The sequence below is a fragment of the Podarcis melisellensis genome (assembly GCF_964234715.1).
Source record: "Podarcis melisellensis genome assembly, chromosome: 7".
NCBI lineage: Eukaryota > Metazoa > Chordata > Lepidosauria > Squamata > Lacertidae > Podarcis > Podarcis melisellensis.
Window position 1 is genome coordinate 40,136,206 of NC_138539.1, and position 144,179 is coordinate 40,280,384.

Genomic DNA, 144,179 nt, shown 5'->3' on the forward strand with positions numbered 1-144,179 from the left:
CTTCGTTTCCATTGGGGACTTGTGCAGGAGACATTTCTGGTCTGCCAGAACAATATTACATTTCTGAAAGCTTACCAAAATGAGCTGCTAAAATTATCCTGGAAAGTAGCATGGCTATGTCAAATCTGGCCTCAGCTAAATCAACAACTCAGCTCATTCTATAGATACTTTTGCTAACCTCCTGAAAAAGTGCGTGAATGGTTTCCCGAAAGACTCTTTCACAGCCTTCCTCTTAAAATGATTGTTGGTATGATCCTTGTGTGTGAGTCACAATTTGGAGACAACATAACAGAAGGGACTAAAACAGAAACTAACATCCAAGTGAAGGAATATTCCAAAGAGAGTGTTAACACAGTCCTTGAGCAAAAAAACACACCAAAAAAACAACAACAACCCTTCAGCAATTACTTTTATCTGCGTCCCAAATTTTTTCACCAGGCTAAGGGCTCATTCACACTTCCTTTGTCACACTGCTTTTCCTCAGGAAAACTGCTCTTTAATTGGAGCATTCAGGTTTTCTCCAGATTGACATTTGCTCCAATTTAGCACTGAAAGGCAGGTTTTCCCTGGGAAAGGAGTGAGACATGTGGAAAACAGTTGAGATCCGTGCCTGGAAAATGCAGGGCACAGGACAAACAGAAGTGTTGATAAGCCCTAAATTTTTATATGCCCGCAGTAAAGCGGTCATTGGAATCTTTCACCATGGATGTAAAAAAGGAGTCAACAGACTTCCACTCCGGTGTTTGCAGTGAGATTGCAGTTTATACCACTGCACCTTTTGCAACAGGTGCAAAAGAAGCAAGGGGGAGTGGGATCAGCATTGACCAAAAAGAAATGGCTGGCTATCCACCTAAGACAGGGATAGCTACCACAGTGTCCTCCAGATGCTAGACTTAAACTCCCATCATGCCTGGCCATTGGCCAAGCTGAATGGGACTGCCAGGAGTTACAACATCTGGAGGGCACGAAGTGGCTACCCCTGATCTAGGACATGCCAACTACATTCCCATCTTAGGGTGCATTCTGCAAATTCCCTGCTATAAAACCTAGATTAAAGGGATGGCATGCATTCAGCTCCCAGAATTCCTCAGAAATGAATAGCCTGAACCTTCTTACATTTGCCAGTCACATCCTATGCCAAAACTGACTGCATGTTGAACCAAATTCTATGTGTGGTATTACAAATCCATTCTAAGTGCTGCACCAACAGGTAGATCCCAAAATCCATTCCATTCTGAATATTCCTTTCAACAATTTAGCCCACAAGGCAAGGAGGAGCCATGAAAAGAATAACATACTGCAATTGGAAACATCAGCATACTATATGTGAAGTGAAGCAAATAAAAAACTATAGCTGCTATAGAAAATCAAAAACAATTCACACATATCTGACACCATATTCATTTGTCTTGTGACCAATTTAAGAAAGCTGTTCTTAAGGGGACAATCCAAACTGGTGTTTTATTGCAGTTATATTCTGCAGCATATTCTCTTAACAAAATAACTAAGTAATAGTGCATTACTGGTGGATTTTTTTCTGCTTTATTGGCTGTTCTGTAGTGATTCCCCAATGCTACCACATCATTGCTGTCCAGTAGGGCTATAGCACAACAAAAAACACAAAACATTTGTGGCATGGAAAGTGACAGAATTTCAGCAGGAAGTTACACGTTACATACTTTTGGAAAGGATTACCCTGAAATTTTTGCAATATTGAAAGCGAAATCACATATGGGTGCCCCTATAGCATCATAAGCGCAAATAATTATGAATGCACAATAAAAAGGCCATCTGGAGAGGCCCTGAGTCTGTTTTTTAAAAAGAAAAAGACTAGCAACTTTGTCTAAACACATATTTGTTTTTAAACAGTATTTTCTGTATGTGAATATGTTCAGCAAGGCACAGTTCATTATAGTTCATCTTGAAAGACTCTAGTGACTGCAAGAAAATGTCAAAATTACAGGCTTATGAGGTACAAAGTGTTGAAATACCATCCTAATGCAACATTTGGTATGACTTGACCTTGCTATTTCAACACCTCTGAGGTCTTTCAAAAAGCACCAGGATTGATTGGAATGAAAGCCAGTACCCTAGTGTACAAGAAGAATGTGGTGGGTGATGGATTTCACTGTTTGGCATCATACAGTTGTACTTGACTTTATTGCTAATGTTAGATTAGTATTCTCAAAGGAAAGGTGAAAATATGGGTTGGATGTCAGATGCAGAGACAGAAATGTAAAGAGTCCAGGGACAGGGCTTCCCCCTTAAATCTGTTCTTAGCATTGATCCCTTGTGATATGCACAGGGAGAACAACAGGTTGAAAGGTTAATAGTTTCAATTGACAATAGCCTGGAAAGAAGCTTAGATCTCCTATCTTAAAATGTAAGCTCCATCCTACAGCTCACGCATATTGAGGAAAAGGCTGCTGAAGAACAGAAGAACAGTCTGCAGGATCAAGTCAATGGCCCATCTAGTTCTGCATCTGTTCTCATTATGGCCAACCAGATGCCTGTGGGAAGCCTGCAAGGTGGACATGAGTGCAACTCCTTCACTTGGAAGCACCCACTGTCCTCGGCTCCTGACTTTTAAACAGCTTAAACTTCAACACTGCACATGCCTTTTTTAGCAGAATATTTGTTTCTCTCCCCAGGAGGCATTGGAAAAACTCCCTCTTTCTCCTGGAAAAAATGGCTGCTATCCTAAAAGATCTGGGACAAAAGCAACAGTGCAGTAGAACAGTCATTGATAAATCTGTTTCTTAGTACATATGATTATATTATTTGGCTCTGGTTAGATCCAATTCATTCCTTTAAAAACAAAAGGCTTTCAGAAAGGAAGATTTTCAGTTGCGCTGTGGGGGGACTGATTTATGATTGTCTAGTTTCTGGTGATTGCTCCCCAGATGGCAGAGGGTGTGATCTTTATTGTAATCCCTTCTCCCTCCACTCTTGTTCAGACGTCAGAGATTTTTATTGCAAATCCCTGCTGGTACTGACCTTCATGTTCCAAGTCCTGTTTCCCACTAAATTTCCCTCCTACGGCTGGCCACAATTTTAGCATCTGACTCTCACCCTCTTCAGCAAGGACATGTGGTGTTACCCATGACTGACATTAATGCCATTGTGTGAGTCATGAGTGCATGTAGCCCCATAATTCCCAAAGAACCAAATTATATGCTTTGCAAACCAGTTAGAGGTATGCCATTAATCATTCTTGGGGAGGAATTAGTAATATTAGGGGAAGATCACTGGTTGAGACATAGGGAGTGTGAGGTTTATTGCTTAGCATCAACAGCAGGCCTTTGGTGGTTCTGCTGAAAGAATACCCCATTTAACTCTCTTGCCATTTCCCCTCCAAAATTTCCCAACCAGCTTGTTAAGGTTATTTAGAAGCTTGTGCAATAGGTTCCTACCAAATATGGCAAAAGCACTGAAATACATTATTCTAAAATTTTCCACTAAAGTTGCATTCCTCCAATGAGACAAGGCAGATTTTGTAGTGCCTCACAAGTGTATCATTGGCCTAGATTTCTTTGCTAGCAGTGAATATGTGAGGGATCAGTTCCACCACATGGCCAAATCACCACCATTTTGTTGTATTGCTTTCTGAACCAAAGCTCTCCAGTGGCCTGACACTATAATTTGATGTGCTGAGGTTCCTGAGGCTGGTATGAGGTGAGCAGTGCTGGTGCAATGGGACAATTTATACTTCCAAGAAATGTTGTAATATTGGTGCTGTTATCAATCCATCCTCAAGCATGGGAAACCTGTATTTAGTGATGGTGTTTTGGGTGTATTATAGAGACGAGACAGGGATAGAGATATGCTGATGAAGTTCCCCTGTGTCAGAGAAGTGGTTAACACCTGTTGTTTTTTTAAGGTTGAGGGCCACAATCGTTATTGGCCAGCCATCCAAATCCTGCATACTGGCAGAAGGCATCTCCAAAGTGCTTGTTGCCACCCCATACTCTCTTAACATGTACACACAGGATGCACATGCATTCACCACACACACACACACACACACACACACACACCTCTCACACACATATAGACCACATGTATATCTCTCTCACACTGTAGACAGGTCACATACAAACCATACAAATGGAGCACAGCAATGATGTTGGCAGGAATTTAAAGTGCTGCCCGAGCTCTTGTTCTTTCTATTCAAAAAAGCAGAGCTAAAAGCACCACACACATATACATACTAACACTCCCATCAAATGCTGGCTGTGTTCTCCTCTAGGCTGATGTTATCCAGCTCCAAACACAATGACAGAGAGATACCATCTATCCCAACTGATGCCTAGAAGAGTCAAAGGAAAATGAAGGTTTCCTGAGTATTGCTGAAGCACTCATATGGCAGTTTATTCCGTTTCCCCCTAAGTATTAATTTCCACATTATATTTGAACTTTCACATGATGTAAAAGCTACTTTCAGAAATATAATGAAATATAGCACAAGCCTGGATAGCTCAGTTGGCTAGAGAGTGGTGCTGATAATACCAAGGTTGCAGGTTCAATCCCCATATGGGACAGCTGCATATTCCTTCATTGCAGGGGGTTGGGCTAGATGATCCTCAGGGTCCCTTCCAACTCTATGATTCTATGAGTCTAAGTTTAGTGTTTGTTTCTGTGTTATTTATTTCCATTAAAAAAATCACACAGAAATGAATGCTATTCTGCTATATTTCTGGAAGTAGCTTTTATGTCATGTGAAATTTCAAATGTAATGTAGAAATTAAGTTAGGAAAACATGAGGAAACTATAACAAACTGCTGTGTGAATGCAGCCTGAGAAGGACAGCTGAGAATAAACAACAACATTTCTTCAAAAATCAACTGCTGCCATGAAATTTTCGGTGGATTTTGTGGGGTCCACATGAAACCATTTGAGGGGGATATGAATCATCTCTGTACTGTCCATTCACAGCAGGTGTGGAGAAGCCCTGGCTCTCCAGGTGTTGCTGAATCAGCGGTGGAGGAAACTGCTCAGGCATCTGGAGCGGCATGCCCAGGGGTGGGGCAAGCCGCCCATAGGGGTGGGGTGCACCACAGGGCCTCTGGAGTCTGCCTGCCTCCTCCTATTCAGCCGCCCTACAGCTGGGGGGGGAGGCAGTGGGTGGACCGTTTGGGGCAGCGCAGAGCCTGTGTGCGCCCAAGCCACCGCGTCACTCCCAGGAAAGATGCGTGGTTCGGATGCACTGCAGGCCCTGCGGTGAGTGCCGCCTGGCATTTTGTCACACCCCCCAGTAGTGACGCCCAGGGTGGCCTGCACCCATCGCAACCCCCCTTCCTCCGCCCTTGTGCTGAATTAAATTCCCATCACCCTCAGCTATTGACTATGCTTGCTGGGGCTGATAGGAGTTGTAATTCAGCAACATCTGGAGAGTCAAAGCACCCCCACCCCTTATTTACAGTATGGAACCAAAACTCACTCCATTGGATCAGGTTTCCCTACACAAGCTAAAAGTCACATAGAGCAATTTAGAAAAATCCAGTTTCTACCATTTTCTTCATTAAGATTTTTTTAAAGTAAAAGAAAAGAAAAAAGAAAAAGGAACAATTCTAAAAATGGCAAATGCAGTTTAAAATCAGACTGGCTCACTATTCTGAACAATAGCAGGTTGAACTCACATTTCAATACTTCTTCATTTCAACATCTGGAAATAGAAATCGCACATAGCTTTTGAAGCTTGTTACGGTGTTTAAGCTGCTAACTTTCTCGTAACTCAGGGTCATGCCACTACTGATGCTGGATTTAGAATGTAAAGCTTTTTCTAAATTAAAAAAGACAGACAAGATAAAAGGTTTCTTTTAACTTTATGGAAGTTTTTGGTTTGAAGTTTCTGGAACTTTATGAGGCTTACTCACAGACATTTGTTGAAGGGAAGAGAATCTCTAAGGTGGCATAACAGTAATTTAATTTAATTTTTTAAAGTTAAAAAAAGTCTAAAGAGACAAAGAAGACATGCCTATTTTGTGTTTAGAATTATTAAGGTACTTTCAGATTTACTTGCAAAAACTCAACATTAGGTTAGGCTAACATGAAGAGGGATTTACTTACATCAAAAAACCAATGATTAAGAAATCCCTCTTTCTATCAGATTAGGCCAGTCTCATTTTTCTCACCCCTTGCCCTTGGAAGCCTTATAAAAAGCTGCTGTAGAAGAAGGTGTTTCTAGCACAGGCATAGGCAAACTCGGCCCTCCAGATGTTTTGAGACTACAACTCCCATCATCCCTAGCTAACAGGACCAGTGGTCAGGGATGATGGGAGTTGTAGTCCCAAAATATCTGGGAGGACTGAGTTTGCCTATGCCTGTTCTAGCACCAGCTGCTCACTTTATTTCCAAACTGTCAGGACACATGACTGCACATAATGCCCAATAATGCTTTGGCTTGGAAGGTTCAATGCAGAATAGCATCCCTAACAGAGCTGAGGGCAACTGACAGTCAAATATGATGTTAAGAACTATCAAGACCACTGATTCTTCTAGCTCAGTATTATCCACACTGACTGTCAACAGGTTTAAGATAGGGGACGTTCCCACTCCTACCCGGAGATACCAGAAGTTGAAACTGGGAAATTATCCATGCAAAACAGATGCTCTACCACTGGGATATTACCCTTTCATACTGGGTGTTGAAGCGCAATTTTCATGGGGACCACAGCATGTGGGGAGGAGAGGTTTAACCCTTCCCTCTCCAGCCATGATCCCGGTTAAAAAAAAACCCTCATACACCACTGAAATTAGCCTCAAGAAAAAGCTCCTATTGGCACTTTAAAAAATAAATGTGAAAAGTTAACTGCATATACACTTATGGAATTGATTAGCGGGTTTCACATGCATGCATGAAGGTTATATTTTAATAATATTTAAACAAACAAACAAAAATCCTCAACATTCAAAGTTATTGGTGTCATTTCTTAGAGAAGGCCTCATTAAACCTGCCAAATGTTTCCCATTTAAAGCCCCTCCCTTCAGTTATTTTTTAAGCTAGCCAAACATTAATTGTCAAGGCAGAATTCTCTGATGCTGGTTTACTAATTCCAAACACCTTCTTTATATGTTGTTCTGCCCCCACCCCAACAAAAAAGGATGCAGTGAATTTGCTGAAGCTGCTCCAGCTTTTCTGCAGGATAAGGTTCCTGGGGGTTGTGGGGGGTTGATAGCTTGTTTAACCGAAGCCCATTTCTTAAAGAGTTCTAGCATTACTAACACTTCTGGTAGGGGCCTAAAATTTGGCAGGGACTGAAACTGGATTTAGAAGGATCCTTCTCTCTGCCCCGGGCTTAGCTTGGATCATAGTTACCACTTTGGCAGCAGTAGCTCCCTGGAAAAGAAATAAATAAGCAACACCTTTCTCACTTGTAGGGGAGAGATTCTTAGAGGCTTGCACATTCTACAGCACTGCCTTGACTGCCCAAACCAGGCCACAAGACTTTTTGATATGGTGTGCAGGACAGAGAAGGGGAAGCGGGAATAAACTGGAGTTGTGTTTTGTAAGTTTCTCAGAACAAAAGTAATAAAGCAGTTCTTCATTACCACTTTAACAGTCAAAGAATCCAGAAACCTTAAGTTTGTTAAGGATGTTGGAAACTGTGAAGTTGCACCCTTGAGAAACTACAGTTTCCATGATTATTTGGGAAAGCCCTAACTGTTAATATGGTATAAGGGTGCATTAAATGTATGGTTTGGAGTGATGCAACTGTTTTGAGCTATCAAGAGGAAGATTTAGGTTAAACATTAAGAACTCTACGGATATAAGAACATGTTAGCAATCAAAAAAGCTGTTTGTGGAAACTGGGAGGTATCCGCATATTGGGGTGGTTAGGGTGGGAATGTGGACAGTCATGCTGAACCTGGAAGTTGAGTTCAGTGTACCTACAGTTAGTGCATAAAGCTAACAGATAAAACCTCATGTGCAGAAAGCAGCTGATACTGCTCTGTTGACAAGGCAAAAGAAGAAAGCTGATCTTGTGCTCTACCACTGAACTACAGCCCTTCTCCTAGTAGACAGATTTTCTAGAACACCTACACAGTCCTGCATTGTGGAAGCCTCTGACAAGCTAAGCTGGTCTGGTGGTTCAAAGTGTTTGGTTGTTCAGGAAACAAAGCAGTGTAAGCCACCTTCTGTGAGAGAGGGAAAGTTGTCAGTCCATGTGGGGTTAAAAACCTCATACAAGGGATGTTTGAGGACTGGGAAGAATTCTCAGGAGGTGGGGTGGGACAGAGAAAACTGCTGAGATGGCTGAAGAAAATGGTTCAGAGCAAGCAATGGGCAGAGCAACAGAAGCCATTTTGTGTCATAACGTTACGCCCATGTCTGAGTAGTACAGCCCTACCAACAATGCACCTGATGGCAAGGTGAAAATAAATCAGAACCCAACAACAGACAATAAAAGGAAATGAACAAGCGAATGAAGAAAACCCACTGCATTGCAAGCTGAGGTGAAAAAGATAACCAGATATAATAGTTATTTCAAGCCCTCTTGAATTAACTGGACATTTTTGCTTATTTTGATGCAACTAGGTCATGTCAGGGCATATACAAAAAGAACATGAACAGACACAGAACAGTGGCTCTTGTTAACCGAAACAGAAGTCTTGGCAGTTGTAAGGATGTGAGCACTTTCCTTTGGATCTTTACAGAATAAGACTTATTCCAATCAGTGACCTCAGACCACCAGATCCAGCAATCCAAATTCAAAAACACAAGCTATTAAGAAATGGAGACACTGTGTAACTCTATATCACCACCATGAAATACAAATCAAGCAAAGACGGTTCAGTTGACTACTTGTTCTGTGCTGTGTGGCTAGTGAGAGAAGTTTGTGTCAATAGTCTTGTGACTGATGCTTCACCCAGATTTGTATCATTCGCTGAAGCAAAAGAAGAAGAATTGCACCAGAAGTAATCTTTCAGAAATAGTTGATGGTGGTAGACAATGGAAAATGAATTAGAATTGAGGGAACTATTTGCTAAGGAAGGAGAAAAAAAGATGCCCAACACCAACAATAGACAAAGAAAACCATACCATCAGCACAAATGACAACACCCATTTCCCAGGTTATGACATGGAAACTGCTTTGATCGCCTTGGTAGATGACTTACTTCAGGAGCTTAACAGATGAAGCACATCCCTGTTTGTTTTGCTGGATATCTCAGCAGCTTTCAATACCACTGACTCTGGTATCTTTCTAGGCCACCTCCCTGGAATGGGATTTGAAACCAATGTTCTTCTTGGACAGGAGAGCCCAGAAGGTGGTGCTAGGGGACTCCTGTTTGATTCCATGGCCATTGGCTTGTGACATCCCTCAGGGTTCTGTCCTGTGCCTCATGCTATTAAATATCTACATTAAAGCACTGTGAGAGGTTGCCCAGAATTTGGGGGTTCTCATCATTTTAATCTGAGGGAACTTTTTTGTTCTCTGGTGTCAGTGACGGACTGAATGAGGGAGAACAAATGAAGCTTGATCCAGATAAGACAAAGCTTATCCTTAGTCAATTGAAAAGCAGATCAGCAAACAGCGATTCAACTTGTGCTGGGTGAGTTATAGTCCCCATGAAAACTCAGGTTCACAGCTTGAGTGTACTCCTAGATTCAACCCTGAGCTTAGATGCCATGGGGTTAGTAGTGACTGGGAGAGCATCTGCACGTTCATTTAACAATGATGTGCCAGTTGTGCCCATTCCAGGAGATCTGGTCATTAGTTACGTCCTGTTTGGATTACTGCAACATCATGCTCTATGTGGGGCTGTCTTTGGGAAGTGCTTGAAAGTTCAGCAAGTCAAAGATGCTATGGGCAGATTGCTGACTTGTTACAACAGTTCCACTGGCTAATGGTTGATTGCCAGGCACAATTAAAAGTGCCCTATACAACTTGGATACAGGCAAATTGAAGGCCTGTATCTCCCTTTAAGAGCCTGCCCAGACCTTGAGAACTTCTGGAGAGGCCTTTCTCTCGGTCCTGCCACCTTGACAAGCACATTTGGTGAGGACAAAAGACAGGGCCTTCTCGGTGGCTTCTCCAAATTGTGCAACTCCTTGCCATGGGAGTGTAGTCTGACCTCCTTTCTGCTTTCTTATCACTGGCATTGACCATTGTGGCAGGGTCTTCTGAAGGTGGGTGCTGTACATTCTCTCATTTGCTATGTGTGCTTTTAAATGGTTTTAAGTATTTTCCATGCTATTTTTAATAGGGTTACTTCTCTCTCTCTCTACATATATATAGTGGGTGTGCATGTTTTAGTTGTACAGTGGTACCTCGGGTTAAGTACTGTACTTAATTCATTCCGGAGGTCCGTTCTTAACCTGAAACTGTTCTTAACCTGCAGCACCACTTTAGCTAATGGGGCCTCCTACTGCCGCCGTGCTGCCACTGCACAATTTCTGTTCTCTTCCTGAAGCAAAATTCTTAACCTGAAGCACTATTTCTGGGTTAGCAGAGTCTGTAACCTGAAGCATATGTATCCTGAAGCGTATGTAACCTGAGGTACCACTGTTTGTTTTAATTCATGGTGGGAGCTTCCTTGAGTTTTGTACTGGGAGAAAAGCAGGATATAAATAAACAAACAAATTAGGAATCCTATCATCATCCAAACAGTTTAATATGACAATACGATTGCGCTGAGGGTGTGATTCCTCATTTCTGCGCTCAGATAATTCTGTTTCCCAAGGCTGAGCCATCTAAAAAAATCCAGGGTGGTGCTTGAGTGTTGTTAGTGCTTTTTTAAAATAGAAATAAAAATGTAGGAACACACCCTCCAGCTATGGCATATATTGTTTTTCGAATCCTATTTCTGTAAAGCATTTGTTCTTTTCAAAGGGAAGCTTTTGGGTTGATTAGCTCTTTTGCGACCTTTGATAACTCTTGGCTTTGTTTTTTGTTCAGCTGCTTGGCTGATGCCAATGCCAAATATGGACTGAGCATTCCAGCTCTTGACTTAAGCAACTTGTTGGGGGTGGGGGTGGAATTAAGTAAGTCAGTCAAAGGAGGAGAAGGGGGGGGAGGAATAAAAACACACACCAAACACTCGCCGCACACAATAGCTGGAAAGTGGGAGTGGAGTGGCGTTTTCCTCTGTCAGTGGATCAATGTGTTCTCTAAGCACTTCCATCCTGTCAAGTCCCCTTGCACAGTCTCCACCTGCTAGCTGGCTGGCTCTGGAGGGAGCGTTGACCTGGCCACTCCCTCGTTCTGCTGGCGCCAGCGGCTTGATGGGCCTTGCACTTTGATTATTTGTGTTAACAGCTAATTTAGCACCGTGGACACGTGTGCCAGAGCTGCCTCCACTTCCTCCAGCCTTCCAACAAATGAGACTTTTATGAGATGCCTTTCACAGCTCTCCTGCCTCCTCTGGTTTGATTCCACTCCACCCCCACCCCCGCTCTGCCGCCACTGCCACCCCCACCCTCCCTTCAGTCGCGGCTGTAATCTTTTCTACATCTTGCAGGAAAAGAGCTATTTCTGGCAGCTCTCTCTCTTAACACTCACCCCGGTCAAACTGATTTAATGGAGATTTATAGATGCAGGGCTAACACAGCTCTGAGGCACTTTCCCAAAAGGTTGTGCCAACGTTATGTATGGAATGTATTTTTATGTTTGGTGTCGGAGTTACACCATTGGCTTATTAGTGCAGCATAGTATGGAGGTTTGTTTAGCTTTCTTTGTACAAGAATGCCAGCAAAGCCTTGTGACACAGGCCCATTCACAGTCTGCCTCATCCTTGCTGCTTGAGGCGAAAAACAAGATGGCACTCGCCCCACCCCTACCCTCACCCATTCACATACAGAAGGCGGCCAGATTGGCAGTTGGATTTTACCTCAGGACAGACAACAGGACAGTATTCTCCAGGGCAGCTGAGGCCAAGGGCAGGAAACATTAGGCAGGGCAAGCATTGTGGCCCATACAGTTCTTCCCCCCTTCCAAAAAAACAACAACAGCAGCCACCTCATGGCTACCCCTCATGCCCAGCAAGCTACCTGAGGCCACTGCCTCACTCTGTCTCATGGTTGGGTTGGCCCTGCATCCTAGCTGGCAGAATGGCAAAACTGATGCAGAAAAGCAGGCCTAGGCTCACAAAAACTACGTCTGTTCAGTGCTCTGTGTTAAAACAACACTGGTCATCAGCAATGCAAGTTCTTTGCCTCAAATCTTCCCTTGGCTTGGGACTCCAGATGCAAACTCCACTCCAACAACTGGGGGCAACAGAACAAAGCATCCCATACAGCTAAGCAACTACTGCAACTGTCTCCCATACCTCCATGTCACCCCATGCACTATACGTGGTATGCCTTATCTGAACTTGATTCCTCTAAAGCAGGCATAGGCAAACTCAGCCCTCCAGATGTTTTGGGACTACAACTCCCATCATCCCTAGCTAACAGGACCAGTGGTCAGGGATGATGGGAATTGTAGTCTCAAAACATCTGGAGGGGCTGAGTTTGCCTATGCCTGCTCTAAAGCCCTTTCCTTCCCCATACCCCAACAGCGGGGATCATTGTGGAGGTATTTACCTCCACAAGCAAGTAAACCCTCTGTTGGTAAAGGCCAGGCACTTGATTCCAGTCTTTGCTTACCAAACATTCGTGAACATTTATTTTATTTTATTTTTGCTTTGCAGGATCACAGCCACTTTTGGGGTAGGGTTGAGATGAAAGCACTGGCTCTGCAACCTGCTGGCACCCCTCTGCCTTCTTCCCCACAAACATCTGTTGTGCAGCCAGGTTCAGCCACCTATTGTGTTCCAGCTGCTATCTATTGTTTGTTCTACTCTCCCCAGGTACAGGATGCATCCCACATGCTTTTCCATGCAGCCTAGAGGAGGCGGCCCAAGCCATGACCAGCAGCAGTGACCAAGATGTTCCTGACAGTTCCTTCATGAATTTATTTATTATATTTAATATATTCCACCATTCTTCCAAGCAGCTCAAGGCAGCATATACCGTTCTCCCCCTCCCCATTTTATCCTCACAACAATCCTGTGAGGTAGGTTAGGCTGAGATTATGAGTGCCCCTAGGTAGGTCACCCAGTGAGCTTCATAGCTGAGTAGGGAATCGAACCCTGTTTTCCCAGGTCCAACACTTTATCTCCAACACCACACTGGCTGTTAATCTACTTGGTCCAGGCCATCTGCTGTACCCTTTCATGCTATGGCAGGCAGTTATTTTTTTAAGGTGTTCCTAGGATAGAGCTGGTGGAAGGCTGCTGCTCTGAGTGTGCGTCTGTGGTTGCACCTCCTCTTGGCTGCTCGCAAAAAGAGTATTTTCCTCTCTGGGTGGATCTTGAACCTTCTTGCTATGTACTATTGTCAGGGACTGGTTGGATGCAGAGGAATGGTGGGAGGAACCAGCTAGGGAACCAAGCAAAAAAAGCTCAGAACCCAGGGATGGGTGGTGGGGTGAAAATGAGTGGTCAGAGGGGGAAGACTGGGAGGAGGTGTTGGAAGCTAAAGAGGGTTTAGTGAGCAGAGAGAGTCTGTGGCAGAGAGGAAAGGAGGGAGGTCAAGAGGCAGAGAGGAGTCCACCTGGTAAAGAGACTTGGGTGTCTCCCCCTCCTGTTGTGATAAGGTCCGCTCCACCCAGGCCTCCCAGAACCAGAGGAAGCATAAAGTGGAAGGAGAAAAGACAAGCGTGCAGGTGCAATCTCAGATTGCTTGGGAGAAACCCTGAAGAGGAGGGGACAGCTATAGGGAAGCAGTGACCTTTATTCTCCACAGCTTCTTCATAGGGGCAAGACCTACCAAAGAAGAGTTGCTAGGCTTATTAGGCCTGACACTCCAGTGCAAATCCTGTTGTTGTTGTTGTTGTTGTTGTTGTTGTTGTTGTTTAATAAAGAGTTAACTCCACTTATGTGTGGTTTACTGCTGGCTTGCTCACTCCTGAAAACTGCCTAGAAGCAGGCAGAATCCAGAGAGCCAGAGCCATGCTTGACTTCTGCTGGAATCCAAGGCTGTGGCTGTGGGAGAAGCAAAACCTTCTTGGGCTGTTAATGCTGTGAGCACTTCCATTGTAGGCTCTGATGGATAAACCATATATCATAAAGACACCTCAGTCTCCACTGTCCCTCATTCTGAGGAAAACCGAACCCTGGGTAAGTACATGGAACCCGTGAAATTTCTCACTTCTCAGATTGTGGTGGTGTGCAACAGTATTTTCTGGTTGTGTGTTGTTCCTCACCCACCCACCACCATGCTCCTTGGCTGAGGAAGATACGACAGCTGTTCCACTCTGGGGTTGTAACATTCAGGATTGTTCTTATTTGTGATGATGCATTCAGATACACTGTTCTTTACCCTACAGCCTATGGCCTCAGCATGGATGTAACAATCAGCTGTCAGGCATCAGCTCAGTGTAAGGTCCCTGGCAAGGTTCCTGCATAAGAAAACAGAATGAATAACCATCCATGTCCAGGAGGATCAGGAGGTGAGGAGAAGGAGCTGCCCCCCACCCTTACCGGACACCCCAAGGCAAAATGTTAGGAATAAAGAAATCGGACTGAGTAAAGCAAGTAGCAGGCAGAAAAAACAGTGCCTAAAGCTTAGCTTAGCCCCCTTCGAGTGACTGTTCTGTGATGTGGAAGAGCCTTTGGAAGAAATAAGACACATGGCTGTGGGTAAAATGGGGGAGGAGGAGGAGGAATTAGAAACTGTAATTCAATCTAATATTTGAGGTTTGGCAAGTGCACCTATGGGATTTCATGAAAAATCCTGAATCTTTTTCATTTTTGAGCAATTAACCAGATCCCCAGTATTGCTGGCTCCAGTGAGCCGCTTAGCTCTCTGTTTTATTACCCATTTCCTTTCCCCTTTTGCCAGCATGAGCTCCCATCCTCCAACTTGAAAAGGAAAAGGACAAATCCCAGGCTGCTAAGGTGCCACAAAGGGGCCACCACAGACAAGTGCCAGGCAAGTGCATTGCAGAGCTAATGCAGAGCACACGTCAATGAGGCTCACATTTGGATCCAAATGCTGTTATGTGGAGCCATTTATGTGTGGCATAATTAAAAACATCCCGCAGTAATTTAATAGATCCCACCAAGTACAGACATAAAGTCTAGCTTGCTTTCCCCCCTCCTGCTTTCCCCTTCTGTAGATTTAACTCTTAGAGAAAAAGAGCTGCAGAGAAAATAGAGGAAACTTGAGGTTCTCACTGGAGATACAGACAACTCTTTTGTTCATATTCTTTTTATTTCAGGAGAGAGAGAGAAAACAAATGGCTTTCGGAGAACGGGGTGTGTATAAATAGCGATCACATTTAAATTGCTCTTAAGCCCCCCAAGCAACAATGGTAGGAAATGATTCTTCGGGTTTGCACAGTGCATTGTTTGTGGTTACATGGAAAGATTAATGATCTGTGAAGATGCTGGGATTTTTTTTAAAGCATGTGCTTGCCTATTCTACAGAAAATCTGTGCAGTGTGTTTCCTTTTCTATGTCTTTCAGCATGCATGGATTGCTGTCCTTATTCATATTTTGTGAGAGCTGCTAGAGTTTACAAGTCAAAAGCATATGCTACACTATAACTTTCAAGCACATTCAAACCACATTTTCTCCCTCCCTGGGAAGTGTAGTTTGTTAAGGGATGCTGGGAATTGACACTCCATGAGGGGTAAACTACATTTCCCAGGATTCTTGGAGAGGCATCTTTAAATGCACTTTAAAGGTAAAGAGCAAATGCAGCCAAAGTCTCCAGTTCAAAGCCCAGTTCATTGGGTGAACTTAAGCATCTGCTCTCTAGTAGGCAATGTGAAGTAAAGAGACTCAGCCCGCCTTGCATGGTGGTTGTAAAGATTGCTGGCAACACAGTCTTTTAACACTTATGGAACATCCATTAATAAACTTTATTTAACACTTCATCCTGTCACTGAAATAGCCCCCATTCATTTCAGAAAAGCTGCCCCAAGAACAAGAAATAGGCATTATTAATGCTATTATAATTCATTCATGCATTCATTCATTCATTCTAAGGTCCCATGGCAAGTCACAACATTAAAACACAATATTAAAAACAGTTTATAACAATTTGCATGGGAATCTTGCCCATTAATATGCTTCACTTCTAATGTTACTACAGTCCTAACCATGTGATGTAAACCCCTGGTTTGTCTAAGGACTGACCACAATATGAGTTTCCCTGACTGAAAAGTGCTGAGTCAAGTCAACAAGAGCAGAAGCGAGAGATATGCCTTTTTCAACAACAAAAATAAAACAATCAAATTTTGGACTGAATAAGAAATCCAGTCTTGGCCCCTTGAGCCTTGTCAGTTGCTTATATTCCATTGACTTTGGGCTCTGAGTCCAATACCCCCTCCTCTCTCACAGATCGGATTACCTGCCAGTTTAGGAAATTGCCTTACTGCCTGTTTTTTTTTTAAAGAGTAAATGGTACTCTCCCCCACCAAGATCATGAGCAACCCACAGAGGGAGAGAGCTAAGAAAATAATAGCTGGAGGTTTCCCCCCAATAAATTCACATTTCACTGGCATGGTTATGTTCCAGAACTGAATTTCATTATCTGCCTCTGTGAATGAAATGGAAAATGCTGCTGTGCAGGGATAGGGTCATAACCTCGGACATACAGTTCAGCCCCCTAGTGGTGTTGGCCACTTCCGGGCAACCTGTATATTGAGTATTGATTTGGATTTGTTCGCAGGGAGGATATACAGTGCTGCATCAAGCAAGTGTTATCTCCACACCTTCCAGAGCATTTCCCCATCTTTCTCCTTATCACAAAAGTCTCCTGTTATAAGAATTCTAAGGTCCCAAATATAAAATAAACGTTCATAAATGTACAAGGCACACACACACACATAAGTATATAAACCACGTGTCTGAAATAGTACAGGAGAGCAATCCTGAAGTCATTTTGACTCTCCCAAACTGACCTCAAATATTTCACTGCAAGGAGGTGAGGGGGTGGAGTAGAGGATGGACATGATACTATTAATACTTACGTCTCATGCATTTCACATCCACATACACATTTCAGTACCCATAGCTGTATTTAAAAAACAAGGAAAAACCCATAGCAGTATTTAAAAAACAAGAAAAAATGAAAAACGGAGTCAAGAATTTGTAAGAACCTAGTAAAATCTGATATTGCAAGTTCACTTTATTTTAGATAGTTTGTAAGTTTTCATGGCACTCTCTAAGTAATTGTCTCTTTCTCACATATTTGATAAATGGTGTAAAATTATTTTTGAACAACGTGCTGTACAAGTCGCACTATCTTTATTAACGGCACAGGTTGCATTTTTTCTAGCACCCAAGTGAAGTTAGGCTTCTCTTAGTAGCTAGCTGGAATGTGTGTGCTATTTTAGAGTACCTAATAGTTCACCTTGTTGTGTTATCATATAGCCACAAAGGCAGCCACGTATCTGCCTCTGTATTTGGTAGGGTATGTAACTGCCTACAAATAATTACAAGGCATGTAGTCTGCAAACTATGCTTCCACATGCACTAAAGTGAGAGTATATCCCATAGATTTAACTTGGAGGCATTCCTTGATGCATGCATTGGAAATGGACCACACAGAGGACATGCTTATTTAATTAGATAGCTCCAACCCTGATTTTACCTTCCTGTGGATTCACGCAATCAGCATAGTTCATAAAGGGTGTTTAAACAAAGAACAGGGTGTTTCTTACTATGAAACTCCACTTGCTGCTCTTCAGTACTGCAGCAACAGCAGCGATTATTTCATTTCAGTTATTACTTTATTGCTGCTTTTATTGTTTCTTGAACAGAATCTGGAGCGAGAGCACGAGCACAAGCAGAAAAAAGCAAGGCCTCCCCCAACTAGTGAAATTGTGGTTTTCTTCCAACTGGAATCCTGATAAAGATCTCTTCCATGTATAAATAAAAGCAGAGCACTTTTTGTACTGCAGTATTTCTGCAATGCTACAGTTTCTCACCATGTCGTTTTGAAAGGGTGCTTGGCTGCAAACCTTCCCACAGATGAAAATAATCTGTCTCCCCCAATGAACATACAACACTATGCACCATATAACCCTTCAGAAGAGGCACAAAGGAGAGATGGCACAAAACTGAAGACTACAGAATCAGACAGACAGGTCCTAACAGCATCTTGCCCAACGTCTTCTGGAGTACAGGATTCTCTGTACATTCACACCACATACCAAACCTCCTGTTGATTAACCCACATAAGAGGGAATACAGTGTGCATTTTCACATCCCACAGCTATGTTACATCAGTGAAGAAATTTGATACCAAGCCCAGCACATGAGATCTTCAGCTATGTTAAAACAAAGATTTTGCTGGCGGTGAAAATCTGAGCCCCCTCTTTCACATACACGCTGAACCGATACCATTCCAGATACTTTAAATACTGTGTAGGAAGGTTCCTTATCTGCCCTGAAAGATATGGTTTGCTTTGAACTTACTGTTTCTTTCTCCATCTCTTGGAACAGATGGCACAGTTTTACTTGAGACAAGTTACGCCCATGTCAAGAGCACCTGCAAATTTACCAAGGCAATATTATTAACAGATAGATTAACTAAGTGAGAATCAGTGCAATACAGGTTCAGCTTCTAAGGCAGAGGTGGAGAATGTGTGTTCTCCAGATGTTGTTGAACTCCCACCTACCATCAATCCCAGCCAGTGTGGCCAATGGTCAAGAAGGAAGGGAGGATGGGCACTGTAGTGCAGCAACATCTGGGTTCCACAGGTTCCCCACCTCGGTGCTAGGATCTAGAAAGTCTCATGCAGCATGCAGCTCCCACCAAGCCAAACTTTGAGTTTTTGTCAGAATGAATACTGCTTCAGACTTTGCTTTGGTGTAGAATGTTCAGTGTCTTGATGGAAATGAGGCTGAAATCAATGCATGAGAAAGAAACAAATCGGTAAAATATGACAAGCAAACCTGAGTTTACTAGATAACCATATTCATTTACTTAGTGAGTGTTTGGTATGAAAAAAAAGGTTTTTTAAAGTCAACCATCTGTCTTCAGATCTGAGTCTATTATAATGAGCAATAATCAGGTTAAGCCTAAAAAAAAAAATCAGTAAACTCAAGTTGTACTTCAGGAGCACTAATTATTGCTGTAAAGGGCAACTGATCTTGTTTTACTGCACCTATCAGCATTTGGTTATTATTTTTGCTGTTCAGTCACAGTGGTGCAGCACTGTGTGGTGGCTAATGCAAAATTGCCTCTCATTCACCAGGGCAACCCTCGCACAGAAAGGGCCCTGCAGCTGATTTTCCCTCAGGGCCTGGCCTGCAGTTTCTTTGTATCCTAAATCTGTCTCCATAGGTCTTGAGGAGTGCTGTGTATTTTTAGGATACACAGACACTTGTGTTGGCAAGCCCGGCAGGCCTAATGAGCCTATTATTCACACTTTCCCCCATCATCTTATCCCAGCAGAGATGAACTGAAATGCTGAGTCGTATACACTGTTCGTATTTCTTTATTTCAAAACTGCCTATTCATGGATGTTTTATTTTGTATTGCAATATTAATGTATTTTTTTACGCTACCCCTGTGATCTCAAATGAAAGGCAGTATATAAATATTTTACATATATAATTTGTTCTTAAGGGTCATAGACTATGTGATGCCATTAAATAAATGGCAATTTGTTTTTTTATTTAAAAAACCACAAATACAGCATTTCTTACTCTACGTATTTGGAACTTTTCCAACCCCTAACCACTTTAAAAGCCTTGCTATCAGGGCCTTTAAAATTCCAAAATGTGGGCAGGTAGGTTGCGGGAGAGGACACAATCATAGCCAAAGCAAGAATAATGTCAAATATGACATTTTCCAAAGTTGGGGGGGGAGGGAGAGAGAGAAAGAAAAATCTGTGGTGGTACTCTGCAGTGAGGAGTCTATCAATCTGGCAAATATCATCTTCTTGATGTACACAGGAGGTCTACAAGTAGACAGGCTGGTTTGTATAAAGGAAATGGAGAAAAGGGGCCAGTCTATAGGAAGTTGGTTTAATGCTATCATGGAAATTGCTTTAATAATACCTGCAATGTTTCAGTGAGAAACATATTCATAATCTTCAGTGGCCTCGCCAGGTGCCAATGCCAACACTGCAATAGTCTCTCTTTTTTCTTGATGAGTCAACAAATTCCACCAAAGTTCTTCTGTGGTGGTTGTTGGCAAAATATTAGCTTGAGACTGAGGGTCAAAATCAAAACCATATGGATGGCTGCTTTAATACTATTATTATGACCAATCATTTATGTGGTGCCCTTAAATGTATGGTGTATGTCTCCAGAAAAGTGTAAGGCACATTCCTCCTACTTCTGGATTGCTGCGTTAGACAAACGCCTGGCAAACAGATAGGCTGCCAAAGAAATAACAGAAGAGAGTTCAGAACATCAAAAGAAAGGCATCTTGGGAGACTTAAACTGGGTCACATCACTGTGACCCAAACTGGGCCACCTGTTTCCATGTGCTATGTGTGATGTGCCTTGTTTTCAGTGTCATGATTTGCCCTGAGCCTAAAGGGATGTGGCAAAGTAAAATCTATAAAATCTGATTTACTAATGCACACTTACTAAGGACCTATTAATGGTTATACCAGTATATCACCACTACCCCAAACATGCTGTTGCATCGACATCAGAGGGTCAGAAAGCCAGTGCAAATATTAGGATTGTGTGTAATTAGTAAAGTCTCTTTAGGGGGCAGAAAAAAAACAGAATGCTGAAAGAGGGAAGTGCAGAAGAGAAGATAAGTAATGGCCTAGTTCACACATAACTCTTAACAATGACTAGATTTCATGAGGTCTATGGTGACAAGCAGGGAAGGGCAGTCCTGGCAGGCTCTGTCAGAAGGAGAGTAGCAATAGGAGGAGATGGGTGAAACTGTTGGCAGAGAGAGTTTGAGTAGTCCACTAGGAGACATCCATAACCAGCTGCTGCCAGCCATCCCAGCAGAGGAGGGAGAGTCATGTGAGCCAACCATCACCTCACCTCCTGAGCAAGGTTTCCCCAGAAACCAAGGCAGTGTGTGAATCAGACAATGAGCCAGCTGAGCAGACCCAGGTTCTTTTTCCAAGGATGCAGCATTGGATGCACCAGTGGGGCCAGGCCCCCAACTACTCCCTTGCTTACCCAGTCACATTGCTTGGGGCAAGAACCATGCAAATGACTGTGCCCCCCTGCTTCACTTCAAGGAGCGCAAAGGAAGTGTTTCGGGTGTTGAGGCAATGTATTAGCTTGTGCTTAAGCATGCATCTTAAAGCCCTGATTGTGTGGCTATTCCCTCCCCCCCACAGGTGGAATAAATGAAGACAACGGACACAGAGTTTTAGGTTAATGGGCGAAAATGGCCACAACTTTATTGATTACAGGAAAGAAGGGTATTGGCTTTAGGCATTGGCCCTAACCGACTATCCGGTCTGACCGGGAAGGTTTAAACACCAACAGGGGGAGCCACCCGAGATGCATATCCCTAGGCGCTCCCCGAGGGGTTACCGCTCGGGGGCGCGCTTTAGGCCCTAGCCTCCGTAGGTTTCGGACGAGGCGTCGCCCCTCGGAGTCCTTTAACGAACTACCCTTCAAGCATTGGGGGAGGTGATGGCGTTCCTCCCCCCCAACCTCATCTGCATGACAATACCCCGGCCAATGCCTACCGCCACTGAGCCGCAAGCCGGCTCGCCGCCAATACCCTCAGACCTGTAACCAATCCCTAACGCCTTGAAAAATATCTGCCAACCAAATATCATTGCCCGCACCAGATAGATGCACGCCATCCCAGCGATAAAGCATTTCCTTGTCAAACCGTATGCATGGGTGCTGAATGACCCGACTGCCCCATGCGGCCACTCTAGGAGCCACCGTGCGCTCCACAATCCTCCTAGCTTTGTTCACAGCCACGGGTTTCTCTGCATCCTGCCAACATCGCCTTTCCAGCAAAGATGACCAAATTATTGTAATGTTTTCATGGGATGCCCTCAACAATTCCAAGTCATTGATAATGTTCCACATCAAGTCCACCCCTTTCCTATACGCCAAGTCGTTCTCGCCCAGCTGGATGACCATGGCACTGGGTGGGCCCTCGGCAGCGATTTTTCTGGATACGACTGGGAAAAACTCTTCCCAACGCATACCCCTCCTAGTGATCCATGACAATTTGACCCTGCTGGGTAGCCGTAGCTCCTTATCCCAGCCCCTTTGTTCGGCGCGCCGCTTTGCCCAATATACGATGCTGTGGCCGAGGATCCACAGTCGAACCACACCAGTACCTGAAAAGAGAGAATCGGAGAACCGGATCAGGAGGAGTGCCCGGGGAGAAAGCTGAGGGGAATTTAGAAGGGCTTACGGATATAACCCTGGTATGCGTTAGATTTCCAGCGACCCATGTCCATAATTCTTTCCGCCGGTAAGCCCATATGGGCGGCGGTGGTCGCTGCCCCAATGCGCGGCGTACTCCTCTTGGGGAAGCCCAATGGCGGCAATTGCTTTGCGCAAGACCCTGGTGAACTGCTGCTTTGAGAGGGAGGAACCGTCGGAATGCAAGAAAAAGGGGCCCCGAGATTCTGGTCTTACACACAGGTATTTTCTAGCATCCTTTACAGGGCAAGGGCCCGCCTTTTGAGTCGCCTGAAGGCGAACCAAGGCTCCGTTGCCAAGCTGATCAGTCTTAGAACTACGGATTTTTAACATTACATGCGAACTACCCACAGTTACGTCCTCCAGCAATAGCCCCCTAGAGGCTGCGCGGTCCTCACAGACCACTTCGCCTATGCGTAGGGCGCCAAAAAATGCAAAAGAAAACGCTGCTGAAAATAATCTTGCTTCATATCTTGACCAACACAGGGCCCTCAGCTTCCTACGGATTTGGGTGAGTATATCTAAAGTTATTGGCCTTCTTCTGTCCCGGCCTTGAGGCCTGGCCCTGCACCAGCCCTCAAGCATCTTACGCACCACGAAATGCGAACAGGGATCCGCCGAAAATAGAGTTTTAGAAAAGAAGGATATAGCCGCTGAATGAATATTGAGGGTTTTGGGGGCCCGGCCAAGATCTCTAAGAGGGACCAAATACTCTATGACTTCAGACTTGGACGGTGGCCTGCCTGGCTTGGACCGTCCCTTTCTGATGCGGAAGGATGTGAAGTCTAGCCATGCCTTATTATATGATCTCAGGGTAGAGGGCGCTAGCGCAGACAATACTCCCTTTATTGCTTCTCGTTGCCAATATTCCAGAGGTGCTCCGGGAATGGTTGCGGCTGCTGCTGCGCATCCGGCGCCAATGAGCGAAAGCGTTCCATCTGGAAACGAGATAAAGCATCTGTGATGTTATTATCAATACCAGGGACAAACTTGGCTGAAGCGTGAAGGTTAAAGCGCAAGCAGGTAAGGACAAAGTACCGTAAAAGGGACGCTACTCTGGGTGAGCGTGACGATTGTTTATTCAAAACTGACACGACCGATAGATTGTCCGTCCAGAAACAAACCCTATGGTTTTTGAACTGGTCTTCCCATAAGTGAATTGCAACAACGATGGGAAAGAATTCTAAGAATGTCAGGTCACGTAGTATCGGTTTGCCTTGCCAGGAGGGAGGCCAGTGCTGGGCACACCACTGGCCCCTGAAGTAGACCCCAAAACCTAAGGACCCAGCCGCATCCGAATGTACTTGGAAATCAGACTGCAGCGCCAAACTATCCTGCCAAAGCGATATGCCATTGAAACCATCCAGGAATTGCAACCAAACAAGGAGGTCCGCCTTTACTGCCTTGGAAAGGCGTACCCTATGATGGGGTGACCGTAAGCCCGTGGACAGCTTTGCTAGGCGGCCGCAAAAAGGACGACCGGGGGAAATTACACGGCAGGCAAAGTTGAGGTGCCCCAGGAGGGATTGAATTTGCCTCAAGGTGACCTTCTTTAGGGGCAGCATTTGGCCGATAAGCTCTCTTAAGGCAACCATTTTTTTCGCCGGTAAGCGCGAGGTTTGGGCTACGGTATCAAGTTCAATGCCCAGGTAGGTCATGGTAGTGACCGGACCCTCGGTCTTCTCGCTTGCCAGAGGGACCCCCAGCTCCCTAGCTAAGGACTCGAAGGCCAGGAGGAGGGACCTGCACTCCCCTGCATCACTTGCCACCAAAATAAAATCATTGAGATAATGACCCACCCCTAGAGAGCCAGTTCTAAACTTTAGGGCCCATTCCAAGAATGTGCTGAAAGTCTCAAATACAGCACAGGCAATAGAACAACCCATGGGCATAGCTTTGTCAATGAAGTAAGCTCCCTGGAATTTGAAACCCAACCAGCGGTAGTCTTCCGGATGAACCGGAAGTAAGCGAAATGCTGACTCAATGTCGCATTTTGCCAAAAAGGCGCCCCTGCCAAAGCTCCGCACCAACCGCACAGCTTGATCGAAAGACGAATACTTCACCGTGCACATCTCTTGGGGAATGGCGTCATTAACCGAGGTTCCTTTGGGATAGGACAGGTTGTGTATCAATCTAAATTCACCGGGGGCCTTCTTTGGGACAATACTTTTTTTTTTTTTTTTAGGTTACAATTACAATGTCCACAAACAGAAGGAGAAGCGGAGACTGTTCAACATCAGCTGTTTAAAGAGCAGTCAAACCACGTGGGGAGAGGGGAGAAACAAAGGGGCGGAACGGAGACCGTGTAAAATCAGCTGATTAAAGAGCGTTCAAACCACGGGGAGAGAGGGGGAGAAGCAAAGGAGGAGGGATGAGGAAATTCTGAAGCACCTCTGCTGACCACGGGAACAATAAACACACACACAAACAGCAACGCACCAGCAGAATTAACGACGAATGGCTATGCAGTCACCCCCCAGGCACCCCAATCAATTAAAATTCAGCCAAAGTACCCAATTATGAAGAGAGCAGCGCAATAAAGGCAAATTAAGCAGCGCTCACTCCTAGAGGAGAAAGGAATAACGAAAGGTAAACTTCCCTGCCGGCAAGCCTCTTCCGAGATAGCTCCACGTGGTCCAGCAGCTGAGGGAAACAGCAAACCGCGTCGTCTCCAGGGAAGAAAGGGGGCGAGCCAGGGGCTGCCCTGACCTTAAGTGGCCCTACAAAGGCCCGCCCCTGCCGCCAGCCGATTGGCTGGCGCCACAGGGTATGCTAATTGGGGGAATCCCTGTCTCCCGTGAGGCTGACGCCAGCCTCGCGAGAGCGAGTGTGGGCGGGGTCGTGATCCCACAACCCCCCCTCCTCCTGACGATCGGAAGGGGCATTCTGAACTAATGACTATAAAACCTGTATCTTGATCTATGTTTACTGTGTCTGAGAGTAGGAGCCATTACTGTTATTTATTTATTTATTTATTTATTTATTTATTCATACATACATACATACATGCCCATCTGGCTGAGTTTCCCCAGCCCCTCTGGGCGGCTTCCAATCAAGTGTTTAAAACAATACAGCACTGTTAAAAACAATACAGCATACAATACAGATTAATGTTAATCATACTTAAAGATGAGGTATCTGCAAGACAATCACCTAAACCATAGGTTGTTGTTTTTTTACTGCACAGAAGAGTTAAAAACACCAGCAAGAGCAGTTGAGCCTTGACAACAGTTTGAATGTTTTTGGCCACTTTTCACTCACAAATCTGAAGCTTTTGAGTTCTGGTTACTCCTACCTTATCCATAGTTAAGGAGGTGGTCCAGGTTTCCACATATCACTAAGCTATGGTTAAAATTAACTACGGTTTATAAACCAGATATAAACCTTCATTAATGAGTAATCTCTAACCATAGCTATGCTGCTGAACTAGATTCACATATAGCACTATGCCACGGTTCGGCATGATATGAAAACCAGGCCATTGTGTCAAGCACTGCATGAAGGAAATGGGACATATTATACCACAAACTTATACTGGCTACCACTTGTGCAGCACAAACCAAGCAAATGTGTTTAGAATGTCATTATTTCCTCCAAAGAATCAAAAGAATTGCCATTTGCTGAGAACACAAGAGACACACTCTAAAAGAATAAACTCATATCCATTTGTAATTGCAGAGACAAAACTAAATATTTGAAATCTATGGTCTAGTAGTTCTTTGCCTTATAGTAACTGAAGGTAAGTTCAGAAACAAAACGAATTTAACATGTATACTAAATGGTAAGTCCCATTGAATTCAACAGGACCTCTGAGTAAACACACTTAGAACTCCCTATTAATCTGTCCTTTCCATATAATCATAGCGTGCTGGGGCACAATAGAGAACTTTAATGATATGTTATTCTCATGATCTGAAATTTCTGGTCAGCTTTAAAACATTAAGTACTACAAAGGCTATAAGCGAACTCCAGCACTTCAATTTTAGCAATGATCTAGATAATTTTTAATGCACTTTAAAACAGAACTTGTAAAGGTTAAATTAATGTCCAGGTCCATTGAATTAAAACTCCAGAGTAAAAAATCTGCCTTTCATTAAAATGAGAAAGGTCACCTAGAAGTTTCTTTCTTTGCTCTCCAAATCCCTTACATTTTCTTAAAAGGAAAGCAAAGCAACAGGCTTTAAACAAAATGTGAAAGCACAGAGTTCTCAATACTATAGCTGCAAATGCATGTATGTCTTCAGTTCATTCCAGGAGATCACTGCAGGAAGACTAGGAAGGAGTCTAACAGGGCAGTCTCATATATGCCTGCCCAGAAGTAAGCACCATTGAACACAGTGGGACATACATCCAAGTAAACATGCTTGTCTCGGCTTTTAGAACAAGCAGTAATTGGCAGCTCTGGGACCTAAGCCCTTATCTCAGAAAAAAAAGTTAGTGGTATAAAGTTTTGACACATTTTTTCCATAAGCTATTTCCACATTATTTTTAAATGCTTAAGTTCATAGGATTTGTTTTAGTTTAATTGTTACCTCATTTACAATATTGACACTCCAGGGGAAATACCAGCAAAGACCCTGAAGGAAATAGTGCTCATGAAATCTTTTTAGAGTAGGACCACATCAAATAGCTTGCAAAATATGGCTGCTTATTAGAAGGTCTATAGCACAAACCTCTATAAATCTTGAATGGGTAATACGGTGGAGACGGCTAGGAGATGCTTTGGACTACAACTCCCATCTTTGTTCATGCTGGCTGGGGCTGATGAGAGCTATAGTCTAATAGCAAAGGGAAGGCACCTTGTTGGCTATCTCTAAGACATCTGGAGAGCACTAGGTTGAGGAAAGATGCTATATGCAGCCAAACCAAGAGTTGTCTAGAACCTGGAGTGTGAGCTAAGAGGTAAACTACATACAAATGCATGGAACAAAGCCCAGATATTTGATTTGCAAACAAAAAGTAGCATCAAGAAGCTTTGACTACAGAAAAACCTATACTCCTCTGCACTACTGACTGAATTTCTGGGTGGCAATCCTGGACTTACGGTAATCTTAAGTGGTGCCCAAGATCTCGTCCAGCACTTTGTTCTCATGGTGGCCAACCACATACCTATGAGGAGCCTTCAAGAAAAGATCAAGTACAACAGCAATCTCCCCACTTGTGATTCTCAGCAACTGATATTCAGAAGCAGACTGCCTCCCACAGTGCCTCTGATTTAAGTTAGCCATCTGCCTGGCGACAATTGCTTCTTGATTCCTCTTGCTTAAGCCTGGTTATATGTGCAAACAATGTTCACAGTATATCAGTGAGACACATAAATTAGTAACAGTCTTCTGGAGAATTATGCACTTAAGCAGGGGTTCTTGGTGCCAAATAACATAATGACCTTACCATTTATTTGTCACCTTTAACACACGGAAGAACAAACCATCAAATAAGCAAGTAACATGCATGCATTTTCTCTGTCTAAAATTGATGTGTGCCAGCTATAGCATATGAGATAATGAAATACTTCATGTCTTGCTGGTAAAGTATACGAGCTGCTAAGAAAGGGGATCTCGTCATTTTACAACAAAACACTTGGCACAATTCAAATGCATTTCATGATTTTGGTGGAAGTTCATTTTTCCTCACTTAATCAATGTCTGTTGAGGGACATTGCTTTCATTTTCAAGAGATACTGGAAAAGGAATCTCTCTCTATTCTTTCTATGCTCTCTTACATTTACCTTTAAGCATATGCCAACTTGCCAAATTTAAACTATTTTAAAGTGTGAGGTTGGGAAAGCTATTTCTTACCATTAGTTTCAGTTTGGCTTGAATATTTCTGAATATCAGAAGTATAAATATTAGGCATATGTTGAAAGAAAATGAGAGAATATCACAATGACCTTATCTGTGCCAAGGAGTTTTCATTGCTGGAAGCAAGTCTTTATGTTATACAGAACACAGCAGCCATTATCTAGCCCAGAGTACTATAGACATCCTTATGCTACAAATGCATAAGAAAGGTAAGCAAAGTCTACTGTTTCTCCCAGATAGTTGTCATTCATTCTCAAGTCCCACCCATAAAATAAGGATAGGCAGAGCCTAAGATCTTGCCAATGACTTGACGCCATATTCCCCCTACCATAGGTAGGCTGTGCTTTTTCTCCTTCTCCCATTAGGGAAGGACAGGGAGAAACTTGTGAGGTGTTCATACTCTGATCTGCCTCTGAACTTTCTGCATGTGGCATAAGCAACATTGGAGATATAAAAACATTTACTATGGCCCCATAACTCCACAGTTTTAGTCTGCGAACTGTTAATAGTGATTTTCAATGGGACAACTCAGGAGAAATTAGGAATGCAAAAGCCAATAGTTCTTCCTCTAGATGTAGCAAACTATGGCAGCTATGCAGTCAAACTAATCCCCATGACTTTCACAATCTAAACCAAGGCCATCTCTACCATTAGGCAAAGTGAGGCAGCAGAGCAGGGAGAAGATGTTAAGAATAGAGTTATGTGTGCCACGAAGCTTGTCATATACCCTCTTAGCTGGCCTGCTGGCCTCAAATATAGTGAAAGACATTTTCCCAGTGCCAGTATTGATGCAAGATGCAACTGCCAGTCCAGGTAGCTTCTGAACATGGAATAGGAGTGAGCACCTCAAGCAGCAAAAAACTATGGGCCAACCTTGCTTAGGGCTGTTTCCTTCATTATATTTTCCTAAACACATTAATAAACAATCTGCTCCAACTGCAACGAAACATGTCTCTCCCGTATCAGTCCCTACAGCCACAGCAGGCACTGTAACTCTCCAATTATTTGATTTCACCCACAAACAATCACTCCTCAACTGTAGCCCAAGACAGATAGATGCCAACATCATTAACAAACATGGATAGAGAAGGAGTCATAAGATGGACGTTTGTGTAGCTACAGAGAATCAGGTGCCTATCACAAAATGCCTTTAAAAAACCCATTCTAGGTCTGTACCACTTCACATAATGCATGTCAAAGTTGCATTTCTAAATACTTTACTATATCACAAACTCCATAAACATAAAAGGCCCGTCTAGATCCTTTCTAGATGTGGAGAATATTGAGACATGCACACTCCACCTTCATTACAAAGTGATAACTGTGCACCACATGCTTTTTTAAATGTTTGAACCGATGTCAGACATTCATGAAATTTCCTGGAAGGTGGTTGGTTGCATGCATACATAGATGAGAAATACTCATGACTCTTCACAATGACAGCATCTTCAGATGCTTCCTGATCCTGTCTCTTGCATTCTGGATCAGGTCCTTGAAAACAAGGGGTTGGGTTCACCTTGCAGAGATTTTTTTTTTACCACCAACCAGAGTAGAACTCTGCTTAGTTAGTAGCCACTTCCAGCCATGGGAGCAAAGACTGGATCCAATCCAAATTTTGCATTTATTTCAGAAACCATATAAAAATACCTCACAGAAATTATTCACCACCTTCCTAGCTACTAGGAGCAAACCTGATATTTTGAGATGTCACCCAAAAAAAATATTCTTGCTCAACCATGGATTTTTAGGGACTATTCCACACTCATTTTCAACTTCAGGATATAACAGCGTTTTGAAAATCTATTGTTTTGAGTTAGCTTCAGTGCATGGATATTTATATAAAGAGGTCACAGCATAATCCTATTCCGTCCACCCATTCAATTTAATATTCTTGCACATGTGGTGACATTCCTTTAGTTCATTGTTATGCTATTTATTTTTATTGGGTGCATGGGCTTGAATTGCTGGAGTTCTAAATATTGGCCATGATTCAAGCACTCTGAGGCGAGCGTAAAACAAAATGCTACTCTGTGAACACCAAAATAAACATCAAGAATGATAAACAGAAGTGTAATTTACATACTGAATCGAGACATTCAGATAACTGAGTGTTGACTAATGATAGTTGATTATATCCATGAAACCTCAAATCAACCACTTGATTTGCAATATTGCACTTGCTGGCCTTAGACCTGACATAGGCTGATGCAGAAGCAGCCGTGAACCAAATTGCAACAAATGCTCAGCAGATGTGCTACTGGCTTGCAGTTCCAGTTCATTCAGAAAGGTCCTGTCCCCCCGTCCCCCCCCCCCAGGAATGGAACGACCAGTTGCTCCTTCAGCCTCTGTCAATAATGTTCTCTTCAGAAAACAGTATTTCAAGGGTTAAGTGGAGGTTTTCAAAATCATACCCTGGGACGTTAGTTCTACTTGTATCGTCTTTTACCTTGGCACAAAACCACTGAAAATGATCCAAAAACGATAAACATCTACTGAGGTCATTTCTGCAGTACTGTGGCGCTACAGTTCTATTCAAACACGGTGGGCTGTGTGCCTGTGACTCATTCAGTTCATTAAGCAAATCCAGCCGAGATTTGTGAAGATGTTGGAAAGAGTGGCATCTAGTGGTTCCTTTTGGCAGGTGGGTTCCATATATCAAATCAAACATCTTAGTAATGAAAAGGCAACTGAGGGAAAATCCGAGAGCTAATAAAACAGGGACACAATAGGTTCCTTTAAAATGCACACTCTGAGTTTGGAAGAAACAAGGTGGAAGCAAGCAGGACATTCTGCTTCCTTCTTTGAGGGGCATTCTTGGTTTGGAATTTAATGCTGCATACCAGAATCCCTGTTTATTAATAATATAATCCAGCAGTGTTAATGACAAACAGCAACCTATTACAATTTCCCCATCAGGTAACTGTCAATCCCATTTATCTTAGCTATAAACTGAGAAAATATTTTCAAAATGTTCCATGGCTGGCAGTTTCTGTGCTAACTTGCTTCCAAGTGACATGTTTATTGAGCATTTATCCTGAGTTCTTCACAGAGAAATTAGACAATGTTGTCTATTTATTATTTTTATGTAGGCCAATGATTCTAACTTGTTTGCAAGGAGGTTAGATGACATCGCGTAAAAGCAAGTGTAATCCCACATTTTTTCTGCGCATTTCCCCATCACTTTCATTACTGCAGACGTCCAATTTGGGGAGGAAGCAAATACATTGCACAAGACTTCCCAATTACCTATAATTGTGTAACCTGAATTTCTCAATAAGTGACGGAATCCCACCCCCAAATAGTCTATAATAAAGTGATAGGTTTCAAATTAATTATCTGTCTCTTGTTCTTTGGTAGCCTTCTTGCAACATAGTTGCTGGTACCACCTGACCACAGAAAGTTTATACATCATTTTCCATTGCCTTGCCATTTCCAGTCTTCTGGTCTTTAGTCTAAAGGTAAGCAGTTCTGCATGTCATAGGTTTTTATTTTCTGTCATAGGTGAGTAGCAAGGCTAGCATTAGGTCTACATGCAATAATTTAACCTGTAACTTCTGACATTTCCAATAATGCTTCCACCAAAAAAATTAGTTGCCTTTTTGCCATAACCATAACAAATAGTAGAAAGACACTTTACTCCCACATCCTCTCCAACATAATGACCTTACCTCCTGATCAATGTGTCTTGAACCCCTGGCAACTGGTCCTGCTGGTGTATAAAGTCCCAAGGGCACATGCTATCAGGTAGTCCAGTAGTCCAATAGGTCAGGAAACACATGGTCAGGGAACCTGGAGTTGAGTCCCAAAAAGCACAGCCCCGTGGAACTTCTAAGACACCCAAGCTGTGGCCTATCAATATGGAAAGTTAAGCGCACACAGCACCTCAGCTCTGCTTACCCTTTCACCCCTTGACTCTTAATTGCAGCATCTGGGCTTGACGAGGCATGTGACCCTCACCTGTTCCAAGCCTACTCCAGCTGAGGAATCACATAGCTCCTACCAGAGCTAATGAGCCCCCCCCCCCCGGCCAGCTAGGGAGCTGGGCTGTGGGCCCTTGCTTGCCTCAGCTCCCTCTGCTCCCTACACCTCAGAGCCCACCATGTTCATGGAGATGGGGGCCCCTCTGGCTCTGGTGATGGGTCCTTCTAGCTCTGGTTCCTGTGCACTGACCCCCCCATCCTCTTGTCATCCTCTGTCACCCCATGAGTACTTTCTATGCCCCCAACTTCTCCTCCTCCACTCCCAGCTTTGCCCCGGTGTGAACCAGTAGCAGCTACATCCCTCACCAAGATCCTCTTCCTCCTCTCGGTCATCCTGCCCATTCATGACATCATGATTCAGGATTAGTGGAGTGAAGTGCCATCTATGTACAACACTGAGGGAGATTTCTTGTACATGTGCCAACACTTATTTGAATGGCCTTTCTGACCATGTTGCCTTCCATACTATAGGGTCTATTTTTCTTTCTATATCTTCCTCCCATACTGTTTTCAGATTATCCACAGTTCCCGTGGACTTGCCATCCAAGATCATGTATGCACTTAAGACTTAACATTCCAAATTATAATCAATGTGGTATGTTAAATTTACTAACTATATTCAGGCTCTGCTCACTTTATTCCTAATTATGGGTTGGTGCTAAGGTGTCAGTATGCCATTTTGTTTTGCATTTGCATGCACACCCTTTTTTGGCATCATCTCACATATCTGGATGCCAAAGGCAACAAACCTTACACTAAAGCAATTGAGTGAATTATTGTCACAAACCTACTTGCTGGCAGAGACTAACTTCGTAGGAATCAGATCAGATGTATCATGTCAGTAATCAATCATCAGATTTTTTTTAAAGTTCTGTTTGATATTTGAAGATTGTCTCCTTCCTTGTTCAATTGAACAATACTGATTGTGGAAATGTCTAACAAAAAGAAGCTGCAGGCATTTAACCAATACATTACTTTCTGCATATGTGCACACACAAACATGTACAATTCACGGAGGAGCCTATGAAGGGTTGCAGACCAGACTGCCAAAAGCATTGAGGCATTTGCTTTTTAGCTCTAGAGCCTGTCTGCCTATTAGAGACAGCACAGCTGAGGATCCTCAGTGACATGTGGCGTCTCTGGCAAACATTTAAGAAAATAAGTTGGCAACCTTATGAAAGGAGCATGAATGAAAGGACAGCCACAGTGCTGATCTGCTGCAAAGCTGGTTAATAAATCAATGATTCTGAGAAACTGGAAAAATAAACTGCCACCCATAAATGGAAAACAGGACCAAGTCTAGATATTTGGACTGTGTGTGCTCAAGGCCTGCTTCTGCACTTCTCCATAGGCTACTCTCCTTTTCCCCATTACTACCATTTTTCTCCAAGGATTTATGTCTTCAATGCTCCCCTGCCCAATATGAATTTGAGAATCAGGGTCCTGAAGAAACCATTTACCCCCATTTTGAAACTCAAGGGTTTTTGTTGTTGCTGTTGTGTTGTTTTAAAGTGTAACAAGCAATTTAGTTTCTCAGACATTTCTTGAATTTTGCAACAAAATTCAGGAAAAGATCACAATGATGGAAGACTTCATCAAGCAATGCTAATTAAAAACCTCAATATTTACCTACTAGTAATTCTGTGTCTAGCATGAGATCACTGCCCCACTTGATACTCCTCCTATCTTTTGTCTGAATAATCTGTGCCCATCTACTTCCTGAGGAGTTTTTTTTCCCCTTATTACTTTGCTTGCATAAAATCTAATAAAATTATTCATAGGATGAATCACATATTCCAGTACTGTCATGGCAGAGAAGCTTTTAAATGATTTTCTGTGTTTGTACACTGGGACATGATCAAACAGAACTTATTCAGGTTTTTATTTACTAGTAAAATGGAAAAGATTCTAGTTATAAATGTTGCACAACAATGTTACAGGCTGAACCCATTTACCTAGGGAGATAATTCCACCAACATGAAGGCTGGTACCATCTCAACCCAGCTGGAAAAAAATAGAGAAGTCCAAAATCTGGTGTTGTAAAGGATTAATTTAAAATAAAACTTAAGAAATTAAGTTAAAATTTATCTTTCTGCTTGCTATACCTTTTTTATTTTGCATAATACATTTCACAGTGCGTTTTATGTAAGTTTGATAGAACAAGTAACAAACAGATGTATTTGTGTAGAACTTGGAATCAAAATTGGCCCCACCATTTGAGTAAGTGGTCCACCCCAAAATAACTGAACTTCTTTTAATAATGTCTATATAACCATTACAGTCAAACAGATGCTTAAGACGGCAAATGACAAATTGTAAGACGGAAAACAGGAAAAAAAAAATGAAGAAAAACAGCAGTAAGCAAAGAGACAGTTCTACCCAAAATAATGTGTTCAAAACCAAGTAAATCTTTACTTGGTGTCCAAAAGAATAATAATGTGGGCCAATCTGTGAAAAGAGTTTCAGAGTTGTAGCACTAGCAGGAAAGTTTCTGTTCTATGAACAGAAATGTACTTGCAACCCAACCAGCAGAAGGAACATTAGAACTATCCTATGAAGGTCTCAGCAATCTGCTGATGTTAATATTTTAGCATAAAATGCCATACTCACCAACCTTGCTTATTTTTTAAAAATGCAATATTTTTATCATTTATACTAATGAAAAGCCTTTAATAAACTTACAGTAATGAATATACACATTTCTATCCTATTCTTCTAGTTTCCATGTACAACTCAGGGTGATCACTCTTTATTTCTCATCTATGAGCAGCAACTTTATTCATTTATTGGTACAAATCACATAGTATAAAACATGAAAAGGAAGGGGAAATGAAAGAACCAGTGAACAGAGTTTTGGATGTACTGCAGACTGTGCCTTTACAGACGTGGTACTTTTACCCATTGTGAAAGTTCATGATACACATTCATAGAATCTTGCTATCATATTCATAGACTCATTGAATATATGAGTCAAATCGTTGAATTCGAAGGGACCACAAGGGTCATCTAGTCCAACCCCCTGCAATGCAGGAGGCCAGTCCATGCCTGAGCACACCGGGGGTGGGGGTGGAGAGAGAGCAGGGCCGTCTTTAGCATATACGCCGCTGGGGTGCAAAGATCCACCCAGCGCCCCCAAATTTAGTTTAGCCACCCCCAAATTTTTTAGAGGGTCAAACTCAAAGTTGTTGACCTTTTTGGGGGGAGGAAAATCGCTCACCTGTAACAACAACGCAGCAGAAATAACTGCTTTTGTTTCCTGACTCGTTGGAAATATTTGATGCTATGGAGTAACAGAGTGACGGGGGAGGGGGACAGGGACTTTTGAGAGGGACCCGGTATACAGTAGGTATACATTTGATGTGCCCCCCCAATACATCTGGCACTCCCTAGAATTTGGCGCCGGGGTGCCCCGCAGCCCTTGCACCCCCGGGTAAAGACAGGGGGAGAGAGGGGGGGAAGAAACCTGCACTTAAGAACAGGACTATAGTATGTGACTAAAGTTGCATATAGTTTGGCCCTTAGTACCATCTTGTAAGGAAGAAATAGCACACTTATTATGATTTTAGGTAGGAATACTTAATTATTAATGATGTGTTTATACCACTTAAGACACATCATCCCTATGTGATTTACACAAGATGTTAACATTGCAATATAAAAATTTCCACAAAATAATGCAATAAAACATTCAATACATAAATCAATAAAAATGATTGCTGTTTGCACCTTATATGCTATTATTTTATCCTATCTGAGATTGGAATGAGAAAGAACTGTGTGAGTTGGGAATGAGATCCCAACTGTATGAACTCAAAGCCTGGATAATCTATTTGTCCCTATTTTTTGATTTGGTAACTGGGAGAATTAGGCAAGGCATATCCATTTGTTATGCAGAGGATACACTGAAATACACACACATCCAGATTTAAAGATGAGCATACATACTTGTTCTTTTGAAATTAAACTGAGCATTCCCTGTTCAGATTGCTTCCTAGTCTAAAAGCTCATCATCAGAGTGAAGCTGATTCAATGACTGCTGGAGTCCCAGCTTCTCTTCCAACTGGAAAGTTATCAGATCTTTTCTGGTGATTATCCCAACAACCTGGTTCTGCAAATCAACAACTGTCAGGTGCCGAAGGCCCAGAGACCGAAATATGATGTATGTGCGTTGCAGTGAGAAATGGGCTTGAACCGACACTGCAGATTTGTTTATGTAGGGCTCCTGCAAGATAAAGTAAAGGACACATTAAGAGAAAACAGGTGTAACCTTATCATATCTTAACTCCCAAATGAAAGAAGAGCACAATGCAGTGGTCGTTGTTGTTTTATCTCATTTGTACATTCAAATTATTTCTTTTTTTAAAAACATGGTATAATAGTGGTTTCATTTTTCACTAGAATTTCACATTGATACAGGAATGTACACAGGGAAGGGCAGTTAAAGCTAAACTCCAGTGGTACGTTCAAGAGTTCTACGTGGCTTTGATAGGCATGTGGCAGTTTGTTAAACCAAATACGTTTTATAGTGAGGTTTTGTTACATTGCTCTTAATGACATCCTACAGCATTCCACAGCAGACACTTGCAGAAAGAAAGAACGAAAGAACAAAAAGGGAAAATAAAATTAATCTATTTCTAAGAAGGCAATTGTAAATATCACTCTGGCTCTCAGAATACAAGCTAGTTTGGCTGAAGAACTAGCCACCAGTTTTGCTACAAGCAAAGCAAAGAGTCACTGCACATAGGGCAGCCTTTCTCAACCTGTGGGTCCCCAGATGTTGTTGAACTACAACTCCCATCACCCCTAACTAGCAAGACCAGAGCTCAGGGATGATGGGAGTTGTAGTCCAACAACATCTGGGGACCCACAGGCTGAGAACCGCTGACATAGGGTGTTCTTCTTACATGAAGATGGGTTCCATAAAGCAGAGTCAGGGTTTCACACATAAAGCTACGGAGATTATTTCTGTGTAGGAAAAGTTAGATGCACAGCACAAGTGTATTTTGCCACAACCATGCCAGTCAGGAAGCTGATGTGCAGAGAGGTGATCTCATGATCAAGGAAGCATCAGGTATGAAGTGGCCTTGAGGTTAAATCCACTGTTTCTACATTTACTGAATTGTCACAGCAGAAAGTTTAATGCAGATGGACAATTCCTAAAACTAACAACAAACACCCCAAGTCAAGAAACATTCTCACTTGGTGACAATCACTCACATTTTTATAGTTCCAGGGCTAGATTGCTGCAAAACACTCTTGCTTGGGTTTCCCTGACAACTGTTCAGAAGCTTCAACTCATGTTGATGGTTGCCCCTGATGAATTGCTCCACTGGAAATGTACACAGCACTGCTCAATGTATCTGAATACTGATTCTGGATGGTCCTCAAGACACAAACTGGAAAGCCCTCTGCCAGAAAGCCCCCAACCACTTGGATCCAACATACCTACCATCTCCCACCTCTCTTATATCACAACCACAAGGTTAACCAAAATCACCTTAATGAGGTTGCTGTGTGTGTGCCATAGGTAGGAGACAATGCCTGTAGAAAGGCATAAGGGAGTCCTTAGGTTGTCCTCCAGCTACTGATAAATAAAATATTGTCATTCACAGACAACACAGTGCTGCTGCTATTCTTCTAGTCACTTTATGAGGGATCCAAACAAAGCTGCCTCTCATTTTGGCTTTCCAACACAGCAGTGAAATATGAAAATATATATGGGAATACAGAGACAGGAAAATAAGCTTTTTCCTTGTGCTGTTTGAGAGCAGGGAAAACTCAAGAGCTTCACTATACATTGTGTCTTTGCAATTCCATAGGAGTCAAACACTGACATTTAAATGATTTGTTCCATTAACACTGGATCTTTTCGCCAATCTGGAACATGTTTTAATCGCAAACCCCCTTGAAATGGTTGCCTTTGTTGTATTTTCTTGTTGGCTCATCGTATCGACATCTGTTATGTTTATATAATATGAATTAAAACTCAGGAATGCTGTTTGTACTCGGCTACTTTTGTTGAGAGTGTAGCGTCCCGGGATTGGCAGTGTTTATGTAAATCAGTGTAGCTGACAGAGCCGTCATAAACAGAAGAGAAAATATAACAAACACATTGTTCATGGAGGAAATGTTTGTTTTCAGAGCTGGCTCCGCTCTTACCAGATTGATGAAGCGTTGCTGATACTGAGGGTCCGTAGTGTAGCGACCCAACAACATGGTCATCCGTTGCTGATTAGGCAGTTTTTCAACTCTGATCTGCAATAGACAAGATGCATCACTATTATTTTGTGCAGTGCAGTGCAATGCAATGCAACCAGGTGTAATTTCTAGCATGGAAACCTATTAGCACAGAAAAATTCACTGAAGTTCTTTACCCTATGGGACAAAGGTCCTGGGAGGGGGGGAGACATCTAAATCCAGCAGGTCAAGGTGATGGTTTCTGTACATGCTGTAGTGCAAGGTGAGAGCATATAGAGCTTCCCTACCCTGGGAGGGTAGCCCATCTAGGAGAAGGAAAACTCTGATCTTAAACCTCTGCTGCCTTGTGGATCTTTGGAAGAAGTAAAGACTAAGGAGTAAACCCTACTCAAATATGGAGTGGATTCCTTAAGATGGAGGATGGCACCCTGCGTGCCTCCTTCCAGCAACTCCTGCAGCCAAACTAGTGCTAACTGTATTGCTCTGCTTTCCTTTGGACCACATCAGTGACACCAAGAGGGGGTGGGGTCTTGTTGTAGAAGCAACCCAGGACCTCCATACACATTGGCCAGGCTTGCACCCCAGGGAAGTCACTTTGGGGCTGCTAATGCAGCAGTTTGACTTAAAGAAGCATACTCCCTATTCCGTGTGTGTGTGTAAGATAAATAAAAGGGCATTTATTACCTTCTGATAGGAAAGAAGAGGTGCACAAGATTCAGAGTCTTCTGTAGTCTCCTTTTCAAAGACGGCTTCATTTTCCAATAGCACACAGAGCTCAAGCCTAGTTTCATGAAGAATACATTTATCAGCAGACCAAATGACCACTCCAAAATAGCTATGAGACCAAGATTATTTTTTTATCCAGAATTTTTCATCTGTGTTGTTCCTCTGGGCATTAGCCTTCATGATGGCTCAATTCTGTACTCCCAGTGAACATTCAAATAAACATCAGACAGGGGATGAGCTCATACAACTATTAGCAACTAACAGTAGTGTTACACCATAGTCTTCCATACTGCCGGGCCAAAATTCACAGGTAAGAACCAAATCCCTATTATTTTGTGTTCTCTACTTCCCTAAAAGGAGAGGAAGTTCAAAAGTTGCACTACCACTAGGTTTAGTTTCCTTCGGGGCACTAGAGACTTACAGTTTCTTTGGAACATATGACTAACAAAGTCAGAGGCAGTTGGTTGGCCTACAGTGAATGTGATAGGCTGGATTAGGTGGACTTTCAGTCTGATCTAGCTAAGTTCTTATGCTTACAGCATGTATGTATGGCAAACTGAACACCTCTATAGTTTTAAATTGAATGGTATATAACACAATCAATTCAGTTTGCCACACAAAAGCGATATCTTCATTAGAATTATTGTTGTTTTTTTAATGACAGCTGGTCATACCACCTACTGCTCATATGACCTACTGACACCCTACATAACTTCCATTGGCTTAGGATTTGTTATTTGCTCTTCTTTTTCTATTGATTAAATGTGACCATTCAATTTTGTTGTAAGTTCATATGGCAAAAGAAATAGTTATACTTGATAGAAGGAAGAAAAAGAAAGTTTGAGCAATCTTCTCTTAAAAATATTATCTGCAGCTCTCACACAGCTTTCCTTTATCTATGGTATATAAATTATTATACATCCATCTTGCATCATGTTTTGTATTAAATCAAGATATTATGGTTTAAACAGCAGCTGTACTCGAAACCATATATATCTGCAACCTGATTCAATTTTCAAATAGCTGTTATTATGGGTCTGTTTGAAAGAAATTGCCTCACAGAGAAACAGAATTGGTTTAACAGATATATCAAATGATACCTTGCAGAAGACTTGACATGCAATCTAAACACAAGCTGAGCAAGGTTGTATTCAGTTACTCTCTAGTTCATTCAAGTGGAGGTTTAATAGGTAATAGGCATTTTGTTAATGTAAACAGCAGGAGCCAATGCAAAATTATTATCTGGTTGTAAATGTGCAAAGAGCATTATGATATTTATCCTCGTACAAATCCCGCGAGATAGCCCATTACAATGCCAGTTTTACATTTGGAATCTTAGCCATTGGCCTCTTCCCATTTGGCCATCTGAAATCTCATTTATATCTACCATTCAATTCTGTTATGAGTTGACTTTTTCTAGACACTGTTAAATTTCATTAAAACTATGAGCCTAAAAAGAGTGACAGCTGTTTCATGTTCACACATTAGACAACTTTTTCAGTACAGACATACATGAGCCATTTACAGACATTAGATGCAAGTAGAATGAACATATTCATGTTGGATGAATGGGTGTTACATTGCCAACCCCTGACCTATGCATCTTTGTTTGACATGAACAGAGCCTGAAAACAGCCTACACGCCCACCCTTACACATATATGAGCTCACTACTGATATTCAGAAAAATGTGTATCAGTTGTGGATGGGCTATTGCAATATTGCTCCCCTCACATTTGAGCAGTCTTTAAACCCAGATCAGGTGTCACTAAAAGGCTCCCATGAGGCTGACTGCTCTAACTTATCCCGGACACAAGTCAATAATTCTACCTAACTTGACTTTGTTCCTACACCAGTTGAGGTTCATGTAAAGAGCCAGTAGAGTACAGCTTGCTATGCTATCAAAGCCACTGTAAAAGGGATCATGTAAGTGGAGGTCAGTGTGGGACACCATTCAGGCTAGATGCAAAGGAAGCTTCGGAGTTAGGGTGTTTCAAAGGCAGTTAATGGAAATATGGCGTGTGTTCAATATATCTATCAATTCCAACAGAAAGCCTTTGTGGCACTGTGCAAACTAACAAATCTATTATGGCATAAGCATTCACTGACTCATATCCAGGAAAGCTTATGCCACAATAAATGTGTTAGTCTTTAAGATGCCATGAAGACTTCATTGTTTTTGCTGCCGCAGACTCACACAGTTACCCTTCTGGAAACTATCCATGCCACTCTGTTTTCCTCTTCAGGCAATAAAGGGTTTAGGAATTCCCCAAGCATGAACATGCTTTATCTGGTATTCTTAAATAATAGCTCTGAACTGAACTGTGCTCCATACTCTGCTTCATAACATAAGAGCATAAGAACAGTTTGTTGTATCAGGCCAATGGGCCATTTAGTCCAGCCTCCTGTTCTCATGGTGGCTACCCAATGCCGGTTAGATGACAGCAAAAATGACCTGAGCACAGCAACACTGCCCACCTATGATTCTCAGCAACTGGTATTCAAAGGTCTATTGCCTCTGTTAGCAGAGGAAGAACATAGCAATAGCTGTGATGTAACAAACCATTGTAGTTACGTATTGTATGTGTGCCCTAACAAAAGCTGCCCTACTTCAAACATTTTCACACCTGAAGCAAAAACTCCAAACAGGGCCCCTTTGACCACTGTACAATGCTCAGAGAGATGGAGTCCGCATGCAAGAAAATGACACCTTCTCTGGAATTTGCTGCCTGAAATGTTAGTAAGGATGGCTGCTGGAAGCTTATAAAAAGCTGTGCTGTCAGGTGGATTACATACATATGGTGCCAATTTCTGTGCATCTGCTGTTCCAAAGAGAATTATTTCACCTACTTTATTGAAAGGCAATTGAAGATTAGATATCTGATCACCATAAAAAGCTATAAGAAACAAAAACAGCAATAATGGTGTTTTGCCAAAAATGAAAATCACCCTGTTTTAGTTGTGACCTGGAGTTTGTTATTTTCCTAAAACAAGCCCATACTAGCTGTGTTTCTTAGGAGTAAAACAAATGTCCCATTTAGTACAATGCAAAAGAAAAGGAACATTTGTTTGCCACCCGAGTCTAGCTGGTAAGTTTGATCATATTCCAAATTATTCAGCTTTGGCCTGAAATAAACCAGCAGGGAATCACATAGGAGCTAGGCTTTGAGAAATGAAAGAAAAATCCGGATAATGAAAAAGGCACATGGACACGCAATACGTCTATGCTGCAAGTACGATGAAGGAAAGTTTTGGAACACCACTAATGAAAAACAATCCAAGGCTATTAAACTTGCCACATTCAAGAGAAAAATGAGCACCCATTATTTCACTTGGACTTGCAGAAGTCATGCTTCAGAAGTATAACAAGATCATTCTTTGATGTTGCACATATCCTTCCTATCACATCATCAAGTCTCTAAAACAGCAGCCCAAGCATGTTTCTTGCACTATATTTTGGGCTTAACAGGAAGTTCTAGAGATCAGACGGTGAACTGGCAATTGTTACTCTGCTCTTTATTTATTTAGAAAGGAAGAAACCTCTTTAGGAAAGAACCTCTTTTCAAAGGTAGCCTGGCAAGGCCTTAGAGCATTTTTAATTTATGATATTAGCTATGAAACAGGCATCATAAAGACACACATTTAAGATTGCCCATTTGTACCCAAAGCTCCCACATTAGATACTATTCATTCCTGAGCACTATGCTAAAGCTATCAGAATGGGAAAGGTCTTGTATCCCACCCTTGCGCAAAAAATTCTTTCTCTGTGGATATAGAAAATTCTACACATTGGGGAACTGGCAGACATATTATTATTATTATTATTATTATTATTATTATTATTATTATCCCTGACAAAATAGTTACAAAATGCACTCAATGTAGATTAAGCAATTGTTGTGGGGGTACATTCTAATAGAAGAAGAAGAAGAAGAAGAAGAAGAAGAAGAAGAAGAAGAAGAAGAAGAAGAAGAAGAAGAAGAAGAAGAAGTCCAAGCAATTATATTATGGGTGAGATAATCAAGACATCACATTTCATCCTGCATTTTACTGTCTACATCTGACTTTACAGAAATGTGTCTAAAAATATGGGTATACAGTGGTACCTCTGGTTACGAATTTAATTCGGACCAGAGGTCTGTTCTTAAGCTGAAACCATTCTTATCCTGAGGCACGCTTTCGCTAATGGGGCCTCCAGTGCGTGATTTCCGTTCGCATCCTGGGGCAAAGTTCGCAACCAGGAGCAGCTACTTCCAGGTTAGTGGAGCTCGTAACCAGAAGAGTGCATAACCAGAGGTACCACTGTACATCCAATGGAGAACGAAATTGAAGGGAGTCAGACAGATTTTCTTGTGCAGAAGGTTCCACAAGCAGAAAAGTGTTATTTGTATGGACATACATGCTGTTGCACAATTATTTCACAAGTCGACCTGTTGTGATGGATTCTTCTGTTGCCCAACATTTATAAATGGACCTCTGTTAGCACAAGAGACATTGCACCCATAGACTGAAAGCACCAAATACAATCCTGTGAGTGGCAAAATTATACAACTTGATTATAAATATATTTCCAAGAACAGTAACTGACTCCATGCAGCTACAACTTATTCAACCAGAATATGCTGCAAAGCCAATTGATGTGATTAGTCTAATTCAGGGGTGGCCAACTCCCAAGAGACTGATCTACTCACAGAGTTAAAAACTGGCAGTGACTACCCCCTTTTGTGGGGTTCAGGTCAAAGTTGTTGAGCTTCTTTTAGGGAGGAGGAAAGCTGCGTTTTTGGGGGGTGCAGGAAAAAAATGCTTAGCTTTTTTTAGGGGAGCCAAACTTGTTGAACTTCTTTGGGTGGCACAGTGGTTTGAACCACTGAGCTTCTTGGGCTTGCCAATCAGAAGGCTGGCAGTTCAAATCCCCATGACGGGGTGAGCTCCCGTTGCTCCATCCTAGCTCCTATCAACCTAGCAGTTCGAAAGCACACCAAAAATGTAAGTAGATAAATAGGTACCACTCTGGTGGGAAGGTAAACGGCGTTTTCATGCGCTGCTCTGGTTTCACCAGAAGCAACTTACTCATGCTGGCTACATGACCTGGAAAAACTGTCTGCGGACAAACACCAGCTCCCTCAACCTGTAAAGCAAGATGAGCGCCACAATCCCAGAGTTGTCTGCGCTGCGACTGGACTTAACTGTCAGGGTCCTTTACCTTTTTTAGTGATCTACCAGTGATCTACCACAGATGTCCAGTGATCTACCAGTAGATCACGATCTACCTGTTGGAAGTGCCTGGTCTTATTCAATGAGGTTTACATTTGACAGAGTAGAGAAAGACAACGAGGCAGCCTTCAAACTGAGTTCCCGGACAATGCAATGGCTGCATTAAGTTTTCCCTGCTTTCCTGCTTCCTGCTCCACAACTCTCAAGACCCCAGACCCTCTAATAAGGGATAGAATTTTCAGCCAAAGATACTCCCTTTTCTTCAATACTCTATAGCTGCTGCTGGAGCTACATTATTTAGCACTGCACCCAAGGAAGAATAGAAACATGTAGAACTATTATATGGGGGGTGGGGAGCAAAGTTATCTTTATTTTTATTCATCTGATGTCATTCTACTCCAGCCTTCCTCCTTTTTGGAGCACAGGGTGGAGTCACATAATAAATCATTCCATTGGGCACAAAACAAAAACACAAAATTACCCTGTAATAAAGAAAATGCAGCATTCTTGCATTCATTTATATTTTTTTCAAAAAACACATCAACAGTGATCCTTCCTCTGGGTGGAGTACAAATTAGAAAGGGTGCAAACAAGTCCAAGATTATGACAATGTGGTTAAATGGTAGTCAACAAAAACCATAAAAGGCAGAAAGAAATATTTTTACAACTAAGCAACTGGTGTAAACTGGAGTGAAGGAGAACATACACTCTGACAAAGCCAGTGTAAATTGATAGTAAAACAAGTGAAGAAGGAATCCAAACAACCAATAACTGAATAAATGAAATAAAATATAAAAATGCATTTAAATACATCCAAAGCAAAACCTAGCCACGAGGTATCAGTGAAATTGCTAGATGATAAAGGTAGTAAGTTTTGTAAAAAAAAAAAAAATTGCTCTTTCAAAGTACACTTTCAACCTTTCCATGTCACTTTTGTTCTTGCTGGGTGATCAGAAATAGAAATGTTTAAGAGGATTTTAATTGCTGTGCCTGGTTATGAGACTGAACAAAATTCCCTGAAGAGGTTCTTGCATCTCTTTTTCCAATATGTGGTATTGTAAAAAAAAAAAAATGTTTATAATGAACCTAGCTAACTTTCAATTGCAGATGACTCCATCACATACTTGCACTATAGGACAAATATATGATCAGTCTTTCCATACATATTAACATTCCCATCATGACCATATTTGAATCTAGCTGTTAACATCATATACTTACCTCAAAGCCACCCACAGGCTGCAGCTTGGCTACATATGTTTTTCATTTGCCTTTCAGAATTATAATTCACACACTACATCACTCCAGTTCATTCTGAAAGAGCTTTGTACACCTGCACAGCTATTTGTGCAACAAAGCAAACCCTTTACTTTTTAAACAATGTGAAATGATGGCATTCTTCGGCACAGACATTTTACACTATGCTCCAGACAGCTGCCTTAGAGTGATCTAGAAAAAACTGCACAAAGAAAAAAGAACTACCAGTATATAGGAATTATTCATGTATAGACTAAGAGATTATTTACATTTAGATACAGTGGTACCTTGGGTTACATACACTTCAGGTTACAGATGCTTCAGGTTACAGACTCCGCTAACCCAGAAATAGTACCTCGGGTTAAGAACTTTGCTTCAGGATGAGAACAGACATCGTGCTCCGGCGGCGTGGCAGCAGCAGGAGGCCCCATTAGCTAAAGTGGTGCTTCAGGTTAAGAACAAACCTCCAGAGCGAATTAAGTACGTAACCAGAGGTACCCCTGTACTGCTATTTAAATTATAATCTTATAACTTCCCAACATTATCATCTTTGTAGACTGCATATGTTCATGTTCAGCGAGGTCAGATTACAATATAGGGTTGGAAGCTACACATCGTGTATCACGTCAGACATTTTTCCATTCCCATTTGCTCTGTTTCAAATTCCCTATTGTGCCTTACTACATGTTTAGCAGCAGCGATTTATGGAAGAATGTCAGCGCTACTGTGTTCAGTTATTTACTGCAGTTTTAACAGCGCTATGATAAAGGGCAGCATGTGACTTAGTGATACTCAGAGTATACCCACTGAAATTAATGGGTTTAAGTTAGTCATTATTTTAATGGATCTTCTCTGACTATGACATAATCAGATGCCACCCTCAATAAATCATATATACACTCTGCTTTCAGGCAGTAATTCGTACTTGCCTCATCATCTCATAGGCTCAGGAGGGAGCAAAGTTCCAAAGGCAAACTGAGATAAAATGTTCAACGTTTTGGTATTGCACCAGTCTAGGTGTTTGGCCTTGATTTTCTGGACAGTTTGTAACAATCCAGAGTTCTTATTTAAGAAATACAGAGTGTCTCATGTTGTTTATTCGAGTCTCACAAAATTTATCCCATGGCTCTCATTCATTTGGTTTAATCCTGGACATTTCAGGAGAGGTGATACTTCTGAGGACTGGGTTTCTCAAAGAAGGAGCTAAGAGATGGTGGGAAACAACCAGACAACAACAACTAAGCAAAAAAATGATTGTCAGCTAAAAATGTTGTGCTGTCCTTGGTGCTAAAAGCCCATGGTCTAAAAGACAGACAGAAGCCTATTCATATATCTGGTAGACATGGATGCCAAACAAGAACACACAGGTTAGACCCATTCCCTGTATACCAACAAACACACCGACCACATTCCTGATGCTGCAGGTTCAGTGACATTCTATGGAGATGAGAATCCTGGACAGTCAGTATTCCCACCCTTATGGAATAGCCCTACATACATACATCTGTACCCATACTGGCTCTCTACCAAATATGCAGCAGAAGTGAGTCATGGCTAGCACATGGCCTCCAAGGGTAAGGACTATCCTACATGTTCTGACCTACACACACACACTTCATGTGTTTATTCAGCCACCAAACACCTAAGTATGGGAAGATAAACTTAAATATGCTCTGAATAAATCACAAATGGAACAAAATATTCAGTTAAAAAAGTACCCCATTTACTGTATTAAGCACTCTTCCTAGAAAACAACTATTTTTTATTATGCTAATCTTGGGAAAATGTAGCCTCTTACAAAGTTTATTTCTCAGAGTTTTCTTTCAAAGCCGCAAAGAAGAAAGATTTGAAAACTGCACTGGACATTTTCTTTTGAGCAGGATGGTCATCTGTTTGTTTTTTATCTGAATATTTTTATTTTTATTTGTACTTTGATCAGATTTTCAGTAGGGAACCTTTTGCATACAAGCACTAACGCCATTTCACCATATTTAGTTGATCAGATTGAGTTTTCATTAATCACTTAAATTTGCATATGAATGGGAAAAATTAGTTCTGAAGGTGGAGGAGGAACTGGATAGTGACCCTCAACTGATCTATAGAAGATACTGTTCCTGTGACTATTGCTTATACACCTGACGGGTAAATCTGCATTCCTGTCACTTAAGTGGCTTTCTACATGATCAATAAAAGTAAGCCCTTAGTCTTTGCATGATAAACCCTTTCAATGAGAACAGTATAATATCCTGTCAGTATGTGTAAAGGATAGGAACAGCCTTCTTGTGAAAAGAAAGAATTATTTTATTTTAAACATAGATTAAATAGTGCTCCTTGCTCCTCTAAAAACAGTAATAGATATATGCTCTAGCATAGTGGAAGGTAAATGTTTGAAAAATATGTGCGTGTACACACACATGCACTCAACAAAACCATGGGCTATATGCCAGAGAAACAGAGGAGGCAAATCCTGATTGTGATTTGTTTCAAAAATCTACATACCACAGTTAAAAGAGCACTCCTACACTAGAATTGTGCTGCAGGGGACGGCATACTTTCCAAAGTATTACAATAGATATAAAGTATTCTAGATGCCTGTGACATTCAAGTAATTAAATTATACACAGAAATGACAATAGCAATTAATGTTTTAACTGAGCATATTGTGCTTTTGCTACTCAGAAGCTAAAATAGTCCAGTGGAGAAGCTGAGGGAGAATATGAAATCTGATTAGAACAAATGAGAAACTAATGCACATTTTTTTGTGCAATACACTTATAGTGAAGGAAGGCCTTGAAAGCAATTATGACACTGGTTTGTATCTAATGCTAGTCCTACACAGAGTAGGCCCACTGTAGTTAATGAGCATGACTAGCTTAGGTTCATGGATTTGAATGGATGTACTCCAAAGAACTGGATAAAACCCACTGAAATTTCCCCTGTTGAATCGCCAAAATAGGTCAATGTATCATCTCATTGTATTCTCTTTCTTAAGCAGCACGTACTCAAAACATATGGTTACACTGATGAAACACATGTGTCCCCAAGCAAATGTTGGCTTAGCAAGTTTTTGATTTCGTTTGCCAACCAGAGGAAAAAGTATACCTAATAAACATATAATAACACAGACGTAGTCTTTTGGATCAATTATTTATCTCTAAAAGGATATTACTGCATAATGCAGCTTTAAGTTTTCAACTTTGTCATATTTTCTAAACTATGATCTCTTCGATTTACTTTCAGTTATGTGACACTGCACTTTACTGGAGTGAAAGCATGCATTAGCTAAACAATGCAGTTTGGAGTTAGTGTTCCCATGCATCATCATGAAAGTGTTTGTCTCGTCAGTGGTGTCATTATTGTTACTAAGTACATCTGCTCTGACATTGCTTTCTAACACAAGAGCCATTTCTTACCAGAGAAACTAATTCAGGACTATGGATGTTTTCAAACAATCTTCCAAATTATAGATTTGAGGAAATTTAATTTCCTCACCACTCCTCTCACACACAGGACTTAATTGATGAGTTCCTGTTATGAGCAAACCATAGTCTGCTATCACAGTGAAACTAAGGAAGGATTATAGCTCAGTAGCAGAAGCATCTGCTTTGCAGGTAGGTCTCATGTTAGGGCCGCCATATTTCAAAAAGTGAAACAAAAGTTAGTGAGCTTTTTTGGCAAAGTTGTTGAGCGTTTTGGGCAAAATAGCAAGAGAGAGAGAGAGAGAGAGAGAGAGAGAGAGAGAGAGAGAGAGAGAGGATGTTTCGGAGCTTTTTAAAAAGTAAAATCACACCCCAAACAGCACTGCTGACATGGGTTGCCATATGTCCAGATTTTCCTGACATTTTCCCAATTTCCGCCCAGACACTTCTTCCAGCAACAGTATTCAGGGTATGTCCAGAAAATTCCAGACGTATGGCAACCCAATCTCAGATGCAATCCCTGGTAGAAATGTCCCCTGCCTGGAATCCTGGAGAGCAACTGTCAGTCAGTGTAGACCAGGGGTCAGCAACCCGCGGCTCCGGAGCCACATGTGGCTCTTTTACACCTTTGCTGCGGCTCTGGGGCGGATATTAGCGAGGGGAGGAGGCACATTGTGTGCCCCAACACTCCCCACTGTTTTAAATGTCGCAATGGTTTTGCGGCTCCCAGTTTTTTTTCCTTTGGTCCAAGTGGCTCTTTTTGTCTTAAAGGTTGCAGACCCCTGGTGTAGACAATACTGCGCTAGATGGACCAAAGTTCTGATTCAGTACAAGGTGGCATTCTTATGTTCCTAACCAACTAGCTATGGGTTTGAGCAATCTCACTATGCAAATTAATATTAAATGTACTTACTATTCTTTTTGAAAACAGTGTCAAGAAAACTAAGAGGGTACATTGACTTTTCCTTACAGAGATGTTTTGCTACTACCTGTGTGGGTACTACCAGCACTTCACACTTTCAATTCTAAGTATGCAGTATGAGAATTCATAGGAGTTCCGAGATAGCTGCTAGAGAACCATTCACACATTAGTACAATTCTAATGTGGAGTGTGGCAACATTTTTAAGTCATCTAATTACAATGCCTTATTTCCTGGGGCACCAGAAACAAGCCTCAGTTTGCAAAAATAGCTGAGCTTCAAATAACTCTGTTGTCAGAATGACTCCTGAGAAATTGAATCCACCAGTTTGGAAAGGCAGGAATGAATGGATGAATAAATGAATGAATGAATGAATGAATGAATGAATGAATGAATGAATAAACTCACAGACTGCTAGTTAGTGACAATTCATTGCCTAAGGTCATATTTTTTAGCAGTAGAGGAAATGCTTAGGATGAACTCCTTCAATTTAAAAAAAATGCATGAGCAACCAATACAGGGCACAAACTATGCTGGCTTATTAATGTCAGACTATCCAAAAATGAGCAAAAAATATCTGCCGCCCAAGTGAACTGGCAGAGTTTCCCTCCCCACTTTTACGTTGGCTTACTGTCAGTTTCAGGTTGAATACGTTTCTGGCAATGCCCACTCTTTTCCAAAACGGTTTAGCCTGAAGACTACCAATTTCCAACAACCACTGAAATTTCAGTAAGCTCCGAGGGTGGGAGGAGAAGGAGCTGCTTCAGTGATGAAATTACACAGAAACGCAGGTAAACTGCCAGAAGTTTCACTTATTTGCTAAACTGGCAATACAAGTTTTTCACTAGTTTATCTTTACAGGCATAGTGTTGGACATTTGTACAGACATGATACAGCATTATGGTTTCTGGTTAATCACCTTTTTCTGTTCTGCTAAATAAATCGAAAATATTTCCTTTTGTTGAAAGGCAGACAAGGCAAACAAGCAACAGCAGATTTACTGCATTGTTCAGAACAGAAAAAGTGCACTGCTCTCACAGTGAATGCTGTCATGGTGATTAACCAGATGCCTGTGGGAAGCATGTAAGCAGAGGGCACAAGCGCTTGTGCTCCCACAGTATGCTGAAGATAGTACACAGCCATTGTGGCAAGTAGCCTTACCCTCCATTAATTTGCCTAAAGCTTTTTTAAAGTCATCCAAGATGGTAGCCATCACACAAGGATGGGGGAGAAATTCAATTCTGTTGGCATTTTAATGAGAAACTACCCAATTTGTGCTTGTCAAACCAACATACAAACTGAAACACAGCTCCCCTTTGAAATTTGTTTTTCTCCAAATTTTGCAATGCAGTTCTCCAGTCAAACCACATGTACAAAATGCATACATTAGGGGAAAGTTTGCATCACATCAAAAGTCAAACAATAATTAAAGTAACACAAAAATGTGCTGCATTAGAGGAAATTGCTTGCAAAAATGTGAATATTTGTCAAAACTGCACAGAAGCATATTAATTAGAAGAAATTCACACTAAGATACTGACAAATTTTCGTAAGAGAATTTTATTCATGCACCCATACCATCACTACAGCTTGCAGTAGTGAATCCTGTGATTTAACTACGTGCTGTGTGAAGAAATACCTCCTTTTTTCTGTCCTGAACCTCACACTGTTCAGTTGATATGGAAACAGGATGAAGTGAACTGAAAAACAAGAAACTGAGAGAAACCAAAAATTGACAGATTTGTCCATATTTCTGCCTGGTGAATAACAGGTTCCTGTCTACATTACAAAGACTAAACAACAACTAAACACAAAGAAAACAGAATAGTTCCTTGGTAATTACTGTTTATACTTTTCACAAATTGATACAAAAGCTTAACAAATGTGCTTATTATAGCAGGAGTCTTTGAATAGCAAAATTCAATGACCCAAAGACTGAGCCGCAATAAAAAAAATACAATATGTGTTGTGAGGGAGCCAAACAAGATGTAATGTTACATGAGTGATGCAGGGACAGTATGTCTACGGGGAAAATTTGTTCTTATTTGTACTGGAAAACAGTTTCTGTGCTTAAGAAGAGGGATCTCTCAGCCCTTTCCTTTCCTGATGTTTGTCCCCTCAAAATTACTTTCTTCTCCCTCTTCACAACCAAAGAGGGAAAGAGAGACAAGCTGGTTGGGGAGGATAGTTTTGATCAGACCAATGGCAATCCCTGCCATTCAGCCATTTGAACTTGGACCCTCCAGTGCCCATATAACAACAATTCTCTCTCTTTATTTATAAGACACTTACCACAAAAGTCCCTAAGAGACTTACAAAAAAAGGTTAAAAGCCAAAAGGCATAACATATAAAGCAATACATTTTAATAAAACCATTCCAATAACCCATACACAAATCCAGCAAGGGAAAAACAAAAGCTCCTGCAGCAAGGACATTTCATTCAATAGCCCATCAACCAGCTTGTCATAATCCATCAAATGCCTGGGAGAAGAGATAGCTTTTAACCTGGCACTGAAATGATGTTCATCATGGTGCTAGTGAAGCTCACTGGGGAGAGTGTTTCATAGATGGGAAACCATAGAAAAAAAGGCCTTTTCCCTTGTTACCATCTTCCAAACCTACCTCAGACAGGGGACCTGAAAAAGGCTTCAGAAGAGGACTGAAGGGTTTGGTTCATACAGCAAGAGTTACTGCAAAAGATATTGCAAAAGATATTGGGGTCCTAAGCTATACAGTGGTACCTCGGGTTAAGTACTTAATTCGTTCCGGAGGTCTGTACTTAACCTGAAACTGTTCTTAACCTGAAGCACCACTTTAGCTAATGGGGCCTCCCACTCCCGCTGCCGCTGCGCCGCCTGAGCCCGATTTCTGTTCTCAACCTGAAGCAAAGTTCTTAACCTGAAGCACTATTTCTGGGTTAGTGGAGTCTGTAACCTGAAGCGTATGTAACCTGAAGCATATGTAACCCGAGGTACCACTGTATAGGGCTTTAAAGGCAAAAGCCAGCACTTTGAATTGGGCCTAGAAACTTGCAGGCATCCTGCACAGCTGTGTCAAGATTAGTGTTCTATGATCTGCACATCTTGAGCCTGTCAACAATTAGGTGTGCAGCAGCCAGGAATATTGTATAGGCAACAGACCAGAACTGAACTTCACAAAATCTAAAGTGTTTATTTTCTCAAGATCTTGGAAGCCTCATAGGTGGGAGATCAGTGGAAACCTGACGGAACAGGTTAAAAACTTTAAATACCTAGGCATCCAATATAACGCTTCCTGGAAATACCATTGTAAGCTTGCACTTAATGGAGAGGATACTCTAGCTCTGGCTATCACCCATTTCTTCTCTAACAGCTCCCAGCTTCCCTAAAGGTCTTTAACACCAAAGTAGCCCCCAACTCCTGTATGGTGTTCCATTATGGATTGGTGCAGTTAACCAATCGTTGGAATGCATCCAATCCAAATTTCTGTGCAAAATCCTGGGGCTGCCAAATGGTGTGCCCTATGGCTGGATACCATATGGCATATGGCTCTGAATACCAAAGCATGACATTGTGGAGAATGTGGCAAGATTTTTGAGTGAAACTATAAAATTACATCACCATAGGTCATAAGAGCCATCTTCGTACCTCATGATGTCTGGACAGTTTTATCCTAATGTAGATCCTGCCATGTTTTGTCAACTGTGTTGTGTTCTGATCCATGTATACGATGCCAACAAAGGAGATTGATTGAATTAGGTGGCCACATACCGCACTAGCTACAGTTTCCAAACTATCTTCAAAGGTGGTACGCTAATACTTTTAAAAAAGGTCTGTCTTATAATATCTAGTTTGGCACTCAGTCTCAGAAGCTGCTTTTGACACTCATTTGGAAAAGTGGTATCAAAATTCCTGCATTCCAGGAGGTTGGACTAGATGACCCCAACTCTACAATTCTATGGTTCTATGAAAATAAGGTGGGTGAGAGACACTGGCTCCACAGAGAGAAAAGAATTATGTCCTAACTACATTATCTTTAGGCCTGGCTAAGATATAACAGGCCTGGCTTAAGATGATTCTTAAGGAAATCAGCCCTGAGTGCTCATTGGAAGGACAGATCATGAAGCTGAGGCTCCAGTACTTTGGCCACCTCATGAGAAGAGAAGACTCCATGGAAAAGACCCTGATGCTGGGAAAGATGGAGGACACAAGGAGAAGGGGACAACAGAGGACGAGATGGTTGGATAGTGTTATTGAAGGTGCCAGCATGAGTTTGACCAAACTGCGGGAGGCAGTGGAAGACAGGAGTGCTTGGCGTGCTCTGGTCCATGGGGTCACGAAGAGTTGGACATGACTAAACGACTAAACAACAACAACAACAAAGATGTAACAACCTCAGTTCAAAAACAGATCCTGGTTTCTTATCTTGATTGCTAAGCAGCATGTTACCAGAGAGCACAAGATTGTCTCCATTTTGTCCCCATAAGAACACCTTGGCTCATAATCCCCTCTTGCCTGTTAACAGCTAGCTGGCAAAAGCTGGCATGCCAGGACAAAGTGTGTTTGCAGCGCTAGTCACCATGAACAAGAGAGCTTCCAGTTCCTCTGTGCCTCAGGCTAAGGAGTTCTTGGATGCACAAAAGGCAAAAGTTCCCCAGATCGTAACACAATCAGGAAAACCCCTTACTACTTACCAAGTGACTATTCACAGCCCAGAGTTCTTCCAAATAGTACTGAAAAGCACTCACCTAGCCTGAAGCATGAGTCTATTCAGTAAAGCACAGGCCATCAACCTCCCTTTTTCATCTGGAAATCTTTATTTCTGTTGCCACCTGAGCTGCTGCCAGTTTCTGTCTTTTTAAGGCTATAACTGGTTTTGGCCCCCTGAACTCAGCTTGATTTAAAGAGAGCACTCTTGCAGGCACACATGCAGTGTGATGGATTCATGGAACTCCCAGCTTTGGGGGCCCATCTCTCACTCCATTGTCCTGCAATCCTTGTTGGTAAAGCCTTGCCATGCCACACCTGCTTTTCACCCCAATGTTGAGGACCCTCATTCACCCACCCTTTGAAGTGTTTTCAGTCAGATCTATTGCAATAAGTCACATCCTCCCTTCCTTTGATTTCCCCCTCTTTCTAGCTTCCCAGATGCCACAGCATCCCCCTTTCTTCCCCCCTGCTCCCTAAACTGAAGCATCACACCATGCAGCCACTCACAGTTCACTTTTGCCTAATCTTTCACTCCCCCACTTCTGGAACAAGCCTTCTGTAAGTTAGCTTGCCATTCACCTTTTTCTGGAAAAAAATCTCTGGCCTTGCCTTCTCAGGTGTCTTGTGAACCACAAATGGTGATAATAAACGAATAATAATAATAATAATTGTGAGGAATAATAGTTGTGAGGATACTCTAACCCAAACCCAGAACAATACCCCTAAAATTACACACACTGTGCTACTATATATTGTGGTTAAAAAAGAAATAAAGCTAGTTTTTGGATCAGCTCTATCAGACCTGAGAGAAGCCTGTCAGAATACAGCCAAGCCTACAGGGGAAAGATTCTCCTAGCACTAAAGTATTCACTCTAAGTTATTTGTGGTCCTGAAGGGCTAGTTCCCAGGTAATGGAAACGTAGATGCCAGGCATATATAGAATGCACATCCCATGCAAACATAGTTTTGACCACAGTGTTCCGGTTCAGTCATCATGGAAAACTCCTTTAAAACGACATAATATCAAGCAAGGCATACAGAGAGACAGGAGTACCTGGGCACATGGTTCATTCTTGGGTCAAGAAACCATAGTTTATCATTACATCTGAACTGTAAAATTGTCACAGTTTTCTGATAAGAACTCCAAAAACTGTAGTGTGGTACAGGTTTGCAGAACTGTTAAAATGTAGAAATGATAGGGATGTTTTCAGCTAAATTATACTCAGAGTTGATTCATTTCAATTAATGGACCTGTTTGGGGGGTCTGCTGTGCATAGGAATAACATTGAACACAGTCCTTAGGCTTCCTACTTCTCAAAGAAACAGATAACACATTTTTCACAGTGCCTAGTACTGTTGGGTTCTCATCCCTTGCTGATTCACATGAAGATGTGGCAGACACCTTCACTTTTTATTCCCATTGTTTGTGATTTAGTGTGGTATTTTACAACTATCAGACACTCTCACAATTGGCAAGTGATGGGAAGTTCAAAATGGTATGGGCAAGTTAACAAGGGAAAGAATGAGACAAGCATTTTGGCTTGATCATTTATTAGCATCAGTTCTGGTTTTATTGCAGTGGACAGCTGGGAAATAAATGAGTGGGTTATGTTTATTTAATGTAACATATTCAACCTGGCGGACACCATAGTTTGCGAGCCATGAGCAGTGTAGTTCTGTGGTTTCTCGTATACTTTTTAATATCATTTAACGGAAGCAGCAGGACAATGACAGAAAAACATTATAAGAATATATGTTGGTCTCTTCACACTTTGGGTTGGATCCAGACATTCATTGAATTTAGGATCCATTGAAGTTAATAGGTCATGACTTAAGTCCCAGTGGCCTGGTTCACATGACACAGTAAGCCAAACCATGGCTTATCATGGCCACACAAATGCACACACGCAACTGATTTGCTCCTCGCTGGTGCTTTTTGCTCCTTCATCACACACTGCACTAAGCCAAACCAGGGCTTGTGGTTAAACCTTCTCCCTTTGCTAATCATACCATTGTTACAGGTCATAGTTAGCAAGGACAGACCTTAACCATACATCCAAGTTCAGACAACATGCTAAGCCAAACCTTGCCTTAGCTCAGCATGGTGTGTGAGCAAAAAGGACCAAGCAGGAGCAAAGTGATTGCAAGCCTCTCTCCAGGAGCCCACGTATTCATGCAGCCACAGTAAGCCATATTTTAGTAACTTGTTCTAAACAATTTTAAATATTGTATTTAGGGATGGGGCCACAGGTCACTTCACAGATTATCTGCTTTGCATGCAGAAAGTATCAGATTCAATCCCTGAAATCCCCAGGAAGGGCTGGGAGGGACTCTTGTGTGGAAACATGCAGTCAATATAGGCAATATTGAGCTAGATGGACTAATGATTTGACATGGTATAAGGCAGGTTCTTATGTTGCTACATTGCTGCAACCCACCTTGGGATCTTATGGTGCAGGCGAGTAAGAAACAACAACAACAACAACGTTAACTGAACCTGGATCCAACCTATTTTGTTTGTAGGCATACAGTACAAATGTGACATTTTAAAGTATGAATGTTACAAATATTCATATAGGTACTAGTGCATCATATAGATACACTTATCAAGAAGTCTTGATTGGCTGACTCAATAGGAGAATCTCATTTGCCCTTCACAATATGTGAAACAGCTGTGTGTGACAAGGAACAGTGGGGGAAATTATCACTAGGGTTTAAAATTTGATGCAACTGAAATGAAATGCACATTACTTCACCCAAATATGCACATCACGGATTACACTCTGATAACTTGTATAGATTTCAAATCAAGTGACTCATCTTAAGGAACTGTTTTTTATTCTTCTGAAATGCCCAAATGATGTGATCAAGTAGATACTCATAGTCCATCATCTCCAGGTTTTCAGGTTTAACTGAGTAAAGAGGTCCCTGCTTACATTCCAACTATTTATAATTTTTTCTTGGGAAAAATGCATTAATGGTTGGGGGTAATCAAGGAAACAGTTGTCTAGACGGCAAAAAAGGTAGGGTGTTCTGTTCTAAATGTGTCCAATTTCTTATATATGTCATACACCCACCCACGTAAGGACACATCTTCTTGTTGTTTGCTCATCGAAACTAAGCCAAAAGTTATAATGTTGGGATATTCCCCCAAGAACAGTTTGTTGTTGCTGCTTTCTTTTTTGATTGAAATACCATGATGGGATAGAGGCTATTTGTATGGTTTGCTTGTTTGTGAAATAATCTATTACAGATATCAGTAAGGGATGAGCAGAACAGCAATGATTTGCCCTGGACCAAACAATAGGAAACAAGGACTACATAATTAACAATAGTTGAGTCAAACATGTGAATCTGACCATTTGCTTAATAACATGGCTTCCATGTTTTATTCTTCTTAAAATTATGTAATAAAAAAGCTCATTAAAGCTTATGGACAGAGGAGTACAACAGGAGAATGAAGTGTCTTTGACTAGAAAGTTTTTCAAAGGAAGCTTGCTTACGCTTACCAACATTTGTATCCTCAGTATTTACCAATAGTTTCCAAACTGGCTTCCACCCAAACAGCAAGAGTGGGACAGCAAATGTTATGGTGGGGATCAGCAATTCCCAATTAGTTTGCAAGCTGCCAAATTGCTAGTTGCTACAAAGTTAACTCAAAACCACTATCACAGAGGACATGCCACCCTAGCAGTTATATTTAGATGGCATCATTCCCTGGAAATTGTTAGCATATGAGTAGCTATAATAAGTAGTCACTGGTCTCCCTATAGAGCTGAGTGATGCCCATGACCATTAACACTTGGCCTTTCCCATATCTACTGCTTTCTCATCCTTACTTTCTTTTCTCAACTGTGACTCCCTCCACTGACTCTAAAGAGCTAGATTGCATGCACCAGATACCCAAGGCCAATATCAACAACTGAGTTCTCTGTTCAATGAGAATTTTAAAAGCAGTAGCATTGCTACTCCATTGTCTTTTTCTTGATATTGTACAAATTTGAGTTGTAAATGTGCTATGTTCTTTAAAAAATAGAGAACAGCAGGAGGAATGAGTAGTTATGTAATCTCTCTGAGATATTTTTAAAAACATGAAAAGAAAACAGAAACTGGAAATTATTGCCAAGCATTCCTAGGAAGAGCCCAGCTGTGCCAAAACAACCACAACTGTGTACAAACACAGGACGCAATCCTCCATTATAGAGGGCATTTAAGGCGGGTTTCCCAACTTCCTCTCTCTTGTTTCTTGGTCTCTTTTCTGATGAAGCTCATCTGGCCTCCAAAGCATCCAGAATTTCCCTCTAAACAGGTAACTGTTGCACTAAAAAAGGCAGTAGCTTTCATCATAAAAGCATAGCCTAATTCTAGATTATTTGTGCTCTTGTATGACTACTAAACATTTCATATGTCCATATTTTTTATTTAAATAATTCATATGCTGCTTTACAGAGTGGCTTGAGTAACTTTTTTAATAAATGAAAAACCTAGGTTTTATAGAAAAAAATCTGCTATTTATAAAGATCCCTGCTTACCTGTAGTTGTGGACAAAGGTAGGGTTGTTGTTTTTAACATTAAATTCACAAATGGCTCTTTCTGTCTACAGACTGACAACTCACTAAGAACAAATGTCAGCTTTGATACAAGTTATTGAAGGATTGGAGACAATTGTGTACCATAGCATTACAAACCAAGTTATTGTGAGGCCAGAAAACAAAGCCATGTATATTCTGTTCTCTTGGAGTGGAAGTGCTTGCTGGCTTTATTTCCTGTTTACTGAAGCAAGCCATCACAAGCATTAGAGACTTTGCTGTTTCATCCGAATTCTGACATGTTTTATCTTGAAAGAGGTGAACTTGAGTAAGAGTAAACAAAGGGAAGTTTGCCAATGATATTTTAAATAAATAAAAATTGTGATCAATTTGATAACACACATCCTTCTGATTCATTGTTCTCATAAGCCTCCAAGTGCCTTGAGGTGTGTGCCTGTTTCTAAAGGAATATTGCACAGTTAACACAGAGGAACACACAGAGTGGTTTATGCAAACACACACTGGCAAAAGTTGTTCCAAACTTTAAAGAGAAAACTGTTGCAGATCACAAGCCCTCTACTTCATGACATGTTTTCTCATTAATACGGTATGCTAAGGCCTTCATTCTTTGTTCTAAATATTGGCCTTAGGGGCCACTTATCTTCTGGGAAGAATGTAGTGGCTTCTTACCTCGTAATTGTTCCCAGGAACACCTCTGCCTGATCTGGCTTAGATTTGTAAACCACTGGGAATCCGCTATGGCTGGTGTTGGCAAGGAGTTGAGCCAAGAAAGCAATGTTTTCTCTTACATGGAGAACCCTGACATGAAGCTTCATGACATCTCTGGCAGCAAACAATTCCAGGTTTAACCTGAAAGACATAAAGCAGACAGCCAACAATTTATTTAGTAAACAAGGAACAAGGCACACCGTACCACATGAGTGTTTGATGACTTTATAATGTGCTGGTGAATTACTTCAAGCTGCAAATAAATTGGTTTTATTTTGTGAATATGTTGTTTAAAATGTAATTAGCCAATAAAGTCATTATCAAGCATGACTTTCCTGCCTATGAGTAAGATGCTTAATAAAGCCAACCAGATGTAAGCATTAGTTTTCTAAGAGAAGATAAGAGCCATTAATCAGTTTCCACGAGTTTCTGCTTTTTAAAAATGGTCTAATTCAAAATGAAATCCCCAGAAAACTATGTTCAGATTACAAAAAGTTCTTGGAACTAGGAGGAAAATGTAAAGAAGAAATAAAACTTTCATAACAACATAACAACAGTTAAAATGGTTCTCACCAATTGTTCACCAAGCTCAATAAGCTGCTGTGACCACTGATGACCTCTTGGAGATATATGAAACATTAACAACTACTCTGGTCATGTTGTACAGATATCAGAGAACATCTGTACCACATTTGTTCTATTTATATTATTTTAAGTGTTGTTTATAAAGCTTGGTTGGCCACCATGAACATTCTGTAGAGGCATGTTGGCACAGTACAAATTTTAAGAGAAAATCTGGTGTCTCTAGAGGATTTCAACACTCTTGCTCCAAGGAGCTCATGACATTGGACATGTTTCTCCCCTTTAACAACACTGTGTGCTACAGTAGGCAAAGAGATAGTGACTGACCCAATGTCACTCAGTGAGTTTCATGTAGAGTAGGAATTTGGCCCTTGATGAAAGGCAGTGTTTTATTTCTTGGGACTACAAAATTTTTGAATACAGATGGGATTACTATACCAAGTAGTAGCCTCTAGTCTTAGTTTACTTCTAACAAGTGACAATTGTGGTGATTAGCCTTTATCTGGTTGCACCTCTTCAAACTGCAGGTGACAAATCCCATGATTTAATAGTCCTCCATACAAAAAAGAAAAATCTGTACACATAGAAAACTAAGTACCTGGAAAACATTATACTCTTCTTTCTGATATGCCATTTTTCTACATGCAGTGAATTTCTGTATGAAGGACCATTCAGCCATCTATCACCTTGAATGGTACCCTCTAAAAACAAAGTTACCACTTTGTGTGTAACACACATGGCACTTTTCTTTCTCTCTCTCTCTCTCTCTCTCTCTCTCTCTCTCTCTCTCACACACACACACACACACACACACACACACACACCTTACAATGCTGGGCTGAGAGGGGAGGTTGAAACTCAGCACTGTGATAAGGACAATCACACACACACACATTAATGGCAAGAGCTCTTTCTCCATAAACTTGCAGGGGGCAGGAGTTACAGCCTCAAAAATGGCTGGTAGGGAGAGAAACTCAATGACCCTTGAGGTAACAGGATCCTTGAGGGGTAAGATAGATTCTCCCCCCCAACAACCATTTCAGGGAGTGTACTCTTTCTCCCCAACGGCACCCAAGGCAAGTTAATGGCAAAAGCAATCTCTCCATTAACTTGCACAAGAGAAGAAAGGCTCTCCTCCCAACCTAGGACTGTCGTGGGGAATAATGGTTTTGTGGGCCTGGTCCAGCCTGCAACCTACAGGTTCACTACCCCTGGATTAGAGTGATACCTGAGGTTGAAACTTATTTAAACCCATGACAATATTCTTCCTGAAGAACATTTTACAGTTATAAGCACACATGCTCGTGGAAATCAGCATGAGAAAACAGGCAGCTCAGCTCATTGACATCTTTCCTACTGGATGGTTGCCTTTATCTAAGTAAACCTCACTCAGATCATTCGCATCACTTGGTGGGAATGTTTATCTATTGACTAAATGAAGGGTGCGTTTTTTTCTTCAAAACAACAATGGATTTTAGCTGGGCTTCTTGTAAACCATTGTTTTATTATGATAAGTAACTATTGGACCTTATATAAATACATTTCAAGAGCTTGCTTTTTGGATGGTTTTATTTTCATGATGGTTGTCAGTAACATGTGCAGCCACATTAAGTTTTTAACTCTGAATCGTACAGAAAATTCACTAGGTGGCAATCATGGAAGTAGTAGATATTAATTAACCTTCCTTCATAGGGGAGGCACTCTGGTACAGATGAGGCCTATGCAAAGGGTGGAGAACTATTTCATAAGTCCTTTCCAGGTTCTCACTGGGAATGTTCTAAATTTCTCCAGGAATGAAAGTGAAAGCTGCTTATAGAAATCAATCAAGATATCCAAGAGTTTAATGTAGCTCAGACTAGGCACCAGTGTGCCTAGGAGCCCAATGAGGACTGAGCATGCTCAGTGGGCACATACTGTTGATTAACTCTTGGGCAAGAGAAACAAAACTGTGAGGAGGAGAATGGAATAGAGTGGCTAGAATCCTGAACTGAAGCACTCCACACTGATTTGTTTGGTTGCAGACTCCACTTGCTTATTTAAAATTTGTTTATACCCAGGAACGTGGCTGAAACTGTGTCACGTGGAAGATTTTAAAAGAAAAAGCAACTATTATTTCATTTTATAGATTTATACCCTCGTCCTTCATAAAACTCCCAGGCTTATAATTCATCACATTGGGGAATTAAGCAGAGAAATCTGATCCTCTGGTTTAAGGATTGTTGTGCTAAGCTTCAAATCATAACAATAATAACTTAGCTAGTATGTTAAAGGTGTTTCACATCATTATCTCAGTAATGTTTACAAGACCCAGTAAGATGGGTCAGTGTTAGAACTAATAAATAAATTGTGACTAGCAATCCTATTGTTCTGCCAAAGCTGTGCATACAAGACGGGGTTCCCCTGCTTTGCCAGCTGGCTTATTATTCTTTAATAATTCAGAAATGAGTGTCTACTTTTGAGGAAATAGAATACACTTAAGACTGAAGGAAACAAAGGTTATCATGTAAGTTAAATAGTAAGATATAAGTCATTAAAAAGTATTTAGCCAAAAATGTTTTTTTTTCAGCATACTTTTTATTAGTTTTCATAATAAAAGAAAGATACAAGAACATAATACACAAAATTAAATACTCATTTTCACAGATTTTGAATGTGACTTCCTTCAACCTTTCCACAAATCATCCGTACTAATCTTTTTATAAAGTTTCGCATTTGTTATTTTGTAATGTCGTTGATCAATCTGATTCTTCCGTTTCTCTTTAGACAATACCCTTTACTCTTTACAGAGCTCCTTTAAAACCCACCAATGTTATTTGTCCCTCACTTAGGTTTTCCAGGTAATTCGTAAAGCTTTCCCAGTCCTTAATAAACCTCTGATCCTTTAAGTATCTGATTTTCCCTGTCATTTTGTCCATCTCCACATATTCTAACAGTTTCGCTCTCCATTCCTCAATTGTTGGTAAACCCTCTGATTTCCAGCTTTGGGCTAGTAAGACTCTTGCCGCCGTTGTTGCGTACTGGAACAGCTTATGGTCTTTCCTTTTTATCTCCCTTCCTAGCAATCCCAGCAAGAAAGCCTCGGGTTTTTTAACAAAGGTGTATCTTAAAATTTTCTTCATTTCGTTATAAACACTCTCCCAAAACCCTTTAACCTTTTGGCATTCCCACCACATGTGGTAAAAAGACCCCTCCCATTTCTTACACTTCCAGCACTTATTACAAGAACCATACATTTTAGCTAATTTTACGGGAGTTAGATACCAATGATAGAACATTTTCATTAGGTTCTCCTTCAATGTCACACAAGCCGTAAACTTAATGCGTTGTTTCCATAGCTTTTCCCATTCTTCAAAGTATATGTTATGGCCGAGGTCTCTAGCCCAGTGTGTCATTGCCGGCTTAACTTCTTCGTCTATTAAATTCCAATCTAGTAACATACTGTACATTTTGGATAGGTTTTTATAATTATTATTGAGTATCTCAGTCTGAAATCTGGAGGCTTTATCTATATATCCTTTGTCTTTAATGTCTTTCCTAAACATTTCATTTGTCTGAAAGTAATGCAACCAATCGTAGACTTGATCTTTAACCTGCTCGTACGGCTTCATTTTCCACTTTCCTTCTTCTTTCATTAGCAGTTGTTCATAGGTAGCCCAGTTAGCCCTCATGTTTGTCTTTTTGACACTCATAACTTCTAGTGGCGACAGCCAGTGCGGTGTTTTGGGCTCTAGCATTTCTCTATACCTCTCCCATACCTCGATCAGTGGGCCCTTGAAGATGTGATTTCCGAAGTCTTTATGTACTTTCCTACGCCCGTGCCATAGATAGGCATGCCACCCGAACCGGTTGTCGTGTCCCTCTAGATCTAGCACTTCCCTATCTTCCAGTTTTATCCATGTTTTTACCCAGCATAGGCATGACGCCTCGTAGTACAATTTCAAGTCTGGCAGGGCAAAGCCACCTCTTTCCTTCACATCTGTTAGCAATTTATATTTTATTCTCGGTTTTTTGCCCTGCCAGACGAATTTTGAGATCACCCTCTGCCACTCCTTAAATATCTTCATGCCTTTGATCACGGGGATATTCTGGAATAAAAACAGCACTCTTGGGAGCACGGACATCTTAATTGTGGCTATTCTGCCCCAAAATGACAGTTTGAGCCTACCCCATGTTTCAATATCTTTCTTGACTCCCTTCCATACTGTTTCGTAGTTGTTTTTGAATAGATCTATGTTTTTTGGCGTTACCCATATTCCTAGATATTTCACCTTTCTAGTCACCTCTATTTCTGTTTCTCTTTGTAGTTCTCCGACTTTGTCCATATTCATATTCTTAACTATCATTTTTGTTTTCCTTTTGTTTAATTTGAAGCCGGCCACCTTTCCAAATTGGTCAAATTCTGCAAGTACCTCTTTTAATGAGTCAGTTGGATCTTCCATTGTTACGACCAAATCGTCTGCAAATGCCTTGATTTTATATTCGTTCTGCCCAACTGTTACACCTTTTATTCCTTTGTTTTCTCTTATTGAATTTAGTAGAACTTCTAGCACCATTATAAATAGCAGTGGGGACAGCGGACATCCCTGTCTTGTTCCCTTTGTTATTGTTATTTCTGTAGTCTCCACATTATTTATGATTAATCTTGCCTTTTGGTCCGTATAGATTGCCTTTATCCCATTATAAAATTCTGTGCCCACTTCCATGTATTCCAATTGTTTCAGTAAGAAGTCCCAGATTAAGTTATCGAACGCTTTTTCAGCGTCCACAAATAACAACAGACCTTGTTTATCACACCTATCCGTTAGGTACTCTATAATATTTACGATGTTTCTTATATTGTCCTTCATCTGCCTGCCCGGCAAAAAGCCTGCTTGATCTTTATTTAATCTTTCCACCAGAACCTCTTTTAGTCTCCTTGCCAGAATTCCCGCAAAGATTTTATAATCTATATTTAATAGGGAAATTGGTCTATAGTTCTTAATCAATTGTAAATCTGAGTCCTGTTTGGGGATTAATGTGATTAATGCCTCCTTCCATGTCTCTGGAATTTCTCTCTCTTTGAGGATGTTATTCATTACCTCTTGCAGTGGGTTCAGCACAACTGACTCTATCTCTTTGTAGAATCTACCGGTGAACCCGTCTGGACCTGGAGCTTTCCCTTTTTTTAAGTCCCTTATTATTACTTTGATTTCTTCTTCCTCTATTGGGGCGCTCAATTTTCCTTTCACCTCTGTAGGGATCTTTTTTATGTTCTTACCTTTTAAAAACCTTTCTATTTTCCTCATATTGTTCCTTTCGGTGTTACTGAAGAGTCCTCTGTAAAAGTCCAGAAAGGCCTTCCTTATTTCTTTAGGCTTGTTTATTTCTTCTCCATCCACCTCTATTTTGTTTATTGTGTTCTGTTCCTTCCTTTTTTTGAGTTGCCAAGCTAATAGCTTCCCTGATTTGTTGGCGTATTCAAAGCTTCTCTGTCTTATTTTTTTAATTTTCCATTCTATTTCCCTATTTATCAACATCGCAAACTGGGATTGTAAAACTTTAATATTCTCTTTTACTCTCTTATTTTTGGGATTTTTAGTTAATTTTTGTTCATTTTCCCATATTTGCTGTAAAATTTCTTTTTTCCCTTTTTCTCTTTTTTTATTCTTGATTACACTCTGTTGGATGAAGAAGCCCCGCATCACCGCCTTTCCTGCGTCCCACACCACTTTTGGTTTTGTGTCGTTGCCTAAATTGTCCTCAAAGTATTCCTTAAACCTTTTTTGAGCTTTCTCTACTACCTCTTGGTCATCTAACAAATAGTCTTTCATTCTCCATCTATATGCTCTTCTTTCCAGCCCTTTCAGTTCCATTTTTATTGAGTTATGGTCAGAGATCGTTTTTGCCTGAATCCCCACCCATGCCGATCTTGGGACTAGTTCTGCCGAAATCCAAATCTGATCTAATCTCGAAGATGAGTCATTGGGTTCTGAATGGAAAGTATATTGCTTTTCCAGGGGGTGTTTAAATCTCCAAATGTCTACCAGATTACAGTTTTGTACCATTGAGAAGAAGGATCTGGGCAGCTTTCCTTCTTTACCTGTCTTGTCCCTTAGCCTATCCATCTCTAACGACACCACCCCGTTCATATCTCCTAATAATATGATTTTCTGATCGGAGTGGTCAGATAACATTCTTTCTAACACCTTATAAAACTCCGATTTATTGTCGTTAGGTGCGTATATCCCCACTATTACTATATTTTCTCCTTGCCAATTAATCTGAACTCCCACTACCCTCCCTTCTTCGTCTTTAAAAATTTGTTGCGCTTCAATTTGTTTGTTAATGTAGATTACCACCCCCCTTTTTTTGCTTCGGTCAGACGATACGAATGGAATAGAGTGGCTAGAATCCTGAACTGAAGCACTCCACACTGATTTGTTTGGTTGCAGACTCCACTTGCTTATTTAAAATTTGTTTATACCCAGGAACGTGGCTGAAACTGTGTCACGTGGAAGATTTTAAAAGAAAAAGCAACTATTATTTCATTTTATAGATTTATACCCTCGTCCTTCATAAAACTCCCAGGCTTATAATTCATCACATTGGGGAATTAAGCAGAGAAATCTGATCCTCTGGTTTAAGGATTGTTGTGCTAAGCTTCAAATCATAACAATAATAACTTAGCTAGTATGTTAAAGGTGTTTCACATCATTATCTCAGTAATGTTTACAAGACCCAGTAAGATGGGTCAGTGTTAGAACTAATAAATAAATTGTGACTAGCAATCCTATTGTTCTGCCAAAGCTGTGCATACAAGACGGGGTTCCCCTGCTTTGCCAGCTGGCTTATTATTCTTTAATAATTCAGAAATGAGTGTCTACTTTTGAGGAAATAGAATACACTTAAGACTGAAGGAAACAAAGGTTATCATGTAAGTTAAATAGTAAGATATAAGTCATTAAAAAGTATTTAGCCAAAAATGTTTTCCAAAAATACTGAAGGGCCAAGGGAGACTAAGGAAAAGATGGGTCATGATTAGTACCTTTAAAAAAAGGATTCCAAATAGCACAGAAAGTCATGCCACAGCATCATACCACAATATGGAGAGGTATGCACCAGTATCATGACAGCCATGCCAACACCTTCTTTTCCCTGAAACTTGTGTCTGGTCACACTGATTTTCTTATTGGCCTGGTTTGCACATCACACTACACCATAGTTAAAATAAACTATGGTTTAATATGAACAAGGAGCATGCTGGTGCACACTGCTGAAATTGTGGTCACTTTGCTCCTCCCCAACTCCTGCTACTGCTGTACTACCAGGAGACAAACCATGGTCTGTCTTGTTGGGTAATCCCAACCCAGGTTCATGGTTTGTTGCTTTCCCAACAAAGCTTGTCCAGAAGCCAGAGTTTGTTCTTGGCTTGTGACTTGTAGTTTGTTTAGTTTGTTTGGGGACAAGAAACCATGAGCCTGGGATCAGAAAACACAAGCCAGACCATGGCTTTCTCCAGCAGCACAACAGCAGCCGGAATGGGGGAGGAGCAACATGCCCAGGAAAACCAGCATGCTGCTTGCTTATATTAAAGCACAGCTTATTTTAACTATTGTTAATGTGATGTGTGAGCCGGGCCTCTCTCTCTTTCTTAGTCACACACATACACACAAAACCAACCCATTTAATTTCAAGGTGACAGTTTTGACATGCAAATTTTCAGAGTGATTTCTCTATAAGTTCATTTCACTCCAGTTAAAAATGTACAAACTCCCACTTCAGAAAATCCAAGTCAGCAGTATCAAAAGCTCAACTATGCAATACAATCAACTATTTAATGTAATGCCACTTTCCAACATGCTTTTATTTAAAACAATGTACAATTACTTTATCATAGTCTGAATTCTTGGCTCCTCAAATCAGTTTTATGTGGCGTATCATGCAGAAACACAGAATTTTGACAAGGCTAACGTTAAGCTAGAACAGAACAAGCACCAGATTCACTCAGCACTTAACTTGTCCCATTAAAAAGTAGGCTGTAAGATATTTTCTTTCTGAAGTGTATAGTGGCTTATAAAAGCAGGAAGAGTTGCCAAGTTATAGAAGTGTTTGAGTACTCTTGCCCTCATTAAAAAGCACTCCCTGGCAACCAGCAGCTCAGAGTGTTCCAGTTAGCTAGCTTTTATAACAGGGAGGGGACAATTTATGGTGGTATGCAGCATAACTAGAAGTCACAGTGCATCCCTCTGTTAGACACAGCTTAATCATCCAGTATCTAAAACATAACACACTGTATGATCTGACATAACTTTTTACAAGCAAAAGTGAATATCTATGATGTGCTAAAAGAAAAAAAATAGAAAGCTTTGTTCCCAGTGTTCATTGGTTTATTAATGGGAAGCCTACTCAACATTTGGGGATTATGCCCAGCCTTGGCTGAAAAAGGCCACAATGAATATATTACCTCTTTCCCATCACTATATATCAGAAGTTTGTATCAGAAAAGAGACACACACTTAAAATGTCTCTTCTCCAGAAATTAGATTAGTGGGCCAGAAGTATAGCTCTTCTTTCCTTGCCAAAATGCTGCAATGCCAACACTCACTATCATTTAAGCAGTTTCTTGTGATAGTAGAACAAAACTCATTTTGCTTCTTGTGTTAGGAGGCAATTGCAGATAGGTCTTCATCTGATATATACATGGAGGTAGCTTTGCTATGCATTTTATGTTTTCAAGGGACATGATTCTGCATTTACTATATTTTCCTGTCTTTCTTGTTTGGTTTTTTCCTGATGCAGCCAGAAGTTGAACTACCAGGTTTCTGTTTGTCCCTAACTCGAAATCACACGTTATGGCCAAATCAATCTCTAAATCAGCAAATTAAAGACATCCAGTCGTTTTACACTAACTCATAGAACAGCCACAATAGGAAAATAAGAAAACACTCACCATTTTTTCCTATGGCAAACAAATGGCTCAGCATCTAAGTAGGGAATGGATTTCAGCTTCAGTAAAGAACTGTATAGAGACATGTTAAACCAGTCACCAACCATTTTGGCTAGCATGACTGCCAGCATGATGAGTAGCAAGGATTGGACATCATTTGTGATTTCTACCTAAAGTAGCAGGGAAATGAGAACATGCATTACTAGAAAAGAAGTGTGTTGTTGATAATTAGAGGTCATCTGTTTAAAGAAACCGGTTAGATGTTTTATTTACAATTACATGGTACAAAAATTCTGTTGAACAAAATACTGTAGGCTTTATGTTCCAAACTAAGAAATAATAGCAACATGATGTTACAATTAACAGCCACTTTCAGCACTTTTTGAATAACATTGTTTGAGAGTTGAGAGTATTGTGGGCCAAATTTTATGGAACTCCCTTTCAGTTAAGGTCACGCCTGCACTCCATTGCAGCCATCCTGAGACTGATGCCTACAGTACTTTCTACGCATGCCTGATGTGCTCACAGGCTCAAAAGAAGAAGAAGAAGACTAGTGTCCACTAAAATATGGAGGACCCACTAAAGTATGGATTTTCAAAGTAAGGAAGCATTCTTATAAGAAGCTGCGAGAAGAAACAAAAAACTTTTCCTAACCAGCTCAAACAGAAACACTATGCATTTCTCAGATGTGTTTTAGAGCTTTTTTGCTCTCCAGTAATCCCTATTTTGGGGTCACAGCTAAGGATGGACAATTCAGTCAATTCTTGGTCCATGTAACTTTCACTTTTATTCCTTCTCCATCCATTCCCTCCCTTTACCCTTTGTGTTGAAGATCACTAAAATGCATAGTAAAATACTTAAAAGTTTTTTACAAGGTAGTCAAAGGGCTGACTTTGATGGTTTAAAGTCTCTCCCCCACCCCTGAACAGGTAAGAGCATATTAGAGTGGCTGGAAAGTCTGGGTAGCAAAGCAGGATAAAAATTGGGTTGCAGATGTCCCTAGGAGTGATCAAAGACAGGCTGACATGACAGGTAGGGCTAGTGCCACAATGAGTTAGTGCATCTGGATGTTAACCAGATGGTTGGTGGTTCGAGCCCACCCAGAGATGGCTGTGGGCAGGATTCTTGCATTGCAGGAGGTTGGACTAGAAGACCTTTGGAGTCGCTTTCAACTCTAAAATTCTATGATTCTATGCAGTCCCACCCATGGACATTGTAAAGAAAAATAATGACTGCCCTATCTGTATTTAACCTTGGTCAGAACGTCTTGCATGTCTTCTTTCAAAGGTAATTCTACAACATCCAGCCCATTTATATAGATCGGTGGTTGCCTCACTACTCTTGCAATAACTTTGATGTGTGGCAACTGACATAGCCTTGCTGCCCTTATTTAATAATAGGTGAATTATGTGTGCTCCAGTGCATGAGATGTGTGAAAGAGAGAGCACTGAACCTGCAAAGAGGAGACTCACACAGGTGATAAGACTGTTACAAAGCAAGTGTAAAGAATCCACTTGAATGTTTCACCTCAGCAGGCACTGAAGATTACATTATTAGCTACTGCATGTGAAACTGTCAAGACATATTTCTTCACACTTTGCCATGAGATTAGTCAGCTTCAGCAGCTGTGTGGTTCCCCTGAGTACAAGGCACAATATAGGATGCAACAGAGGGGTGGAATTGTGCTACCCATCATCATGGATGTCACTCTCACAACAGCTACTCTCAGGTAGATGTGCATGGACCAATCTAGACATGGTAAGGGAGAGCCATGTACAAAATCACCTGTGTTTCAACACTTAAATGTAGCTGCAATGGAATGGGCAATTTGGAACAGTACAAAAGCACCATGAAAGAGGCTTAAAGCCTTCCCTCTATGCCATTTTCCTGATTGAAATTATTCTCACCAAAGCTATTATTTGTCCCATCGGAAGAAACATGCAAGTACCCATGATAAATCTGTACATTTCTCCCTGTGGGTCAAGCAGCAACTTGCAACGAGGGGCAATTTTAATCAGAAAAATAGCAAGGAATGAAAGAGTGAACCACCACCCCAACAGCTAACCTTCTCCCAAATCAGAATGGTGCACAGTTGCTTTTTTATGTTTTTTAATATGGGAGCTCCTATCTGGATCCTATTCTTCACATGTAATTTAACTATGTTACACACATGTTAATTTCATTCCTTATAACTACACTTATGTATAAATATAATTTTAACTATTTTAGATTGTAGTCTCCTCAGGACAGTGATCTTTCTCTTGGCTGTTAGTAAGTCAAGTATAGTGCGCAATGGTGACACCACAAAATAATGGTACTGAAACAATATAATTCTGAACAGTTCTCTAGATCATAACAGCCGCACTAACTGGGGAAAGACTCAAATTCTCCAATAAGGTTTGGCTTCTGGGGAAACGCTGTATCCTCAAATAGAACTAGATCTCAAGCAAAAAAAAAATGGACAAGGACACACCTGCTGCTCTATAAATTGATAATCTGAAAAGACCCCACCTCAAGAAAACTTGCTACTTGATTTGGGCTGCTCATAATAGGTAAACCTTCCCCATGCCCTATACCTTGTAGAAATAGAACTTACACTGAAGGGACAGATATAAAAAGTAGACAAATTGGTGCTAATATTTTTTTTAAAAAAAACAAAAAAAATGGAAGAAAAGGAAGAGAAAGAAAAACAGGAAAAACAGCTTAACAGCCAGTAAATTTTATCTTTTAATCATGTGCAATGTAAAGTGCACTTAGGGGGCAGATCACAAGGAAAGATTTACTAGCTATGCTTGATTTTGCTATCTTATGTAATTTAGGTCTTATAGAGGTAACAGGCCATGCTAAAGACGGCTTGCCTTTAGGGTTTCTGCTCCTATACAGCCAGCACTGCTAATGGATTAAGGAAAAATACCATTAATAGGTAGATTTATAATTCATGAATCAGCAAATTAGTTTCACTTTGCTTACCTCATACATAATTGCACGCTTAGTGGAATGCTTCAGAGGCTTTTAGAAAAAAACTAACCTTATTTTAGTCACTGATGGAATTTTTCTGTAAGCCCTACAGTGATGTATGCCCCACATCATTATAACCAGTTGGACCCGTCTATTATTATAGTTTTATTACATAACACATACTTATGCATTTCATTAAGAGCATCAACAGGGCATGGCACATCAAAGAAAGGAGGGCAGCTGCCCAGGAAATTCAAAAGACACATTTTACATAAAACTACTGATAAAAGCCCTGGCCCTCATTCTTAGTCACACCATGGTTAACTTGTTTCTCGGTTTGGCTTTTGGTTTTGAAAATGTAGTCAAAATGGAACCTCATTAGAATTGGGCCTGCTGATCCAGCAGACTTTTATTGACCATCTTTTTTACTCAAATTCATTGGAGGGGAGAATCTAGTTAAAAATGAAGTCATTAGGTGCAAAAAAAAAAATTGTAAAGGCAAAGAGGGCACCATTTTTATTTACATTCATAAAAAGGCAAGTGGCTTGTGGTAAATGTGAACTTTCCTTAAAACCTAACAGCTGCCTTCCTCACCAAGTTCCCTTTCTCTTCTTGAAAAAGATACCGCATAATCCAGCTCAGAACTGTCTAACACACTTTACAAAAGCAATTTACACCAAGGATGCACAACTCTAATAATTCTGAGGTTTTTATAATTTTACTAACTCCAGAGGGCTGCATCACTATGCTAGCATCCTGTTATCACTGGAGTTTTGGAGATTTTAAAATACATTGTATTGGTTTTCATTTATAACAAACAACAGTACAGCATACACTTGAAGCCTGGAAGACAGACGAGCCCAAATAATTTTGCAGTCCTAAGAACAGAGAAGGTTGGTTTTTTAAATCAATTTTCTGTCAATCTTCACACACACACACACACACACACACACACACACACCACCACCACCACCACACACACACACACATATCCCTTGCTCTATTAATCTCCTCCTTTTCACTTCCAACTCCAGATTGCTCTACAGACTATGGGATACTGCTTAGTTCATACTTTCACTATGTTTCCAATGTAGACAAAGTGATGAGGCATTTCTTCCAACTTCACCTTTAACAGGCCTACATTAGATGTTCCTACATCGAAGGGATACATAAAATTGATGCTTGCAATTCTCAAGTGCCAGGGTGGAGGGGTTATAAGGAAGTGTTAGAGCTTGGGACCATATAGAATTCATGTTCATGTTTCACTCTACTCAAGGTATGCTTGGAATCTGAGGGCAGACTCAATTAGCTAACACGGTTCTAACAATGTTACTCAAATCACAGCATAAAGGTTGGTACAACCATCAGAAGTCTCTGAACAATGATGTTTCAGAAAAAGGTAGGTGCACTTGCCCATTTTTGCTTGCTCAACAGAACACTTCCACTCTGAAATTGCTGCCGCTAGTGTATGTCAAGCACAGCCAAAAAAGCTCTTAATGACGCTGACAGATGTTTTGGTGGGTTTTGTAACAGATGGAAACCTTTTAGAAATTTATTTTCCTTTCCCAAGAGGAAATGTCAGCAAGGTTGTGATCCAGTGTCGTGATACAAAGAAACTGAAGTCATGCTTTAACCATGAGCAACTACTGAGACAGTTCATCCTAGAGCATGAGCAATAGCTGTAGCTGCATACATTGACTGGAGGTATTTGGAGCACCAGCTGCACTTCCAGTTGTACACAGAACTGTCATTGTGATTCTGCTTCTGTCTATCCTAGTCACTGCTCTAAGACTGTTCCCATCTAGCAAAAAAAACCATTGCCCTCCCAATCCTCACTACTGGCTTGTCACTCCCTTCACAAATAAGGCCAGCTGTTACTTTTGGCTGCAACTGTATTTGGCTCTTGAGATGTATAATTATATCTTTCTCCAATTCAGATTTCGTTCCATTTTATCATCCAAAGCCAGTTCTTACCATCTGCATGAGGAGATTACTACTAGTTTCCGGCTGGATGTGCACCTACAGCTGTAAGGTTTGCACTTGAGCCAGCAATGTTTAAGTTATTGCTGCCTAAAGAACCAACAGCATTCTACTTTTATTCCATTTGGGCTTCCCAAAAGAGACAATGTGAATGGTTCATACCAAGATTTAATCAGAAGTGGTCTTTGAGCACTTTATTAGCTATAGTACAATTTAAGAGACTGAGTAGAGGATTTACAACCACTCCTGTTCTGGGCCATATAAGGGTCATTGCAATAATTTTTGTCATCCAAGATCCTCTGCCTGAGGAGATATTTCAGTGGACAGTAGAGACAGCCTGGCCAATGGACTCTTGGGGCACTTCCAGATGACCTATTTATTGGGCATTCATCCCAATTTGCTTGCAGGGAGATTAGAGAACATTGGCTATTTTATTAACATTCATTCTGATTTGTTGGTGGGCAGGTCAAAAGATGTTAAGTCAATGCAAGTGTTATCCCGCACTTTCCAGTACATTTTTCCATCGCTTTTGGGAAGTAGATTTGCTGTGCAAGAACTCCTAATCAACTACAATTGTGCATACTGAATTTGCCAGTATGTGTATGAATCCCACCCCAAAATAGTGATAGTCTGGAAGTGCCCTTGATCTCATTCATTTTATTTCCTGCCACACTGCATATTGCATGCTGTTTGCAATAGCTGAATAATCTGTTTGTAAAGCATGTCTCCATATAGTTGCATCTGCAGATACAAATGTACTTAACTGAAGCTTGTCCCTCAACATAAAATATTTTAACCTGTCTGTATTGGCATTCTGCTGGTTCTTGAAGTCACAGCTGCTTAAACAAGCATTCCCCTGATTTCCTGGCTTGAACCTCCTGTTTAATTGTTTTAATTGCTTTTTTTAATTTTTATGCTGTTTTAATGAGCTTGTTTTATTATGCATTTTAATTGTGGGTGCTTATTTTAATATTTTGATAGAAGTGTTTTATTGTGTACTTTAATTATGTATGGCTATATTTTTTTACATTGATTTTATAAAGTGTAAACCACTGAGAAGCCCTTTTGGCCATCAAGCAATAGCTAATTTAATTAATTAGGATAATATAGAATACTTAAACAAACAGTCTTAAGCCTCATATAGAGTTGCATGGGCTTAAGCACAGTTATTTAACTTGGATGAAGTGGACTTTTCTCCATACTGGAATAGGAGCATGTGGAAATGTTACCATCAGACCTAGTACTTTCAGCAAAAAGGAAAGGCAGAGAGCTGAGTATCAACATGGAAAAGGGAAGCAGCCAAGAACGAAGAAGTGGGCAAAAGCCTGTGGGGTCTGGTATTTCTTTTTAAAAAGCATTTTACTAACCTGTTCATCACCACCATATAACTCTTTCCAAATGGAAGACTGCATAGACAGCCAAAGCAAACATTCCAAAATTATTTTGGAACCTATCAAACGGTATCGGAAAAATGTATGCACTTTACAATTCAAGGTCACCACCTTTTAACTATGTTTTTGCATTGTCACGTCCAAGTCCTTTTTTCATCTCAAAAAGGAATATTGAAGAGTAGCCAACATTACTGCAGGCCCTTCAGCTTTTTTAATTTTCTTAATGGTGCCATGATTTCTGCGTACTCTGAGTTACAGCTTTTCTGTGGTAGCTGTACTGTTTCTGACCTTTTTATTATTAAAAGTCAATAATGCTGGACACAGCTTTCAACACAGAGACTAGAAAACGTTCAGACAGGGATTTGTTGGTTTTGTTTTGCTTTTCAGATATCACATTTTACTAACACAATCAGGGCTCCACATCACCAGCCCAAGGGAGGGGGGTCCTACATGCTTGCCTGTAAAGATGTACAGAGCAACCTCCTCATTCTTCACCTTACTCAGTTGCTGACCATGTGAAAAGGACAACGAACCTCTGCCCACGTGCTCCAAGGATTCTGGCAGGGCTCCAGTTTTTCTACCACAGAGCTTTCTGAAGCAGGGCAAACTGCTGCTGATTTCGACTGTGCTCCTCCACACTGCCAGTCTACTACTCAGAGACCAAAATACCAAATATGCTTTTGAGGCATTTGGTAACATCATGACGGCCAATGGCGAAACAGCATACAAGTTAGTTTATTGCATACCATTATAACTGTTAGGGAGATGGTTAGCCTTGAAACACCGCTGAAGAAAGAAGCAGCTCCAACTGCGGCAAACAACCCTGGATCAATCCATGCACTGTGTTCATCAGTCTGAACCCCCAAAATGGAAACCAGTATCAAGCCAACTATCCTGCCATATAATGCACCTGTGTACCTGCAAAGGAAAAGAAGACAGTAAAGACACTTGTCTGGGCAGATAAATGGTTTTCATTTTCTCTTGGTAACTGTGCTAGCAGAGATCTGGCACTACAGCATGACAACCTGTCTCTGAATTATAGAAGGGGATTGTCTTGCTGAAAGGGTGGGCCAGCTATGCTCTGAGAAATTGGCTGGCTTGCTTGCTTGCTTGCTTGCTTGCTTGCTTGCTTGCTTGCTTGCTTGCTTGCTTGCTTGCTTGCCAATGATGTTAGATAAAATCACAGGCAAGTAGCACAGGAGAGGGAAGCATGAAACCTTCAATGAACTAAATAAAAAAAGAGCCCCTGCTTCAGTGGGAGGTGATAGACTGGTGTTTTCCACATTTCCTGTTAAAAGACAATATGTGCCCTCCAACACTGATGTGGAACAGCAGAGCAGCATTCAACACTCTTAGACATCAAATCAATTATTTTAATTGAACTTTAAAGGTGGCATCCAATGCACTCATTCCATGAGTGCAAAAATTTACCCTGCATCCTATAGTAGCATAAAATGAATGCAATACTTACAGCATAGGTATAACCAAACCACTTGCAATGGCAGAGCCTGCTGTCAAGCAGGAAAGCAAGAAGTAGAATACAAGTGCCGTAAAAAGAGAAGCATATCCAAATTCCTCGTGAGTTCCACGTCTGAATAAGTACGTGATTCCTCTCATCCCATTCTCAGCCAAGAGAGCAGCAGCTTTAAATGAGATTGGAAAGGTGGGAGGTGAGAGAAAGAACAAACAGAAGGGCTCTAATGTCCAGATAGTTTATCAAACAGGCTTCTGTGTGGAGTTGCATCTGCACAGGTCTCAAAATTACTTTTTTCACAAAACCAATGGCTTAACTGTTCAGTCTCAATTGGCAATTGTAAACCACAATTAAGGACATGTAAGTTGTTCAGATCCATCCCTTGCTACCTTCCCTTCCCCTCTCTACTACCTTCTGTTTTTTCCATTGTCTATTATAGATTAGAAGGATGATGTGGAGGAGACCTGTCTAGATTTGCTTTTGTTTGTTAAACTCTACAGAGCACCAAGGACACTGATGCTGATGGATCATTGTGACTGTGGTTGCTGTTTTTTATGCCACATCTTCCAACTCAAGATTCATTGGGCAGATAGGCAAGGCAAGTCCTTTTAGTATTGCTGCCTATCCACCTAAGCTATCATGTCCTGTGACCAAAGTTCTAAATAGGGCTGAGCTACCAAAGTCTCTAGAAAAGTGTAGAAGAGCATAACACGGTTAAGAAGCACCTGATCTCCTTGAATGCCTCAGAAACTGTTTCTAGTTTGTTGTTCAACCCCAAGTAACAGTGAAATCAAAGACTTTGGTCAAATTGTGTTCTGGAGAGAAACAGCATAGTTGGAGAAATGCAGTTACATGAATGCTGGTCATTCCTATTCCTAGTTCTACTCCCCACCCACCCTCCTGCATACCTTCATTAAAGGATTGGTTGGAATAGTTCGCTCCATCTGGTCCAGTCTGGATTGTTCCCAGGGGACAGTTATATTCTGAAATGTGCCACGTAGGCTGGCTTATACTTGAAAAATCAAAAATAAAAGAAACAACATTGTATTCATGAGTAGAATACATACTGCAAAAGGGGGTTCAGACATACTACATGTATTGAATAACATGTGAGGCAGAGCAAGCAGACTGGGCCAGTCATCACCATCCTCGATAGACATATCTTCCTCCCAGCTCTAAATGCAACAGAGGAGCATGTAAGTGCATAGAACACCATATGCACCCAATCTGTATTCTCCCTTTCATAATCCTCACCCAATCTGTATTCTCCCTTTCATAAAGGGAAAGTACACATGTAGAGCCCCATAACAAACCAACTAAATCTAAGAAAGGTGTATTTAAGTCCTTGAAAGATCTAATATCAAAGTTCACCATCCAGCAAAGACCAGTTAGGGGTGGGACTAGCCCATGTGGACCTACAACTCCCCCTCACATGTTCTTTCAACACATGTGTGAGTATCTGAAGTCCTCAATATCTCTCCAAAATATTTATTATCCATAGAATAACTCTAGGATTGGTGCTTGTTTGGTTCTTTTTAAAGTAGTCAATGATTTGGTAAACTGTTTCACTTCTATATCTTTAAATTTGGAACTAAACTTAGTTTAGGAAGAGGAGTTAGCTTTGTGTTTATATGATTGACATCGTGCATATGTTCTGTACTTAAGCAGTTAGCCTCCATCTCTTTATTCAGAAGACAGCTCTCCTTTTTAAGCCCTTGTGTTGCAATGTGTATAATGGGGAGCAATCCGGTCACAAAAGAGCCTATAGCCCACTGATAACTCTAGATGCGAGGTCACTTATCTTTTGGGGCCAGGGGGCACATATGGAATTTTAATAAAGTGCTGTGCTAACCAGTGGGGGGTCGCACAATGGCTGTTGTAGGGGTGTGGCATAACACAAAATGGCTGCTATAGGAGAGGTGTAGGAGAGGCTAAGATAGTGCAAACAGGAATTGAGGAGGAAGAGCTAACAATATCTCATGCACTGATTTGTGAGGAAGCATTTACTGAAACCTTTCATACGTGCCATATAAAGAGGGGTGGACACACTAGTACCCACAGGTACTGTGTTATTGAAATTTACTTTAGATGCATCATTTGAGAATTACCCAAGTGGATTATTTCTGTGATTTCCTTACAACCAACTGTTTCTATGATTCCATGACATCATTCTGAAAGGTTTCTTAAATAGAAACATCAGAATAGGATGGATAGGGAGGTTGGGATGGATGGGTGGGTGGATGGATGGGTGGGTGGGTGGATGGATGGAATGTATGGATGGAAACGTTTCATTTCCTGGGCTCCCATATTCAAGCAAATTGTTGGTCTGGCACCAACAACTTATGAAGTTGCACTTAAGCTTCATGAAGGGACCAATTCTGAAAATGAAGAAGCTAGTGGCACTTATAAAGATGCCTGCATTTCTCTTTTCACTACTTACTTCTCTGGCTTAGTAGATGGTTCAAATTCTGGCAGGTTCTTGACTGGAGTACAGTGAAAGAAATATGGCAAGTAGACCGTTGCAGTAATGGTCAAAACCTATACATGTTTTTTTAAAATACGTAAGAGAGAAATGTTGAATATAAAATAAACAAATTTACCCTTATACACATCCACTCAAGTTCACATTCATATAAGAAAGGTGTATTTAAGCTCTTGAAAGGTCTAATATCAAAGTTCACAATCCAGCAATCCATGACTAGAATTCTGACTTCTTTTGTACTGGTTTTAGGATTGGAATTGTCTTCCGTTAGTTACCGGAACATTTCTTCAAGATATCTAGCATTCCAACTTGTTTACCGCTGAATCAGAAAAAAATGTCAGTTTGTCTGCAGATTGATGTTGGTTCTGATTCAGTAGTAAATAGAAGGTTTTCCCAGGGTAAGCAATGGAACAGATGAAAAGCTACTTGAACTTGTACTTAAAAAGCACAGGACAAGCAGATAACCTCTCAGACCTTTGCTTTCTAGGTATAAGACAAGCGGAAGTGTAGGTGAGCCCTAACGCTGTGCCGAATCCTCGATCGAGCTAGCCATGATTGTTGTGGTCCTGCCTTCTATTCATTAAGGCAGCAAGGGCTGAACTCACCACATCCTGGAGGTGGAGACAAGTCAGTGAAGGACAGGGGAGCATGCTATTACTGCTTTTCTTCTGTTGCTAAAGCAGGCAGGAAGCCACATTACTCCAAAGCAAGAGGCAGTTCACTGGACCCACTACCCACTCTCCCACCTTCCTACAGTAGGCAATAGGTACCTGTAATAAGTGTTCTATGTTTTAAGTATATCGCACAGGAGAATTAACAGGTACATGATGTCTGTCCACCTTCTCCTGCTGCTTGGCTAGGGAAGGAACTATGAGGAAGTTAAGGACGGTAGGTGAGTATGGTGGGTTTGATCTGTGTGCAAGAACTCTACCCAAATGCTTTTTTTGTGCCTTGACCCATATTTTTCAAGTGCATCCAAACAATAGATAATGTTGCTCATTATGCAAGGACTTGCATATTCTATAAACACTCATTTTGTCAGTAATATTTACCATGTGTGACCTACTGAGTTTTCACATGGTGGTGAGAGCAGTCAGTCAGAGGAGAAATGTGTGAGTGTATTGAAGAACAATAAGGGGAAATTCCTTAATTACAAAAGAAATTATTAAAGTCAGGCCAAGAAGCATAGATGCTGATGTGGAATCCCATGAACCTATGCTTCAAAGATCCCTGCACTCAGAATCCTTATTCATGCATCAACTGCATTTGCCAATCTCCATTCTTAAGCAAAATTCTAATGCAAGCTTTGTTGTTTTGTTTTAAACTTTTTGAAGTAATCTTTCCATGTTATTGTTTTTTCTTTGTTATTATGGTGTGTATTGTTGCATTTTTATATTGTAAACCGGCCTGTGATCTTTAAATGAAGGACAGTATAGAAATTAAATAAATGCTACTACAACTAATAATAATAATGTTCCAATAGTTAATTAAGCTAGTTGTTATAAAAAATACAGTGAAGAAATAATCTTTTATTTATTGCATGGAAGGACCTCTCATTTCATAGCCTAGAGATCAGCAGCTTCTTGGCAGGAAGGTACTCAGAGTTACCTTGTTTCTTATCTGTTTTATTTCCATATATGTGGGTCCCTAACCCCAAAGTCTCTGTTTAAATTTGTATGCATGTGATAAGATCAAAATATGTCTGAACAGCTGAACATAAATTTATGAATTATGGATATATTCCCAAACAATGTATTATGTAGCAATATCAACAATAACTGTTGTAAATTACAATCCTAACCTGATTGTTAATGACTAGACTTCTGCATAATTCAGAAAGACTGGAAAATATTGGTAGGAGATAGATTCAAGGCCTCTGAGTATCTGCTGTTATTCTGCCAGTTCTATGTGGCAACTTAGCACCTTCCATTGTTCTAGTAACCTTTATGTTTTCAGACTTAGGTCTTAATTCTAGCTACCACAGTTGTAACTTTGGAACACTTGGCAAAACACCATTAAGTACTTACAAGAACCAGCACAGATTCTAAGAGCTTAGCTGTTTTTCTGAGGGATGTTTTTGGAATTGTGTTGAAGAACCACATGCGTAATCTATTAATTCTTATATTCAGAAAAACAAAAAGAGCTCCTAAAAGTCCTCCAAGTATTCCAAGGAAAATGGCTGGAACGAAGGCCAACACACTCATGTCCAGTAAGTTCTTAACCTGCATTGAAAAAGAAAGAAACAATATGTTCTGTTAATTTTGCCATTTTAGTTGACATACAGCAGCCACTCTGTTAAAAGAGGTGTGATACAACAACTCGAAGAAGCAGAAATTAGATGTAGAAAATGCAGGTTGTACTTGTAATAGCTTATGGATCATAGCCAAGGACCTCATGCCAGATTCTTTATTTTATCTGATGCTGTCTTCTACCTTTAGTTTTGCATAGAACCAGAATAAGCTTGGAATAGGCTACTGGATAGGCTGGCCTGCTTTGTTGGATGTGCCAGTTATTATTTAAGAATCAACAGCATGTTTCCCCTTCAAATTCTAAGTTTTGCCAGTGCCTCCCAAAGAACTTGTCATACTGTATATATCCTTGAGGTTTCTCTATCAAGGAAATCTTTTCAGACATTGAGTTGTTTTAATCAATTTTATTCCTGTTGTAGTTCTTTAATTTCATAGAATCATAGAATTGTAGAGTTGGACAGGATCCCAAGGATCATCCCCTGCAATGCAGGAATCTCAACTAAAATATTCATGACAGATGGCCATCTAACCTCTGCTTAAAAACCTCCAAGCAAGGAGAGTCCACAACCTCTTGAGAGAGAATATTCTGCTGTCAAACAATTCTTACTGTCAGAATTTTCTCCATATGTTTAGTCAGAATCTCCTTTATTATAACTTGAAGCCAATTGGTTCGAGTCCTACCCTACAATGCTTGTTCCCTCTTCCATGTGACAGCCTTTGAGATAATTGAAGATGGCTATCATATATCTTCTCAGCTTCCTCTTTTCTAGGCTAAACATACCCAGCTCTTTTAACTGTTCCTCATAAAGCTTGGTTTCCAGACCCTTGATCAACTTGGTTGCCCACCTCTGCACACATTCCAGTTTGTCAACATCCCTCTTAAATTGTGGTGCCCAAAATTGGACAGTATTCCAGGTATGGTCTGGCCAAGGCATAAAGAGCGGTACTATTACTTCCCTTGATCTGGACACTATACTTCTGTTCATACAGCCTAGAAAAGCATTAGCATTTTTTGCTGCTGTATCACAATCTAGAACTCTTCTTTAATTCCATGGCAAGCTCATTGCTTCCTGATTCCTTTTACTTCCTGTATGTCCCTAAGAAGCAGGGGATCCTGAGGGGCATATTTTTAAATCTCAGAAACTGTTGTGGGCACCACAAAATACCCATTTCATAGAAAGCCACCTCCCCTAAAACAGGCAAAACACAAACCCCAAATAAGTACAGGAACAGCTAAAACTACCAAGTCTCCAAAAAGGGGGAACATTTTAAAAATGGAAGAAAGAGAGACTTGGTGGGTGCCAAGGGCAACATGGTGTTCCTATGTACCATGTTGGGGACTGTAGCCTTACAGAGACTGCTGGGTACTTTAGTACAGAAGACTACATTGTTGACCTTCTGAACGTTCTAACAGCAGATGTACATCTTCTACAGGTCTGTAAAACCAGCAGAGCCTTACTACACATTTGCACTGCTCTCCATCAAACACATGCATACCAACAGAAATAATTTTTTAAAGGATGCAAGTAATCCCATACAATCCTACTTCCCTAAAACAGAAGCACTTGCTCAATTGCTTGTATTTGCCTGCTCAGGATTGGGTTTGGGGGCCGTCATATGCCAGAAACAATTTCATATGGCTTCCAGTGGCTCCAGGAACAGATGTACTGATGAAGTGCGCAGCCAGCATATCTGGAGAGTTGTAACAGTGAATAAGCAACAGCAGTGGCATATTGGGTGTTGCACCAGATATAGGGAGCTTCCACCATATCCTATAGCAGGGGTGTGGAACCTCTTTCAGCCTGTGGGCTGCATTCCTTCTGGGCAAACTTATGTGGTTCATATGTCAACGCTGTGTGGGGCCAGAGGTAGAAAGTGGGTGGAGCGGTAATGAACATTTTAACTTTGTTACCCCGCACTGCCCTATAGCTACTTGCCTGGCATACATCCAGCAAAGAGTCGCCCCTTGATTCTGCTACATATACCTTTCTCCAAAAGAAAAAAAGAATCTGCATGATATAACTGAAGCTGAACCATAAGCTATTACAAGTGAAATATGCATTATATATAATTTATTTTTGTCTTCTAACATGTTTCTTCTAACACAGTGTGCATTGCATTTGCAGCATGAGTTCATAAGATTTATCTTGGTTGATAGTTCCTACTTGAGTACATTTCACATTTTTCTTGCTCTTTAAAACTTAAATCCAACCAAGATGAACTACACTTTGTTCTGAGTAGTAGCAAGTTGTGCTGCTTGGTCCTATGCACGCTTATTCCCAGGTTAAGTGTGCATAGTACTGCAGAATTTATAAATAATAAATTCAGACTTCCATAAAATCCTACCCTTGGAAAATCAAGGGTCTTAAGACTTCTTTACACTGCTATGTTCAGCATAAACTGAAGAAAATAAATGTTGGTTTTTTTCTTGACATAACCCACAAGCTCTCTGCTCAGAGTTTGGCTATAAAACATGAAAGCAGCCAGATTTCCCTGGAGCCCCACACTAAATGAAATGAAAGCATTTGATTATCTAGCCTAGCTGGCAGGCAAAAAATAAAACAGTGAAGCTGTGGTAGAAACCACATTGGCAACAGTTCCTCCAGGAGAGTGGGAGCCAAAATCAATTGCTCTTTTGTGAAATATCCTAAATAAACTTATAAAGGACTATAAACTGTAACTCAAGGCGGAAATCATTATAATCCACTGTATTGTTCGGTATGGCAATTGTGGCAAAGTGGCTTTTCTTCATGTTGAGTAAAAACTTCCTCAAAGGAAGATGTTCCATAAACCCAACCAGGTGCCACTACCAACAAGTACCTGTTCCTGATCATAGATGCACAAGTGGTATATGCACAATGTAAGCCACAATCCTGTATCTATTCTGTTGTTTCCTGTAAAATGCTGCATTTTTGACGTGTTTTCACCCAAACCAGTTTTAATCCAAACTGAGGAGGGGGAGGCCTAGTTGAGTTTTAAACTGGTAATGTGTACACAGCCCCAAAATGAGCTAACTAGGGCTTTAAATACCCTTGAAAATGTGTTTTCTTGCAAGACGCTTTCCAGAGAGAGCAAGTTCTCTCCCCCACCATATACCACTTGTCTCTTCACCTAAACAAGGCAAGTACAAAAAGAATGTTGCTTTCTCTGCAAAGAGTTGCACAGGGGAAATACCCTTGGAAAGAATAAGCTGCACATCTTGAAATGTGTCAAACAACTTTCTAAAAATAAAGCGAGTTTTGACTTCTACAACACCTTTGGCCATCTTTCGTTCGTTTTTGCCATTTATTCTTGACCCTTCTGAAATCACCCAAAATCCCAAGGTCTGAGTTTGAGTGGAATTAAACAAAAACCTGTCACATCATTTCTTCCTCTGTAACAGTGGCTAATAGCTCTGGTTTGGGGGGGCAAGACTTTGTTGGGGGGCAGGACTTTTGTTAAGGGACAGAACTGACATGATTGGTCAGTTAGTTAAGTATTCCTATTGTTTCACTTGATCTGGGGTGGGGGCAGCTGCCCCTCCTTGGCTACGCCCATAGGGCAGTTTACAACCAAAATAGTTTCTGCTCCAAAACTGAGCCTAAACCTCAATTGAAATGTAACCAGAAAATCAGTTTCCTCCAAGAGTGCCTAGATCTGATCTGCGACCACCTGCTCAAGAACCTTCCCCAAGGAGGGAAGATTGGCAACTGGCCGATAATTATTTTGATTGTGAGGGTTTCTTAAGGAATGGTTTTACTACTGCCTCCTTCAAGCAGGCAGGGACCATTCACTCTCACAAGGAGGCATAAATCACCTCCCTGGCCCAGCTAGTTTTTATCAGCCAAGAGGGGCAAGGGTCCACAGCACAAAGTGGTCACCCTAACCAGTTCAAGCACCTTGCCCACATTCTTGAGCCTTAAGAATTGAAACTTATCTAACAACATTGGACTAGGCAGTGCTCTGGACACATAATGATGATGTCATTGTAATACTTTTTGCAAAAAATAAATAAATGAGTAGCTAGTCCCTAAATTGCTCAGGAGGACCTTCTTGGACAGGTAAGTGTGTTTCCATGAGCCTATTTCTTAAGAGTTTTCTCTCCCTCCTACCCACTTTTCCATTACATCCACATTCAATTATATTTGCTAAATTCCCTTATCATACATCTGGTTGAGGATCAGATGAGAAAGAACATGAGTCCACAAAGGAATACTAAAGAAGAGCCTGCAAGAAATCATATGAGATAAAGAATTCAAACATGAAATGGAAAACTATATTGGTACTTCTAGCCAGTTTTTAGGATTGTTTAAAGCACTGCTATAAAACAAGAGTGTTCTGCAAAAGGTTTCTCTCACTCAGTTCTCTCCGTAAGTCTCCAACCTTGCCAAGAACACAGATATTATGAAGGTATTTGTTGTTGTTGTTTAGTCGTTTAGTCGTGTCTGACTCTTCGTGACCCCATGGACCAGAGCACGCCAGGCACACCTGTCTTCCACTGCCTCCCGTAGTTTGGTCAGACTCATGTTTGTAGCTTCAAGAACACTGTCCAACCATCTCATCCTCTGTCGTCCCCTTCTTCTTGTGCCCTCAATCTTTCCCAACATCAGGGTCCTTTTCCAGGGAGTCTTCTCTTCTCATGAGGTGGCCAAAGTATTGGAGCCTCAGCTTCATGATCTGTCCTTCCAGTGAGCACTAAGGGCTGATTTCCTTAAGAATGGATACGTTTGATCTTCTTGAAGTCCATGGGACTCTCAAGTGTCTCCTCCAGCACCATAATTCAAAAGCATCAATTTTTCGGCGATCAGCCTTCTTTATGGTCCAGCTCTCACTTCCATACATCACTACTGGGAAAGTCATGGCTTTTACTATATGGACCTTTGTTGGCAAGGTGATGTGTCTGCTTTTTAATATGAAGGTATTACTTGTCCCCAACTATGTTTCACCTCAATCTTTGTTTGGATTACTCTCCAGTTTATAAAAAAGTCTCCTGTGTTTTATGGCATATTCACACAAGAAGTATGAGGTGGCATATGCCTTAAATCAGTCGAAACTGTGGTCTTTCCCATATTAAGATCCACATATGGAGCAAGCAAGTTAAGAGAGGGTTAAAGGCACATTGTAGGAACATGCTTATTTCAAATAAATCAGTTTCAAAGTGGGGAAATATGGAAGGGAGAAGCAGCCTGGGTTCCCCACACATGATTCCCACCCCCCAAATTGCCTCGAAGCTGTTTCCTGCTCTGCAGGGTTCCAAAGATGCATCTGCATCTGCCCAGAGTATTCACTAAAACCAGGATGAATGTTACCCATGATCTTCTGATATTGACCTGGTGATAATGGGGAGGCAGGAGACATCTGCTAACAATTCAAGACACTGAGTTATAGCCAACTAAGTATTACTCAGGGTAGACCCATTGAAACTGATGGCCCTAAGTTAGTCATGTTCATTCATTTGAATGGGTCTGCTCTGAGTACAATTAGCATTGGATACCACTCACTGTTCTTAATCTTTAAAGCTCTTTATGGCCTTAGACATGCACACCTAACAGAATGATTTATTCCCACCTGATCTGGTGCCCTGTTCAGTGTTCCATCATTGTTGGAGGTCAAGTCAACCTCAGCAAAGATTTGAGCTTATGGGGAGTGGATTGTTCAGGGTTGTGGAATGGCCTTCCAGAGATAGTTAACCAAAGCACACTTGTGATCATTTTCAGAAGAATGTTTTTATGTTGCAAACTACCCTATGATCTTCAGATGAAGTGTTGTATATAAATTTATTTTTTTAAAAATGTTAAGGAGTCTGCAAGCCTTTTTTTATTCAGGATGGTGTTTGGGAGTTGAAATCAGTTGAGCTGGGTGTTTATTACTGCTGTTTTAGATGTTCAACTTGTTTGTAATTCTGTTTTTATGGAATTTTAATTATGATTCTTAAAAAAAATATAAGCAGAACCTGCTGGATCAGGCCAATGGCCCATCTAGTCCAGCATCCTGTTCTCACAGTGGCCAACCAGATGCCAATGGGAAGCCTGCAAGTAGGACCTAAGCACAAGAGCCCACTCCCCTCCTGTGGTTACCAGCAACTGGTATTTAAAGCATTGCTGCCTCAGACTGTAGAGCCAGAGTACAGCCATCATGGCTACTTGCTATTGATAGCCTTAGCCTCCATGAATTTGTCTAATCTACTTTCAGAGCCATCCAAGTTGGGGGTTGCTGCTGCCTCTTATGGGAGCAAATTCTTCTGTTTAACTATGTCAGGGGTCAGCAATCTTTTTCAGATTCCATGGGCTGGTCCACCAACTCTCAGACCATGTGGTGGGCCGGACTATATTTTGAAGAAAAAAATGAACAAATTCCTATGCCCCACAAATAACCCAGAGATGCAGTTTAAATAAAACCACACATTCTACTCATGTAAAAACACACTGACTCCCGAACCGTCCGCAGGCTGGATTGAGAAGGCAATTGGGCCGCATCCGGTCCATGGGTCTTAGGTTGCCTACCCCTGAACTAGGTGCTGCATGGAGAAGTACTTTCTTTTGCCTGCATGAATCCTCCAACATTCAACTTCATTGGATGACTATGAGTTCTAGTGTTACGGGAAGGGAAGCTTTTCTTCCATCCACTTTTTCCAGGTCACACATAAATTTATACACATCTATCAGGCCACCTCTTACTCACCTTTCCTCTAAACTATAAAAAGCCCCCAATGTGGCAGCTTTTCCTCATAGCATAAGCAACCTTGAACATAGGGTGAAGTGGAATATGAATATTTAAAATAAACAGGCACAGCAAAATACACATGTGGCCTTGACTTAATTTAGTGTGGATGTAGTACATACCCAAAATAAAATCCTCATCTCTGCTTTGAAAAATCCAAATTGGCCCCTGTAGACAAACCCACAGAGAGAAGAGGAGATGAGATCTGTGGTGAAGGCAGCCGTCATGCAGCAGAAGAACGTTTGCCAGGCCAGCTTGATATCCCAGAAAGAGGCCACCTCCTCCAGTGTGAATAGAAGTCCACCCACTGGAGCATGGAACACAGAGGCAATCCCTGCTCCAGCACCAGCCGTAACAAAATTCCTCCTGTAACAAAGAGGAGTATGGGGTGGGAGGAGAGGAGAGAACAGAGTTTCAGGATAATCCCATTACTTTAGATAAGTAAGATATACTCTTCATCTTTATTTACAGGTAGGTAGCCGTGTTGGTCTGCCGTAGTCGAAACAAAATTTAAAAAATCATTCCAGTAGCACCTTAGACACCAACTAAGTTTGTTATTGGTATGAGCTTTCGTGTGCATGCACACTTTTTCAGATTCAGCTCATAACAATAACAAACGTAGTTGGTCTCTATGGTGCTACTGGAAGGATTTTTTAAATTTTGTTTCTTCATCTTTGGTTCACAAAACAGCATGCATAATTAATTACTTTGTTGTGAGCTTGAAATAAGTGCCAATTTTACATATTTTCTCGGATCAAAATAAAGTCAAAATGATACCTGCTTTTGAATAGTGCATATGGCACTTCCAGACTGTTGCTATTTTCAGGTGGGATTCAATCCCGCAACAACAAATTCAAGTCTCACAACTATTTTTGATTAGGAGGGCTTGTGAAACAAATCCACTTCTCCAAAAGTTCAGACTTTTTGCGATGAGGAAAGTGATTGGGAAAGGTACCGGAAAGTGTAGGCTAATACTTGCAATGTCAACTGACCTTCCTGCAAGCAAATCAGACTGAATACCAGTAGCAGCTGGTAAGGCACTAGCGGGGGGGGGGGGCTCTGTTGATCTCCTGACTTCCCAACCCACTGGGTTGATGCTGTGTATAGAGACAGGAAGGGCCCCAATTCAGGGAGCTCAGTGTGGTGCATACAGGCAGGAGTGTTGGGTACCCTACACCTACTGCCTCACCAGCCACTACTGGTGAATGCTCTCTGAGCAGCCAACATTGTCCTATCTCCCTGCAAATGAATCAGGATGAACAGGTCATCTGGAAGTGCCCATAGCAAGCTATGCAACAGCAATCTAGCCAACTCTTGTCAAACTGAATTAACCCAAGTCCTCTATTACTAGATAGACCTCAAGGGCCAATGTATTTGGTTGTGACCCGTATCAGGTGGATTCAAACTGCCATGGGGATTTTAATGAACATGCAAAAATACTTCAGAAATCTGTGCCATTGGTCACGGGGCAAATTTCTTCCATAAGTAACAGCTTAACAAACACATCTCTAAGTTATTTCACTAATTGTTGAGGCAAGTTAAAAAGCAAAATGTATCATGTTTATTTGGGCTGTCTGGTTATCCTTGAGCCACAGATAGTTTGTAATGGCTTTTTGTTTGGAGATACAACAAACAGTATGGTCAAAGGCACATGTTTTATTTACATATTTTTATAATCCACTGTTTTAAGGCTATGGAACTTGATCATTCAAAGCTTTCCAAATGCAGGCTTGACATGAACAATAACACTGGTATAATAGATCTTGTTTAAAGTAAGATCTTACAGGGCACCCCATGGATTTGCAAATGCCAGCATTTCACAAATAGAAGATAAAGTGTTTGTGATCCTTGTCCATACTGCAAGATCTGGTGATTTATCGCATCCAAGTATCTTGAAAATATGTTATTTTATACAAAAGTAGCATTCTCCATGTCACATTGCATGAAGTCATTTCATGTGAGCAACATCCATTTAAAAATCCCCTGACCATTTTGACCTGAAAGTTCTGTTTTGTTCATGCTCTATAACTGAGTAAGCCACTATTGAAACATATGGGAGAAGGCAATTAAAAATCAGATGAGCAGCCTTAAACCTCATTTATTCTATGCATTCAACATAGCAGCTTTACCATATTCTATTTGGCAGCTGTATGCTTCATAATGATGGTGCTCAAAAATGCAACATAACCAGGTTTCACTAATCAAGCTTCACCAGTCAAGACAAACACATGTGGATGTGGATTCTGCTCCACACTCACACCACACAGCATTAAGCCACAATGACCACCTTTTGTCTTACTTCCAGGTAAACACATATACATTGCACTGCGAACTGCTGTTTGAAATGCTGTATTTGCTGCTGTGGAGGCATGATTTAGGAGGAAAGCTGTCTGGATTTTTGCATCCAAAATGGACCCTTGTTTCTCCTAAAGAAAGCGTCTATACAATTCTTCAACAGTATAACCCTTATGAGCTGAATCCAACATTGCACAAGCAAAGTTCTACTTCTATTCTTTCCTCTTGCAGCCCTCAGGCTCTCCCCAAATATGTGGAGACTGCCAAATGGCAGAGAAGGATGTAAAGTCCCATTGCACTGTTTGATAGCACTGGATACACAACTCTATGTTTCCACTGAAGACACCATTACAGTTAAATGTTTCTATCGTTACTTTTACATGTTACCTAAGTTAAGGCAGCCAGTAACCCTTTTTAGTTAACTATTGCATATTTAATTGATAAGGTCTCTTACTTGTCAGCTGAGTTCCAAAATCTGGTGAAGGAGGGGAGATTCATTCCAAGGATCTTTGGCCTGGACTGGCTCAATCCATATCCTATTATTGCACTGGGGAAAGTATTGTGAAAAATTAATGGTATATTTAATTTGCTGATTTACAAAGTTTCAGATTAAAGAAATCAAATAACCAGATGGCAGAAGGCATGCAAAACTAGTTGGTTGCAAGCTGCTTTGACTTGCTCATTGAGAAAAAGTGACCAATAATTTTAATATAATAGCAATGATAAATTTAATTCATTCTTTATATTATGGATTATACTCATAAGATTTTATGTGTTTTATATATATGAATGGGCATGCAACAAAATATTGCAGTAGGAAGTGTGCTTATTCAGTGTGCCAGTCATCTAATGCCTTTTCCCAATATCCTCCATTCCATTCTCCCTATCCATATTTTCTTTAAAATCTGTAACTTTTAAAATATTGATTTCTCACCCCAAGTGAATCATGGGACCTTCTGGTCCACAGAAGAGACCAGATGCCACAGCCAGAACACAAGAGACAAAAGTTCCCACAAAAGTTCTGATATTAAAAATGTGCTGAATAGAAGCTCCGTTCAGAAAACCTATGACTTCCGGTAATCCACTTGGTGCACCTGTTGGACAAAAGAACTGTGAAAAGGAAAAGGCAATATTATTGTAGCAGCCACAAAAGCTCACATAGCACAGCTCGAATCAAATGTTATCCAATATCCAGTCATGATTCATCGACAGGATTATCAGGTAAAAAGGTAAAGGGACCCCTGACAGTTAAGTCCAGTCGCGGACAACTCTGGGGTTGCGGTGCTCATCTCGCTTTATTGGCCGAGGGAGCCGGCATACAGCTTCCGGGTCATGTGGCCAACATGACTAAGCCGCTTCTGACGAACCAGAGCAGCGCACTGAAACACTGTTTACCTTCCCGCTGGAGCGGTACCTATTTATCTACTTGCAATTTGACGTGCTTTCAAACTGCTAGGTGGGTAGGAGCTGGGACTGAGCAATGGGAGCTCACCCCATCACGAGGATTCGAACCACCAACCTTCTGATTGGCAAGCCCTAGGCTCTGTGGTTTAGACCACAGCACCACCCGTGTCCTGGATTATCAGGTAAACATGCCTAAATCAGGAGTGTAAGACCTTTTTCAGCCTGAGGCAACCTTCCAGCACCAAGGGCCTTCTGGCAATTCCCTCATTGCAAGAAGCAAAGCTACAGGGAAGCAGGCAGAGGGCCTTCTCGGTAGTGGTGCCCGCCCTGTGGAACACCCTCCCATCAGACGTCAAAGCGATAAACAACTACCTGACATTCAGAAGACATCTTAAGGCAGCCCTGTTCAGGGAAGTTTTTAGTGTGTGATATTTTAATGTATTTTTTATCTCTGTGGAAGCCGCCCAGAGTGGCTGGGGAAACCCAGCCAGATGGGCGGGGTACAAATAATAAATTATTATTATTATTATTCCAGGGGCCACATGCTAGGGATAGGTGGGACTAGGGGCAAAATTGGACAGAAAAGTTAATATAAATTTTACCTTCTACAGTAAGCTAGTTTTTACACACACAAAACACAAATACACACACCTTTTCTATCTTCCACATAGGCAAGCAACAAGCATTATTATGGGACACATTCCACCCAGACAAACATATCATATCCTGATATCTTAAAAACTGAGCAAGAAGCAGGTGTTCAGTACTTACCACAACCAGTCCTGAGGATACAATGATCATAGCCAGTCCAATTCCAAGTATGTATAACCAGGTCATATGAAAGTTGCCTTTCTGCCAGTTTTACAAAATAAATAGTTATTGGTAGAAAAACTGCATAATATGGTAGGATATTCATTTGCCAAACAAATACATTGTCACTGCACATATTAGAAGAACGTAAGAGCCTTAAGGATCAGACCGATTGCCCATCTTGTCCAGCATCCTGTTTGCACAGTGATGAGTATGGCACCATCTGCCCCCATCAACTTCTCCCATTGCTAAAATATATGGACAGGACCCCCCCCCCCTCCAACACACACATACAATTGTCATATAGCAGATGCCAGCAGTTTCAGCTACCAAACCACCTCACCAGCCATTACAGCTCTTGGTAAAAAATGTCATTCAAGCAACCAATCCGAGGATGGTATTCAACTAAGTTTTATGTAGAGCAGACCTATTGAAAAGAATGAGCATGACTAAGCTAGGTCCATTAATTTCAATGGGTCTGTTCTGAGTACACTTAGCTGAATACGTGTCTTTAAAGAACACATGTTCATAGAAGAAAGTCATCATGTGGATTTATGCTCTCTGTTTTACAATATTTGAAATTGATCACTTGAATGAAATAGCCATTAAACAGGGAATATTGTCTGAGCTGAAAATAGCAAGATCCCATGTCACATATATTAGGGCTGCCATACGTCCAGGATTTCCTGGACATTACCGGGATTTCAAAGGCAGAAGTGACATCCGGGGAGGAATATCCAGGCAGTGGTTTGTCCTGGATCTTCAGTTTTCCTCAACAACTTTGAGGGTGTCCAGATCTTTACTTCTTGAAATATGGCAACCGTAACATATATTGCATATTAATTAACTATATTCACATTTATTTTAAAGGATTAAAGGCAAAAAGGCACTTTTAGAGTCACTTGACATAAATACAACTTACTTTATTTTCAAGAAATCCCTTTACTTCATGCCTAGTTGAGGTTACAATTCTAATTGTTTGCCTAGGAGAAATTCTGATTCAAATCAACAGAATTTACTGCTGGACATGTATAGGATTGTGTGTGGATTCCTATTTAGAAAAAACTTTATTTTAATATTGCTTAAAATGTAATTTGACTATTAATTATTTTAAGATTTTGCACCCTCATCTTTCTCAAGGCAAATGCTCATCAAAATGCTCTTCCTGAATAATACCATAGCTACCTATATATCCCAATATCCAATTAACAAAGGCTGTGCAGTTTTCTTAGTGAATACCTTATAGAATTATTATAGAAAGTTATGAAATATGCCTTCCATTCCACCAATTTTGTCTGACTGTCATCCCATTCCATTTTGAACTGTTTGTGTTTGGGTTAGCCAGAATCATGTTGTCTCCACTGTCCTTTGCAAGTAAATTAACTCCCACAAATTTGCAAGAAAAAAAGTCATTTTGTTGAGATTGGATTCTCTTGTGCCTGTAAGTCAAAGATGCTGTTTTTGTTTCCCAAATTTAAATGGCTCAGCAAGCTACCACAGATTTCCTGTCTTGGCCTCAGGTCAGATCTTTGACGGTAAATTGCAAACATGTGCTTACTCTGCAGTCATCCAGGAAGACCAGATACATGCAATTTGGGTCAACCTCTGTGCAAACTAAAGGGATAGACATAATTTATATTGGAATCTTCTCCTCTGATTACCTGAAGTTTGCTTACATGTGACTTGTAATGTCAAGATTTTGTCAAAGGCCTCTTCCCAATTTTGTTGCCTACCTTCTATTCTTCGGTTGTTCTGAGCCTGAAATCTCAGACAACGACAAGTGAGTGTATCAAAGACAGTTGACAACTGGCTATTATGCCCCAGCTGCAACAAAACATGTCTCTCCTACATCAGTCTCTACAGCTACAGCAGGAGCTGCAACCTTACAACAACTTGACCTCAACCTCAAAGCACACTCCTCCATTGTCTCCCAAGGCAGATGGATGCCAACAAGAGCATGTGTAACAAAGAGGTGAAGGCATGCTCACTTCGGCAGCACATATACTAAAATGGGAACGATACAGAGAAGATGTACCCAACAAATGCCTCCCCCCCCCCAGCAAAAATCTTGGCTACGCCCATGGAAGAAGATGTTGCAACTGGTGCTATAAGGAGATGCCCTCTATGGTTATTCCTTCTTAGATCCTTCCATGCTGTGCTAGATGCAGTCTTAAGTATAATGGTTAGTCTCCATTTGTTTTCACCTTGATGGTGATGCTGTTAACCTCTGCCACATTAAAATAAGACCAGATGGACTGACTGAACCATGATGTCCTCTCTGTTGACAACTGCATTCTTGTTGTCAACAGACTCAACAAGATGTGCATTCCGTACAGACTGCTCAAGCAGCCAGCATACCAATTTATTATGGGCCTCAATCTAAGGAAAATAGAAACTAAGCTGTGTGTGTACCACAGGCCCAGTATTGGGCCTGTCACATCAGCTATAAACACTGAGGGAACCATTATTAAATCCACTGACAATTTCTGTTATTTCAGTTGCCTATCTAAGAAAGTAGCAGTTCTCTTGGAGTCTCTCTTGGAGAACTCAAAATTGGTGTAGTGTAGTGTTTAAAAACTGACTTGGGGTCTTTGATCCAACCATGGGACTATAGTTAATATATACTGCACCCCTGTGTGGTGCATTCATGGTAGTTGTTATTCCCATTTTTACAACAAATAAAAATGTAAATCTACTTTGTGGCTTTATTCTTTAACATGTTATTATTTGTCATATCCACACCATAACAATAATGGCTGCCACCTAAGAACCCTGGGAACTGTAGTTTTGCAAGGGTGCTGGGAATTGTAGCTCATTGAGGGGGTCACCTAACAACCTGTAGCATCCTTAAACTTCAATTCCTGGGATCCTTTGTGAGAAGCACAAATTGATATAAAGTGATATAAGAGTTTAATATGTATGATGTAGATGTGGCATGTGTGACAGGCAGCAGAGCCAGACCAGAGACTGGTGATGCAGTCCCTCAGAATCCTACCAGAGTGCTGGAATGTCTCTCCAAATGGCTACCAAGACAGCTAACCAAATAGGAGGTGCGGAGCAGCACTTTGGGAGGAACAGTTTCTGAGGCATTTGGTGTTTTTTGTGTTTTTTTGTTTGTTTGTTTTAGATAGGGCTTAATTTGAGATGTTGGAGAGGCAGTGATTAGGATAGGGTTTGTCTGAGAGAGTTGGTTCAAATTTGCATTTAACATCTGCTCTGAGGAAAATATCTACAGCTGGAATAAGGTGCCTTCATAGCTTAGAAAGTAAGACCATGTTAAGTGTCTTGGGGCAGAATACAGTTAACTGGAGTTAAGTGGAGGACTGTGTCTGAGCCAAAGAAGGTAGCAGCTGTGAGAATACAGACTACCTGGGCCTCAGTATAGCCAGGAGGGGATAGGTCTTCTAAGTACAGAAGACTTCCAAGCCAGTAACAAGGGGTGAGGTGATCCCCTGGGTCTGTTATACTAATTAGAACGCCTCAGGTGTGGGATTACTCAAAGAGTGGGTAACTGACTAAAAGTGCCCCTCACACATGAACCAAAATATTAATCTGTGAAGGAAGCTATGCTGTGTCAAAAGTATTTAACAGTAACACCTGTCGTAGCTAAGTAAAGGAAGAGAAACTGAGTTAAGCATTCTACCACCTATTCAAGAAACCTGAACTTCTACCTGAAGTCTAACAACTGATTTTTAGCAACTGAAGTTTGAGAAAAGCTGGACATAGACCTCTGTGTTTAAGCCTGTGACATTTTTATATTTCGTTTAACTAATAAGTTAACTTCTACCCGAAAGAACGCATCACCTGACCCAACCTCTTTTTGTAAATAAAACTTTTCTTATTTGATGAACTCCTGCTTGAGACTCTAAATCACTAAGTTTTCCCTCACACAAGATAGCCTGTGATAAATTGTAGAAATTTGTTTAATTGGCGTATTGTGCGGTCAGTCCGCTATATTTAATTGGGGGCAATTCTAGACTCCAACATTCTTCAAGCCTCCCTTTCACAATGCTTTATTTAATTATTACAGTTATGTCCGAGCATGAATAAAAGGTGATTTTGGAGTAGACCAAAGGTCTATCACATCTAGCAGCCTGTTTCCCACAACCAGATGCCTCTGGGAAACCTAAAAGTAAGACTTGTGGGTAGCCAGGGTTGTAGTTCACTGTGGCTTACAAAGGGCTCCCATGCTATGACCAAGTTCAGGTTAGCTTAGCTTTAACAAAAACTGTTCTTCCTAAGTGGGGATGTATGAATCTGTCAATTTCAATTACCTTTGTTCCTTATGTTTCCAATCTTAAATTCCACATTTTTGCAGCAATTGATAGGGTTTTTAAAAAACCCTACAAATATACAGTGGTACCTCAGATTACATATGCTTCAGGTTACATACGCTTCAGGTTACAGACTCCGTTAACCCAGAAATAGTGCTTCAGGTTAAGAACTTAACCTGAACTTTGCTTCAGAATGAGAACAGAAATCGTGCTCTGGCGGCGCGGCGGCAGCAGGAGGCCCCATTAGCTAAAGTGGTACCTCAGGTTAAGAACAGTCTCAGACTTAAGAACGGACCTCCGGAATGAATTAAGTACTTAACCTGAGGTACCACTGTATATATAATAAATACATATAATATAAATATTATAATATATATAATTCATCAGCATTTTAGTGCAAATTTCTCTTAATATACACAATTTGCATTCAACCTTCACTAATATAATTTTTATTGCAAAGCAGTCTCCCTTAATGAAGATCATTTGCATGTTATTTTCAGAAATCTGTGCATTGTTATGCACACTTTACCAGAGTATGTCATTCAGTGTCTGTAGAAAGAGAGGTCATCAGGGACAGAGGTGGCAGGTAACAAAATCTTACTTGGACTTTATTACTTCCCCCAAAGCAATTTGAGCAGAGAGATTATTATTTTCTGCTGTGTTACCTGAATGTAGTTCTTCACTAGTTCCCATTTCAGTTTGATGAGATAATCAATTATTTGATGGATCAGGAAACCCACTGTTCCTACTATTATTCCAATGATGCCCATCACTAACCATCGATCCCAATCCATTCTAAAAAATAAAAATAAAAGCAGAATTGATATAAGTTGCAGTAACCTCAGAATGTTAATAAGTAGCCTTTTGCTAATACATCTAAAATGCTAAACAGTTATCATGGAATCTCAGTTTTTGAGAAGAAGAGCTGTCAGTTTTTTCTGAGAATCTCTCAGAAGAATTGTGATTGAAAGGTGTTCATGTCTTTCAGTCATGATTTTCTTTAAGTAATCACTCAGAAGTGAAGGATTGAAACTTCTTTGTTCCACCCATATGCCTTGTTCTTTCTTCCCCAAAGTTTCTAGTCCATATCCCTAGGCAAGTATTGCCTACATTTCTAACTTGGCCCTTTGACTTGTCCCTGTTCCAAATCTTAGGTTCTGCAAAACAAATTGCAACAAGAGCAAATTGACTTAATTTTCATAATTTAATCCAGACACAACAGTTGAGAATTACAAGCATAAACTTTCAAGATATTGTTTACTGGTAACAAATATGCTCCATTTAGCTCTTCTGATTATCCGCTGCAGCTGCCTTAACAGCTAAAATAAGCAGGTGTGATGTCTCTTATGACTGCTTTGATGCAAGAATGTAACAATAGATCCAAGGATCCACTTCCCACTGGAAATTGGGTCTATTTAACATTTCCAAGAATCCCAGACCTAGTTATTCTCTGAAGAAACAGAGTCTGCAGCAAGAGCAAGAAACTCAGTCTGTAATCAATCCATCCAATGTAGACTGCAACCTTTCCTGGTCACAGTGGACTTTCTTTCTTATAACAATTATAGATGTGTAACCTGCACTTTTGCAGCAATACTGTGTATTACCAAGTTTTATGTTTTTATAAACTGCTCCTAAGGAGACATGCTTAGAATGTTCCTGGTACCTTTTCCCTCCCTGCCGTATTTTGTGGCATTCAGATTGGTACAAATGAAACTGTGGATTTGAAAATTGCTCTAACCTGCCAGCACAGTTTCCTGTGTTTTGCATCTCTTCAGAATGTGGCAGTTCCTCATTGGTCCCTAACAGTGTCTTTTCCCCCAAACATCTGAGTGCACTCTTCACTGTTCCCAATAGGTGGCACCAAAACACTTTGGTTTAAGTTTATCATTCGATGTAATAATAATTTACAGTCATATGAGCAAAGAGGAAATAAAGGAAAATATGTTTGACCTGTGAAAGCTTTTTTTGGGGGGGGTGCAGAATCCACCATGTGCAAGTGGAGTGAGCCAAGACAGAACCATTTCACAGCCTGCAACTCACTTCAACTATCTTTCTAGGAACAAGTAGAAAGCCCAGGTGTTCTTGATGTGCTTTTAATACTTAAGCTACAAAATGATATTTTTCACCATGTCCATTTGAAATATATTTGACCCATTATTTCGTCTCTGCTGGTCATCATGTTGGGGACTAAGAAAAATGCAGGTTTAAATTATCTGACTCTTACATAAATTATTGTACAAGCTGAGGAAAATTAGGGCATGTTCCCCACCACCACCCATATTTTGGTACATCTGCATGCCATTGATTTGAACAAGAGAGGTAAGCATGTGGCCAGATGTCAGGGTTTCAGGGAGAGAAGAGCAGATGGGGGAGGAGACAGAGAGCGAGGGGGAAGAATCCCAGAGAGATGAGGAGGAGGATGACGATGACCAAAGATCGTCCATGAGTTTGTCCAGTGAGTCAGAAGACTCCCAGAAGGGAGCCCCCCTGGTCAGACCAAAGGGGGGACCAAGGGGGAAGCAGGGAGGAACAGGGGAGCGAAGGGAGAAGCCTCAGTAGGAGTAGGACACAGGAGCCAGCTTCTCAGCCGGAACGGAGTGAAGGGGGTGGAGTTACCAGGGTGTCAGAGGGAGCAAAGCGTGAAGGAGACAGGGGGAGAAAATTGGAGCAGGACGCTCAGCCGGAAGGGGTGGAGAGTAGCACCGGGAGCAGTGTAGCGGTCGAGAGAAAGGTCAGAAGCAACGTACGCGTGCCAAGTTCAAATGTAGAGGCGCGCGGAAGTGAGGAGAGCCCTGGGGAGGAGCCCGGCCCCAAAGCGAGAAGGAGGGGGGCGGAGGCGTCAGAGGATTCAGCCTCGGGCGAGTCCCGGCGAGGGGGAACCCAGGGGGGCAGAAAGACCCTGCGGAAAAGGAAGGAGAGGAAGAGGTGGTCCAGCACAAGCCTCTTAAATTGGTGCCGAGGCGGGACAGATTCAGAGGGTACTTCAGCGATCTAACGGTACAGACGTAGAGTCACAAAGATGGAATGTAAACGCAACCATGATCTTCAATAAAGACTTTCTGTAAATAAACCGGATTGGAATTGGGTCTCTTGTGAGCTGGGACCAGACGGGTGGCTCTGACACCAGATTTTAAAAATACTTTGCTTTGAGTGAACAGCACACATAATTATAGAAAATGTTTTCTTAATCAGTGCTATAAAGGAGTTGAGAGAAGTTAAGCAACATGAAACCAGACCAACAAACTTTAGTTTGATCGGTTTGGATATCTTTGCCCAAAGAAACCGCAGTAACTAAAGCTGATCACTACAAAGTTTGTTGCATCAAGCTTGAAGCTAATGAGAAATATTTATTCCAAAGCCATTTCTATTATGGAACTCTCTGCTGGTGCTCGATATCACTGACTCTCATAAAGTTTAAATCAAAGCAAGAACAAACATGTGCTTTGTCAGGAAATCCTAATGTAGATAATTGAGCATTAATTATATAACTCACTCTAAGACAGGAGCAGCTGACACCATGCTAACTGGTATATAGCAGCAAAACCCAGACCCAAAGATATCATTTCTATATACCCATGGACTTTTTAATAAAGAAAAAAAAAATCACAGGCTGCATACATGTACTGCCTTCCTGATGCACTGTAACTCTGGTGGTATCAATTGTGCCATTGGAACAGGTCTTTGGAGCAGACGTCCAGGGCTGAACAGAGGTAGCCCCATTTGTGGAAGGTCTCACCACATTTTAAAGCAATGCAGCTTACTATTTAACACAAAATAATGCTAAAACCATTAACTAATTATCTGCCTAACTACACTGGATGGCATGTCAGCAGAACACATCTCCAAGCCCTCTGTAAACTGGGTTCCTGTTATTTCCATTTGCTTCCCTTTCAACCTCCTGGGAAGAAAAGGGGGGTGAGGGGGTGCACAGGTGCTGGCACACATCCCTGAACTCCAATATTCCAACTCCTGCTGGATAAAACAGGGGTCCCAGCATAGTGGGCATGCCCTCTTCATGCCTGTTCTGCAAAGGCCTATTGAAGTAGGCAGATCCCTTATGCTGGAGTGAGGGAAAATTGCATAAATTGTAAGGTGCATCCCTGACTCCAAACTCCCTTACAACTCCCATTGCTTATTTTCCCTTTCAAATGGGGTTCCAATTCGGTGTTACTAATTCAGTGCTAATATCCAGTGTGTACAACAAGCAGGTTGTTTATTACCTGTAGTTTTGTCGCTGCAGCCACTTCTTGTAAACACTGCTGTGGGAAGGCAAATAATCCAGACTCTCGTGGACAGATAGGCGTTCCCTTTCTTTCTCTTGGAGGAAGTTCGCCCTTCCTGAGCAGCTGCTGCTGCTGTTGCATCTGGGATCAAGAGACTCAATCAAATCTGGCCGATCTTCGGCTAGCAGCATCTCCTCTTCACCATCATTTGTGCATCTCTTGCAAGAAAGGAGGGTTGGCATTTTGAAGAATCACAAGTGGCAGCAGAAGACCTCAGACCTCTGTCTGCAAATCAATGGTTGACAAATGCACCTGGAGAGGACTTACTGACTGCTGTGCAACAAGGGCTCACTGACTTATGTTGTGGGTTGGGTTGCTTCAGTAGCAGCACCACACAGATCCTGCGTGTTTGTGTCACCCAGAACCTGTCAGAACCAGATTTTTGTTTCATAGGTGACTTTCCCACCAGAAGGGTTGGGCAGGCAGCCAACTGAACACAGTGTCTTTCCTGAACAACACAGAGAATGTGAAGTCTTAGGGTTTAAAATCAAGTGGTGATTGTGGAGGGTTTGGTCATCATACTTCCCAGCCACTTAATGTAAAAAAATATATCAGGCGCTAAGCGTTCTGAACACATTGCAACAATGCTGTATCAGTTGAACTGGTAACTAGTGTGTTCCCAGGTCCATTTCAAAGCATAGGTCTTAAGCGTTAAAAGCCCTAAATGGCTTACGGCCAGGCTATCTGTAACTGCTTATGTCCCAAGTTCAGAATCGAAGGCCCTGGTCAAGGAATCTGTCTTTAAGATTGATTAGACGGGCAGGCACTAGGACATGGCCTTTTTCAGGAGTGGCACCCCTACTCTGCTAAACTCCCAACAGAGGTATAGTTAACCCTTCTGCTTAGGATTTAAAATGGCTAAAAACTCCACTCCCAAATGCCTTTTATGTGCTTTTATTGTGACTGTTTAAAAAAAAATGTTTATGTTGGACCAACTGTATTTAAAAGCAAGGCTAGTCAATGGGGTATCCTCAATGTTTTTGAACTACAACTCCCATCATCCTTATCATTAGCCTTACTGGCTGGGCTGATGGGTGCTGTAGTTCAACATCAGGAGGGAACCACATTGCTTAGCCTACATTGCTGCTTAAACCATTGTGTGTTTTTAAATTTCTAACATTTTTCATATAATGCAATATTGTAATGTTATGTTTACATAATGGCTGGCCACAGTGGCAGACCTCAAATTTCAGCAGTGCCCTGTGCAATGTCAAAATTCAAGCAACAAGCAAAGACAAAGGCTGCAAAAGGCACTAATAACAATGATTAGCACCAAGGCAGGCATTACAGAGCTGGCATCATCTGGCATCTAATGATACCCATAGCCTGGGCCCACTGCCAATATCTGGAGTTTCCGGGTCTTGCTGTTGCCTGTTTACCTACTCCCCCTAAACAAGTGATTGAGTAAGTGAACAGAGCAAAAAGAAGGCATAGTAACAAATTCATGGTTTACAACTTGTCTTCTCTCTGGGATGCGCTGTGGATTGGTCTCAAGAGAAGGAGGCAAACAAATAGGCAGTGGGAAAAGGTTATAAGGTGGTGTGTGCTCTCAGGTGGGGAGGTTCCCCCAAATCAGTGTCTGAAGCAGGAAGCTGACAAAAGAAAACAGCCCGCCTACCTAACCTTGACGCTTCAAAGCAATGTCATTATTACTTTGGTTTAATTACAGTGTGGCATCTGAATATAGACTGCATTTTTAATCAAGACTTATATTGGCTTATATCTTGATCAGGTTCCTGAATTAAATGGGCTTAGATTTTCAAATGTTTCATGCCAGGCAGAGGAACCTTGGCAATGTTTTCCTCCTGAACAAGCCCCCCCCCCCCGATTTATAGCAGGAAAAACAATTCTCAAAGTCGTTTAAAAAAAAGAGGAAATTACAGACTGAGAGCAAGGACACTGATCCTGCATGTTACAGAACATAAAAAAGGCTGAGAAAACACAATTAGGAATGGGCAAATAGTAAAATGATACCATGGGCCTTTCATTAGAGCAGTGAAAAAGGCAACTGGCTGGAAGAATGAGAGCATTTTTGGGAAATCTTTAAAAGCTGTTTTTTACTGAGTTCCTTCCTTTTTATTTTACAAAGGTTTTATTTTTTTTAAAAGGCTACCTATGATAATGTATGAAATATATTAGCTTAAATATATTGGCTTAAATGTAATTATGCAAAGGATTTAAGAAATGCTAGATTCATAGAGTCATATTGCAATAGGAGACCAGAGGGGCAAATGAGCCTAGCCCCCCTTGCCAGACAGGAGACGCCATCGAACACTTCTGATATATAGTTGTCAGGCATTTGTTTAAAAGACCCTCAAATGAAGGAGATCTTTCAATGATGATTAACTCAAGATCCTTGAAGATAAAAATGTAAGATTAACCATTTGTTTTAGAAGGCAATAGGGCAAGGAGGGCAAGAGGTGAGCTGGTAATTAAGATTCCATGTAAGATATATTATTACTTATTTGTCATTTATATATAGCTCTTTGTCTCCCTTATAAGGACAGGAGGATATGGGTGTATCTTTTTGTGATTAGTTATAGCAATCAGCCAATAGGAAATCCAACCAGGCTGATTGAACAGAGGCAGCCCAAGGAGGAGCAAAGGGGGCTGGATTAAGGGAATATAAGTGCTGGCCATAATGGCAGGAGGCAGGCCAGAGCTTGGTAACCATATACCACTGTGCCTCTCATTTATTTGTCTGACAAATAAATTATTATTTTAATTTCTCTGTTGCTGCGTTGAATATTTCATTCCAGCTAAGCGTTAACCACAAGCAGGGTGCTACAACAGGACATTATTGCTTCATTTTAAGAGACAGGGAACAATGCATGGATAGGTAGTGCTACATATATGCTTTTGGATATGGATAACGGGTGGCATTCAATGTATTCACATTTTTAAATAATCATTTACTATTTTTAATTATTATTATTATTTAGGGGGAAATATAAACTGCTTCCTAAAAACAAAAGTCCAAGCAGTGTGCAGATTCTGTTATATATAAAGGATGATTAAAATGAAGAAACCAATAAAAACAAATATGAAGAAAGCTATCATTAAAAACAAAGCACAATAAAAAAATGAAACAAATGTAAACTAAAGCATGTGTCTGGATAGGCTTACTAGAACAGAAAGGTTTTCAACAGCTGTCTAAAACAGTACAGTAAAGGCACCTGCCTAATGTCAAGACACAGGGAGTTCCACAGCACAGGTGCTGCCATGCTAATATACACTTGGGGTAATAGAGAGGAGACAAATCATAGTTGGGGAAACACCTCTGAATCTACTCAATAGATATTTTATCTACGTATTCTCTGAGGGCAGGAATACTGAATATCCCCAGCACCGTATCGCAGCTCAGTTTACTGTAAACTGAAAAACAGTAACAATACTGCATGTTTACATACAGGGCCTTAGATTCGAGTTCCACAGCTTTCCAGCAGCCTGGCTGTTTATACAATAGGAAAACAATAGAGGAATGATGCAACGGTTCAGAGTGAACAACACAACAGAGATCCACAGTCTCTGTGTTCATCTTGCAGTTACCTTTCAGGCAGCCCTTGAATTATGGGGGAAATGGAAGTGTGTGGCCTTTAACAGCCACTCCTAACCCCTTGAGAGACAAAAGTTTTGTGATTTATACAAAACTTTCAGAATACCTGTGTGATGCTGTGCAAAACAGTTTTTCCTTTAGGCATGCTGCAGTGGGAATATGGCCTTCTCAGCCATGTTAGGAGGGAGGGGGATGTGATAGGAAATTTTATGGTTTTAGATACATGGCAACGTTCATAACCACATGTACATAGATCAGCACAGGAAAGCCAACCTGGAACCATTTTGATTCCTAAACTGAGCAAATGTTTCTCTGCATGGTCAAAATGGAAAAGTCTCCCCATTGTCTCTTTCCTCACAAATCCTGTCTTAAGGACACATTTAAGATACAAGGTGTGAGCCTGTGACCTGGCCCAGGAAATAAGTATTTTACCACTACAAAAGAATGGCCAGGCTCCCCAGGAAATCCAATCAAGTAACCTGCCAGACAGGAGATAAACTGTGACAAGAGAAAAACAACATTTAAATTTCTGTGATGTAGGTGGGATGTATCTGAGGGGTGGTCTTAGGTTACACCCCTTCTGTGATGTATGCATAATGTTTCTGGGGGTGGTCTTGATCTACAGAATGGGAATTTCAAAAGTCTTTATAAGCCCTTGCACAGCATTGTTCTGGGTCCTCTTCCTCTCCTGCGTGTGAGGGGAGCACCCTGTTGCAACAGATCAATAAAGATCAAGCTTACTAGCTGCTTTGCTTCTCAATATTCTCTGGTTGGCCTCTGTTATTTTCTCCTACCAATAGGGAACCTATGTAAGGACTCTGTATGGGCTCTTGGATACCCCATAAGGGAAAAGGGCATATTTTATTTACAACAGATGGCGACCACGCACGAAGGGACTTTTGGTTACCCGGATTCTGGAAGCGAGGAAGGACTGGTTATCCAGCGCGCACCAGGCAGTTTGCCAGGAGGAATAGCCAGTCTTCCATCGATCCCAGGGTCTGGAAATAACTGGAGGTTCAGCGGGGCTAACCAGAGGAAGCAACGCTTGATCAGGCCGGCCTTAAACAACCAGTCAAGAGATCGTGGGATCACCAGGAACAGCGCATGCGGAAGTGAGTATTAAGTAGGAAACACGGGTAGTGGGTTGGGTTCTCTAAACCACAGCAACCAAAATTCTTTAACTCTTCCTTTTCCCTTCAAATCTAAAATTTCTACTTTTTTCCTCATCTAAAAATTGCCTTCTCCTCCTTTCTGTCCCCTTGATCTCAACACCAGCCCTAGCCCTTCGGAGTATGCCCAGGCAAAAGTTGTGTGTGACTTCTTTCATTTCCCTTCTACAGTCTATATGCCGACCTATTCCTTCGGAGTTTTGCCCAGAAAAAGGTCGTGCTTTTTCTTCTGTACTGAAAACTATAACTCCCAGGTGCAGCCGCACCTCTGCCATGGCGATCTTTGTTAGAGATGACCTGTGAGCAGAGAAAGCAAGGGCACCTGATTCCTTTCCTTCTTTGTCATTTCTGAGTCCCAATCTGGCACTGCGCTACGCAAGCGTCCAGTAGGGAACTCTCAGGTTAGATTGTAAGAGGCAGGAGGTTGCTGTGGGCTCCCTGGCTGAGAAATGACCAAAGGGGGGGGGGGTTTGAGATCGCTGACCGCACTGTTAGCTTAGTAGCCAGGAAAGGCCAACAGCTGTACCAGCCTAGTAAGTCAGGCCAGACGAACGGCGGTGTGTCACAGTACTAATTCTCGGAGTTGTCCAAATTGAGTGTACTGTGGGTTATTTATTGTGTTTCCTGAAAAGTGGGGATAAAACCCCGACTGCAGTATAAAAGTAAAAGCTAGCACTATTAAAATTCTTAAAATGGGTGCACCTCAATCAAAAGAAATGAACCTGCAGACTGCTGATGGGAAAGAAGCCTAGTGGTGCTTATTTCCGGCCTGGACTCTGACAGTCCCCTTCAATTTGTGTTTAAGAAACGTTTTTTCTGTGTTTAAATTGTACTTAGGTAACATCCAGCAGCTGCTTATCTTAAATGTGCCATCTAAAATAAAAATGCAAGCTTGCTCCAAATTCTAAATCTAAGGAAGCCATGTTGAGCCTTATCAATCTTAAACAAGACAAAATGGAGAATGAAGTGTGCAAATGTTTGTTATTTGAGAGAGGCTCCAAAAGAGTTTTCCTCCCACGTGGTAAAATCCTGTATACGTGCTGCTTGTGTTCTGAAAGGAGGATTACCCCACCTCCTTCCTCTAGTTTAAGTGAGGAGGGTGATTTTAAGTCTAATGGTAAATGTTTTGTTGTAACTTTTGAGTTTGTGAGTACACCTGTGTTCCAGTCTATTTTGGAATGTGAAGTTAACCTAATGTTTCTGCTGCAGAAAGCCTAGTTGAGCACAATTGCTCTCTCAAGCTAAAATGCAGTGTCTGTATTTCCTTAAGCATATGACTGACAATATGGTCTGAAAAATATGAGTCCAGTTTTAACTTTAATTTGGTTGGACAGAAGAGTTATTGTAAGGCTCCTGATATCAGTCTCTATAAGACTTCCTGGCCTCTTTTCTTAGGAAATGCCCCCCCCCTGTTTCATTCTGTCTCTTTCAGGGGTTTTTTTTCTTCTTACTTCTGTGCCAGGTAAATTTACTCCCAAGTAAGCTTCCTTTAAAGGAAACTGCAAAGGGGGGGGGCATAGATTAGGCTTACTATTCCTCTGCAAGTTCAGGAAAAATTGTCACTTTTGTATTCCTTTTAAATCAAATCTATGGCTGTTTTAACTATGCTTTATAAGAAATCCTCTCCCTATCTTAGGAAAAATGTTCACTTCAATCTTCCTTTAAAGATCATTTGTCTAGGAACTTGCACTCTAAGGAACTTGCACGTCTAAGGAAGTAAACTCAAACTAATCTCAAGATCTGCTAAAAGGGTTCTGTATAAAGTTGGGTACTTTTATTTTCCTCTTCCTTAGTACATGATAGGCGCATGGCTTGTGATAGGTGCATGGCTTGTGGTCTCTTCCCCAGTTGTGTCTGTGTACATAAGTATGTGTGTGTTTCTGGTAGTACAAATCTTGCTATGAACCCTGTATTTTAGGGTTGGACTAGATGACCCCAGGTCCCTTTCAACTTTCTCAATTTGTGGCTGATGAGTTGAAATTCAGCCCAGATTTGCTCTTTGGTTTTAAAAGGTGAGAGGTGAAAGCCGTGATGTTTTGAAGCAGAACTGGTGATATCAGGCATTTGAGTGATTACAGTGTTTATCATTTTGTCTATTATTTACAAAAATCAGACTTAAAAGTCTACTCAAAGTTTAAGCACATACAAATTAATATAATCAGGTAGAATGCGCCTTGACCATACCTGTAAATAAAGGGCAGAAGATTTTGTCTGCAAATGGTAAGGCTGAAATGACTGAGAATGTTAAAATCTTATGAATTCTGACTCTGGCCATTTTTTCCCATATATAAGGGCGTGGCAGATTGTTCCGCGAATGGCCAGAGAGATATTAGCCCTTTCCTGTACATAAAGGAAGCAGTCTTTTGCTTGGGCTGCAATTGCTAGCTTAAATTGCTGAGTTTCTCTTTTTTGTTTTAAAATCTAACCCTATTTTTTAAATCTACTCCTTACCCTTCCCTTCCCTTATTCAAATTCTAATTTAGCCAAAAGATGCAACATTTTCAATAGTATAAAAGGTTTGCTGAGACATGAACTCTGCACATGCACAGAGGCTAGATCAGCTTAAAAAAAAAGGAGAGAGAGGAAGGAGGGGGGAAAGAAGGGGGGAGAGGTTTGCAGAGAGTGTGCTTGCAGGGAGAAACTTATCCAAATTTTCTTATGTAAAACTTGGAACCATTGAGGGAAATCACCCTTAATGTGTCTTTTGCTCCAAGGGCTACTTAATCAAGAGGTTGCAGAGTTTCAAATCTAACATGCCAAATTCTTTTCACAGGTAAATATCAAAGCACTCCCACTGTGAGTTCCTCTCTTGAGTAGTTTGCCTCCCCAATGGGATTTAAATTTTATAACAGTTTTTGTGTGTGTGTGTGTATGCCTATGCATTTTAGGAACAGCATTTCCTGACTGACTTCTCACATGAAATAATTTTCCCTCTTAACAGAATATGTGAACCCCATTAACAAAGTGTTTGTCCCTTCTTTTTCCCCACAGCACGAATGATAATGAGGGGATGCAAACAGTGATTTAAATACTCTATAAAAAGTAATTGCATTTGTATTTCTTTTCATCTTTCTTCCCTTAAAGCCAGTCACTTTCTTTCTGTTCAGCAAAACAAGTCTGAATCCCTGCTATATTAGTTTATTTCCCTCTATCTCTTTGTGGCTTTGACACTTTAGGTTACAAATAATCTGTTTTCATTTATTTAATCAGTTTTTCCATGATGTCTATGAAATTAATCAAAGCACAACCAAACATTGTTTGTGGAATGGTATTTGTTTACCTTTTTACCTGAGTATTATTATTTTTGGTTCCTCATAGGTCATTTTGTGTGTGTGTGTGTGTGTGTGTGTGTGTGTGTGTTACTTTGGGGACATGTTCATCACATGTTGAAAGTTAGTTTCATGAAGTTCTTTTCTCAGATAGCACATGGTGAATTTTAAGATATTTTCCCCATTGTTTTCCCATTTTTTCAGTCCAGTAGTAATCTGTGTGGTTTTGATAATATCTTTGTATTTAATAATTCTTTTCTAAATCTGATGTCTTTGTGTCAAGTCTGTTTTCATCTGACTGGTAATCTAATTTTTTGCTTTTTTAATTTTTTAACCTTTGTTGTATTTTTTACAGTTCTCTTTCTATACATGTGGAGTAATTTTTTTATTTAATAATATAAAAAAACAACAAAAACTAAGTGAAGGAAAGCAAACAAACTTAGCAGATAATAACAGTAATTATATAAAAATGTGATAATAATATTAAATTGAGTAAAATGCTTAACATGCTAAGATTTTATGATTTGCAGCTAATAACTCAAGGAGATTTGGGGGGGCTTTTGCCCCTTCCTTTTCTAACTCTTGTCTTAAGTCCTCAAAAAAACCCTGCCCCCTTACAGAATATCACTTCTACAGATGTGCAAGGATGAAAAAGCAGCAACAATCCCTCAACTCAGTTCTTCACCATCACAAGACCTGCAACAACAGACACCAGAGTTTTCAACATGCCCACAGCTATCTCTTTCAAAGGATATGGACTGACGGGGGAGTGGGGCTGACAAAGGGGGGTGGAGTTGAATTGCAAGGACATTTTTTTCACTTGAACGTCAAGCCTCTGTGCTCCAGGATTCAAAAGATACATACGTAAAAGATCACAATTGTCTCAAGATATGCAACTGATATTTAGTTTGTTTTGTATTATGTGTTATTACGTAGGAATGTCGAAATGTGTCTGACAGTGTGTTATTTCCACAAAGGGGGGGCTATTTTTGTGTGTAATTGTTTTTATGTTTAATGTCTTATTCCTTACACCCCAAGTTTTTTCATGGAGGATTCTCATATATTACATGCTTTCCGATAGATCAGGCTATATTTAGATTAAGTCAACTGATCATATTTGCTTGTCTGCTTTGTTTTTTCTATACACGAAGTTCCCAGAAAGAAATTGTGTTTTTACTCTTTCTTTCTTTGCAGTCACTTTCTTAATGTTCCAGAAAGCTATTTTGAATCCCTTCTATGACTTCTCTGTATCCCTTGCAGATTCAGTACTGTCTTTAAGTAGCAAATTGTTCTGTATTTATTTATTAATCTTGGATTTCCCGTATAGCTGTGAAATTAATCTAACCACAACCAAGTATTATTCTTGGAACCATATTATATCAGGAAGTTTTGAAGCAACACTCTTTATTATTATTTAGGATGTTTTGATTAGAATGCCAAATGGAAATGGGTGTAGATCATGTCTCAAATTTTATTTATTTGAGGACACGTCCACCATATGTGGAATTAGGTTCCTTCACTTTGTTTATATCTCCAACACATTATTTATTTTATTTTATTTTGCTAACATCTGCATATCATTTTCATATAGTATTTCCCCCAGATTGCACACAGTGAATCTTAAGGTTTTTTCCGCATAATTGCTCTCATTTTTTTTATCTCAATTGGACAACCAAATTGTGTGCTTACTCTTCTCTACCGAATTTTAATTTTACCAAGGAGAAGCTTCAGGATCCATGAAAGCCCAGATAACAAGAAAAGTGTATATGCTTTGGTTTAGCAGGAATGATCCCTTATAGAGTTAAATTGACTTATTTGGACAAGTGCCCTTTTTAAGAATGGTTTTCTTTTAACAGTTTGTTTTTATAAGTTGAGAACCATGGGCATATATAAATTATAATTGGACTCAGTTTGAATTGGGCAAGTGTATCCAGGCTGCAATTAGCTTTTTGGTCCTTTAAGTGCAAGTGAGCAACTTTCCATGAGTGCAAGACCAACGCCAATAAAATAAAATCCCATAGAAAGGCCAAGGCAAAGACATCTCTCTCATGATATGTCCAAACCTGTGGCAGCTATGGTGAGTGCCAGGCGACATGGTTAAATGAAAGCCCCGAGGGGATTCAACAGACAGGATGTGTTGCTGTAGCACTATGCCAGTGTGAGACCACAGAAGAGCTAGCTTGACACCTGAGAAACACACAAAAATGGCGAAGGACAAAACACCAACTGCATTTTTCAGTCAGTAGTGGACCTTCCTGCTAAATGTAAAGCATAGCCACTATTGAGAAAATGTTTCTCCCAAGAGCTAGAATGCCACAAGTAATTTAGTAACAAAATGCAACATATGTTATTTTTAAGATATATTTATACAAAGGCATCCATTTACAACATACGATGTTATTATTTGTGGGGCAAAAATTTTTAAGAAAAATTCTAGCCCCAAAGGGGGGATAATGTGATAGGAAATTTTATGGTTTTAGATACATGGCAACGTTCATAACCACATGTACATAGATCAGCACAGGAAAGCCAACCTGGAACCATTTTGATTCCTAAACTGAGCAAATGTTTCTCTGCATGGTCAAAATGGAAAAGTCTCCCCATTGTCTCTTTCCTCACAAATCCTGTCTTAAGGACACATTTAAGATACAAGGTGTGAGCCTGTGACCTGGCCCAGGAAATAAGTATTTTACCACTACAAAAGAATGGCCAGGCTCCCCAGGAAATCCAATCAAGTAACCTGCCAGACAGGAGATAAACTGTGACAAGAGAAAAACAACATTTAAATTTCTGTGATGTAGGTGGGATGTATCTGAGGGGTGGTCTTAGGTTACACCCCTTCTGTGATGTATGCATAATGTTTCTGGGGGTGGTCTTGATCTACAGAATGGGAATTTCAAAAGTCTTTATAAGCCCTTGCACAGCATTGTTCTGGGTCCTCTTCCTCTCCTGCGTGTGAGGGGAGCACCCTGTTGCAACAGATCAATAAAGATCAAGCTTACTAGCTGCTTTGCTTCTCAATATTCTCTGGTTGGCCTCTGTTATTTTCTCCTACCAATAGGGAACCTATGTAAGGACTCTGTATGGGCTCTTGGATACCCCATAAGGGAAAAGGGCATATTTTATTTACAACAGGGAGAAAGAGATAGAAGCTCTATCTTAATTTCTACCTGAGGATACTTGGGGACACAAACACTGAATCTTCCATCATAACCAGCACACAAATAAGTGTTTGACAGCTTTAGCTTTAAAATCATTTACCAATAAGTACTGGGGTGATATTTAATACGATTAGCTCACAATGAAGAGGTTGCAGAAACATGGAAGCTGGTAGTGGCACATTACCAAGAATATCACTTCAACTGGAACTCTGCATATGCCCTGAAACTAAGCATTTATTTTGGCTTTGTTCTGTGTAAAAGAGTGCAGTACTACTGCAAACAAACAGAGACATTGGTATAAGGTCAGTCCCGTGAGGGGAAGCTGTAGCAGCTTAATTCAAATCTCAAACAGCCTTTGCACAAGTCATAAAATTAATGGCAAAAAGGTTATATATCCTGAACTTCTATATCTAATGCAAACAGACACTCTTATTTCTTACTAAGAACCTAGAAAGATGCATCCTGCACCAGACATCTTCCCCTGTAACTGGATTAAGTCTCTAAATATGCATTTCCCTGAAACATTTCTAATCGCCTGGCTGTGACATGTGATTCGCTTGTTGACAATTCGCTACTTGAATCTTTTAAAAGTCCCTTCAGTCCTGCCCTAGTCTTTGAATTGGAGCTAATTTGTTTACTTTATTTACATATAAATAACTGGCATTATTTAATGCCAGTTAGGAAGCTTAATTCCTATAATTAGGCGCCTCTCAGTTCCCACGTTGTTCAGTATCCTACCCAGGACACTGATCTACATTTTGGGGATCCTCCAGAAGGCTTTTCTGCACCACTCTTTTTCAAACTTGCTCTCACTCCATAGATACTTGCAGAAGCAAGACTTCTTCAGCCTAGCTAGGCCCCTTACACCCCTGCTGCCTCCCCGCTCCATTCCATTGCTTCTCAGCAGTTAGTTTTCTCTTCAGGTCAGTCAGAACCATTTCAAAGAGCACAAATTACCATTATTGCCCCAAAACACTTTTTAATAATTTTGAACTTTTTGGAGGGTCCCAAAGAACCCATAGTTGAGCAGATTTAGCTCAAGGATGACCTACAAATGCTACCTTATCTTCAACCACCTTATCATAGCTTGAGCCTAGAAAACTGTATGCATCAGACATCCAGGAAGTTTAGCCCTCCACTGCTTAGCCTTTGCCAATAACTCTCAACCTAGTCAAGACAGTGCATGTATAAGTAACAGTGAAATTCAGACTTCTCTCCACCCTTCATCCCACAGGACAGGTAATTGTAGGATCTTGCTTCTTCTCTCTGCCTTTCTCTTTTTCCTGATCTCTACATACACAAAATCTGTTATTTCCATTTGAGCTTCTCCCCCTGGTGGCTTTAGACCTCCACTGCATACAGTCAGGCTCCTTAGTGCCCACCTGCTTTTGAATTATGGTGCTGGATGAGACTCTCAAGAGTTCCATTGACGGCAAGATCAAACTTATCCATTCTTAAGGAAATCAGCCCTGAGTGCTCAGTGGAAGGACAGATCCTGAAGCTGAGGCTCCAATACTTTAGCCACCTCATGAGAAGAGAAGACTCCCTGGAAAAGACCCTGATGTTGGGAAAGATTGAGGGCAGAAGAAGGGGACAACAGAGGACGAGATGGCTGGACAGTGTTCTCGAAGCTACCAACATGAGTTTGACCATACTGCAGGAGGCAGTGGAAGACAGGAGTGCCTGGAGTGCTCTGGTCCATGGGGTCACAAAGAGTCGGACACGACTATATGACTAAACAACAACATAATCCATGTAAGGAAAGCTCTCGTAGGAACACAAGAAGAGTCCAGCTGGATCTAGCCTATGGGTGCCTATGAAAATCCCATAAGCAGGACTTAAGAGCAACCCATTTGAGTTTCCCTAATTTTCAGAGGTGACTACTAACTGCAATAGAATTCTGTGATAGGAACTGTTTCAGCTTATGGTCCAGGCCATGGGGTAGCCTGTGTAACTTTCAACCATCTTGCTTTTTCTTTACTAATGGTTCAAGCCACAGTAGATTTAGATCACCTCCAGTAAAGATCCCCCAACTGAACATGCCTGTAAGATGCAGGTTCACATGTGCATATGTATAGGCACAGGAGCAGGTAACAGGTGATAGCAGAGGATGGGTCCCAGACCATTTTGTTGCGTTGTTAAAAACACCAAATAAAAAACTCTAAAGCGAATCTATAATATGTGAGAATGAGCAAGTTTCTCCCTGTTCCATAGTACTAGAAACTAAGGGCTGCCGAATCGCAATTACTGGCAGAGAAGAGGAAGTATTTCTTCATTCAACAAAATTAAGTTGCATTAAATTCACCAACACATGGTATGATGATGGCCATTAGCATGATGAGCTTCAAAACAGGATTACAGCAATTCATTGGCAGGAAGAACTGGGGTGCTCTCAAAAGGCTGAGGTGTGATGATAGGGAAGTGAAAGGGGGAGCAATTTTTTCCAACAACACCCAAGTTGTTTCAATTGAAACTGCTAACATGGAAAGGTCTAGCTTGGTGCTATCACAGCTGTGTTCCCCTCACCCACGAGCTCACAATGATGGGAACATATCTTGCTCCAGCAAATGAATAATCAGCTCACTTTAAGCTTGATTATCCCTTTGTAGTAATGTCAGTTACACGAGGAGAGGAGACCTAGAGGGCAAAGTTTGCCCATGAGTCAAAGGTCTCCCACACCTATGCTAATGGCTCAAGGAAGGAAAAAGATTGCACTCACAATGCAGAGACTGGTCAATACAGTGACCACAGCATGCCCAGCAAGTGTATATATGCAAGCTCCATGTAACTTTTCATTCTAAAAGGGTCTTCTCTTGCAAATTAGCCACACTGCAGCCTTCCACTGGTATGTTCTTTTTGCTGAAGAGAGGTCATCTGTGCACTGGATCTATTTTTTAAATGATTATTTTAGGGCAGCCAATCCAAGAACTGCAATCCTGCTCCTCTAAGCCTCCCGAACCTTCTAGCAGCAACACCAAAGTACTTTAAGATAGAACTGAAATGCTTACCAACAGTTTTCTTTTCCCCTATTATCACAGGGTTGTATTCAATAGCTGAGTATAAGGCTTCAGTCATTGGAATAAGGAGAGAAGCAATTTTCAGTGATTTCCCCCTGAAGCTTCATGTGTTCCCCCTACATCTGATCTGGAGGGTCCCTAACCAAGCCCAAAATTGCTCCCCTAACCATTTAACTAACAGAAGCTGTAGTGTCAACCTAAGTGACACTGTGGAATATAACCCATCTTTTTAATAGCAAACCTGCTTTTAAAAAAAGCAATAAAGCATCGCAATAATATGAGATACATGGGCATGAGCAGTTATGAAAGCAGTAAAGTTACAACTGGGTGTCCATTCTGTCGTCAATATTTTGTTTTTTGTCTTAAAAAGTATTACACATGTAGAACCTAACCTGTGCCTAGACTAAGGATCTGGCTTGGCTGAAATCACTTCAACAGCCTAAGATATAAAGTGAGTGGAACACGGCCACAGATTAGGAGCAACATCTGACCTCTTAGTGCTGCAAGGTACTACTGGCACAACTTAAACAGAAAGATAAGGACAGCCTCAAATACTTTCCACATTTTATTTACATTTGAAGACTAATTTTATTCTCAATCACATATCCATACACCTATTTTCCTTTTTTGTTTTGCTTCACTAAAACTTAAATGCATGGTTTATTAGAACAAAGACTGTAAACAAATATTTGCAATGTCCATTACATGTAACACACAGGAGCCGCTTAAAAGAAAATCATTTCCCCATTTTATAAATACAAGTATCAAAACAATCCTGACCGTATTCTGTGACACTACTAGCAGTCAGCACCCACACCTTTGCAAAAATTAAACAAGTTGAGCAATGGTATTTGCAGTACCTGCTACTGAAACAATTTTATCTGCAGCTCTTTTACTAAAGCAAGATGGATAAAGCATGCCATTTGTATTTTTTCTTCTTGAGAAAAAGTTTTCTGAAACATTATTCCACAGCAACCTGACACTTCCTGTCATGCTTTCGTCTTGAAACACCGGAGCTCCAATTTTAGGCTACTTCAGGTTTATGCTTAAAATTATAGTGCCTTGGTAAAGAGGAAAAATAATTGTGCTGCCTTTTTTTTTCTCTGATTGTGCCTGAAAACATATGGGGCATACATATACATATATATATTCTTTCAAATGTCCAGATCACGTACACCAGCAGAAACTCTTAATGTGTGGGTGGTTTGCATTGTGAGATTGAATCAAGACATTAAACATAAGTAGAAGTTGTTTAAGACAAGTTTGGGATTCAGCTAAAATTAATTGTTATAAGTTTGTCCTTCTGGAGGTTGTGGAAGCTTCATATTTTCTTTGGACATCATTAGACGCCTTAGCTCTTGAAGTACAACTTTAATGCTATAAGAATTTTGCCATTTTGCTAACACTGGTATGCTTCGTGCATCCACCTGTAAGGAAAGAAAGTGTACATTTAAGTAAGGCACATAAAATAACCAATTCCATAACTGTAGTAGCATGCTTGCATTGAGTTTTCAGACAACCTAAGCACCAGCCACCTGCTCCTATGGTCTTGTGCTAACACTAGCTGCACTAGTACAGAAGTGGTAGGATTGAGGCCTTAATTATCACTGTGACTCATCATAAACCACTATGGATACAAATGTCAAGGATGAGAATTTGTGGCTCCTTTTGAAGATTTTTTTAGTTTTTATAGCTATTCAGGGAAAGTTTTCAAAACATAGGGCATCTCCTGCTAAACAGTTCAAGAGGAGGAAGGCAGGTGAAAATAATGTTTTGTCATATCTCATGGATAGGTTAGTAAAAACTGACCATTTTAGCTTAGCAACATAGTCAACAGAAACATGTAAATGTCAGCATGCATCAATTAATTAATTATTGTATAGTGCGGCAGCAATTTAACCTCTCTATTATTTCATCCTTAAAAAAACAGGCCAACTATTCTGCCTCTTATGAATAATTTGAGTTTGTATAAAATTCAAGGAACTTAGAATAGACACTTGCAGCTGTTGGAATATAAAAGAAACTATTGCAATGAATCAGCAAGGTAACAAAGAATACTGTTTCTTTAATAAGTAAAGAATGTATGAAACCCCTAAAGGCCATGGAAAAAAAAGCAACCCGAGAAAATGTGTTTATAGGTCTGGGATATATAACAGTCAAGATCTCACAGTACTTCCACAATGAATTTTTATACTATAGGACATTCTATAGAGGGTCTGTATTGAGGGTGGCTAGCCACTGGCCACCAAGTAAATTTCTGCCACTGTCCCCCACACTGCCAAGTCCCTAATTAAAAATAAAAATAAATGTGACAAAGGGCTGCGGAGGATGGATAAACCTCTCTGCCCACCCCAGCAGTCTCACAGTAGTCTCAATCATCTGATGAGCAGGGAAGGGGCAAGAGAGCCCTTTCTCAATCAGATGGCACGAATCAGACCCACAGGAGCAGTGGGCCCTATACATTTGCGCATGCATGTGTGAGTGTGAGCAGCCACACCACCTGCTGACATTCAGCCTCCAGAGTGTTGGCCAAGCGCAAATGTAAACCTTGGATGAAACACACACCCCAAAAAATGTTAGCCACCCCTGATCTATACAGAATATTTTAGAGCTAGGTCACAGTTCTTCCTAACAAAATTCCAATATAACTTTAAGTTTGTTTGGGATTCATCAGTTTTTACCTGACTGTTCACTCACAAATCAGCAACCTACTTGCAAGTCTACAGCTCCCATTTAATGGATTTTCAGTCCATTACACTGAAATCAATGGCCTACTCAACTGGGGGGGAAACCAACACAACTGATACAGAGCAAGCACAGACCACAGATGTGCTGTTGCTTTAAATTTATTCCTGTACTTGACTGAGAGAGACTCAGAGTCATTTTCACTGGGCAACTTCTGCAGCTTTAGTTGGACTGATCATAATAGAAAAACGGGAGCTAAAAGGACTAAATTTGTAAAATTTAATTATTTAACATGACAGCAAAGGCAAAGTATAATTGATGAATAGATTTCCTTTAATTTGCAGTACTCCAAATTACGGCTCCAATTGTAAAATTATAATATATGGACCCAAGGGCATGCCAAACATTACACATTTCCTAGATGAATCTCCTACACAAAGAGATTTGTGGCTTTGGCACGTTCCTATACACAAAATGTTTACTAATGTAAGAAGTTGATAATGTTGGCAGTCACAATTTTTAAAAATTGCTTTCCATTCCTTTAACTATTTCACACCACATAAAACTGATTAAGCCTCTTGTTTTTACTGTGACTTTATAACTTTGGTATGGATCCAGACTTGGTCAGAATAAACCCCACTGAAATCAATGGGACAAACTAATCATGACAAACTTAAGTTTCACTAATTTCATTTTAGTCTAAATGTGGATGCAACCCCTTGTCCATAGGTACCACCAACACATATGACAGCACAATTTACAAATTAATGTGAGGGCATATAAGAGCAGATGAACATACAACTTTGGGAGATTAAAAAAGAAACAGAATCCTTAACAGCTTTTCTGCAAAAAATAAACTGGCTTGATCATCTTGCATTCCATCTTACCATTCCATTGGAATTATTTATTCCATTCATATTAATTTTAGTTACGAATCTAACTGTTGGAGGTGCTTCTGGATATTTAGGCCCACACTCTACTTTCAAGCTGTATATTCTGTTTTCATAATTTGTCTAGTAAACAGAGGAGGGAAAAAAAGAATTAATCATACTGAAAGCTAATATGCATTCCAAATAACAATACTGAAACAAAGTCAGTCATCCCCATCTCAAGGATCGTGTGCAGAGCTGTTTCAAAATTGGTAAGATTCTGCTGACCAGCTGTTTGGCAGGAAAGAGGGGTAGCAGGTGAATTCAGCTTCCTGCTCTTTCCTAACAGCTGACTGGTGAAATTTTAATATTTTTTGAAGGGCTCCATGCATGCAGACTAGCTGAAGAACATGGCTTGTACATATCCCCAGTTCTCCAGCCATCTAGCGATACGTAGATAACACTAGCAGGACTGGGACAAATAAGTATCTTATAATACTAAAGCAACAAAGGAGGTTCAGCTTAACTAAGGCTTAGCAAGAAGAAACTGGTGTTATCATTTCATGGCAGATTTTCCCCCTTCACCTGGTAACTATTATTTCAGGTTTCTTGCCCAAAGATTTTTATAAAATGAAAAACCTAGATGTATCTTCCCCTTAATACTCACAAAACAGCCAACCTCAATGCCACCATCATTCAAAGGATCCATTTTTAATAGAGAAACTGTGAGAAATATATACATGTAAACGCAGAAGAAAGGTGGCAGAAGGCAGCCAATAACCTCAAACAGAACTTTGCAACAAACCAAAATTGAGAAGAAGGAAGTGACAGAACTTAGGATAGGCTTCTGCATCTAGTAGTTGCTGAGATAAAGAGGAAGGTAATCACGCTTGCTTTCCGAACTGAACTGTGCTTGAGTAAAGAAGCCCAATACCCATAATAGTGGAAAGACCTTCCAAAAAACATCACCCGTGCAAGTAAAAAGCTTCTTCCCTTACACATATGAGAAACTATCTCCTCCTAATTTCCACGTGTTGCAGTAGCCTTGTGGATCCTGGGCCTGTACATACATACCTAGTTCACAACGACCCCACTCAAGGCATCTCCCTGATCTGAAATACAATGTTGGTTCCTTCACAACACCTGTCAGCCCTAAAAACAATATTTAACTCTTTTATTATTTCACTGAGTAAAGTGGCTTATCATTAAAATTAAAATTATGTTCTAGTTTATTAGTTACTGAAGAATCTGAATTGTGTACTATATGGTATTGTCAAAACTACCTTATGACTAATTCGGATCTCAGTGTGGATGAAGCACTCAAATTACTGAACACTCCGAACAAATATGCATATCAAATTAATCTGGGAAAATTGTGACCAGGGGTCACTCTAATAATCAGACAGTGCAATTTCATCTTGATTGCTCAAAAACTGAAACAAGCAGCAGCAGCAGCGAAATGGAAGTGTGAGAGGCTGCAGGAGGAATGGAAGAATGAGGAAGTCCTGCTGGGCAAGCATGCCACACACAGACAGGCACAACTGGGTATAATTCATAAATGGTAATTTTGTTGTGGGTTCTATTATGGTTGCATTTGAATTGTTATAGGTCACCTTGAAGGCTTCGCAGAAGGAAGGTGACATAGAACTGTTTTAAATGAAACCGCATATAGTGTTTTTTGGCGGGGAGGGTGGAGTGATTATATAGATTTGAGAATTCCCTTCATGAATGTTCTACATTGAGGTGGAGAACCTCTCTCTCCATGAAGGCCACATTCTCTCATGGGCAACCTTGGGAGGCAGGCAACATGTCAGTGGTGCATGCAGCCAGATCCAAAACTGAGTGGGAACGTAGGCAAAAGTCAGCAGAGCAGTGGCTGTGACTCATTACCCCTTTCAGTAGATTACATTTCAGCCATGCAAAAGTCAGCTTTCTACACACCCAAACACCTACCTCTATCCAGGCAAGCAAGAGCCATTATCAGAATTCAAACATACATCCCCCCACTCAGGCAACAGCATTTCAGAAGCACACAAGAAGTGTTGGTGAGGGATGTGGACAAGGGAGGGTTCCAAGGTCCAGAGACTCTTGGAGGGCCCGAGATTCACTATCGCTGCTCAAAAACCTACTGGGCTCAGTGCTCAGTGACCATCCAAACTAACTAAATTAAAACCTTTCCCTATCCCATAGATGCCGTATCCCTTCATCTTCAGAGAAGACAGAAGCTGCCCACAGAATTTTAGTATATAATTTCTCATCACTTACCCAGACTGCTTCTTACCATTTAGCTAGATTTAGACTGAGTTCCAGGAATATTTACTATTCCTTCCACAACACTGACCAGAACACCCTCAAATCCTATCATTGCTGGGTTCCCCTTTTCTCAGAAAAGACAGATTTGCCTAAGCTTTGACTACTGTGTCAAAGATGTTTAAGTAAGCACATTGACAGGTCAGTTTGGGGAAACAGAACTCGAATTGCCTTGCCCTAGCTGCTCTCAGTCTCTACATATAATTTATGCAACTACAGTAAAATGGGATCAAAACAAATTCAAATTGATACTAACTTTAAGACATTCAGTAGGTGTGATGCTGAAGCAGAAACAATGATTGATGCTGCTCCACAACAATGCTGCTAATTTTATGAATGATCTTCAAAACTAAAATAAAAGGAAACCAGTCCTAATATTAGTACCAAATCCTCTCTATCTTTGGTCAGAATTTTACTCTTGGCTTATAGCAGCTTCCTCCAAATTTGCAGTTCACCATGACCTCTTCCTACCAATGTTCCAATGATTTCTTGTATTTTACTCCTTAGGCATGTCCCCCCCTGCCCCCGTGCTACCTAGAAACACACATATGCAATGAAAACTATATGAGGGTGAAGGGAGAAAAGTTCACTCCAATTCCCCAGGAACTGAAGAAAATGAAGTCCAAGTGCCAGAAGATAAGAACATCCTAAGGAAAAACACAAGTGAAGAAGCCCTCTGTTTGCAAAACTGGCAGATTAATAAAAAATAAAAAGACACACATTTGGCCAAAGTATAATGCAGGTTGAATCTACAAGAGAAAGCTCGGCATCTAGCTATGTCTGAAAATCGTGGCAGATCATACAATTTTATGTGTAACTGTGCGAAGTCTGGAGATTAAGTTTTTCTAACCCTATTCTTTGCTATCCAGAAAACTTGGTATATACTCTATGCTAGAATCACGGAAGCCAGTAAAACAAGTTACTGCAGGCATAACCCTATTTTCAAGGCTACCAAATGGCTGAACCAGTCAGGTAATCTAACCCATTTTCTTACTAAAGGCGCCTGGGTGGGCTACCCAAAGCCAACTTCCGCCTTACCACCAGTGGTAGGTCCGAAAAACCACCGTCTGCACCATGGCTCACTAACTGAAAACCCCATCAAGTGCAGCATCTAGCTGAGCTGGCTTAGCAACAGGCATTGTGTTTATTTTAATGAACTGAATAGAAGGCAATACTATGAGTCATAGGGGTGTGGAGAGTCTGTGTATGAACTTAACAGTGCTTAGCTTATTTTTTAGCTGCTATTTATAAATATAAATGACATATTGATTTGTTAATCATATGACTTTTGCTGGTAATTGTGATGTTTACCTTATTTTTTAGTTGCTGCTTTGTTAATAGTGTTTTATAGACTCTAATGGTAGATTGGTTAATTATTTTATATGATTTATGCTGCACTTCTGTTGTTCTATTATGCTCTATTATGTTATTGATATTTATTGTTTGTAAGCCACTTTGCGATTCATTTGAATGTAAAGCGGCAAAGAAATACAATCAATGTTAACTTTGCCTATGGGCAGAAAGCAATTACATTTCTGTCCAATTCCTGGATGCCCAGAATACTCCTATTATATTATATTAATTATATTATATTTTAGCAATATGTCAGCCATACAATATGCAGATACCTGATTTTCAAAGACTAATTGTGTCTGGGGTAATGCAAGGGTAGGGGCTGCCTTTGGAGTGCATGGTAAGAGCAGCCAAGCCAAAAAGCCACAGTATCCTGAAGTGATCCAGATGTTGCTGCTACTCCAACCTTCTCAAGCCAAGGTTCAAAGGGAAAGCCAGAGCAGATTGTTGGCTTATGGAAGGGGTGGAGAGAAGTTAGACCAGGCTAATTTGCAATAGATTGGAAAAGGCTTCTGCCTCCTAACAGCATAAAATAAAATAAAAATACTTTTCCCACCTACAGTAGGCTGCTGAAATCTAATCAGGCACGGACTTGTGTTAAAACTGAGCTCAGTTCAGTTCCAGTACTGAAAACAAATTTGAAAGGTTCAGAATGTCATTAGGGCATACTGGGTTCTTTATTAATGGCTGAATCTCTTTCATACTAAGCTGTTGGGAGTAGATCCTGGGGTTGTAATACAAAACAAATGAGATGTGACTAGAATGATACCAGGCTCTGCTGCCAACATGCAGGTCTTAAAGGGAAAGGAGGGGAAGGCCACAGAACTCTGTGTACACTGGATAGCCATGTCAATTGTCACCATCCACATCAAGTTACTTTGTTTGTTATGCCTGCACACACAAGCACACATAAAACTAAAGGAAGGGAGAATATTTGGTGCCATAAGCTCAGTGTGACTAACAGGCACACACTGAAGTGGTATATTATAAATTAAAAACCAAAATAGAACATCTCATGTTTCTAAAGGTCCAAACTGTTTCTTGGCAGAGCTGAAATTGTTGTTTAATGAGGGATAGCTAATATCATCAATGTGTTGTTTGAATGCACACAACAGAAATATGCATCTATGCTGGGCCACAATTGCATACTACTGAATATGCATTTGGAACACTTCAACTTGAGCAGAAGTCACCATGAGACACTGTCATCTAAATACAGATTTGATAGTATTCAATAAAATGTAAAAAAAATTACCATTGTCCTTAATGTTACAATTATGTGGCCCCCATATTGACTTGGGCCTATAAGAAACCATTCCACACCTTTCTACGATTGTTACCAATTGTGAAAAAGCAAGGTTAGCTATAGGGCTAACTTCTGTTATAGCTTATAAGATTCCTAATTGAATTCTGATATTCATCAATCTTTGGGCTGAATCCAATTAAGTTACTCAGAATAATCCACTGAAATTGATGAGTCTACTCTTTGACTTAGTTGATTCACCCCATAGCTAACAACCATGCATTGCAAATGTTTGAAAAGTTCCGCTAAATGAAGATTTAACTTATAGTACTGACCCTTGGTGGTCCAATAATCATGCCCGTCCACCTTGTAAGTGTCATGTCTTCGTCATCTTCGAGGCCCCAGCTTACTGTACCATCTCCTACTCCTTTCTGACCTTCTTCAAGTTCTTCCAACAAGCGAAAATTACGAGGGACTTTAACTATTTGAAAAAAGTAAAGCAATGTAAATAGCGATGTTCAAAATCACAGCTGATCTCTTGTCACGTCTTAGCACGAAGGCCTGGTTGAGCCAACTAAAAAATCCACACCTGAGAATTTATGTGTATAACACATTTTACTGGTATAAATATTGAATTGCAATCAATGTGAAAATAAACTTATTTCCACTTATGAAGTATCATACAACTTGGAATCTTAAATTCCTCAGCAACATCATATTTGCAGATTTGATTTTCTTATGGGTCTTTTTTTTTTTAAGTGACAGTCTAAATTAAATTATCAAATTTCATATCTGGAAGTCATATACAGCCATAATTTTCACCATTTAGTTCATCCATTTTCTGCTTCAGAAAGTAAGTTTTAATATATGACAGTTACCACAGCGTTACAACAGTAAGCACTACTCAGTCATTACTTCTCTGTGGAATACTGGTTACATTCAGACAATCTTTTATCAGTTTAAGATGAAAGAAGCGGCTCTTATTTTTAGCTGTAAGTCATCATGAGTACCATTAGAGGAAAAGGTGGGATATAAATAAATAAATATATAATAATTATTATAGTAGTAATAAATATGAGTCTTTGCCCAAACACTCAGCTTATTTGCTCCTCCCTCTGCAGCATAAGCAAACCCAAAAAATTATGGTCACCAGATTTGAAACAAGCTAGAATATTGAACCATACTTTAAGTGGGTTAACTGTCTTAGCTTGTTCCAAAGCTCGTAAGCCTAGTTTCCGAGGGCACTATGGTTCATTAGGTGCTTCCTGGTTTGATTGCTTACATTGCAAAGGGATGAACAAAGGGGCTCAGTGCATGGGGTATGGACTTGTTTGTTTAGCACTTAATCCTGCTTTTCATTATATGTCTCAAAACAATTTACAGAAAATCAATGATATTGTTCGTTATCTTTTATTATAAAGCCAATATCATCATTTGAACTGGTCCTAGTCACACATACTGCATATTAAATAAGAATATTGTGCACACAAATTCTAATTGAGATGAACTTCAGAACTAGAAGGCATTTAAGAAATATTGTTCTTTGCAATTGTCTAACTAAACAACAGTTCAGAGTAGAAATCAGTTACTTCCCATTTCATAACAAAAATAAGAATACAGGAAAGCATTCATTTCTCACGGAGGACTGGTTGTATGAAAAGGATTAGAGAAGCAAATTCACAATACACCATTTTCCTACAAATAAAGGGATGCATTTCAAAATATGATCCAAATCCACAAACTGTACTGGCAGCTCAAACGACTGTATCAGGTTACTAAAGCAGGTTTGTACATATCTGATCCCTTGCATAGGTCAAACAATTATGCAAGCATGCAATGCCTGCCCTAAGTTGCTTTGACCACAAGCATGCTCAGGTTGCTATTTTGGGAGAGAAAAGTGCTAAGGGATTTTAACAGATAATATCTTCAAGACTTCTAAATACCAAAGATGCTGGAGATCTAAATGTGTATTCATTATGCTGAAATACAGCAATGGGAGATAATGAGTTGACCTATGCCATACTGTGATATCACACAACCGGTAAAGGAATACACTGTAGATTCCAATAAAGTGGTTGCCTTTTATAATTACAAAAAAACAGAGCAGGAAATCCTAACCATGGGAAGGTTATCACCATTACTGGCCATTTTTCATTCTTAGAGTAAAAGCTTCCCCACCGCACTCTGCTTCAAGCAGGGCTACAAATATATTTGGCTTTAAAAGAAAAAGGGAAGTTAAATAAACCAGGATTTGCCCCACTATAAGCAAAGCAGCAATTCCCTATGAATATATGACATATGACTAAAATCAGCTTGAGCATACACACAACCAAAAGCATGCTTTACACTAGCCAATAAGCAGTTTCCCCTTACACACCAAAATATCTCCTTTCCATAAGTGCCCTGCTATAGTTTCCAGCTAAGATTAAGAATGCCCAATGGTTGCCATGGAAAACAGCTTTTGAATTAGAACCCCTCACAATACAGCAATGTATTGCAGATTAAATTTTAAAATTGCTCACATGCTGTAGCTGCTCACTACCTTTGTTTGTATATAACCATATCACCATTACCAAACGGTGAACATTTGGATAATACACAAAACATTTGTATGTATTGCTGTGCAGCCTCAGACTCACATTCTGTACAGTGTTATTGTACAAAGAAGAACAGATATTTCTAAACATGCAAAACTACATTTAGCATCTGATAAAGGCCAGAACCATTTCTTTCTGCATACCTGCTCAGTTGACTACAAAAATACCCCCCCCCTTTTGGACCAATAATTACCTCCCCTAACTGCAGCATTAAATATTATATCCATGTGCATAATGAAAACATAGAATTATAGAGTGGAAGGTACCCCAAGGGTAATCTAGTCCAATACCCTGCAAAGCAGGAATCTCAACTAAAGCATCCATGACAGGTGGCCATACAACTTTTGCTCAAAAACTTCCAAGGAAGGGGAGTATACCACCTTTCAAGGTAGTCTGTTGTACTGTCAAAAAGCTCTTACTGTCAGAAAGTTCATCTTGGTGTTTTGTCAGAATCCCTCTTCTTGTAACTTGAAGCCATTGGTTCAGGTCCTACCCTCCAGAGCAGGAGAAAACAAGTTTGCCCCCATCTTCCATGTGGTATCCCTTTCAATATGTGAAGATGCCCATCATCTCTCCTCTCAGTCTCCTCTTTTCCAGGCTAAACATACCCAACTCCCTCAACCATTCCTCATATGGCTTAGTTTCCAGACCTGTGGTAATCTTGGTTGCCCTACTTTGTCCACCTACCAGTTTGTCAATATCCTTCTTAAATCTGACACCCAGAACTGGCCATGGTATTCTAGGTGTGGTCTGACCAAGGCAAAATAGTGTGGTATTGTGACTTCCCTTGATCTGGCCGCTATACTTATTTTGCTGCTGCATCACACTGTGGATTCCTATTAAGTTTGTCATCTATTTCACATGCACTACTGGCAAGCCAGGACTCCCCTATCTTATATTTGTGCAGGTGGTTCTTGCTGCCTAATTGTAGAACATAGCATTTTTACCTGTTGAAATTAATTTTGTTAGTTTTGGCCCAGTTCTCTAATCTGTTATCTTGAGTCCTGATTCGGTCTTCTGCAGCTACCCATCCCAGTTTGGTGTCATCTACAAATTTGATGAGCATCCCCTCAATTCCTTCATCCAAGTCATTTATAAAGACACTGAACAATGCTGCTGCATCCCACTTTTCACTTTTTTCCCAAGATGAGGAACTATTTGGGTTCACTCAGTCAACCAGCTACAAATCCACCTAACAGTCACCCAATCCAGTCCACAATCCACCAACTTCCCTGCAAGAATATTATGGGGCACTATGTCAAAAGCCTTACTGAAAACAAGATACACTATGCCCCCATCATTCTCATGATCAACCACACTTTTAACTCTGCCTGGCATGACTTGTTTATAGAAACCTATGCACTATTTCTTAAATTCTCACAGACCAACCCTTTACTGCTATCTATATACCAGGTCTTCTTTTCTCACATTTTTGAAGATGGGGAGAATCTGCAGAGACCTCACCTGTTCTACAAATTTCTCAATTATTATAGGCAGAGACTTGGAGATCACATCTGCAAGCTCTTTTAGTACCCTTGAGTGCAGCCCATCAAGCACTGGAGATTTGAATTCATTTAGTAACTAAGTGTTCCCTTGCCACTCTTTTCCTATCTTGAGCTGCAGCTCCCTCCTTGCATTGTTTATTCTGTTATCACGGGCTTGGTCATTGCTTTCCTTTTGGGTAAAGACAAGAGGCAAAGCAGGTGTTAAGCAATTCTGCCTTCTCTCTGTGACCCTATAGCATTTCTCAATCTTCTCCATGCAGAGGACCTATACTTGCTTGTTCTTCCTTTTGCTTCGAAAATGTGCCAATAAAGATTTAGTAAATTAAAATAATAACCCCAAATTAGTGGATTTTCTGTGCTGAGTGTTATCTTTGAAAGGAGCTTTTCCTCGCCCAGAGGCAGATTCATAATGAGAGTATGAAATGAACTCTCATTAGCTGTTTACATTTGCTGCAGAAGCTTACGGTTCCCTTAAGAGAACACAGCTTGGAAACTGTTTTTGTATGAAGTTTGATGGGAGCTATGCAAGGCAGTTTATGGTTAATGGACAAATTAAGAAAGGCATGTCAGTGATGCCCAGAGACTATCCTACAACACCCTAGTTTTCATGGAAAGACATGCTGCTAAAAACAAAATTCTGGCCTGAATTGCAACAAACTCTGGCAAAATTCTGAATAGTTTTGTTATAAATAAGTTGTAAATGTTTAATGGAAAAAATAAATTATGTATGTATCAGTTTATGTTTTGTATTTCATCAGTAAAAAATAACTGAAATGAGTTGCTATTTAAAATACTGTGGATGTATTGTTGACTGCATTTATTAAACGAGTAAAAACAGCCAAGCAGTCATATGTCTGGACATAGAAATACTGTACTGCTTATTTTGTTTTTTCTGCATTGGCACAAATACAGGTAACTGGAGATCATCATGGGATCCAATATGACATCCTATATTTTGATTGTCACTCAAGAACTTCAATGCAGAACAGCAATTATGTTCATGCTAACAATACTTTTAAATCCAGATTTCATGATTATTGGGAAAGCACAACATATAAAGTTGAAAAAGTGAGTTGTAATATTAACCAGATCTGTGCATAGCAACCTGCTCCACACAGAGAGCCAAATGTATGTACAATGTATTTCCCAGTAGAACTGGTTTTGATCTTTAAACCACTAAATGGTTTGGGACCGACTGTCTTAGCAGCTTGTATTCTGTGTCCCATCACAGAATATTAAGATCAAGCAAGTGTTCCCCCACTAGGTTTGAAACTCCACCCATCCCCCATCAAGCCTGACTTATGAAGGTATTTTGTGACAAATGTTAAAACAGGGCTATGAGTGGGCTTGATATTATTAAGAAGTTTTAATTTTTATTAATGTATAGCTTTATTTGGTTAATTCCTATGTGACTGTAACACAATTAAAAATAATTAGACTAATAGATATACATGTTGTGAATCTGAAAGAAAATGCCTTTTCAAGATAATTGAACAATATGCACAGCTTCCAGGTTAAAATTATTTACAGTTTATTCAGCACAAGGTACCAACCACAGTTACAAAAACAATCACCTGTTAACGGTGTTTAAATAAAAGGCTGGAATACAGGAACACAAAGTCAAAATTATTTAAATACCCTTTCAAATTCAGTACCTATCAGTGCTGTGAAAGATCCAGGTGCAAAACATATTGCCAACAATGAAAAGGAAGATAATTACAGTTCAAGCAAGTAGACCCAGGTTATTAAAGAGTTATTAACGGTTATTTTTTCAAGTAAAATTCTTTGGTAACACCATCTATGATTAACAACAGACTTCAAGGACAACATGCCATAATAATTTGACATGTTTAAATCTCAAATGAACTTTGTAAAATAATCCATAGTATAAGTTATGGATTTTACTTCACATTAATTTTGAATAACTGCCACCCCTCGTTCATAAGCACTACTCAGCTGCAATATTTCCACTTCACCAATAACCGCATGAACTGGAAGACTGATAAACATTTGCATTTCTACCATTTTATGAGAAGTGGGGAGAACTGAGACATAGTATTGAAAAGCTGTGGTAGGAACTAGAATAAACTGAAAGTGGGAAGAAGGGTGCAGGGAATTAGGAAAGTGGGGATGCTGAAAAGTGGGCAGTATACAAAAAAAGGCAAGAAATGGGATTGGGATAAAAGGAGATGTAGGGAGGAAAAGAAAGAGAAAGTCAGGAAAACGGGAACTGTAAGGTCCAAGTATTAAAGGTTTTGGTTTCCCTTAGCCTACTGCCTCAGCAATACGATTAAAATAAACAGAAAGTAAATTCAATACAAAGCCTCAAAGCTCATCGCTAACTGGTGACCAGCAAAACCAAATTTCCTTCTGGAGTTTTGCAGGAAATACTTCGACAAGATCACAAACGGGAAAGGAAGGAAGCGTGCCAGTAACAAAAATTCATACTCAAGATTGACAACGGACCTCATCAGCAAAAAGACCAAGACAGAACTTAATTACACGCCCCCATACACACTTTGTGTGTTTTTTGTTGAACGTATCTGTCCGACCCTCAGCAACCAGCAATGCCTGCACTTAGAAATCGGCGATATTAAAAGCCACCTAGATGCCACTGGGGTCGGCTTCGTTTTCGAAGAGAGGGGGAATATTTATCAGTATTACGTTGCGGGGGGAGGGCGGAAGAGAGACTCAAGAAACGCCACATTTCCTCTCACCCAAACCCGAACCGAGCGTGAGAAGGAGGTCCGAAGACCCCGAATTCCACCTTCCCCTGAACAAAAACCGACCCCAGGAGCGGAAAGCTGCCTCGGCCTCCCCACCTCCCGGCTGCACCGCCTGCCTCTGCCAGCCCCGCAGGCGTCTCCTCCCCGCATCCCTTGCAGCACCAAGAGGAAGACTCCGGCCCCAGCGCCAACCCCCGCGGCCTCCCCGCCCTCCTCTCCCGCCGGCGCCGGAACCTTGGCCCGGCTGCGCTGGCGCCCACCGCTCTCCACGGAATGAGCCGCGCCGGGGACACGCCACCGGGGTCTCTAGGGAGAGAACCCCGCTCCCCGGCGAAAGCCCCCCGCCAGCCCTTCCAAGGCGCCCCCCGCCTTCCTCTCAACACAGACCTGTGGATCCGGCCATCTTGTCCAAACCCCTCCCCCACCAGCCAGGAAACACACGGGCGCCGAGCACGTGACTTCTGCCTTGCGCCCTACGTCACTTCCTGGAAACTAGCCCCGCCTCGCGCTGGCGTTTGCTGCTTCTGCGCGTCGAGAGGGTGGCGGTTAAGGCGGCTGCAGATAAGAGAAGGGAAAATACCGACTGACCGGGGTGGATGGAGAGGGAGGGATGTAGGGAGGCGGCTACGCGAAGCAACTGACAGGAGGAGAGAGCCCTCCAGGGCATTTGTCGCTCTGGTGTCGGGAAGTGAGGCTGCGAAAGGGTTAATTACGGAGTTTGCGGAGGTAGCCAATGGGGTGGTCTCCAGGTGGTGAAGGACTCCAACTCCTATCAGCCCCGGCCAGTATGTCCAATAGTCAGGGATGATGGAACTGTAGTCGAATAAAACCTTAACCTACAGTGGCTGGTTTGGTGTATTAAATGTTGGGAAACTGATACGAAATGCAGACGCAGTGATACAGTGGTGCCTCGCAAGACGAAATTAATTCGTTCCGCAAGTCTCTTCGTCTTGCGAGTTTTTCGTCTTGCGATGCACGGTTTTCCATAGGAATGCATTGAAAATCAATTAATGCGTTCCTATGGAAACCGCCTTCCCCCGACCTCTTCCGGCGGGCGGCATTTTAAAATCGCCCGGGACAGCGGAGGACTTCTCCGCTGTCCGGGGCGATTTAAAAGCCCCTGGGAAGGCAGGCAGGGGGGACAAAGGCTTTCCCGCCCGGCCGCCCGGCTTCGGGACATCGTTCCGATGCCGGGCGGCGGGGGGAGGCGTTCCTGCCCCACCGCCCGGCATCGGAACGATGCCCCGAAGCCGGGCGGCGGGGGGAGGCGTTCCTGCCCCACCGCCCGGCATCGGGACGATGCCCCGAAGCCGGGCGGCTGGGGGAGGCGTTCCTGCCCCACCGCCCGGCATCGGGACGATGCCCCGAAGCCGGGCGGCTGGGGGAGGCGTTCCTGCCCCACCGCCCGGCATCGAGACGATGCCCCGAAGCCGGGCGGCTGGGGGAGGCGTTCCTGCCCCACCGCCCGGCATCGGGACGATGCCCCGAAGCCGGGCGGCTGGGGGAGGCGTTCCTGCCCCACCGCCCGGCATCGGGACGATGCCCCGAAGCCGGGCGGCTGGGGGAGGCGTTCCTGCCCCACCGCCCGGCATCGGGACGATGCCCCGAAGCCGGGCGGCTGGGGGAGGCGTTCCTGCCCCACCGCCCGGCATCGGGACGATGCCCCGAAGCCGGGCGGCTGGGGGAGGCGTTCCTGCCCCGCCGCCCGGCATCGGGACGATGCCCCGAAGCCGGGCGGCTGGGGGAGGCGTTCCCGCCCCGCCGCCCGGCATCGGGACGATGCCCCGAAGCCGGGCGGCGGGGGGAGGCTTTCCCGCCCGGCCGCCCGGCATCGGGACGATGCCCCGAAGCCGGGCGGCGGGGGGAGGCTTTCCCGCCCGGCCGCCCGGCTTCGGGACATCGTTCCGATGCCGGGCGGCGGGGGGAGGCGTTCCTGCCCCACCGCCCGGCATCGGGACGATGCCCCGAAGCCGGGCGGCGGGGGGAGGCGTTCCTGCCCCACCGCCCGGCATCGGGACGATGCCCCGAAGCCGGGCGGCTGGGGGAGGCGTTCCCGCCCCACCGCCCGGCATCGGGACGATGCCCCGAAGCCGGGCGGCGGGGGGAGGCTTTCCCACCCCGCCGCCCGGCTTCGGGACATGGTTCCGATGCCAGGCGGCGGGGGGAGGCTTTCCCGCCCCGCCGCCCGGCTTCGGGACATGGTTCCGATGCCAGGCGGCGGGGGGAGGCTTTCTCGCCCCGCCGCCCGGCATCGGGACGATGCCCCGAAGCCGGGCGGCGGGGGGAGGCGTTCCTGCCCCGCCGCCCGGCATCGCGACGATGCCCCGAAGCCGGGCGGCTGGGGGAGGCGTTCCTGCCCCGCCGCCCGGCATCGCGACGATGCCCCGAAGCCGGGCGGCTGGGGGAGGCGTTCCTGCCCCGCCGCCCGGCATCGGGACGATGCCCCGAAGCCGGGCGGCTGGGGGAGGCGTTCCTGCCCCGCCGCCCGGCATCGGGACGATGCCCCGAAGCCGGGCGGCGGGGGGAGGCTTTCCCGCCCGGCCGCCCGGCTTCGGGACATCGATCCGATGCCGGGCGGCGGGGGGAGGCGTTCCTGCCCCACCGCCCGGCATCGGGACGATGCCCCGAAGCCGGGCGGCTGGGGGAGGCGTTCCTGCCCCACCGCCCGGCATCGGGACGATGCCCCGAAGCCGGGCGGCTGGGGGAGGCGTTCCTGCCCCACCGCCCGGCATCGGGACGATGCCCCGAAGCCGGGCGGCGGGGGGAGGCTTTCCCACCCCGCCGCCCGGCTTCGGGACATGGTTCCGATGCCAGGCGGCGGGGGGAGGCTTTCCCGCCCCGCCGCCCGGCTTCGGGACATGGTTCCGATGCCAGGCGGCGGGGGGAGGCTTTCTCGCCCCGCCGCCCGGCATCGGGACGATGCCCCGAAGCCGGGCGGCGGCGGGAGGCGTTCCTGCCCCACCGCCCGGCATCGGGACGATGCCCCGAAGCCGGGCGGCTGGGGGAGGCGTTCCTGCCCCACCGCCCGGCATCGGGACGATGCCCCGAAGCCGGGCGGCGGGGGGAGGCTTTCCCGCCTGGCCGCCCGGCTTCGGGACATCGTTCCGATGCCGGGCGGCGGGGGGAGGCGTTCCTGCCCCGCCGCCCGGCATCGGGACGATGCCCCGAAGCCGGGCGGCGGGGGGAGGCTTTCCCACCCCGCTGCCCGGCTTCGGGACATGGTTCCGATGCCAGGCGGCGGGGGGAGGCTTTCCCGCCCCGCCGCCCGGCTTCGGGACATGGTTCCGATGCCAGGCGGCGGGGGGAGGCTTTCTCGCCCCGCCGCCCGGCATCGGGACGATGCCCCGAAGCCGGGCGGCGGGGGGAGGCGTTCCTGCCCCGCCGCCCGGCATCGGGACGATGCCCCGATGCCGGGCGGCGGGGGGAGGCTTCAAAAGCCGTCCGGGGGCTTTTAAATCGCCCCGGACAGTCCCGGGGCGATTTAAAAGCCCCCGGTTAGGCAGGCAGGGGCCCCCCGCCTGCCTTCAAAAGCCGTCCGGGATAGCGGGAAGCGCTTCCCTGCTATCCCGGACCGCTTTTAAAATGCTGGCGGTGGGGAGCAAAGCCTTTCGCCCCCGCCGGCCTTCCTGGACCTCTTCTGAAGTCCGGAGGGGGGGGAAAGGCTTTGCTCCCCACCGCCAGCATTTAAAAAAAGGTCCCCGAGATTTCCCTATGGGCTTTCGTCTTGCGATGCAAGCCCATAGGGAAAATCGTCTAGCGAAGCGTCGCAAAAACCGAAAAACCCTTTCGTCTTGCGGGTTTTTCGCCTTGCGAGGCATTCGTCTTGCGGGGCACCACTGTAGTTGCTCACAGTACTAGTCACCACACAGAAGCAGCTTAAGATCCAAATACTTTACTATGGCAGAAGATAAGGCTCAGTAAAACGGTTCTAGATGTAGAGTTATACAGCTTGTAGGCTTTTGCAGATGCAGATATATACAGATACATACAAGTAAAAAGTTTCTCTGTTGCTCCAAATACTGTAAACTCCAACATTTCAACATGTAACACTGGACTAGTAACACCAATGAACTGATGACTCACAGACTAACTGAGCTGATATATTTTAATCACATATATAGTTGGAGCACTAGGCTGTTACCATAGTAACTGGCTTGGCTGACCTTGCACCTGCTATTAGTTCATCCATGGAGTGATTTATGCTCATAAAGGACATTGCCCCTTTTCATTTCCAGTTGCTCCAACATTAAATACTACAGTATTTAATACAATACTATTGTGTTTCATGCAAGGAAATTTATTTCCTGCTCAAAACAGAAAGACAAGGCTATAGGTTGAATTCATACCATAACTCATGTTACCCTCCTTCCTGACTGTAGAGAACAAATGTGGAGTCTATGGCTCTTCAGATGTTGCTGGACATTACAACACCTATCAGTCCCAGCCAGCAAGACTCATGGTCAGGGATGATGGGAGTTGTTGGATGAATTCCAACAACACCCGGAAGGCCATGTATTCCTCATCCTTCCTTCCCTGTAAAGTGTTAGAGAAATAATCTCTGTGTTTGTGTTAGCTTTCGCTGCTTTGATTTATTTATAATTGAAGGTTTTTATAATTTACATTTTGTATTGTATATTATATTTTTAATTGTAAACTGCTAATGGAACTCAGTTATATGGATGGAAGAGAAATGTAATTAAAAAATTGTTGTCTGAGGGTGCTTAGTCCAGTGCTGTCATTAGAGCCTGAAACAGTTTTTATCAGCTTCAGTTGATACACTAGCTGCAACCGTACCTTGGATGGACCATGCTCTGGTGCACACACACATTTAGACTACTGCAATGCATTATACATGGATCTTTATTTAAAAACAGTCAGTAGATCTAAAATAGTTGATGCAAAATAGGACTACAATATTGTTTTACTGGGACTGGATGTTTTGATCATATTAAACCTGTCAGTGCTTGGCCAGATGAACTGGCTCTCATTTTGTTTCTGGCCCAATTTAAAGAGCTGATTTTAACCTCTTAATTCCTAACAGTTTAGAACCAGGATACTTGAAAGATTATTTTGCTCTCATATATACATGTTTGAACATTAAGATCCTAACCAGAGGCTCTGTTTGATGTGCACCGGAAATCTCTTCTGGGAGTTCCTCCAAGCCTCTTGAGCAGATCTGGGGGAGGGGGCACACAAGGAGAGAAGAGAAGGAAATTCCATTATGCAGGTGGAAGTTTTTGCACAAATGGAACAACTTTGTTGCATACTACTACTCCCACATTCCATTTTAAGATTGTAATCAGATGCAGACTCCATGGCTTCGCCATCATCCATTTTTTCCCCTCCCTTTCTTTTGCAACCGTTTGTTTTCTGACATTTTGGAAAGCCAGATAAAGGATTTGCCCTAATAAGGATTTTGGAATTCTCCTTGATGCAAGGTACTTAAACATAAGTTTTGACCTGTTTCTAACATTTCTTCTTGAGCAAGATTGTTGAACATGTGTTGGAGATCAGTTGCAGGCATTCTTGGAATCTGACCACCCACGGTTCAAATATAGGACACTAAACATAAAAATATAATAAGATGAGCCTGCTGGATCAAGCCAGCATCATCTTATCACAGAGACCAGACAGATTCCTGTGGGACCCAAGAACAAGAGCTGGCTCCCCTCCACTGATTTCCATAAAACTGTCCAGTGAGTTCTAGTTGCATGTCCAGGAATTCTATTTTTTTGAGGAGAAAAACATCCACTTTCTATATGCCATCCATAATTTTATAATCTATCATATCACCTTTACTTGCCTTTTCTCTAAATTAAAAGGTCCCAAATGCTGCAACTTGTTCTCATAGGGGAGTTGCTCCATTTCCTTGATATTTTTGATTGCCCTTTCTGAACTTTTTCCAACTCTACAATATTATTTTTGAGGTGAGGTGACCAGACTGAAACTCCCCCCAACTTTTAACAGTATTAAAACACACCACAGAATTTTAACCAAACTTACTTTTGAATATTCTATTAAAATACACAAAAGACAAGCATAAATTGGAGAATGCGGGCATCGATCCCGCTACCTCTCACATGCTAAGCGAGTGCTCTACCATTTGAGCTAATTCCCCTCACAAGATGAACAGTTTAACCTTTGGTGACTCATCTCTCCTTGGTGATTCATCTCCTTGGCTGGCAGATTGGGAGAATTGAATTGAATTGATCTTTATTACGGCCATTGGCCCGTCACACAACAGTTTCCCATACCACCATAATGTACTTGAACCTCCAAATTTAAAACCGCCAAAACTTACAAAAAAAAAAAAAAAAAAGACAAGAACCAAGCAAAACAAAAACAAAAGACCAACATCATACATTACAACAAATTTGTAGCATAAACATCGCCCTCTGCTCATAAATTGATAGAAGACATCAATGGTGATATCACCTAATTACATCCTAAAGCATAGATCATGGTTTAAAGGGATTATCCGAGCCACACAGGAGTCCGTTTCTCTTCTTTAGGGATAGGACGCTGATCAAGAATCTGGCAACCATGAGTGATCTTAGGGGGTCATCATCATTTAATAGATATCTCAATTTGGCTTCAGTCGTATCATCGGCAATTCCCTTAAGATATTGAGCAAGAAACTTGCTCCTGGCCGATAAGTGAAAAGCACAATCAAGAATTATGTGATGCAACGATTCTGGTGCCCCACAATTACAATCACATAAGAGCGATATCTGTCCATTGGAGAATCTATTTCTCAGCACGTTCGATGGGAAGGTGTTGAATCTTGCCTTTACAAAGGCATATCTATGAGCTGAGGAAGTTAAAGAATTCAAATAGTTTGGGAGCCTTAAGAGGGGTAATAAACCAAGATTTAGAGGTGAGCAGGTACCATTGCCCAAGATCATTTTCTGCTGCAAGTCCATCTCCTCTAGCTTACAGGTTACTGTTCTTTTAGCTGGAACTATATCCTGCTCTAGTAATTTGGATGGGGAGATTCCCATTGCCATTATTTTCAGCTGTAATTTTTTTACCCATGGGCTCTGGAAATCATCTCTCCACATACATTGTATCAAGTACAAGTTTGGGAGATTGTGCCATAGAGATAACCAGTGACAAAGTATGTGCTTCCACAGAGCATTTTCCAGGGATACAATATTAAGTTCCATGCGTAACGCTGTATTACTTACACAGTTGGGCAGTTTCAATATCCCTCTTAAAAACTGATTTTGAATGACCTCCAGGTGAGATAGGTTGGCAAAAGTCCCCCAAATTGAGATGGCATAAGCAATCGTCGGGATCACCTTGGCCTTGAAGACTTTCAACGCCGATGGGATATGAAGGGCCCCATCGGTGAAGAAGAATCGCAAGATCGCCAAGGAGATAGATTTGGCTCTATTTGTAACATAGGCTACATGGGCCTTCCATCTGAGGTTATGTTGTAACCAGACTCCCAAATATTGGAATCTATAGACTTGTTCGATGACTCTCCCATCAATTCTCCAATTATGGAGTTTCCGGCTCTTTGAGAAAATCAGGATCTTAGATTTTCCATAATTAATTGTAAGGGAATTTGCGTGACAGTATGATCCAAAAATTTTTAGGGCCCTCCTGAGACCTACTCTAGAAAAAGAAAGAATGACTGCGTCATCCGCATATAGTAACAAGGGGCAGCGATAAAGTGCTAGGCGGGGTGCATGAATCCTTTCTTGGGCCTCTATCAGGGGAGTCCTCATGTCACTTATGAACAAATTGAACAGGAGTGGAGCCAATATACAACCCTGTCGGACACCTCTGTTAATGGGAATTGAATTCGTGAGATCACCCTCCGGGGTGAATCTCACTCTGGCCGCTGAGTTCTCATGGAGTTTGATTATTAGCCAGAGAAGCCTTCTGTCGATGCCCCAGCGGGTGAGTTTTTCCCAGAGGATGCTCCTGGGGATACTATCGAATGCTGCCTTCAGGTCAATGAATGCCACACAGAGTTGGCCACCTTTTGGGGTGGAATATTTCCAGGCAAGATGCTGTAAAATTAGAATATGATTAATTGTTGACTGTTTTGGGCGAAATCCGGCTTGTTCGGGCCCAATTAATTTTTTCTCTTCGGCCCATTGGATTAGTCTGTTCAACAGGGAGCGGGCATACAGTTTCCCCACTATTGAGAGCAGGCTGATGTTCCTGTAGTTCCCCGGGTCATCTGGTGAGCCCTTTTTGTGGATTGGAACGATAACAGCGTCCTTCCATACTTCCGGAATCATTCCAGAGTTGTTAACTGCATCGAAGACGTTCGCCAGGACCTTGGCCCACCAGTCTGCGTGGTATTTTATAGCTTCTGCTGGGATCAGGTCTGGCCCAGGCGCTTTCCCTGTTTTAAGGTTGACGATCAGGTCATGGATGTCTTCCGGATCGGTAGGGGACCAGAGGGGAAGCTGATCTTGAAATTCGTCTCTTGTGTTGACGATACAGTCAGTTGTGGCAAAGTAATTTTTTAAATAAGATTCCCAAACTGGGGCGGGAATAATAGTTAAAGGGTATCTTTTAGTTCTTTTATTTACCAGGAGCCAAAATTGTCTGGTGTTCCGTGATGATGAGGCTTCTATAATTGCCCGCCATTGATTCGCTTGCCATTCCAGTCTGGCACCCTTTTGAATTTGCTTGTAGGCCGATTTTGCTTGGAAATATTCTTTTGGCAAGACCGTTGCCCCAGAGGCTTTATACTCTTTGTAGATGTTACCAAGAAGTTGTCTAGCCTGTTTACAAGCACTGTTGAACCACAATGCACCTGTCTTCCTTTGTGTTCGATTTATTATATGCGTCGGGACAGAGAAAAAAGACGTTAGATCTTCCGACAGATTCGAGAATAGTCTTAGGGTTTGGTCGTAATCATGATAATCCTCAATTAATCCTGAATATGCTTGTTTTAGTCCTTGTTGTAAATATGCTGAGAATTTTTGAGCATGAAGTTCGGACCATTTTACACTTTTGACTTGCAGTACTGGGTTCGTAATCAAATGTGTTGGATGTCTGTCTCCATCTGGGGTCCAGTCTATAGTCATTGTGGCGACCAACGGTAGGTGGTCGCTCAGTTGAATATTTTCAACTTTAAAATGGGAAAATTTGGGGAATATATCATGAGATACCAGCATATAATCCAGGACACTGTTTGCAGAGGGGCTTATGTATGTGAACTCACCCGGTATGTCAGGTGGGCAGTTCCCGTTTAGAATCACTAAGTTTAGACGTAGTACCAATTGGTAAAGAAGGGTTCCTGCTTCATTTACCCTTTCGTCTTTGGAGAGTCTTTGATTGTGGAGGGAGAGGTCATTAATGAATTCAGGGGTTATCCACCATTTGGCTTTGGTTAAGGACTCCCAGTTTGTTGCAATGCGAGCATTGAAATCCCCTGCTATAACATTGGGTATATTGGGGTGTTTGGAGTGACAAAGAATAAGATGTTCCTCCAGGATTCCCCATTTATTGTATAAGTCAGCAATGTTGCCTCCAGGAGGAAGATAAACATTTGTTATAGCAAGTTCGAAGTTTTTCCCCGTAATCAGGGCTGTAATTGCAAGGGTGGAAGCATTTACAAGTGTGAGTTTTGCCCGTATTTTCAAGGAAATTGCTATGACTAATCCTCCACTAGGCCGGCCTCCTTTAGTGGACGGGCATGCTGGTAATGATATAGCATCAAACCCATTAATATTTACTCTCCCCTCTTCCCATGTTTCCTGCAGGAGAATTACTTGGTGTGAGTTTATTAGTTTTACAAAGTCTGAGTCGAATTTTTTCCCCTTCCAACCTGCTATGTTCCAGCTTAAAAGGGAGAACGGGGGAGAGTTTGGCTGAGGTTTGGGTAGTCACAATGGAGAAGGGGGGAACGCTGATCTTGGTGGGTTGTCAAATTTAAAGAAGTCAGTAATTTTCCTTTGACTAATGGTAGATGACTTCTCTCCTTTTGGCGCAGGTGTGCCTCTTGAGCTATTGTGAATATAGATAATATTTGATGTTTTTAGCTGTCGGGCCCAACTAGGCCCTGAAGAGGCTCCTGCCAAGTCCGCTGGAGCTGTCCTCTTTGGGGATCTAACCGATCCACTTGTGATCATTTGGTTTATATGTCCTGCTGGGTCTTCAGTCCACTCTGTGGTGACTCGCGGCACTGTGGTGTCTTCCTCACATGATTGTTGGATTTTTGGTGGAGAAGCCTTACTTGAGGTGGCCACTACCGTCTCAGGACGTGGATGGTCTTCGATGTATGTTGATTCCAAGTCCGGCATGGAGGGGTGAAGGGACAACGATTTATCCAGGGGGGTGTTATCCTGAGTTCCATTCTTGGATCGGTTAATCACAGAGGGAACAGATAAGTCTATTAAAAGCAGGGATGAGTTACCAGCGTGAAGGGGAGGAGAAGAGTCTGCCTCCAGCAGTGGGACCTTCCCATCTACTGCAGAGGGCACCTTATATGCTGGGTATTGGGGAATTGTTGTTTCCATCTCCATGGGGCATGGCACCGCTAAATTAGAGTGGGTATCGTTCGTAGGAACTCCGTTGCAGGCGATCCTTAGGAGCTGAAGTTTAAGTAAATCCAGCCTATTTATAATATCTTGTTGTTCCATCGCTGGTAACTCTCCAAAGGAGGCGATGAGCTCTCTTTCCTCCTGGGGTGTCAAAGAGTTACTGGCACACTCGTAGTGTTTGGTTGTAGGAGTGGAGTTACTATGAGACTGGCCCAGACATGGAGTGTACAGCTCAGCCCTCTTTTGTGGTTCAGGGCGGGAGGGTTGTACCGTCTCCTTGGTTAATCCCTCTGATAGGAGGGGTCTAATTTTGGAATCCATGAAAACTCTCGTTGGAAAAATACCAAGATTATTCAAAAAAACTTTTTGCTTAATAATAAGAGAGGGGATTTTTGCAGAGTGGAAAGCCAGCATCACTCTCTGATATCTGTTCTGGCTAACTAAGGGAAGCACAGCACAAAGATCTATTTGTGATGCCTCGAGTTTTAGAAGCCATCTGAGGTGCTCTTTAGTCCCATGTAGCGTTGTCCAACTTAGGTCCCTTCCCCGGAAGGTTAGGGAAATCTTCCTTGGATGTAGAATCAGGGATTGGCGATTCAGTGCGGGGTTGAGATTGTATTTGCAGTTCTTCATACAATCGGTGTTTGGTGGAGCTTTCTGCCGGCGCAATGGAACATCTACTGCCCCCTCTTGGGCTGTCTGTGCCGGCTGGTGATCCAGTTTTTGCTGAAGACTATGCAGCTGAGAGGATAGGCCATCAATTTTCTTAAATATACAGTTTAGAGTTCTAATTATTAGATGGAGTTGCTCGCATCCTGTGCAGTCCGATTCGGCTACCAATTCCTCCTTTGGATAGGGACCATCCCCATTTGTGTTACCATTAGCGTTTCCAATTTGTAACGTCTCAGGGGCCTCATCTTCTGATGTTGTTTCAAGGGCAGTTAGAGGATCGAAACGATTTTGAGTTGCTATTGAGTAGGTACATTCTTTGGGGCCTCTCCCTCCTTTAGGTGAACCCTTCCTTAATTGCTTAGGCCTTGGAGAGGATAATGCCTCGTCAGAGTCTCTTGGACGTTTTCCATGGCCCATAAATCAATTTTGCAGGAGCTGGGGAGCTCCTTAAATCCTTTAGTCTTCCTCACAAGAATACTACCACTTCCAGGAGAGTGGTGCCATAAAATTACTCACAGTAAGGCAGTCAGTTCAAGCCTCTTCCTTCCCCTTTTCCTTGTTCCTAGGATTTTTGAGACAGCTCGGTTCCAGCAGTCGGGCAAAATTCACTTCGTAGTGTGCAATAAACTAAAAGCTAAAGGAAAGAGCTGGTCGACAGGGCAGAGGATTTATGCCCAGGAGAACCTTTCACTTATCTCTTCCAGTTAGGGAGGCGGCGGCAGCCGTGGCGGCAAGTCCGGGCGTCGGAGCCACCCAGATAAAAAGAAAACAAAGATAAAACAAGTAGCGGGATACTAAAAGATACTAAAAGACAGCCAGCACAGCCAGCAGATCATTAAAACTCACGGATAAAAACAAGGGAGGATAAAAACCGCATAAAACCACTTAAAACTTTGATAAGAGTAAGCGAAATTACTCGGAGACTACCTTCGCCGCCATGTTGGATCCTCCGCAGATTGGGAGAAGTTCCACTGAAATTTGAGCTGCACTGTTCCAGCCTGCAGACATAGGGCTGCAGTTTAGACTACAGGATTACCAGTACAAACCAAGGCACGTCTACTCAGAAGTACGGTAGATCCCTACTGAGTCCAATTAGACTTACTCCCCAGCAGCCTAAGTATTCTGGCGTAGTAGTGTCCAGCTTAATCAAACCTGCCTTTAACTCCAAACTAATGGAGATCAGTTTTATTCTGAATTTATTTTTGACCTCATATGCTCGTTTTGCTCCTTTTTTCCTCTTGGGGCGATCCAGATGCAAAGCAGGGCAGGGCTCCTTTATTTTAAATTGTTGTATAGAAGAGGGCATTTTGACAGGTGCCCTTAGACAAGCCAAGGTGAGAAAGGTTGACCTACTGAAGTATCTTCTGCACACAACTATGAAAGGGACCGTTGCAGAGACACCTTCTCCTGTCTCTTGTTTCCTTCCTTCCATCTAAAAAGAAAGCCAAACAAACAAACAAACAAATAGTGGTGGTGGTGTCCCTTAGATTGGGCTGTGACACAAGTATCCTAGGGAATCCTCATTTTAGTTTGTGCCCCCCTTCATGCAATCAATACAGAATACTGATGATGATTGAACTGCCTTTCTTTTACATAGCCTGCGACAATAAACTTCCTTTGGATATCTCTGTAACAGTTCTGTCTCTGCCTTCTTTCTCTGCCCCGGTTTGTCTCTCTTGCCAAGGGGGGGGGGCGGGTTAATGCCTTGTGAGGGCAGCACCCCCCGCAGATGTCCTCTCTTTAAAATAGTGCTCTCCAGATTTGGCCTGGGTTTTCAGCACACCCCTTTCTCATCTTTCCCCTTTCTCTGCCCCATCTCTCCTTCTTTAATTGGCCTGGCTGGGGTTTCGTTGGCTGCTCTTGCACGTGGCTCTTCCAGAGATTCGATCCGTGCCTGTAACAGTACTGTATTGAAATGCTTTGAAAACTGATGTTGCTAATTCACTGC

General features: G+C 41.6%; 2 protein-coding genes across 3 annotated transcripts; both read right to left on the minus strand.

Moving 5' to 3' along the window:
* Positions 1–35,561: 35,561 nt before the first annotated feature.
* LOC309374595 (chloride channel protein C-like) lies at positions 35,562–103,140 on the minus strand. The gene is made up of 16 exons (XM_081919658.1): positions 101,526–103,140; positions 97,971–98,100; positions 92,993–93,073; positions 91,752–91,927; positions 91,272–91,364; positions 88,645–88,888; positions 81,602–81,796; positions 79,533–79,630; positions 78,001–78,104; positions 77,090–77,261; positions 76,365–76,536; positions 69,293–69,459; positions 59,743–59,922; positions 38,984–39,080; positions 38,261–38,356; positions 35,562–36,323 (listed from the first exon to the last, which is right to left on the minus strand). The coding sequence occupies exons 1-16, from the start codon at positions 101,768–101,770 to the stop codon at positions 36,093–36,095; spliced, it is 2,481 nt and encodes an 826-aa protein (XP_081775784.1). The 5' UTR covers positions 101,771–103,140; the 3' UTR covers positions 35,562–36,092.
* Positions 103,141–116,312: 13,172 nt separating this feature from the next.
* Positions 116,313–131,563, minus strand: UBE2V2 (ubiquitin conjugating enzyme E2 V2). 2 transcript variants are annotated; one of them, XM_081919519.1, is made up of 4 exons: positions 131,436–131,563; positions 124,556–124,701; positions 119,333–119,458; positions 116,313–117,187 (listed from the first exon to the last, which is right to left on the minus strand). In XM_081919519.1, exons 1-4 carry the CDS (start codon positions 131,449–131,451, stop codon positions 117,041–117,043), a joined length of 435 nt encoding a protein of 144 aa, XP_081775645.1. In that variant the 5' UTR covers positions 131,452–131,563; the 3' UTR covers positions 116,313–117,040. The 2 variants fall into 2 exon arrangements, with proteins under 2 accessions (XP_081775645.1, XP_081775646.1); XM_081919520.1 differs by lacking the exon at positions 131,436–131,563 and adding an exon at positions 125,099–125,204.
* Between the last annotated feature and the right edge of the window lie 12,616 nt (positions 131,564–144,179).

Bases quoted from the DNA above. Each gene is read 5' to 3' on its own strand.
- LOC309374595 (XM_081919658.1), bottom strand. From the start codon at position 101,770: ATGCCAACCCTCCTTTCTTGCAAGAGATGCACAAATGATGGTGAAGAG. The intron at 78,105-79,532 runs GTAAGTAGTGAA...TGATTTTTCAAG, and splicing joins CCATCTACTAAGCCAGAGAA to TATAAGCCAGCCTACGTGGC. The intron at 77,262-78,000 runs GTATGCAGGAGG...TCTCATTTAAAG, and splicing joins CAACCAATCCTTTAATGAAG to CTGCTGCTCTCTTGGCTGAG.
- UBE2V2 (XM_081919519.1), bottom strand. The intron at 119,459-124,555 runs GTCAGTACTATA...TCTGTTTACTAG, and splicing joins TGATTATTGGACCACCAAGG to ACAAATTATGAAAACAGAAT. The intron at 117,188-119,332 runs GTAAGATGGAAT...CTTTCCTTACAG, and splicing joins TAAATAATTCCAATGGAATG to GTGGATGCACGAAGCATACC.